The 121896-nt window shown below is 41.5% G+C and overlaps 13 protein-coding genes across 19 annotated transcripts in view; 3 read left to right on the forward strand and 10 right to left on the reverse strand.

Annotated features, from left to right (window-relative positions):
* The window catches only part of lypla2 (lysophospholipase 2), a 16361-nt gene extending 5751 nt beyond the window's left edge, over positions 1–10610 (reverse strand). Inside the window, exons 1-6 of one of the 2 annotated variants that reach the window (XM_080788133.1) lie at positions 10599–10610; positions 6584–6676; positions 3074–3105; positions 2653–2718; positions 2046–2093; positions 1814–1884 (exon numbers count right to left, since the gene is read on the reverse strand). In XM_080788133.1, coding sequence (XP_080644259.1) covers positions 1814–1884; positions 2046–2093; positions 2653–2718; positions 3074–3105; positions 6584–6661 — 295 coding nt within the window. In that variant the 5' untranslated portion in view covers positions 6662–6676; positions 10599–10610. Of the gene's footprint in view, positions 1–1813; positions 1885–2045; positions 2094–2652; positions 2719–3073; positions 3106–6583; positions 6677–6995; positions 7061–10598 lie in introns of those variants that run through there. The other variant, XM_080788132.1, reaches the window with a different exon arrangement.
* A 397-nt stretch (positions 10611–11007) lies between these two features.
* On the reverse strand, positions 11008–16059 carry pithd1 (PITH (C-terminal proteasome-interacting domain of thioredoxin-like) domain containing 1). Its single transcript, XM_080787507.1, has 6 exons — positions 15509–16059; positions 14929–14972; positions 14356–14433; positions 13520–13624; positions 12713–12821; positions 11008–12363 (listed from the first exon to the last, which is right to left on the reverse strand). The coding sequence occupies exons 1-6, from the start codon at positions 15719–15721 to the stop codon at positions 12262–12264; spliced, it is 651 nt and encodes a 216-aa protein (XP_080643633.1). The 5' UTR covers positions 15722–16059; the 3' UTR covers positions 11008–12261.
* Positions 16060–16320: 261 nt separating this feature from the next.
* eloa (elongin A) lies at positions 16321–42487 on the reverse strand. 2 transcript variants are annotated; one of them, XM_080788193.1, is made up of 14 exons: positions 42470–42487; positions 41381–41424; positions 34346–34506; positions 31763–31819; positions 30491–30603; positions 29091–29755; positions 27777–28198; positions 27279–27399; positions 26603–26755; positions 25837–25934; positions 20448–20628; positions 19533–19662; positions 18931–19109; positions 16321–17645 (listed from the first exon to the last, which is right to left on the reverse strand). In XM_080788193.1, the coding sequence occupies exons 3-14, from the start codon at positions 34415–34417 to the stop codon at positions 17584–17586; spliced, it is 2253 nt and encodes a 750-aa protein (XP_080644319.1). In that variant the 5' UTR covers positions 34418–34506; positions 41381–41424; positions 42470–42487; the 3' UTR covers positions 16321–17583. The 2 variants fall into 2 exon arrangements, with proteins under 2 accessions (XP_080644319.1, XP_080644318.1); XM_080788192.1 differs by lacking the exons at positions 41381–41424; positions 42470–42487 and adding an exon at positions 34691–34746.
* klhl43 (kelch-like family member 43) lies at positions 38005–49405 on the forward strand. Its single transcript, XM_080788194.1, has 7 exons — positions 38005–38173; positions 43658–44346; positions 44503–44651; positions 44926–45272; positions 46163–46462; positions 46606–46781; positions 47226–49405. The coding sequence occupies exons 2-7, from the start codon at positions 44033–44035 to the stop codon at positions 48016–48018; spliced, it is 2079 nt and encodes a 692-aa protein (XP_080644320.1). The 5' UTR covers positions 38005–38173; positions 43658–44032; the 3' UTR covers positions 48019–49405.
* Positions 49406–50699: 1294 nt separating this feature from the next.
* Positions 50700–54116, reverse strand: rpl11 (ribosomal protein L11). Its single transcript, XM_080787785.1, has 6 exons — positions 54026–54116; positions 53112–53262; positions 52876–52982; positions 51908–52039; positions 51470–51580; positions 50700–50805 (listed from the first exon to the last, which is right to left on the reverse strand). The coding sequence occupies exons 1-6, from the start codon at positions 54029–54031 to the stop codon at positions 50776–50778; spliced, it is 537 nt and encodes a 178-aa protein (XP_080643911.1). The 5' UTR covers positions 54032–54116; the 3' UTR covers positions 50700–50775.
* Positions 54117–55492: 1376 nt separating this feature from the next.
* On the forward strand, positions 55493–57151 carry LOC308331625 (ATP-dependent clpX-like chaperone, mitochondrial; the record flags this gene model as incomplete). The annotated part of the gene is made up of 1 exon (XM_080787111.1): positions 55493–57151. One exon carries the CDS (start codon positions 55493–55495, stop codon positions 57149–57151), a length of 1659 nt encoding a protein of 552 aa, XP_080643237.1.
* A 7977-nt stretch (positions 57152–65128) lies between these two features.
* Positions 65129–70737, reverse strand: LOC308332287 (elongation factor 1-alpha-like). Its single transcript, XM_080788092.1, has 8 exons — positions 70598–70737; positions 69751–69903; positions 68507–68686; positions 67949–68245; positions 67118–67280; positions 66447–66703; positions 66058–66292; positions 65129–65584 (listed from the first exon to the last, which is right to left on the reverse strand). The coding sequence occupies exons 2-8, from the start codon at positions 69892–69894 to the stop codon at positions 65454–65456; spliced, it is 1407 nt and encodes a 468-aa protein (XP_080644218.1). The 5' UTR covers positions 69895–69903; positions 70598–70737; the 3' UTR covers positions 65129–65453.
* A 166-nt stretch (positions 70738–70903) lies between these two features.
* Positions 70904–75117, reverse strand: LOC308332289 (elongation factor 1-alpha). Its single transcript, XM_080788094.1, has 8 exons — positions 74998–75117; positions 74029–74186; positions 73121–73300; positions 72682–72978; positions 72441–72591; positions 72047–72303; positions 71513–71747; positions 70904–71372 (listed from the first exon to the last, which is right to left on the reverse strand). Exons 2-8 carry the CDS (start codon positions 74170–74172, stop codon positions 71245–71247), a joined length of 1392 nt encoding a protein of 463 aa, XP_080644220.1. The 5' UTR covers positions 74173–74186; positions 74998–75117; the 3' UTR covers positions 70904–71244.
* Positions 75118–85008: 9891 nt separating this feature from the next.
* On the reverse strand, positions 85009–100127 carry LOC308332079 (sialin). Of its 3 annotated transcripts, none has more exons than XM_080787711.1 (11): positions 99954–100127; positions 95323–95488; positions 94470–94687; positions 94075–94323; positions 92723–92897; positions 91975–92045; positions 91365–91526; positions 90937–91069; positions 89172–89319; positions 88906–88996; positions 85009–88609 (listed from the first exon to the last, which is right to left on the reverse strand). In XM_080787711.1, the coding sequence occupies exons 2-11, from the start codon at positions 95405–95407 to the stop codon at positions 88433–88435; spliced, it is 1509 nt and encodes a 502-aa protein (XP_080643837.1). In that variant the 5' UTR covers positions 95408–95488; positions 99954–100127; the 3' UTR covers positions 85009–88432. The 3 variants fall into 3 exon arrangements, with proteins under 3 accessions (XP_080643837.1, XP_080643835.1, XP_080643836.1); XM_080787709.1 differs by having other exon boundaries at positions 85010–88609; positions 91975–92093; XM_080787710.1 differs by having other exon boundaries at positions 85011–88609; positions 91975–92093; positions 94090–94323.
* Positions 100128–100570: 443 nt separating this feature from the next.
* On the forward strand, positions 100571–102843 carry mycbp (MYC binding protein). The gene is made up of 5 exons (XM_080788366.1): positions 100571–100718; positions 100924–100996; positions 101237–101285; positions 102337–102466; positions 102570–102843. The coding sequence occupies exons 1-5, from the start codon at positions 100704–100706 to the stop codon at positions 102612–102614; spliced, it is 312 nt and encodes a 103-aa protein (XP_080644492.1). The 5' UTR covers positions 100571–100703; the 3' UTR covers positions 102615–102843.
* A 934-nt stretch (positions 102844–103777) lies between these two features.
* Positions 103778–105235, reverse strand: gja9b (gap junction protein alpha 9b; the record flags this gene model as incomplete). The annotated part of the gene is made up of 1 exon (XM_080786880.1): positions 103778–105235. The coding sequence occupies exon 1, from the start codon at positions 105227–105229 to the stop codon at positions 103778–103780; it is 1452 nt and encodes a 483-aa protein (XP_080643006.1). The 5' UTR covers positions 105230–105235.
* A 3949-nt stretch (positions 105236–109184) lies between these two features.
* Positions 109185–118172, reverse strand: srsf10b (serine and arginine rich splicing factor 10b). 3 transcript variants are annotated; one of them, XM_080787697.1, is made up of 6 exons: positions 118015–118172; positions 115932–116036; positions 114379–114482; positions 112664–112838; positions 111344–111397; positions 109185–109848 (listed from the first exon to the last, which is right to left on the reverse strand). In XM_080787697.1, exons 1-6 carry the CDS (start codon positions 118080–118082, stop codon positions 109626–109628), a joined length of 729 nt encoding a protein of 242 aa, XP_080643823.1. In that variant the 5' UTR covers positions 118083–118172; the 3' UTR covers positions 109185–109625. The 3 variants fall into 3 exon arrangements, with proteins under 3 accessions (XP_080643823.1, XP_080643824.1, XP_080643825.1); XM_080787698.1 differs by lacking the exon at positions 115932–116036 and adding an exon at positions 116411–116515; XM_080787699.1 differs by lacking the exon at positions 115932–116036 and adding an exon at positions 115014–115325 and having other exon boundaries at positions 114379–114481; positions 118015–118154.
* A 1340-nt stretch (positions 118173–119512) lies between these two features.
* fabp10b (fatty acid binding protein 10b, liver basic) lies at positions 119513–120769 on the reverse strand (the record flags this gene model as incomplete). Its single annotated transcript, XM_080787112.1, has 3 exons — positions 119513–119549; positions 120053–120218; positions 120703–120769. 3 exons carry the CDS (start codon positions 120767–120769, stop codon positions 119513–119515), a joined length of 270 nt encoding a protein of 89 aa, XP_080643238.1.
* Between the last annotated feature and the right edge of the window lie 1127 nt (positions 120770–121896).

A 121896-nucleotide genomic window follows, 5' to 3' on the forward strand; every position in this document is an offset into this window, starting at 1 on the left:
ATTTGACATCTCCTCACTGAATCTTAGCAGACGCATTATGCACTGACGGGCAAGAACTTTACCTGAGCGCCTGGGATTGTTAGGGTGAATCCAGATAACAAAATGATATCCTGGGCATGTTTACCATGCTTCATAGAACTGGCCCTAGGTACATTTTCAGCACATGAATCTTTTCCCTCATGATCCATTTCCAGAGTGTGATGCATACATACAGCAACCAATTGTTGTTCTTAAACACTTGAAACGTCAAATAGTGAAATGAACCAAACAAGCTAGCAAACCTTGTAGATCTATTTTTCCCAAAATGTGCATGCCTATTATGACATGCACAGGAGGGACGCTAGGGTTCATGTGGTTATTTGACTGGATAAAGATTAAGAATGTTCCACCAGTTTCGCCACATATTCTTTAGAACATATTCAGAGAATACAGCTTTGTGAGTCTAGTCTATATTGAAAGAGTTTAGGGTTTACTACCACAGATCATAGATATGACCTCTCTGTCTCTCTCAAACACAAATTTTTATTCTCTCCACGTATGCATGTACGATCCATTGACATCAGTGTGGACTTAAAAATAAATCTTAAGACATACTGCATTGTTTTAGCATTGCTAAATCTTTATCTTCCTGTGGTAGTTAGGTGTGGGTTCGTGTTAGCTGCATGGGGAATGCCAAAGGGTGGTGGCAGGTGCTGTGTAGACGTTATAAATGAATACAATTATTTCTCACCTAATTCGCCTGATTTCATAAGTGGTGTAATACCAGAGTGCCGACTCCATTCACTCCAGCAACATGCAAATTATGAAGTTTCTTTTCAGTTCCCGGAATTTGGGAGTAAACACTATATGGATCAGACCATTTGTGGGGCACTTTTAAAAGGTAAAGATGTTTAAAGAAATTAATATTGGCTTAAAATAAGCCAACAAGGCAGTTCAACCAGCTGTTCACACACTAATATCTTTTTAAGAGATTGATTTAACCCATTTTGGACTGAGGCCGATTCTAAAAATGCCTTGAAAACATGACTTAAGTTTTCTGAAAAACTTCAAATACCAGCATCAAATATTTTAAATACTGTACAGAACCCCAAGAGGTGTTCCCGTCCAGAAGGGTTATAACACCAAAAATATTTTGAGCTCCAAACTTTTATTTAATGAAGAAGAGAATCCTCTTCTTCATGAAATAAAAGTTTGGAGCTCAAAATCGGTGCGTGAACTACATCTCCTTTCATCCATATGATAATAGCCATCTTTTAGTATGCTAAACCTGACCATCACACAGTGGGCAGTGCATGTTAATACTTAGGCAGAGGTGTCGGGAACAATCCCTTGTTAACGCCTTTTGTTTTGTTAGGCGAGAGATAGCAGCATGAGATCGGGTTGAGGCGGTTCATCTACAATTAAACAATGGTAGTGGATATTTTCCTGAGTAATGGCTTCGCGGACCACCAACCAACTGTTTAGGGCAGAGTCCCCCAATCTGTGGACCCAGGCTGGGGAACCTTGCCCTAAGTAGTCTAACCATGTCAGTTTCCTTGTTCGTCTACTCGTTTTCAAAGTGTAAATGTAAAGAAAATGTAGAAGATTCACTCTCACCACTGTTATATCGCCACCTACAGTATAGAGTTGTAGAATTCTGTACAAAATCTAATCCAGCAACAAAAGTGGGGGTATCTGGCACAAAATATTTTGTTTTGGGCGTCTATGCTGTTTTTATATAAGTATATTAAATTATTATTATTATTATGATGAATCCAAAATAAAATAAAACAAAACTAAGAATACCAGAAAAACTATTCCAAGGGAAACTCACTGTTCTCTGCCGCCCTCTTGATTCCTGCTTCATCCTCTGGGGAGTCAGGGCTCAGACCCATCAGATCAAACCTACTCACACATACCAAGAACCGCCAGCATGTCAGTAAGCTAATACATACAATTGGTTATTGTCAATGATTGAATTATGTGTGTCTATTGTGGTTTCCAGGCAATCAACAGAGTGCAGTGTTTTGCTGCAACGTCGCCTTCTTTTCATGATGCCAACTCACCACGAAGGCATTGCCATCTTCATATTGAGAGTGACAGGGATTCGGGGCCTGAGGATACATAACAGTAGTATGAGCACAAACGGTTGGAGGAAAACGATAAATAAAGAGAGTTTAAGACGGACAGAGAAGGGGTAAGAGCAAAAGAGAGGAAGACTAATGACTTGGTTGTGTGCCATGTCGCACATCAATTATAATAAGCCTAATAACGTATCGCAGCACAATGTGTTGTGATCTTGTCAATCCGCTGTTTTCAGTAAATTTTTTGATGTTAAATTAAACATGGCAAGAGCACAGACAGAGGAGGAGATTAACAGGCTAACACTGCAGCTTAGTTTATCCCATAGTTCAATTTTTCCAATGACTGAGTTAAATTAACACGCAGGATGTTGCTATGTACCGGAAGCCACTACACAAACATCACTGATTCATTGGGCTGGTGCAGAATTCAAGGTGGCTGGGCAGCACAGTGCTCCACAAGCCCCTCTGGTTCAAGTGCAATAGAAGTTGGAATCCCTGGGGACCAGCGACTGGCCCAGAGCCGGCCATGGAAACAGACTGTCAACTCATAAAATGCAGGCGGACAGACACAGATCAGAGACAGACTTACGCATGGGGGCAGATGTACTTGACATGTGGCAGCCGGATCGCCGTCATGGCGTCTGCCCACCCGTGCCTGAAGGACAAAAAACTGAGATTTATTTCTCATTGAGTTGGTCTGCATAAACTACAATATAATGCATGTTACAAGGCAATACATAGACTGTGAAAGTAGGAGCATGACAAAAAAAGCAGACCCGTCTGAACTGAGTGGTGCTGTGGGAGGCTAAGTGGGAGGCTACTTTGAATGAAGCCATCCACTGACTAAATAGCATGTGACAAAGCAGGTTGTTCATTATCAGTAGTAGGTTTATATAAATCATTTAATCTAACTGATAAGTCAGAAAACATGCGTCAAGGTGTTCATAGGAGGCTTTATGTACAGGAATTGTAGTAGTAATAACTACTAGATCTAAGTAATATGAGCTCACCCTGAGTCTCCCAACCCATGTAGAAAGATCACCTGATAAGAAAAGCAGATGGGAACATCTTTACAAATAATTTCAGAGCACATGCAGTCATCCTGATTACACGCAGGTAGAAAAATGAGTTATTTCTTCACATAGTTCAAAACAGTGGGTTGCGCTGGTTTGAGTAACAGTTCAAAAGAATAAAAGTGTTTAAAATATTACACACACACAGTCATCCTGATTACACACGGGTAGAAAAATGAGTTATTTCTTCACATAGTTCAAAACAGTGGGTTGTGTTGGTTTGAGTAACAGTTCAAAAGAATAAAAAGTGTTTAAAATATTACACACACACACACACACAGTCATCCTGATTACACACAGGTAGAAAAATGAGTTATTTCTTCACATAGTTCAAAACAGTGGGTTGTGTTGGTTTGAGTAACAGTTAAAAATAATAAAAAGTGTTTAAAATATTACACACACACACACACAGTCATCCTGATTACACACAGGTAGAAAAATGAGTTATTTCTTCACATAGTTCAAAACAGTGGGTTGCGCTGGTTTGAGTAACAGTTCAAAAGAATAAAAGTGTTTAAAATATTACACACACACACTTAAGAATAAAGACAATCGTTACTTGATCCAGCAGCAAATAAGGTTTTATGGTCTACCTTTCTTTGGTGTGAACTGTGAAGAACGTTGTATTCCCCCAAATAAATATGTGTAGGCACTTAAATGAGTCCCATTCACTGTTTATTTTGCCTTGGGAGAGCCCTCCCATCCACCAACACATTCTAACTCCCAAAAAGAATCGGGCTTCAATTCAGAGACAACATTTAACACAAACTCAATAAACTCCTCTTTCACGGTCTGTGAAAGGACAGTAGTTAATTCACAGGTGAAGACCACTATACGATGGTTGACAAGATAGAACGGATTGGGAGTTTGCAGTGCCATCAAATGATATAACACCGTGATCTTTATTGCCGTCACCTGTGTACAGCTGTACAACTAACATAAATTACATTTTGTCAACAGGCGCACGTGTGTGTGTTCATAGTACATTCAAGATTGGGTGGTGTTTGATAGGCTTAGGCTACAACCGCTGCATAATCCATTAATCCTTATCAGAAAAGTCGTCCGTCATCTGTATGATGCGGTTAAAATTATGAATAATAAAGCATAAGAAATTATTAAAAATTGTAAAGCGAGCGGTTTCCACACTGTTCTATTAGTAAGAATCAACCAAAGCTGAAGAGGGATTATTGAAGGAGCATTTTGTGTGCAGTCTATCTAGTCTGCCATAAATAAGACTTTTTTCCTATATTATATAAGCCAATAAATTATATGAAAGTTGTTGTGTAAGAAACAAAACCATCCAATTATTATTAAATTGTAATGGAAGATGGACTTAAAAGAAATGGGTTGCTTGACACATGCACGACACAGAGCAAAGGGTCAGCTTATGTTACTAAGGAAACAATGAGTGACTATGAGTCAGTATTTAAAATGTCTGTAGTGTGAAACTGTGGGTGTGAGTAGCCAACGTACTCAGGTGTCAGACGTGTCAACTACCTTTGTTTACTTGCGGATTGTGGCCTTTTTTTGGTGTGTAGCTTGTTTGACTTGAGTTACGGTCACACATACATGTTGAAGAGGTAGCAGACCAAATATACAGAGGCGTCAGACGCATCAACCACCCATTGCCATGTTGCGGATTGTGGGCAGTTCTGGTTTTCTGGTGTGTGGTTTTGTTTTACTTAACGTTGGGAGTTGTTGTCTCAATGAAATAAAACTACAAGCTAATAGCCTGCCAAGTTGGAACAATGCACTTATTTCCTATTGGTTGATGTCTTGACGACGGCTCAAAGTTCACTAATGTTGAAATCAATGCTTCAGACACGTTGAAAGCTGCACCCATCAAAGTGAAGCTCCACCCCTTGGCTCCAATAGAAGTCAATGGAACTCTGAACTGAAGGCCTGGGCACGCATGATTCAAGGGCGGGTCTCTGTCTAGAGACTTGGTAACGCCTCAGCTGACTCACCTGCCTCTGATTGGTCAGAGCTTGTTGTAGTCAATGTCAAAAACAGTCAAAAATGGTGGCGCCCTGTGACACCGCTGCCGGCAGCACTACTTTCTAAAAACACACTTTGAGAGTGTAAAATTAAACTAAATGGACCCATACGGGACAGAGAATGACTGAATGAATATTCCAAAGGTGCACGCGCGACAGATAATGCTCCAGAATGCCGCCTTAATAAAAACACATTTATAGACAATCCTAAATTAGAACTATAAGTACCCAAGTGTATTTATTGTCCTATGGATACATACCGATACCGTCATCAGTAATACAACAAAAATACTTAACTTAACAAAGAAATAACATTATGGGAATATGGGCTGTGTAACAACAATATGCCATATTCAAACTATACTAATTATAGTAAACTGATACTATTATACTAAAAAGGATAAAGATTAAGGGAAGAGGCCTTTTTACCGTACAATAATGCTTCAAGTTTATTTTGATCAAAGATCTGCTAGCGTGCTTGCCTATGGATATACATACTGTTGACTTTGTCATCAAGACTCATAACATACAAATAAATTACATGAATCAGTGCTGCAGATCACCTCGGAGGAAAGTCTGGTAAGAAAGATGGCAGTGTCGGTAGGCCATTCAGAGGCAGGTGGGGCTTTACCATGTCTAGAGACGGACGTAGTATCTCCAGCTTCCCTATTTACTTCCATTTTATGAGAGAAAAGGGCCATTGACGGTGCTAAAGCCTGCGAAGTCTGACGCGTGTGAAGAGTTGGGTTCAACAACATTGCTGAACCTTGACCGGTCACCAACCAATCAGAAGCGCCTTGCGTTGACCTCACTTGGCAGCCATTTGCTTGTAGTTTTCTTTCAGACAGCACTCAATGCAAGTCAAACAAACTACACACAGGATAACTGGCATTCCTGCCAGCACTGATGATTTGACATGCATTGCAGATGTGTTGGCTGAAGCGCATGTGTGACTGTAGCCTGACAGTCTCTGGGCTGGGTGTGTGAGATAATCAATGCACAAGGGATAAGTCAGCTATCCCCAGACATACTCAGGGAAGAGCCGATGTAATGTACTTCAGGGAAGAGCAGATGTAATGTACTTCTGCTCTTCCCCGAGTGTGTGTGGGCATAGATGAAGCCAGAAGCCATATGAATAGAATTAAAGTAGCCGAGTCTCAGGGATATTAATGCTTAAATAACTTTTCTATGGTCTTTGTTTGTCCAGTTATCTTCAGCTTGCAGAAGGATTTTCTGTGTTGGCTGTGCTTGGCGCTACATGGCCGAAGAACAAACACAAGTCACACAAAACCAGGTGTCTACAGCAACCAAGTTGCATCCTCAACCAATAGTGACTTTAAGCAACGACAGCTTAATGCTGTGTGGCTCTTAGCTTTCTAAGTTACCGTATCATATAAAGAAAGAAAAGTGAAGGTGTATCATGTAAAAAAAATAAAAACTGTTAACTCACTGCAGCGGTCTCCTTCTCCGTCCCAGACACCGTCACAGCCTCGGCGAGCAGCGGCACAGACATGTTGTTGCCACACATACACTGTAAGGGGGGCTGGAGGACACACACACACACACACACACACACACACACAGTAAAGACTGTCAAGTTTACTGATTACTTCATGAGACTATTCCGATATTTCAATCAGTCAATAAATAGTCTGTGATATTAAGTCTACCAGATCACAATTTTGACAACAGACTGGTGACACAAGTTCAGGTAAACTGGTTCTTTGGGTGTCAGATTTGAGTCATGAGGCTTTTTCAGCCTAAAGCTGAGAAATGAGCTCACAGTGCATTGTAGATTGTAAATCGGTAACTTTTTTGAGGCCCTCCTATGCCCAGCTTTGTGTGTCTGTGTGTACCTGTACCTAGGGATGGGTATCGTCCGGTCCGAGTCCGGTTCTGCTTATCGATTCCGGTTCCTAACGGTTCCCTATTTCGGTTAAAAATGGTATAAAATAACTTATTAAAATGTTTATTAAAAATACGTTTTATTCCTATTTATTGCCTTAGTCGATTTAAGACATGTAATGAATAGAGTAACATATTATCCTTTATTCAACCGTATGTTGAGGATAAGAGTGACAAGAACACATTTTGACGACAACAGAAAGGCTATCTCAGACTGAGGAGCACTGCAACACACACACACACACACACTTTTTTATATCATTAGGCCTATATTTGCTCTATATGTGCATGTACAATTCAAACTGTAGGATTGGTTATTGTCATGGAAGGACCGAAGTGATTCTTTCCTTTTCCAACTGCGTGCGTTAGTGTGTTGGGAGTGCAGTCAGAGCTTTCCCCATAGCAATGATTTGATTAGCTGAGAGCTTAAAAGTGAGGCTAAAAAATAAGGACAGAAAAGTGAGGACGCCAAATGTGATTGGCCGGAATGTGAAGATGTATGATAAGAGTGCCACTCACTTCACACAAGTGTGATTTTCTCATTCAGTCAGGCATAGCATCAGTGTCTGTGTCTGTGTCCAGTCAGTCATGGGATGAAATGATGGAACACAGTAATGTGATGTTCAAACTCCAGAGCGACGATAGCTCATTGAAAATATGGAACATGCATTTTGTGCATGTCTCTTCAACCCATCTGCAGTTTAGGGCTTTAGGTCTAAATGCTTATAGACAATGCATGTCAACGCACACATCTGTGTGACAGTCTAAACTAAACATGGGTAGCTTATCAATACGGCTATTCACACCCCCACCCCCCTGGTGGCCCTCTTGCCAGGACGGACACAGCACAATGGCGCCCAACATACCACACACTTTATGGAAGTGCTTTTGAACTCAAAAGGGAGTCACGGCACGAGAGGTGAGTGACTGGGCGTGGGGCAGGGTGTGGGGGATCTGCAGTCAGCAAGTTGCGGGATTCATTAACCAACTGAAACATACTTCACTCCAACTCTGTAACCACTAACCATGTCCAATATTAAATGCATACGCCTGCAGATTGCCTGTTACCTAGTAGCTACTATTGAGTCAGACACTCAGCTGATAACAGCTTATGATCATGATTGTTAATTTACAGTAAAACGCTGACAGAAAAGGCCCTTGCCTGTTTATTATCTATACCCTGGCCTTTCGTTTGATATGATGGGCAAGGGAGGGGTAGGGCCTTAAAGTGTATTGCTGTCTGATTGGTCAAGTGGCAAACTGGCGATGGAGACAAGGAAGAGATTAAAACAAAAAAAGGAGAGGTTAATGTGTACTAAACACCAGACATGATTATAATGAATGAGTGTTATAATACCCACACTGCAATTAAGGTTGGGATTTTAACCCCTAGCCATAAGCAAGCCTAATGATCAAAAGATGTTTGTCCAGCAGCCACTTTGGTAGGAAGCCCGTAGTCCTTTACCCAGCCTAATTTGACTAAATAACAAGGAAGCCAGGTCAATTTTGGGCCACTGTGGCCAGAGAGAATGAAAAAGATGTAGATATGCAATTTCCAGTGTGCGACACTGTTGTACCACAAAGTATAGTGGTGTAGAGTATCGGAAAGTGATAGCTGTTGGTACTGCAATAATAATGAAAGAAAACTAACAGAAGAAAACTTTGTGTTGTCTAACTTGTCTCTTCTTGTCTGCTAGTTTGTTTATTGACATTGGCCATCATCTGTTTGGGAATGTAAAAATAGCAACAGAATGCTAATAAATTGTATTTATAAGGCACTTTACATTTGTCATGAAATGAGCCTTACTACAAAAAAAGGAAAATTACATAACTTACCTACCTAACTTAAAGCCATATGTTCTTATTTAATAACTTAAGAATTGGTTAGAATTATATAATTATTACTAGTATCAATTTCAATTGAATAAATAGATAATGAGCTAAACTAAAGTAAAGACCCAGAGGTGGGGATTGGGGAAGATGAATGAATGAATGAATGAATGAATGAAAACTAATGGGGATGATAACAAAAATGAACTGGCACAGAACAGTACCTAGAGTAACTTTCTGATTGGTCAGTGATAACAAGTAGCCGTGGCTCTCATTCCTATTTAGAGTAGAGGTACCATAACAGTTTTACCGTTCCAATAGCCATTGATGCAGTACATTAGTAAAATATCGGTGTTGAGCTCTTATCCATCTACCTTACATCGCAAGTCTATAGATACATAAGGCCCAACAGGCCTGGTTGGGTAACAGCATAAAACAGAAAGCACTATGTGATTACTGAGCCATGTTCTTGGAAACAAAATGACTCTCTATCCCACTGCTCTGAGAGATCTAATAGTTCAATAGAGGGCCTGTTCAGAAGTGGCATGTGTGCATATCCGCGTGCCTAGTCTAAAAAGAGCTCGTCTTTAAAAAAATATATAAGAAAGGTTTCGTTCTGACACACCAGTGTAACTCAATCTCTGACTTTATGCCATCACTTAAAAGCAGACTAATTCCATTAAACCACCGTGGGCATCTTATGGTGCTGCCCTGCTTAACCTTCTATATTGGTGCTGCAATCGGCCACACACACACACACACACACACAGACAATTATAGTATACCTACCTGCCAAGTTATGCTTCGCCTAGGTTGATTTTGTGCCAGCAACAGCAAATAGTGGAAATGTACCTTGCTATGACTACAAGTGCACCTCGCGGCATGCCATCAAACATTTACGTGCGTGAACCAAGGCCTTTAGAGAGAACATCACAAGTCAACATGTATGCAGCTGACTTGAATTTTTATTCAACACTAAAATATGTGCAGCCCGTTTGACGTCAAAGGATTGAATTTAAACAGTTCTGCTTCCAAGCGCGGCACACACACAGGCCATTGTGTTTTAGCGTTATTATTGATGACCTGCTGGTGTCTTAACAATGGTACCGCTTCAGCAGCGCTATTGATACGAGACAATGAGTGACAGCCAGACCACACAAACTAACCTAGCTGTGTGATGGTGGAATGCCTACAAACTACCAGCTAACCTAGCTGTGTGATGGTGGTTTGCCTCCACAGTAGCATTATGACCTTTCAAAGCTACAATATCAGTCATAGGGAATATAGGAAGGAGGTTGGGGATGAAGAGACAATGGGGGTGAGGAGGGAAGCAGCTTAGCTCGCTGGTGGTTCACATTATGCGACCCATCGCCACTGATGGAATTTAGCAGGAAAGGATCAGTGCAAAGCCTCTAGTCTAGTAGAGCTGGATAGAGTAACATCACACAACAGGCCGGCTTATTCTACACACAATGGACCGTGCTAGTAGTAGTAGTGGTGCTGCTGCTGCTAGCTAACACACACAATTTGTATTGTTTCCTCCCCGCTCCCAGTTTTCCGCTTTCGGACAGGCTACGTTCCGAATTAGAAACTGAATTTTAGAACATTCTTTTCCCCAAGTGGAGCCCATTTGGACCTTCTAGAATCGAAGGTCCATATGTCTTTGGTTCGACCAGGGTAAAGTGGAAAAAATTAAACCGCGGCCCGCTTAGACAAATTCATACACTCACCGCTTGCTGTCCCAGTTTACAACGGAACTTCCGCTCATGGCTCATGGCGCACAGGGGCGTGGTTTTGCTTTAGTGATGTCACCATGGAGCCAAGCCTTTTCTCGCTCTCATATTCATGTCATTTATGCACAGGGAGACAACATGATGAGCCATCTAATTCTAAATATAATTTGTGAGAATAACTGCGTATCGTACTACAATGCACTGTGTTGTCTGTTTTCTATTGTTTACTGAAAAACGTCACGTGACGGTGCCACACAGAGAAAAACACTAGCTGTACTGATACTGCATGGTCAGGTAGAAGCCAAGGTGTCATTTAAATCAGATATATTTTGAAGTTCAGAGGAAGCTTAGATTAATATGAAGAAAAACAAATAATCTCAACTGAAGTAAAACATTGAATGAAATAAAAATGTTACATTTCTCTTTATTCCAGAGATAAATCAGTAGCATTTTAGAATGAGCTTCCATAGAGGCTTTTAACAAATTCCCAACCACAACATTGCTGATATACTGTATATAAACTTGCACGTCCTGGAAAGTCCACAGACAAGCCGCAGCAGACCGCACTGTGACACTCTTCATTAATAATGCAATGAAATCATGAGTCAAATAACCCTTAGTAAAGGAGAAAGGCACACACATTTGAGGAGAAGTGATGCTTTTTCACTTGTTTTTGGCCAGGAAGTTTGGTTAACCAGTTCTACCAATTGTGTCATTATGTAACTCTGAAATCTTTCTTTAAAATATTAACATACAAGAAGTCTACTCATGCGTACTCTGCATGAAAGGGAGAGGGAATGGACTTCTTCTACTGCAACTTGGACCAGTTCCAAGTATGTGTCTCAACTCTCAATAGTTCACAAATGCCTGAGATTATTCTCAATTAGATTTCCCGGTCGACATCAGAAGAACATGTAAAACAGACAGTTATTTTCAGGCTTCTGTTAGTTATTCATAAAGTTTATCTTGTTATTCCAGACAAAGGGGGAAGCAAGACCTTGACCATGGCTTATTATGCAAGGTTTTGACTAAAGCCACCCCATAAATCACTAGGTGGCGCAAAACATCCATTTAGACTAGTCAGTGGATTGAAAGTATGGTGGGGAGATCTGATCTTTCTCTCATTGGCAGTTCATCTCATACTCTACCACTACCACATAAACAGTTAAATGCTATATACTTTGCTGTACGTAAAAATGCACATGTTATCACAAGGCTAGACGTGAGCTTGTAGAGCCGCAACTTGTAGATCTGCTATTTTCACCGCATGTTAACATATTTGCCAAATGACATGCCCAGAATAGGGATGCTAAGGTTCATGTGGTTAATAAAACGTGATAATAATAGACTTAACAAAATAAAGTAACATTTTCATGCATTTATTTACTGATGGCATGGCCCACTGCATTGAAGCCCTCACTTTTTATTCCCATACTTACAGTAGCAACAACTCTAGGCACGCCTGAACCCTTCCAGTGTTCAGTGACAATTGCTAAATGCAAGTTAAACCTTAGCCCACCACTGAAAAGAGTCCATTCAATCTGCTAATGCTAATGTGCAGCAACACCCACTTTTCTGACTTCATGGCCCGTGTCATTTAATATCGACACTAGCAGTCAGCAGAAGCCATCACACATTTTCACATCCTCTGGCCCATCTTTCAGGAGATGAAATTAGTTTGCGGGATGATGCTCTCCACTTTGTGATCAGCAGGGTTAGCCGAGAGCTCGTAATTACATATGGTAACCTCATGTCTGTAAGCCTGGGAGGAACAAGAAAAGACAGAAGAAATACTTAGCTGAAGCTATAAAAGAAAAACATGTTAAATTAGCAGATGAATGCTGAATGCCACAAACAACTACTTCAAGGGAAAAGGCCCGCTCTACTGTACTATCAGACTCAGTGTATGGAAACTCCACTCAAGTCTGATGTAACAGCAAAATGGCTGTCATATGAATATGGCAAATTACTAGCTATCAGATTGGATTAGTCAACTGCAACAAAATATATATGGATTATTCAGACACTCCCCAGATGTAATGTTTGGACAATGTTTGTCCTGCAAGAACATGAACAAACACACTTGAAGAGACTCTCACACTGGGACTCACCTCAGAGTACTCTCCCCTGAGTCCAATGTAGTAGACCCGAGTGGTCTCGTCACCAAAGTTCTTTGATATATGGATGGACAGGTGCTCTACATTGGAGAAGCGGGCAATCCTAGAAGTAAGGATAAAATGTATAACTGATTACTTCATTCAGACTTCATTTAGTGGAAAAGATAATCTGGCACAAACAGGGCCTATACGTTGTGTCATGATCGAAGGAATCCAGGGAAAGATTGTACTACTTACGGTTCAAGAGCTATAAGCAAAAACGTGCAGTGGGCTGTTGTAGCGGCACCATGAGGAGATTTGAAAAATGTGGCATGACCTTGGTTTAGCCTTAGCTTACCCTAATGTACGTGCAAAGTTTCCCAGCAAACAGGCACTGCATTCATGTTTGGCATTTTGTTCAAAAAGGCAACAAACTTTGGAAGCCAATCTTAGCCAATCAGAATGGAATATGAAAAATCTGACTGATCCGTCTTGATCACATGACTTTAAAGATAATGTGTTGTGTGTAGCGATTTGCATGATGACAAAATCAGTAGGAGTAATATTATAAAGAAATGTTTTGCCGCTCCTGTTTAAGTGTGGACTTGATGTCATATGTAGCCTATCTGAAGAAAGAGAGGATTATACAGACATTGGAGATGGAGCCACATGGAGGGGGGAGGGAGGGAAGAGGGGTGGAAAAAAATATCTTGGGAATTGCACTTGTGTCCTATGAATACATAGGAAAATAAAAAGTGTTTTGCCAATGACCAAGACCATAAGCGGTTATGCAATACTGCATTTCTCTGCTTCTGTACTTACTTGGTTGGGTACTCCAGCTCAGCAAGAGGATCTCTGTTGAGACGAAATGCTTGCTCAGGTTCTCTCCCTGTGTCATCAAAAGACATGTGGGGGATGTTCTTGTACCTAGAATACAATGACAACTATGGTAGAAAAACCCATTGCAACTGGCACCATTAAACTAGAAAGGGTGTTTTTCTCTTTTTCTAAATACAACCGGTCACTGTTATGAAAGTAATGCACGTTTGACTGACAAAATATCAGCATTGAATGTTCAACACACTTTGACAGGCTGGAATGGCTTAGGGTTGACGACAGAGTACAGCATCTTGCAAATGGGTCTGGTCCACAAGATTCGATACACCACCAAGATACCCATGTACCTGTCTAAATACTTCCTTAATATCAACGAAGTCCACAACCACAACACCAGAGGGAGTTCAACAAACCATGTGCAACGCAGATTCGGCACAAATAAGGGACTAAATTCATTTAGCTCCTATGCCACCAAAATGTGGAACGCCCTACCAACAGTCATTAAGACATGCAAACTGGCCCCTGTAAAATATGAATCCCGCCCCCACTCAATTTTCCCCGCTGGGGAGAAAGGGGTTTCCCCCATTATTTACCCCCTCTATGATGATTTCCTGTTTTTGGCTATATAGAAGTGTATATTTGTACGTCTCTAAATGTTATGAATTGTAAACAAGTGTAATGCTTTATTGGGTCGTCCACTCACAGTTGACAGTTTGTATTGAGTTGTGCTTGAAATGTACTGAAATTCTACAAACTGTTAATAAATACTTAATTTCATTCATTTATGAACCCGGGAGAAGCCCAACAATCCAGAAACTCACAGTCGTACTTCGGCTGGGTGGGTATCATCGTTTTCTCCCGAGATGATGATTCCTTTCAGTTTTACACTTCCTGTAAAACTGATAGACAACATTATTCCTTTTAACTATAGAATTGTGTGTATGGGAACATCAGGATTGTGTAGGCATTAGGCATCATGTCGAATCTAGTAAAAAGCCAGGACAAAACAGCTTTGGCAATGTAAATGCATAATTTCTTTCTTATGCCAATAAACTTCCTCTTTGAATAAAAATCCCCTTGAATAATGTATATAAAAATGTATTGAATATATCGCTGATACAGTGGCCTATATAATTATTGTTTTGGTTTATATTTTGTACATTATGTATTTGCCCTGCCACAAGAGTAGCACTTGATTTGTTGTATATTTCATAGGTACTTTGAGGTGAATCATGGATGTATTATTTGCTGTTCTGTAATTTGACATGTACGATGTAGCATTTAAGTGTAATTTTTGGCCTTTTGGCCAGTTCCCACTTGTAAAAGAGACAGTGTCTCAATGTGTTTTTACTGGTTAAATAAAATGTGTTTGATATGATGATCTTAAAACGCACGGGATGTTGAACAGGAGCTCTTCATCTGCATCACTCTCAACAAACTGCAAGAAGAAATACACAAATGTTACTTAAAAGCAGCAGCACAACAGAAGTATAGGTACATAATACAGAAATTGTGAATTCCATTGTTCCACTGCTCCAACTTGTTTTACAACCTTTCAGGCAGTGAGCATGTGTAAAACGTCAGTCCCGGTATATCCAGGACATTGTACTACATAAAGAAAATGTAGAACTAGGAATAGATGGATTTTCTGACATCCAACCATGAAACTATAAAATAACAAACAATAACGTAAAAACACTATTATGAATTAGTACTAGCTGTTATGTAGCAGTAGTGTAGTCTTCAAGTTGAACTCTGATGATCTAATACCTAGCCCAAAATTTGAACTCTCGTAGATGTATTTATCGAGTCTGACATTTGAAATGTCAGAATCGATCAATACATCTACGAGTATGTATCCCCATATATGGACCAGCGCTAGTGTAGTCTGTACACAACAAAAACAGCCGCCAGTTTACAGAGGTAAAAAATAATAATCAAGATGATACATTTGTATTTTACATGAATGCCTACCTTTTCCCGGTCTTTGCGTTGATCCCAGGGTTTGAACACTAGTTTCCCGTCCCCATCTCTACTCTCATTGAGACACTGCATCTTCTGCACATCTATGCGCCGATACAGTCCATACTCCAGGCCCCTCTCTGCGGGCTCATGCTCTCCCTCACACCCGCAGCCATGGCTATGTCCTCCTCCTCCACCACCGTGACCGTGGCCATGACCAGACATTGTAGATGTGAATAAATGTGTAATGTAACGTTAGCGTGGGCGGCTGGTGCTATTCGAGATGTTTCCAAAGTGTGGTGGTCAACAAGTTTCACATTGCAGCGTGAATGACGCTAGCCGATGACACACCGCAAGCTCAGACACAAATGTGATGTACCCATAGATGTACCCCGACAAACTTCTTGTTTGGAATTTTCAAAATAAAAGCGCACCTTTAGCAATCTTACTGCAGGCACATAGCCTCGGTCCCAGGCTTACTTATCTGCGAACAGAAAAGCCTGGACAGACACAACGTAAGGCAGAGAAGCTATAGGCGGATGTATCCTCCGGAATAAACTTCTTTGGAAAGGCCAGACATTTGTTCCGAGAGGACCGGAAATGTTGTCAAACAAAACAAGCCGATATCCAATCGAAAGGCACGCAGATGAAACGTGCTCTCCGATTGGCCCGCATCACGGTGTCAACAAACGTCATTGCTGTCGCAAAAACTGCCATAACATCCGGATTCCGCAGTGCTTCGGGCCAGTGACTGTAGTAGTGTTTCAATAATGTAACTGGTGTTAGTGGTGTACTATACAACTATAAAAAAAAGGACACAACAATGAGGGCAAAAAGTCAGTTTTATTAAAAATGTCCATATAACATTTATTAAAATCTAATAAAATTATTCTTTTGATCCTTTTTTTCTCCAGGCCCAAGTACTGGGGTGCCAGGTCCCAGTGTTGAAAATAAATACATCTCATTAACATTATGGAGTGAGGCTGCAAGGGTCCTATTACTTTCCGTCTTTGTCCTATTCTTCCTCCTTGTCCCTTATTTGTCTGTTTCACGCAGTCAGTCACCTCATTTGTCACTTATCACAGTGAAGCAGATGAAAGTAGGGATGCACAAATTGTTCAACAAATGAACACAGTAGGAAACCATGAGATGGAGGCATAGGGAGGAGATCAAATAAGCCTATGATGCTACAGTAATGCATGTCACATAATTGTTCCTTTTAAAAATTCACAGGGATTAAAAACAGGTTGATGGTTGATGCGTCTAGTCAATTGTGTTCTTTAAAAATGCGGAGTCACTAGCCAGCAAGTTGACGTGTTGGGTGACAAGCACTGCACAAACTATTAAAAGAGAGCTTACAACTCTTGTGCAAAGGATATTCCTAATGTAGTGTATAATTAGGTCACGATCGACAGTAACAAAAGACAAATCCTGGCCTTTAAAATGAAAGAATAAGTTTGTTTCACAAGTCTATTGGAGAACGAGAACTAAATAACAACTGTAACCATAATTATACAGGGGTTTTCCAGAATCAGGTGCAAGGTATGTACATTTCATATCTCCCCTGCAAAATGTTTGAAACTCAGAGCTCTTATCCATTTGAAAACCAAAGGGGCAACATATACGTAGTTGTGCGACCTTTCACACACCGAAAATAGCAGATCTACAAGCTCAGAAGTCACTACACATCACGCTGTGAGGCCTTGTGAGGTTGTAGGTCTGTTATTTTCGGTTCGTGACACAGTGTGCAATCAGGTATAACAATCTCAGACCAGTAGACCATTTCATGATGTAACAGATCCACAAGCTTTGCATGCTGAAAACACATGCTGTAATCAGAGCAGAGTTATTCATTTTTTCTCCACTCTTGAAAAGCTGATTCCTGGAAATAAAATGGCTTCTATTTAATGAGGTTGATATGTTGAATGGGCCAGGTAAGTTGATGTTGAGTACTTATTTGAGTTTCCAATCCATGTTGTCGAGTGCTCTCCTCTTCTGCCGTACTTAAATAAAAAATAAAAACACGTAGATGCTCCCAAGTTGAAGTTGAAATTCATAAAATACATTCAGTCTCATTTCCTCCCATTCTATCGGCGAGAGAATCTGTTCTTGAAATTTTTGATAGTTTTAGCCATCATTGGGGCAATTTCTACAAGAGACAAGAGAGAAATGACCCATGAGATGGTTGAAATGACAAGCAAATTAAAAACATAATTTAATTAGTACACTTTCTCTGTACATTTTTCAATGTGACAAATTTTCTATGTGTTAATAAGAGAAAATTTGCGAAATGTGTGGCAAATCTGCAAAAAAAAAGCTCACCGCTATCTTTCTTCACAGATGTGAAAGTTGGGGTAACATTATCAACCAATATAAGGCAAAGAATTCTTTACAATACAAGTTATATTGGTTGTTAATTAATGGCACCTTTCAGCAGCTGTCAAAGTTTCCCAAGGGAGTTGGCTTGGAACAAATTTATATGTCATTGTAGTCAGACACATTTATGAAGACATTTGTGAAGAAAGCTAGTGGTAAGCACCATTTTTCTTTTAGTCCTACAAAATAGTATATAGGGTAAATGCCATCTAGGCAAATCCAGCACTGATTGCCATCTTGAAATGATGAACTAGGAAGTTACTAAGCTTACCAATACCGTATGCATAAAGTGAGTGTAACAGCGTTTAATGCAATCAGATCTGTTCTGTTTGGATGTATAGGCTGTCAAGTCTTATGTTTTTGCCAGTGGGCGTTCCCACTAGGCATGTAACGATACACTCAACTCATGATACAATACATATCACGATATGAGGTTCACGATACGATTTTTCACAATATTTTAAACAAATTTATTTTCCAGACAAATGACAGAAATCTTTTTTTGAGGTGCTATATACAGGTTTAATGTTTGTTTTTAGAAACGCCATTGACAATGAAGAGAATTTAAGTTTGTTTTGACACGTTTGTTTTACATCATTACATCACCTAATGTGAATAGACATGGATTAGATGACCATTGAATAAAGTAACATTTATAGCTGCTCCAAGCTATACCGAATTCCCTCCTCGATGTTGTAAGATGATAAGAGCGCCCCTCACTTCCCACGGGTGTGATTTATGATTTATCTCTTTATTGTTAATGGCATTTAATGTTTGTGTTAGGGACAAGATGACGTAAATTTTCCGTTCATTGTCAGTGTTTTTAAAACAAACATTGAACTAAAAACAAACATTAAACCTGTAAATATGAGGGGCTGGCACCCCTCAAAAATATGAAAATTCAAAACAGAGACAGCAGTAGTAGAGACCAGATCCATTGCAGTGCCCACTGCCCATACAGATGATGTCATACTCTGAGGTGGGATTTCCCTTCCTCCGAGTATGACATAAGCATAACAATGCGATCGTGTGTATATGGTTGATGCTGTACCACTTACTTTTGACCTGTGGCTTGTTGTCCACACGTGCTGCAGGCCTGGCAGGGCCTCCAGGTCCAGCTCCTCCAGTGGGTGCCAAGGAGGAGCGGGAGGAGCTGTGAGGAGGACTGTTTTGGGAAGAAGAGGACGAGGGCGCCGGTTCAGTAGAGTTAGAGCTGTACATCACAGCAGGCCTTACTCTGAAAAACAGCAATGGGGACACAATTAGTACATGAGTAGGACAGATCCAACGACATCAATTCAATGAAATAACACATATCTACTGATTGTTGTGTGTGTGGTCTTTAAACTGGTAGTGCCGCGGCCTAGCCCTGTGTTGATATGTCCATTCTATCTCCTTTGCCTTGTACCATTCAATGTGCCAGTCTGACAGGGGATCACTACGGCGCCCGACAATTTATTCCAGGATTGCTCTGTGTCCGTAAGCTTCTAGACAGAGACACCCTGTCCAGAACCCTACCAAATTTATAGTATACTAAATTGGCCTTAGTTTATTTGTACATGCATTTAAAACAAAAATCATAATAAATAAAAGACAAAAAAAATTCTAAAATCTAGATGTCCTGGCCTTAAGGTAGCAGTGTGTGTGTGTGTGTACTTACTTAATAGGAGCGGAAGCTGCAGTAGAGCTGGCTGTGGACCCTGAAGTTGTACCAAACTTCTCTTGTCGCCGGCGGACATCGCGTGGGGGCTTAGCTACGGAATTCACAAATGCCATCTTGACCGTTCTTCCTACAAGGGAGTAACATTTTCACTTTTATGATATAGCAGAGGTATGGTCAAATTATAGAAATAAGTGTATTAAACACGTGTGCAAGAAATCAATAGACAGTGATTACTGTGAAATGCCTTCATTATGGAATTCTGATTTCATGACATCCTGCAATTCTCCATATTCAGACCGCAGCCATCTTGCCAGCAAGGTGATACCTAGGTGACACTTCCCATAGACAGCCCATTCATCCAAACAGAAAAGTCCTCACTAATTATATTAAACAACGTCAAAATCACCAACATTGCAGCTGTAGGGAAAGCTTGAATTATCCTATTTAAATTATTATTATTAAAAGTTTTTGTTTAATAAAAATCCACGTAGACGTTTTATGAGCTACTTCCTGTCAAGAAATTATTTGAAAAAAAAATCATCTGCAAGGAATTTCTTGACAGGAAGTAGCTCATAAAATGTCTACGGTGGATTTTTATGAAACAAACACTTAAGCTTTCCCTACAGCAGTGATTTTGACCTTGTTTAATATAATTAGAGAGGACTTTTCTGTTTGGATGAATGGGCTGTCTATGGGAAGTGTCACCTAGGTATCACCTTGCTGACAAGATGGCAGCGGTCTGAATATGGAGAATGATCTGCATTGAGATAGCTTTTAAAGTAAAACTTTGAATCTAGGAGTGAATTGAATCAAATTACAGGTATTATTGGTATTATTACAGAGTCTTGCAGCACATTCATGTTTGCTTGTCTCCCCTCATGTCCTTTTCACACCCAAGAAATACGTTCCTACCTTTGGGCTTGTTGGCATGTGCAGAGCTGATGTTCTGAGTGAGCATCCGCAGGCGCTCCTCTCGCTCGTCATGCAGCCGCAGGTACAACTCACGCCACGACTCATACTCCTGGGGCGCTGCACGCTTAAAGTCTCGCTGACAATGGCGCCTCCACAGCTCGTCTGATTCCTCTATGAAACACTGAAAAAAAAGAAATGTAAAGGATGAGGGACACTAATGCATGTTTTGCGCAGGCAGTGAGGCACTCATGTCATTGTGTGGCTGTGTCGTTACCTTATTTCAGGTACAGTAGCCAGGCAACATTATTATCTAAGAAAGTACTGTATTATGTATGTATTATGTATTTGGGCCTTCCAAAATCTTGCCTCTTCCAATATCTCTCAAACAGGGGAGCTAAGTGAACTTGAACTAAACAGGATGTGCTACACAGGCCATTGCCTTACATTACTTTGTTTACAATGGCCAGAAGACAGCATAAACAGTATTTTACATCATGTTCAAGGCAACCAACAAAAATAAATCATCTATCTAATAATTCTAACAATGTCTGTCTGTCTGTCTGTCTGTCTGAATGTCACTGACAGCGCGTTATCTCATCATTAACTGCACGAATCACTCCCATTTTACACATTAATGATTAATAATGAATTTATTAGTGAATTAACCTCGCACCTTCACACACCTTCGTCCCTTAGCGACACCTGCATCACAGGCCACCGTTCTCACCGTTACCCCACTGGCATGCTTCCTCTAGCTACCGCCGCAACACGACAAAATGTGCTCTATACAATTTGTGTGTGTGTTGCATCCTTTGGTCGTCTTCTCCTGCTAAACTACACGGTTTGCACACATCTCACCATGCACAGCAGCGACAGCTAGCCTGTCCACACATGGACCACTACTTTGCATTCATATTCATGTCATATTTACAGTACTACGGCCTTCACAGTGACCGGGATATTTCCAACCCCCTCAGGCCAGGAGGCGGTGGGGGTGTGTGTGTGTGTGTGTGTGTGTGTGTGTGCGCGCGTGTGTGTGAGAGGGACGGTAAACAGTCAACACTTCTACTAAAGAAAGAGGCAGCGATGGAGCCATAAGTCCAAATCCATAAATTCGGGGACATAAATTCCGCAAAATACAAAACATGACGGCAGCAGCCTAATGAATCCTCCGAGCTGTTGTGTGCCAAGCTACATTATCACACGGAACCACAACCACAACAGTCAACACGGCAATGACCAGGGTTGCCACATTGACTGAGAGGGAAACAAGCAACCAGGTCTATGAAAATGTTAACAGGCCAGATCAAGTCAGAAAATCCGAAAATAAATCTAGAATAAGCAACAATATTGCTGACTGTCAAACATCATTGTCCAATGTTGTTTTAGAGCAGTGGTTCTCAAACATTTTCATGTCATGGACCACTAATATTCTATATATATATATATATATTTGCTGTTCATATATTCAGAACGGGTAAGGACTAGTATGATCAATGAATAAAAAAAACAAGAGTGAACATAGACGGCGAGAGCTGAGGGAAACATTGCAATGCAGATTGCTCCATTTCTTCTGGACTCGTGTTATTTTGCTACAGTATCTAACTATTACCATGTAACATTATACATCTAGTTAGATTATAGCCAAAACCAAACATGGTAGAATGCTTGTATCAAGACAGTATTTATGTATGTAGCATAGTTGGCTAATTTAACAGTAAAAAACTAGCTTGTTCTACATTCTCCAAAGTTGTCTAGTCTACCACACCTTTAATTATCCTCCACTATTACAACTGGCACTGGTGAACTGAACACGCTTTTTGCTTTGCCATTTTATCGATGGCAAATTTGCTTCATGCATGTACTCGCAAGGTAGAAAAAATAAATTGCAAACTGTCATAAGAAAGTTTGCAGTTTACATTAAGTCCCATGGCAATTTGAGAATAATGTTGGCAGCTCCAGACAGCACAGACTGTCGGCTAGTTTGAAAGCGTCGGGAGCTTGTCGGCAGCCGACGCATCAGAACCCGTTAATGAAGAACCGAGCATGTTCGGTCGGTCGCCGACCTCGGGATACGTCGCTATCCATGTTGTAGTGATGAGGGGGAAATATGCTCCACTGTAGAGTTGATCTCTAGTCTGCCCGTCATGTTTCAGGGCCGACTACTGGTGTAGTGTGAACTAGATACCATATTCTCAATCTCAACTCTCGGTTCCTATACCAATCGATTAACTCCAAAGAAAAGCTACCAGTTGCGTTTTGTTTTCGTTGTGGGATACAGAGAGGTTGCCAGATTCTGTGAGTGAAACAGGTCTATGAAAACAAGCCCAAAAGCAACCAGTTACCACTTGAGCCCTATTACATCAGCTATTTTGTGCTACTGAGACACACTGACCTCCATATATCATTCATGACACGAGCATAGTTGCTGTTTCAACACAGTGCCAGACTGAGACTGAATAATGACCGTGTCTTGGACTTGCACACTCATAAAACAAAATCAGACCTGTCTGAAGTGAGTGGTACAACAGTGCCTCCTGTTGGTACCCTAAACATACAGACAGACATTGCTGGTTCTAGGAGTGGTTGCACCACTCAATTAGACTTATATAAAACTAGAATTTCGTGCGCGCTACGCGCGCACTCATCCCAGAGCGACTTTGCCACGCACTATGGGAAGAAATAAATGGCGGGAGTTGACTCCACATGTAGTAACGAATGGGTTATTGGAAATGTACCATTGTTTTGTCCTGAATATTTCCACAGCCTAAGTACTAAAGGATTGTGACTGTGGGACAGACATACAGTCTGACATACAATAGGCTACACGTGTGCACAGTGAATAAACAATGACCTATATGCCCAGAGTTCTTAAATTAACATAGTTGGATTTTAACAGAAAGACAATGCCATAAATCAGTCAAAGTAAGTGACAGACTCAACAGTAGCACACAGCATGCAAGGCAGCGATGCATGCATGCAAACATGTTTGTCCAGCTGAGATTTAGTGTCTCCATCTCTCTGTGGAAGAGGTTGCACATGACCTGTACGGCCACACTGAGGCGCTCCAACACAAACACAGACACAAAACAACACCACGCTGTTTGTCCAGTTGACCCAAATCAACACCAATACCTAGCCTGTTTGTCCAAAACACAGTATCTGCTGGCCACGTGTCTACTTCGCCACAACCTAATGTTAGTAACAAATGTAGGGGAGAGCCGCCAAGGTTGTAACGCTTCACGGTTGTAACATGGACGTTATATCTTGATTGGTCAACGCCACCATGACGCCATCGCGTCAGTATGTGTACAGCAACGTACTCTACGTGGCCAGGAGTTTGAAGTTTGAAGTGTTTACCTTCAAAATGCGTCTAATTTTACACCTGGAGTATATGTGTGGTACAATTTTTGTCTTTGGTGTTGGTGAATAAAAATCCACATGGATGTGTTCATGCTTATGTTCTTCATTAGTTTGCATCGTGTTTAGACGGAATTCACGTTCATTCTGGTCTGTAAGCAACTGCAAAGAAAACTTGCAAAAGCGGGTCATTTGTAACATGTGTTACAAATGGTCCGCTTCCATTCAATGCCATTATATGTAATATTTACATATTTGACATATTGGCCAATATTATATGTTCTGAAATGGTATTGTATCGTGTAGTGTATTCTGAAATTAGTTTAGGGTTGTATAACGTTGTACAACTCAATCAATCAAACGTTTGTTTAATCAATGTATTGCACCATTGAAAAAAAAGAAATGGCCAAACTGGTACTGGTACACCCGATACTATTTAATATTTCCCTTATGTTTGATACATTTTCTTATCACATCCATGGTATGAAAACAATGCTAAGGAGTTGCTTCAATGAAATGTAATTGCTTTAAGCTGAGAACGATATGTTTAATGGTGTTTTTTAGCGTTGTTACATTTATCATGCATGCCGTTACAATTGATCCGATATGCGCAGCAAATGTAACACTGAAACAGCGTCCACGTTCGGTTGAATAACTCCCGACCTGTTTTATCAAAAAAATAACTTGAAGTGGTTTATGGTAGCTGACATGTGTAGGTCCGTTGCCTGAAAATATTACATGTGTAGCTAAACGGATCTCTGAGTAAAAGAATGAAACGTGCAAAATGTTACATCCTTGGCGGCTCTCCCCTATTAGTTTACTCACAGCACAGCACCGTCACTCCTGTCAGTTATTTCGTCCTAATAACTTGAAGTGGTTTATGGTAGCTGACATGTGTAGGTCCGTTGCCTGGAAATATGACATGTGTAGCTAAAGGGATCTCTGAGTAAAAAAATGGAACGTGCAAAATATGTTCTAAAATTGTATTGTATTGTGTAGTGTATTCTAAAATTAGTTTAGGGTTGTATAACGTTGTACAACTCAATCAATCAAACGTTTGTTTAATCAATGTATTGCCCCATTGAAAAAAAAGAAATGGCCAAACTGGTACACCAGATGCTATTTAATATTTCCCTTATGTTTGATACATTATCTTATCACATCCATGGTATGAAAACAATGCTAAGGAGTTGCTTCAATGAAATGTAATAGCTTTAAGCTGAAAACGATATGTTTAATGGTGTTTTTTAGCGTTGTTACATTTATCATGCATGCCGTTACAATTATTCCGATATGCGCAGCAAATGTAACACTGAAACAGCGTCCACGTTCGGTTTAATAACTCCCGAGCTGTTGTGTGTATTGCGTGGTTAAAAGGCCGTGTGTTTGTGTTGTAAACAACTCATGTTATGTCTGCGCACACTGTATGTTGCTATGGCTGCTGACGTTAGCATGTGTGCTATCAGGCAAAAGCTGAGATAGATATGCAACTACTACTGGGGGAAATGCCATACAAAACACAACACCTAATTTCGGAATGTTATTGTGACCTATTGAGCACAATCAGACCATCATGATTTGCTTGCTGGACCTATAATTAATTTATTAGCATTAAATGTCCACTCGCCCATCCAAAAGAAAAGCAAGATGGCTGCGACAGATTGTGAGCGCGACGGACTACGGAGGCCAGGAGGAACAGAGCTGGTGACGTAAGAGGCAGGCAGTGTTGCCAGGTTTGCGAATTGTAAGCGAGTTGCAGTGTATGCAAGTAGCGTGGTTAAATTCCTTGTTTCTCGGCGTGTTGTGGCACCCGTTTATCTGCTGGCTCGATCGTGATTTTCATAAAAGTAATATTTGCAGAGTAACTAAGAAACTTGAACGGCTAAAAAATAGGCTATGTCAGTTCGGGGAGGGTGGCGAATTTATTTTGCATATAGAGATGTGTGGTGAAAGTGTGGTTCGGTCGGAGATAGAGCATGAAGAATGAGTATGGGTACACCTTTTCACTTGTATAGTAGATGTGTGTTACCTGATTGCACTGCTCAATGCGATACAGCTGCTCTGGAGTGCACCTCTCCAAAACACGCTCTAGGATCTCAAAGGGGACCCCACCCACTTCATCAATAGCTGAAATTGATATATTGATTAACACAGAGCATAGCTTGATCAATTACACTTTTGCTTACAGCATACATAGAAAAAATAAAAAGGCTACCAGGATAGGCATTCACATTTCCCATTCCCATTCTTAAGCCTAATGTACAGTATACTTTGTCACATATGAAAGTAAGAACTTTTTCAACTGAAACAAGAAAATAAATGCATGTCACACCAGTTGAAAAATCTGTTATTTCAAACCGGAAGAATAATAAAAGCTCTCGTAGCCTGGGGCTTCTATTGAGAAAACTCGGTATGAGGGAAAAGGAAGTTCCAGATTGATGGTTCCTGCCTGATGACTATAAAACAATGACTACAACATGACGTAGTGACATCACCCACTCCCGACCGGATCATAAACCCAAAAAGGAATGCTGCCCAGGCTACAGCCAGTGTGATTTCTAGTCTAGAGGGGCGGATTAAAATTTGGTGGAAACTATTCAATCACCAATCTGTGCGCCCACCCCCACTCATCCTCGGTAGAACACAGCGGAGAACACTGACGTCACGTTTGCCCAGGCATTTATATATTAACAAAACACCTGCGGTCCCCAAGGCAAGGGATGAAGAGACGTAGTGAAAGAGAGGGGAAGAGAGAGAAACAACCAGAACCAGTCAGTGATGGAGATTGGACTCACAGTCGATATTGTTCTGCAGCACACGGATGCACTGCTCATACAGACTCATCATCTTGGGCAAGTAGGCGGTCTTAGCTCCCGAGTAGACCGCCATCTTGGAGTGAAACCGTTTCCCAGTGAAGCCTGGATCCTCCTCATCATTGGACACAGGAACTGAAACAAAACAAAAGAGACAGAAATGGAGCAGAGTGCAGGAGAGGAAGAGAAAGTACCATGGACAGGGTTATACAAATGCTGACGCTTGCAGGAGAAACTGGTTTTGAAACAAAATGCTAAGACATTTGCATTCCCAATACAAGTTGCTCCCCATACATGTCTATACATATGTTTATCTATTGAAAAGCTGACATACAGGTAAACCCACTTTGTGAAGAGATATTAGCAGATTTGACTAAGAGTCGAAATTGCCCTTCCTCACATAGTGTGACTAGCACAAGCTAATAAAGGCCTCCAAGCTGCCAAGTACTAAGTAATAAACAGGATATCAATCATTCTAGGAGGTCATGAAACACTGTAGAAAATAGTTTAATTATTCCAAAAAGCAAAGCCTCATCTCTGCCACAAAGCTTTTAAAACTGTAGAGACTGAATAGAATGTGATAATAGAGACAACTCTTACACACTGAGGCAGACACACAACCTGAAGTGGGCACTCTCTCTCTCTGTTAGAACAGTACCTTTACGCCTTGGTGGCGACAGTGGTGTTAGTTCGATGGAGGGTAGAGGTCTGTAGTTGGGCTGGATTGCTGGCAATGGGATGTCAGGGAGAGTTGGAAGACTTGGAACAGCTTCAACCACCTGAAGAGACAGATATATTTACAATGCGTTGATTTTGTGACTTGGAAGTCAAGATGGCATCATGCTTTCGTTGGGGGGATGACATGCAGTAAAGGCCGGCGGGATCGGGAGTCGAACCCGCAGCACACTGCCAGACTTGATTACCAGCCAAGGTGCCTGGACCGCTGAGCCACGGCCCAGGCCGAGTTCGGTAATATTTTAATGACTGAAGATTTGAACTAATGTAGTATCTAAAAAATAAAGCCAAACAGGAAAATTGTTTATGTATGATATGTGGCCAAAGCTTTGAACACAATGCATGACATGGCTTTTTAAGCAATGTCATGTATTGTGGTAGAAATCGCCTTGAGGCACCACCCTGTGCTTCCTGTACTCACCCTCTTGCGTTTCTCTGATGGCTGGGTCGAAGCAGATGCCGACTGCCCTTTCTTACTGGTCTTAGTCCCATTGGCCTTGCTAGCTTTGGAGGATGAAGACGAGGAAGAGGAGGCTGCAGGGGGAGGGGCGCGCACATGATGGGAAGAGGACGAGGCGTGAGATGGCCGACAGTGTGATGATGACGACGAAGACGATGACTTTTTCTTTTTCTTGATGACTGCGGGGGCATCGTACGTGAGGAAGGACTCGAATGACATGGTGGGAGTCTCAAATTCATCAAAGTCTTCCATCTTGGCCGGAGGCGGAGAGTCCTTGGCTGGAGAGTCCTTTGGTGCGACCGCTGGAGAGTCCTTTGGTGCGACCGCTGGAGAGTCCTTTGGTGCGACCGCTGGAGAGTCCTTTGGTGCGACCCGTGGTCGCCCTGGTTATACACAGAGGGATGTTATGGGAGGCAGAGGGATCAGTAACTAATAGATCGAGTGGAAGTCACGTGACGCAATATCTCTGAATCACAGGGATGAGCAGACTAGTTGATTTTATAGAAGTAAACGTTTACAAAAATGGTTTCAATCTCCCAATGACCAGTATTACAAACAAACTGCATTTATTTGACCCATCCCATCTACAGCAACGAGCACCTACCGGACAGTGCTCAGGGGCCAACTCCAATTATATTACCAGTACCTTGGTCAATTGCATTGGCAGGAGTAAATGTACCTAGCATGCTATGTTGTTCTTTTGGTGTGGGAGGAAACCAGAGTAATGCAATGGAGAACATACAAGCTCTATACAGAAAGGCCACTCCTGCCGACTGGTGTTTGAACCCGGGTCCTTCTTGCTGTGACTGTTACTTTCTCAGCAAAGAATAACAGTCATTAAAGTTGTCTGCATGTAATGAAAATCTGAAAATCTCAATCCTTCAATTATTCAGGATTAACCACAATCTTTGCATCCTGTCCTGTGTGTGCACAAATGTCCCTGCATACATACATAAATAACTAAGCTACATCCAGTTGCCTGTATTTCATCATTACTGTATGTGTTATCTGATCCACTCCATCATGCTGTACCGGAAGACGGAAAGAGATTTTAAGTGGCCTGGTCATGTGCCTGTAAAGACTATTATAGTATACAGTATACTAGGGTAGTTTCAAGAAAAGAAAATGCTTACACTTAAAATCAAAGGACTGTGCACAATGGATCAAAATTCTCATAATTTCAGGTATCTTTTTTGGGCTAATAGCAGTATTTTTTGAATACATGGATTCACCCAGCTTACTCAAACACATGCCACAGAATAACGCAACACTCACCATCACTTCCTCCTTTCTTCTTCTCCTCTTTGTCCCTCTCCTTCTTGCCATCGTGTTGTGTCGAGTGCCGACTGTGCTTGGCAGCCTTGTGCGCTCCACCGTGGTGCAGCTCTCCATCTGCGCTGCGCTTCTTCCCCTCGCCCTTCCCACTGTCACAACTGCCACCACCACGATCGCCACTCTGTGTCTGTGTGTGGCGTTGCCGCCTGTCTTCATCCTTGAGCCTCTCCTTTTCCTTGCTGTGGTCACCATGGGAACTGTGTTGATGGTGGTTCTTGCTGGGCTCTTTGTGTGGCTTTACATGATGGCGAGCCTCTTTGCGAGGCGGCGGGCTGGGCTCAGGCTCAGGCTCGGGCTCAGGACTCTCGTAGCCCTCAGACTGGTAGCCTCCTCTCAGTCCGCTGCCATGGGCCAGCCGCGGGGGGCTATAATGCTGTTGCTGTGGTGGTGAGGGCGAGTAGTTGGTGTGGTAGCCTCTCTCCTCCTCCTCCTCCTCCTCCATCTCAGCATTCTCCTCCTCCTGTTCCCGGTCATCCTCCTCTACCCTGTATGAGTGCTCCTCCCCAGGAGAAGGATCCCGAGGAAGCCTGTGACCGTAGTTTGCCTCAGAGCCCCGAGAGTGTGCATGTGACCGTGTTGCCTCTTTGGCATGGCTTTTACTGGATCTGTGACAGCAACATTATGCAATTAATCAAAGGATAACCCTGTACAGTGACCACCACCTCAATAGCATTAAGTGATTTGTCTCAATGATTAGGAAGAGGCACCATATAGATCGTTTGTGCAAATACAGGCTATTAAATGTTTCCCAAAGTTTTTAGTCATAATTTTGGGATCTTCAATGTATGTCACATAATTCCAAATTTCCAATTATCATTTCCTAAATACCTGGATCATAACATTGTGCACCTTTTTCACCTGCAGTCCTACTATCACATTACCAGAGATATGGCTGAGGGAGACAGATCAGCAGCAAGAGATTGAAAACAATACACCCAATAATTTGAAATATAAAAGCACTAAGCAGACATCCAGGCACATTACTGATCTTATGACTTTAACCCATTCTGGGCGGGAACCCATTTTGGTGTTAGCATCATGTTATGCTTTAAAACTGTCAGGATGTAGAAGACATTTTTAGAATCTGATCTCGGGTCAGAATGGGTTAACTAGATAATAATATGCACGCTGTGTGTAAAATCCGCAATACTTTGGCATTACGATAAATTTGAGGAATCCTGTTAGCCGTGTTCACCAGGTGTCAAACACCAACCACATTTTTTTCATGGAAAAAAGTGTCATGGAATCGATGGTTCATCTAATGATGAACAATCGATTCCATGGCACTCTGGAGTCTGGATAACAGTTTGTCAAAAGTGTTAACAAATAATTTTAATTACCTGTCGGCTGACTGAGGAACCAGCTCCTTCCATTTGGCTACAAGATCTTTCGCAGCTCCGCCAGCAAGTTCATGCTTTCTAAAAGAATTCACCGTTTTCCCTACACCCGTTTCCTACAAGACCACAAAGAGAAAGTAGTGGTAAGCAGTACTGTAGTAGTGATTATTAATATTAGATTATAGAATATACGTTTTATCTATCAGGGTTCATAGCCTTGTATTGTTTTATAGAGGTGTGACATCATCATACCAAGAAGTTATGCAGGAAGTTCAGGAGCGCCTACCGAGTGGCAAAACACTACTTTCTGGCCTCGACAGCTCATACATCCAAACAGAAAAGTCCTATTTGATTCCATTAAATGACTTTAAACAACATTAAATTCACTTTGTCATACACATTGCCACTCGCTTTGCCACTCGATCTGCCATTCACTTTATGCATGCGCAAATTGCGCATATCCTCTATTAAACATGTAAATATCCGTGTGTATTGTTTTTTGTATTTGTTACTCAGTTTGTATTTCTCAATTTACTTCTACATTTGTAAAAAACTAAAAAAAGAAAAACTAAAAAAAACATATCCAGACTAACCAGTGGGCATGCATGCTTTTTTTTACTCCAAAATCCTGTTTCACATTTCACACATACATTGTACATGTCTGAAAGTTGACCATTTTAAGCCCCCTCTCGTAAAGTCAATGTTTGCATTGGTATTGTACGATAACCTGAGACCTTCATTTTACCTTTTACAGCTAGTCTGTTCAGTGTGCTTGTATGGCACTGTGTATATTTGAAATGTGCAACAGTTAACTCATCTAATGGTTCAGGTAAGTGCACTAAATATCTCAGTGAGTACATGTAGCAAGGGCTCTACGGTTGCATTAGTGCTATATTACCTCCTCATAAAAAGATGGAAGCAGGCTTTAAACTTTGCTTGTGACAACACTGACCAAGACATCAGTTCTTGATATCCTGCTACTGGAAAAATGACTGCAAGGTCTTAAGAATTTGGTGTACATTTACAGCCTAGTACATAGGCAATAGGATAGTGGATATTTATGAGGACAATAGGATGTGGCGTACTGCTTCATTTAATGCCTGGGTCTAGTTCAATGAAACATCCCCAATTTAACCTTACAAGCACAGCAGCCTCCCTTTTCCTGAGCTTGAAGATCATTAGTATGTTCAGTTCATGACACTAGCTTTGTTACACGCGCTCATCCCAAAGAACATAAATGAATTATATGTACTGTAGTTAAAAATATATATTTACCACAAGTATATCTACAGTTATAGGAAGTTCTCCCAGCCTCTTCAGAGTCTTCACTAACTGATACGGAAAAAGAAGAAATTACAATGGTTAAGGCATACACCAATAATCCTGCACATGCAACTCTACCACTACAAATTTCAGATCTGTATTCACACTGGCAGATGCAGATACAAAGTTGCAAAGCTACATAGCGTCTTTCTATCTTTGTAGCTGAAGTTGAAACCAGCTCAACTTTTTACCAGCTGCAAGCTGGTCTATATCCTCTCAGTATGGCTATGAGGAGAGGACCTTTGCGGAGTATGCAAGACCTAGTCCCTTTGCCTAACCCTAGTCCCGATTGGTTGGCTAGTCTCTAGGCTACCAGACACTTCTTCAGGATTGGCTGTGCAAGCAAAAACCCATCGTCTGAACCAAAAATTAAAAAAAATAGATGCCTCATTGGCCGCTTGTTTGTTGGAGCGATGTGTGTTGAAGGAGGGGCGGAAGAATTTACACTGTGGGAGGAAGTACACCGGAAGTGTTGAAGGCACGTTACGTCACGCTGCCAGTGATTACTGGCCAATCACAGCGCATCTTTTCCGGGACTTATCAGACCCGAACATGCGCTCTGTGGCGCAAGTTCATGCTTCCGTGGTGCTTTGCAAGGAATCTCGGGAAAGTTTTGCCCTCCCTTGAGCACATACGCTCCAGAGCCGGAAAGGGCGTCTACCTTTATATGTCTATGGTCTGAACGGCATAGTCCTCTGGCCAATGGGACTTCCCATATCCCACATCCCAAGACACAACAGCATTAAAAACATCCTGCATGTACGCGGTCGGCCAATCAGAGGCAGTAACTAGGACGTGCAGCTAGCCAGTCGCGGTGCGGGAGGCGGGATATGGGAAGTGAGGAAGAGAGAATTTCAGAGAAGCCAAAATTTTAAAAAAAGATAAAAGATTACTTAACGGCAACTCCAATTAGCGCTGCTTCGCACAAGTTTCTCGTGGTCTCCTACTGCTGTTGGATACATCGGTGAAACATCTCATCAACACTCAAGCGACCCCACGGGTCTCCGTGAACAGACAGTAGGTAAAGCTGCATCCTATGAAGAGTGGAATAACCTACGAGGGACCCTAGGGTACCGGCGTCCAAAATTCAGAAAAAGGTAGCCGAGGGTCACAAAAGGGGCTATGGGGCAGCAAGCAGCGGCCTGAACACCACAGTCACAACACTACACTATGCAACGCTCCGACACTAGGCATGTGGAAATTGACAACAGCAAGCAACAACCCATCATCTGCATGCAGCAGCTGATGATAATAAGACTGAATATGATAATTTCTTGTTTGTAGCTTTGTAGGCTAGCTGTTGTAGCTTCTGCAGCAGCTACAAACATTGGATGTATCTTTGTATATTCATGTCGCTGGCTTCCATTGAAAATGAAGGGTAGACTGTATCATTGCATCTGCCCGTGTGAATGCAGAGTTGACAGTCAAGTTTTCTACACTACTCAAAGTCAACAGTCAACATGACCTTAAAGTTAATGGTAGAAACCTTAGAAAGCTAAATTGTATAATTTATTGTGCGCTGCACCTCAAAATTGAAATGACAATTTCTACTACTAACAATAGGCCCTACTTGTTAAAATGATTAAATCACAGTAAAGCAAATCATAACACAAGTACACAAGTTACAAAAATAGAATGCAAACTCAGTCTGATTCCAAGGTTAATAACTCTTATCACTTCAAGTGAAGATAGATAACACTGACGTGACATCCAAGAATCGATTGGGCATTCTGCTCATTGATGATTGTTGCTCTAGATAGCATTAGTCATGCTTGATGATGACTCACAGTTCAGATTTAAAAAATAAAAATAAATTGCGCACAGTCATGGCGTCATTCAAACTGATGTCGTGGCAGGGGGTCGGTCTGTGAGTGAGGGTCCGAGGCTGACAAAAGAGTAGTAGTAGCAGCAGTAGTTCTAGTAGTAGGCTAGTATTCACTAGTAGTAGTAAGTAGCAGTACGATATCCTATATTTGCTTAGTTTGTATCAACAATGCCATTTCAGTAGATTAATGAAAAGAGTAAAGACATTTGGCTGTTTATAAATCTTGCATTTCCTTGAAAACGACAAACAATTAAGTGCAGAGTAGTGCACAGACCCCAGTGGGGTTCCACTGTAATGAATGATTGGGGCCTACTCGGCTAGCAATCTGCCTCCGGTCTGCTCAGTGCTCATCACAGACCACAATGTTCACTATCGTTGTACTTCTGCACCAACGTTAGCAGTAGGACGGCTAACAGATAATACAAGTGCCTTTGCTTGACAAATATTGACGTTACGACGTTTGATTGAAGACTAAAGTTGATAGGCCCAGTGGCCGGGGGTATAAGTCCGTCATTATTACAAACAAGTTTAAAAGACCACATTATTTACGGTATAACGGTGACGTGATCTTAAAAAAATAAAACGGAGATCTTCCACGAAACTACCACCAATACCACTGCTCACGCGACAGCGCCAGGCAGGCCCGGGGACCCACTCGCTTCCAGCCCAGGCAAGTCCCCCGGCCCTCACAACAACGGTTTGGTCGTTACCTTGCGGGGCTCCAGGTTCTCCAGAAGCCGAGACTGGAGTCTCTCCACGGTGTCCTGCAGCTCCTCCGCCATGTTTACTGCCGCTGGTGGTACCCTGTGCCCGGAAACGGCTTCATCTGTGAAGCAAACGGGAACGCTGGCCTGGTCCTCCTTCCTCCTGCCTGGTGACAGATCAGATTGACGGAACTACGTCATGCAACAGCTGACAAAAAGGGACAACTATATGGATATATGAGTATCTGGGGAAAATGCAACGTTGCTATTTTGAAATGTCCACTTTTTAAGTAAGTAGCCCAGATTGCATTTCGAAAATAAATTGATGTAGACTCTACATTTCTAGCCTACCCCTAGAGCAGCTCAGCACAGCAGAATAGTCTGGACCTAGCCCTGGGCCTGCCTGACCCCTGTCGTCCCAATCACCCTCCCCCCATATATTATAACTCTAGCCCTCCCCTCATACGCCCGGCCCAAGATATTATCCCAGACCAAACCACTGACTGACCCGTTGACTCGTCGTTGATTAAACAATGCTATAATTTAATCATGAAAAGAAAAGTTAATCTGACATAGGCTACAGCCAGGTTTCTCACTTTCTTAGCCCTCTGACCCAGTTAAAAATGAGACCACATTACCCTCCCCTACACACACATTAGGGGCCAGCCAGCCCAGTACCTCTCAGACGTACTATGGCAGACTTCCTCAACTGGCATTGTAGTGGGGTTTCGTCTCCATGTAAAATGTAGTTGTCATTTACAACTCATGTAAAAGTTTCACTTTCACTACTAATTTGAAGGTGAGATCTATAGAACCATTTTGGTTCGAGTGACAATCAGCCAGATAAAATAAATTGGCCTCTAGGGGGCGTACCCACCATTAGCCCTATACCATTATGTTAACTTTTGATTGAATTATCCAATCTGAACACATGAGATACCGGTATGTACCCCCCCCCCCCCCCCCCCCTATTATAATGAATTGCATTTTTATAGCGCTTTTCCAAGTGCTCAAAGCACTTTACAATGGTTCATTCATTCATACATTGGGTAAATGTTTGGGCTACATTGGGAGGTGAAGCGGCAAACAGTCGACGCCAGCGTCCTCACTTACCACATTCACACACCAATGGTGGCAAGCTTACACCGACCGACTCATTGGAGGCAATGTAGGGTTCAGTGTCTTGCCCAAGGACTCTTCGACTCTACCTCCTGAGCCACAGTGAATATCCACAAAAATAGCAAGTAGTCCAGCATCTATGTGCAGTATTTTGATGGAATTGTGCACTTTATGATAAAAGCATGAAATTCGGCACACAGTTGGAGCATGCCATAGGGAACATTGTTGACTATGGGGCCATCACAGATGTGTCCCGTGGTAACCATGTGGCAGCCATTTTCTAAAATGGCCACCACCTGCTGTGTGTGTGTATATATATACATTTTTTTAAGAGTAAAGAGAGCCTACTGATGAGGGCCATTGATGAGTCAATCAGCTAAATGTGGTTAACTAGCTTTCAAAGCCTCATATCAGGTTCATTAGAGGGCTTCCTTAAAAAAAAGTAATAAAAGTAATGAATTGTATGCCTGCGAAACCCGTGGTTGTAGAAAACATCTATATTATGCCCGTCTGAAAGTCCCAAGGACTCACCTAGTGAACATCTATATTATGCCCGTCTGAATGTCCCAAGGACTCCCCACCTAGTGAACATCCATTTGGACTGAAGGATGAAGTTATTTGAATTTGGTGGTCAGAGGTCAAACGTTAAGGTCACTATTGCCTTCACTACAGCACAGCTTGTGTGCGGCCAGTTGTGCAGTAAGTACTCAGAGCTGATGGTAGGTGTTTTGCTCCACCTCAGCAATCCATCTCTCGTTGTGAAACGGCAGACCTCTGCACAATGGTTGATACTGACAAGGCTGATGTATGATGACTGCCATGCCCAAAATGAGAGCTTACAGGCGAATAGGAGAAGTGCAGACAGTTGGTGTTTGTGGTTGGTGGTTTTTAGGCAATCACAGTCAGTCAGACTCGATAGGCACTTGGGCCCTTAAGTATTCAATTAACGACAGTTTTCTGGAGGAATAGGATATATTCTCTAGTGCTGGACTCCTAGAAATTCCAGAGACCCCTAACACAAAAATATGGAGAAGCCGCCTTTAGCTACTATGCCCCTGTGCTGTGGAACAGCCTGCTAAGGGATTTACGGTTCTCTGAATCTGTGGACATTTTTAAACAAAATCTTAAGACACACCTCTTTAGCATTGCTTTTACTTAGATCAGGGGTTTTCAACTGATTATGAACCAGGGACCACCCTGACTGAGAATCTACCTGGGGACCACTTTGTGTGGGGAGGGGGGATATGGGTGTGGTGTGTGGGGGGGAATTAACCTTCCATATTAAACTCATGTTGCTGTTCATTGTAACTTACTGTATGTATGAGCGAGCAGACACATGCGCTTAATTATGGGCACATTTCCTTATACTGGTGACTCAACCAGGCAAACCGGAAGTCTGTGGAAGTTCTTTACGGCCGACCCAGTAACTGACAACATCCACACGTCATCGTCATTTACTGCATTGTTTCTCAACTTGTGGTCAATACAATAAATTAAAATACAAATCTTCACTTTCCTACATTACTAAATGCATGGTTAGGGACCACATGTAATACCTTCACGGACCACCAGTGGTCCACTGACCACCTGTTGAAAACCCATGACTTAGATCATTGCATGTCCGTTTCCTGTTTTAGTTGCTCCTTTTGTTTTTGCTATTACTATTACTATGTAGTTGATGCTTTCTTGTTGTATTTTTGCTCTTTCTGTGAAGCACTTTGAACTACACTCGTTGTCTGAAAGGTGCTATATAAATAAAGATTGATTGATTGATTGATTGATTGATTCTTCTTATTGATATAATTATTATGAAAGAAAAATAGGATGAAATATTTGTTTAGTCCAAAAAAAAAAGTTGAGAGTTAACTTAAATGACACTGATGTCATTTAACAATCACTGATGTTTTTCAAAGACATGGTTTAGTTTATTTTTTGAAAAAGCTTAGGTTTAAATTAATGTTAGTTCCAGCAGGGCCAAGCACAAAAAATGTTTTATAGTAATATGGGGTACTCGGGGGCAAGATTAATAAAATAGTGAAAATAGCTGATCTATAAGCTGATGTGTTGCATCGCGACGCGTTGGGAGTTATTTTCACAATTTTTAAATAAAAAATATTGGATACTGAAATAGACTAAAACTGGAAGTTTTATAAACAGACAGTATAAACATTTATCGATATCTTTGTAAATACTTGTTTTAATTTGTTTTATTTATTTAGTAAACTATAATAACCCTGTGTGAGCATCAGTGATTTGGTAGCTTGGGCTCCTATGGGATATTTTTGGAGGGGAGGGAGCAGGGGCTGCCTGTATTTGGAAATGGAGGTGGATTTTGGAAACTGACCGTCACACTGGTGGAATGAGAGTACACAGCAAAGTTCTCAGTGTTATTTTAACTCTGAGAGTGTGAAAATGGATCCCTGCAGGTCCATATTTACACTCCGACAGTTAAATTAACACTGTGTGTTCTGCTGTGTGCAGGGGCAGGAGTGGATCAAGTTTCACAGCCCTGGTTGGGAGCCTTGGTCCTCCTCAAACGCCAACCCACACAGCACTCTGGCAGACAGACGGAGGACAGAAGGACAAGGAATAGAGCAACAGAGAGACACCTGTGAGACAAAAAAAGTCAACAAAGTGAAGTAACAAAGAAAGCAAGCATTAAAGAAAGAGAAACTGAGAAAGACAAAGAAAGGAAAAGTGAGCAGAGAAAGGAAGGTAAATCAAATGTTTACTCTGTTTACTGAAAATGTGCTACATGCTAGACCATGGATTAAATTGGCTTGTTGAACAAAAAAACAATAACTTTTAACTTATTTACTCAACCAGTTGATTGGTACCCAAATGTGAGTCACTAAATAGCATCACAGTTTGAAAGTGGCTTGTATCCTGTGTCCACAGCAAAATCCCCAGTTTTAGTATATAATGGAATAGATTCTTATTAAAGATCAATTTTAGTACTTTAAAAGTAACTGAATAAAGTGCCATTCACACTGAGCACTAGGATAACTACGTATGACTATATAGTTCACCAATGTATGTTTCTCTGCCCTCCCCTAGATTTTTAAAACTATATTTTTGTAGTTGAAGTTATAGTGCTCAGTGTGAATGGCTCTGCTGTTGTCTGCTAAAATGTCTAAATTGTACACACTGAAGATTTTGCTCTGGTTCTGAACCAGCAAATGTGGACACAGAATAATATAACAGGAATATAGAATTAAATGTGGGCTTCATAGTTAATTCAAAATTAAGTTCACAGCATGAAAGCAATTGATTAACTCTACTGGATAACTGCATGAGGCCCTCTTGCCCGTCATCAGTTATTTTACCACGGTTCATGCTTCAGGTACAGTTCTTTTGTAAATGATCAAAACTTACGTACATACATACGTATAACAGTACTGACTGACTTTAAAATGTCAGGTTGGGGAACACCGTTAGCTGTCATTCTCCTGCCATGTAATTAGACTGTCGACCACAGCAACGTCCCCGGTAAAATTCTGTCTGGAGACCTGCCTTGCATGTCATCTCCCTTTTCTTTTTTTAAATAACATTTGTTATTGAATTTTTATGTTTTCACATAAAGATGAATCAAATGTATACAGATAAAGTGAGACAAAGTAGAAAGTTATAAATTTAAATCTCCCTTTTCTTTGATCCGCTTGCCATCTACCTACACTCTCCTGTCAAAGTAAAGCAAAATGGCTGCCTTAAAAATCATGACATACTTTACAATCACTGATTACAAGTACATATTGATTGTAATTCTTAACTGATCTGGAATCAGATCATGTGCTTGATCCTAGAGCCATTATATGTGCACAACACACACGCACGCACACACACACACACACACACACACACACACACACACACACACACACACAAACAGTCAGCACCTATAAATACCCTGTTGAGATAGGCAGAGGAATCCTGTTATTGGCAACTTGGCACTGGATGGAGGTGGTGGGAAGGACACAACAAGTCGTGTGTGTGTGTGTGTGTGTGTGTGTGTGTGTGTGTGTGTGTGTGTGTGTGTGTGTGTGTGTGTGTGTGTGTGTGTGTGTGTGTGTGTGTGTGTGTGTGTGTGTGTGTGTGCGTGCGTGCGTGCGTGCGCACTGTACAGTGGGGAAGCTCCTACATATCACTGTGTTTTGAAATGCTTTGAAGTACATTAGATGGACTGAAAGTAAACAACAGCTGTTCACAGGGCTGTACGTGATCATTGTTCCTGGCACTTGATTGTTTACATACCCGGACTGTGCATCCCTAATCTGAGGACATATTTCTCAAACTGCACTTTTGTTCTGTGGTTATAAAGATTATTTTAGCGCTATGCCCTATGCCCGGGGTGTCTGCCAATTTTCCACAGCCCTCCTCTGATGGAATTTGATTGAGCTTCACATCACGTTCTTCTTTCATGTTTTCACTGTTGCCTTTCATCCGAAAGTATATCTATATATCTAACTGTTGGTACTGAAGTAAACAAAAACAAACAGAAAAGAGACAATCTTACCTAAACTGGTGTGTGGTCTCTTCTGTAATTCCAAAAGGCACACTCCATTCGAAGCCTGTTCATTGTTTACCCCACTGTCCTTGGCCAATAATATTCTCATGCCGTGACAACTCCCAGTCACTGTGTACATAGATTCGTTAAATTAACTTTCATTCCCAGCTTCCTAATCAGCAATCTCATCCAGCAACCATAATTTGAACATCCCAAAAACATAATGACAAAAAACCAACCACACTACTCGCTAGTCGCTACATCATAAAGTATAGGTGAATGGGTAGATGCCACCTGTCAAACAGAATGTCCCTGGTTCACCTCCCGGCCTTAGTCTATGAGTCAAAGTGCCCCTGAGCAAGACACTTAACCCCAACTGCTCCACAGATGACCCCTCTTCCCTAGCGCCCACTGCTCCTGTTACTTAGTGCAGAGGACAATATATTATACAGTGACTAATACTCCAAAGGAATGGGGACCAAATGATCATTAAATTGACCGCAACTCCAGTGTGTCCTCTATACAAACACTTGAAGTCTCTGTACTCTCTGTTATACACAGCAAGAAAATGTTAAATGTCAAGCCTAATTTAATACAAAAACTAATAAAAAAATGCACATCACTTAGTAGAGGTGCTGGGTTTAAATGTGAAAAAATAAGCCTAATTTAATATACTTGCAAAAAGAAAATACAATGCTTAGCGAGCGACACTCTCGGCTGAAGATGTATAAATTAGTCTTAAATCGGAGAATGTCAAAATTGATTTGAAAATCTGCATATTTTTATACTCTCCGAGATATAGTAAGACTGACGGTTGTGTTTGACTTTCTGCACATCACTTCCTCATTCATGTTTTGTAATAATATTAAAAATATACAAAGTAACTAGTAATTCAAGTTTTTAAATAATTATAGGGGGGTAAAAGTACAATATTTGCCTGTGAGGTGTAGTGGAGTAAACATAAAAGTACCTCAAAATTGTACTTAAGTACAGGACTTCTGGAATACATGTACTTAGTTACTTTACAGTACACCACTGAGTATAAACTTAAGAGTGATTTTAAATATCCCACTGTTCGGTGCAACTGCCAACAGGGGGACTTATGAAGGAGGTCTTTCCACACATGGAGAGGCTGTGCAGAGATTTGGGACAGGACAAGAGTGACAGCTGCTGCTGGTGTCATATGAAGAGGTGGAGCTCATCCCGAGAGTTAGTGAGAGGCCATAGTGACAGAATATGAGCTACCAAAGATGTCGCAATAAATAATATACCATCAAAACCTTGAAAGTGAAACCATATAATCTCTCAATGGCAGTGATAACCTTGCAACCTTCTTACATCATCAACTGATAGAGAAGGGGAACAAAAAGCATTGAGAGGGTTAACGGGTCTGTGTTTTGGTCTTATATGTTGCTCACCATTGCATGTTGTCAGCAAGTTGTCCTTGCCATGCCCATGGCCCCTGTAAAACAAGTGATCCACTGGGTCAAATGGCAAACAACATTAAAACGTGTGCTGAGAGTAGGCTAATATTTCACTGTTTGGCTCTAACTGCACTGCCACCAGATAGTAGCGAGGTAGAAAACACAGATGATGAGGAACATGTCTTCCATCTACAGAACATCACTAATGAAAGCTATCAAACCTAACAGAAATGTAATTCTGTTTTTACAAAAAGTCAGTGTCAACTCAACATATCATATAATCCGTGATGACATTTTCCTGCAACAAGTCTTTATTTGAATGTGTATAAAACTGTATTCAAGAAAAATGTATGAAAATATCCTCAATACATAATGTTTGTAACAACAAAATCTAGTTACAAACACTACATTCGTACCCACATTGTTATTCAGGTGTATGATAATAGTATTATTAGGTACATGCCTCCTACATGTTAATTAACACTGGAAATGCTGCAAAGTATTGCCCAATATATCGGAACAACATTCCACGTGATAATACTACTTGTTTTAGAAATGTCATGTAATAACAATACAAATTATAACTAAAACATAGACGAGAGCCATAGTGATGTGCCAAACAAACAAAAGCCAGTAATTCAGTCACATCATGAAAATAACCCTCACACAACTCATTAGACCTGAGAAATATCTGGGACCAAGCTTCTTGATAGGAGGCACAGCTGTTCTGTCAGACACTATATATACTAGGATCTACCCCACCCCCAATGCACAAGCAAATATAACAACATACTGGACCATGGGCCATGGCAGAAAAATACCTCTTTAGGGCATGGGATGGAGAAGAATAGATCATAACCAGAACTGTGTTGGAGCCAGGCAATATGTTTCGTGAATATAACTCAAAACCGAAAGGTTGAGAGATTACATAGGAGCTCATATGTTAGGTCTGGTGATATATATATGTGATAAATATGTGTAAGGAAGACTTAGCCTACTTACTACAGTAGATTATAAAATTGCGTTGTGCAATATCAATTTCACCACATATTCCTCTAGTGAAATGTATGACATCATACATACCTGTTGTAGGAGTACTTGTGCCAGTGATTCAACCAACCAGTGAAGCTAATTGAGAGACACAGACAGACTGGATTTATAGATAGATGACAGATGTTCAAATACTCTGTTGGCATGAGTATCTGAGTATCTGTTCTTCATTCTCTTAACATTTACAGCACACAATTTCACAAGTACACACAGAAAAGCCTATTAATACTGTATGTATGTATGTATCTTTCTTCTGTTTTTAACTTTTTTATGTGCTAATAAATAAAACCTTGAAACCTAAAACCTATTGCCATTTAGCAGCTGCCCGGTACAACCACATTCTAATACAATGATTCAGGCTTCAACACTTTCTGTCTTAACACATGACAGAGTTATTGACAAACACTTACTAATTATTAAACAAATTATTTAGAAATGAATTATGTTGTTCTCTTTTCCCAGATCATAGAGAAAATGTCCATTTTGTCCATTGAATGAATAAGATATGACCTTATGCTTCCCATTAGTTTTCCATTTGCAATGACCCGTAAGAACTTGCCAACCGTACGGTCCATTGCAAGCATGAATAAGATTCCACAGTTGCTCTGCGGCTGAAATACACACAGTGAGTGAGAGGAGAGCATGACTCTGGCCACATGTATGTAGTGCTGCTGATCAACCACAAACCTGACCCTGACTCTCCTCCCTTTCTGGAAGGCCCCAACGGGCACCCGCACCTGTCAGTCATACAGCCAAAGCCCCCTTCCTCTTTTTTAAAAGATTTATTTTTGGCATTTTTATGCTTTATACAGACAGGACCGTGTGTAGAGACGAGAGACACGCGTGACAAGATGGGTATTGGGTTCAAAGAGAGCGAGAGAGAGTAAACTAGTTAATGGACTTGATGTGTCCACAGCAGCCTCTATGTTTTTTATTTGATTTATTAAGCACTATTACTATGAAAAGTTCTCTAAGGAAAATAATGGTGAGGAAAGGAGAAGAGAGAATAGGTGTATTTAAAGCAAGGTGTGCCGATTCAAAGTTTACAACAAAACATTTTGAACAAGCAATGATGATGTCATCAGCCTTACAGTATCACTGCCACCAGTGATACTGGTGATCGTTTGCACAACAATGAGTGCTGTTAAATCAGCCCCACTCCTTTTAATTGTGCATTGCAAAAGAAAATACTCAAAACCTTTCTCCGCTCTGCCCTTCCAGGTGTTGTTTGCTGCGTTGCACTGAAACTGACCAACGAACCAAGATTCCCACCATCTGCATACACCTGTGTGAATGTGTACTTCTCTCTGTCTGTCTGCCTGTCTGTCTGTCTGTCTATCTGTCTGTCTGTTCTTACCTTCTGCTTCAGTGAAGCTGAGTGCTTGCGTTTAGTTTTCTGTCAATATCTCAGTATCAGGAACTGTCAACTGTGAGACTTTGTTGATCAGCTGGACAACCTGTAAGTGAGCTAGAGTCCCTGTCTGTCGACTATCAAACTTCAACTACCATATAAAGGAAAATACCCACTGTGTCTATTGTCTAAGAAAGCCTTTACCGCATCTAAGTTAGCCAAAGCTTATACAACAACCAAACACCATGGCCCCTAAGAAGAAGGCCCAACGTCCCAAGAAGGTTGCTGCAGACACCATCGCTCAGGTTGCCGTGGAGACCAGCACCATGACCGTGAAGGTGGAAAGCCGCGGCGATGGCGTGGTGGTCGTGGAATCTGTGGCGAAGAAGATCGAGCAGATGGCAGCCCTGGACATTGTTCAGCTCAACAGCCTCAACCTGCCCCTGCCCCTGCCCATCATCAAGCCTGGCGAAAGAGGCTTGGGCCTGGGCAGTGAGTTGACCCGTCCACTGCATGGCAATGCCCTCCTGGAGGAGCTGAGCAAGATGCGTCAGGAGAGGTAGGGGTTGTTATCTATACTGTATACTGTATTGTAGCCGTTATCCCTTCTTTTCCCATTAAGTTTTTTTTTACTTGGGAGTTTTTTCTTGCCCAGTTCATCTACCTTTGCATTTATTGTCTCCTTTCCTCTCTTTTTTTCTCCTCCGCTCTTTAGATTCCTCACTGACTTGGAGCTAGCCTGTAAGACCAAAGCCTTTGATGTCCATAAGCTGGTCATCTCTTCAGTCAGCCAGTACTTCAGAGAGATCCTGGCCAAGGATCCAGGAATGAAGCGCCTAGAGCTGCCCTCCCTCTCTCCTCTCGGTAGGCCTACTCAAAAACATTTAAAGTCAACTACGCAAGAATACAGCTATTTACAATATCCCAAAATATGTTTGCCATTCATTGACACCATCCATCCATCTGTATGTCCAACATATTTATCCATCAACTTATCTCACTCATCTAATTGATTGAGAGATTGATAATCTCTCCATCATTTTATAAATCTGTGATGGAGTAAGCCTGACTGAAACCTTATCTCCCTTGTCCACAATGGACTTAGCTTTGATTCCCCTGAATCTCTCCATCCCTCTAGGCCTGGCCAACGTGATCACGTTCGCCTACCTGGGACGGGTCCACATGTCCCTGTACACCATTGGCTGCACCGTCTCAGCAGCGGCCACACTGCAGATCCCGCAGCTCCTCAAGATGTGCATGGACTTCCTCCTAGCTGAGCTCAACGTACAGACATGCGTCTATGTCTGGAACATCGCTGCCGCCTATGGCCTGCTGCCCGTGCGTGATGCCGCTCGCCGCTTCGTCCTGGAGAACTTCATGGCATTCAGCGAGACCCCGCTGTTTACCCAGCTCACCCTGGAACAGATCGGTGCCTTCCTAAAGGATGACGGCCTGATTATGCCCTCTGAGGTCACCGCCTTCCAGGTCGGTGTGACTTTTAGGTCATAGAATTAGGGTTAGAGGGATAGTTCAATGTATGTTTTTTGACAGTATAATCCCAATGAAAAAATATGTTATTAAAGAGCACAGCTCAGTCAGCTATTTATATTTACACATTTGGCTGTATATATAAACTTTGGTATTAGAAACTGATATATTGAAACATTCTCAGAAAAGAAACAGCTGCCAGGGATTCCCTGATACCAGTCCGACCTCTCTGCAACCAAAGCCAAGGCTATTTCCAGCACGGACCTAAAAACAGACCTTGTATCAGCTCTTGGCAGCAAAGCACAAATGCATGAACCCAAGCCAGTCACCTGCAGTCTAAATGTGAACATAAGCCCCCCTAATATAACTACAGTATGAAGATTATTATTAGCCAAGAAGAGGCCAAGTCAACCCACACTTTTTTATTATTAGATTGTAACCAGACTGTTCACTTAAGAAAGGTTTGATGGACATTGATTGTCATGTTTGTACCATTGTACCAACAAACAAAGATATCCAATTGAGATCTTAGTAAAACCAGTAAGACGCGCAAACGCGGGAAGCGAACGCAGCTCGTACATATTTGGATTTTGGACATATAGCTGCTTTGGGGACTCCTTATATGGTTATGGCTGAGTCATGGTGACACAAATCACTCAGCTCCATATATGGGCACAAAAGCGGGACAGACAGACACACAGACAGACATGATCTGCTAGGTCTCATAGTAAGTGCTCACTGCGTTCGCAATCACTGCGTTCGCAATGAATATCGAGTAGCCCCTGGACCTACAAGTTAATTTTCAATTTAGTAAATTCAATCCAACCCTGCTGTGTGTTTGTATTGTCTATACAACCTTCATATAAAACATTCCTCTCCATCTGCAGCTGGCCATGAAGTGGCTCGACTTTGAGCCGGAGCGGCAGCTTCACGCCGCGGAGCTCCTGTCCCACGTGCGCTTTGAGACCATCCCAGCCAGCGAGCTGGTGAGCCAGATCCAGCCTGTGGCCCGCATGATGCTGGACCCTCAGTGTCACCGCCTGATGGTGGACGCCATGAACTACCACCTACTGCCCTACCAGCAGAACACCCTGCAGTCTCGACGCACACAGGTTCGCGGTGGGCAGCAGACCCTGCTCACGGTCGGAGGTCGCCCCGCTATCACCGAGCGTGCCCTCAGTCGTGAGGTGAGTGCTGTGAATCAGAGGGAAGGGATGGTGTTCAATTAATCCGAAGGAATTAAACATTGTGTCACCATTACTAAACAGACAGATGAAAACACTCATTGTTGTGATCTCACACAAACTAACCATTGACCACCTGCGTCCAGGTGCTGTGGAGGGACCCGCGTGAGGGCGGAGCTTCGTGGCGCCACCTGTCCCAGCTTCCTGCCAAGAGCTTTAACCAGTGTGTGGCTGTGATGGACGGCTTCCTGTACGTAGCTGGAGGAGAGGACCAGAATGATGCGCGTAATCAGGCCAAGCACGCCGTCAGCACCCTCAGCAGGTACTGGAACACAGCTTCTAAACTGTTCAGCCAAACACGCTTTGTGTTGTGAATGTAATGAAATTATTAAATACTCACATGAACCCCAGCATTCCTATTCTGGAAAGGCGAACTAAAAGCTGATCTACAAATAAATACCGGTAGGCTATTTCCTGCAGCGATTCAGTGTAGAGGGGGAAAAGAAGCGGACCCCTGAGGGACCCTGTCGACTGAAGTATTATAGGGTTTAAGTGGTTGATAGAGGCATAACAGTCTTTTTGTGCATATACACAGAACATTTAATGCATTTAGCAGACCTTCTTTTCCAGAGCAACTGTTCCAACAATGCATCCCATTGAAGCCATGGAGAATCAACAGCTAACAGATGTGACCTTTATATGACCTGGCAGAAAACCCCACATAATAATAACAATTCTCCCTCCCTGTGTTTTTCGTCTCCACCAGGTATGATCCTCGCTTCAACACCTGGCTCCACCTGGCCAGCATGCGTCAACGCCGCACCCACTTCTCACTGGCCGCCACCGGTGGACGCCTGTTCGCCATCGGTGGCCGCAACGTGGAGGGCCTGCTGGCCACCATTGAGAGCTACCTGCCCTCTTCCAACACCTGGCAGATCCGCGCGCCCATGGATGTGCCACGCTGCTGCCATTCCAGTGCCACTCTCCCCTCCGGAGACTTCCTGGTGACAGGCGGCTATATCAACTGCGCCTACTCACGCTCTGTGGCGCACTACAACATTGAGACCGACTCCTGGAGTGAGAAGGCTCCCCTGGAGACGCCCCGTGGCTGGCACTGCTCTGCCACACTCGGTGGGAAAGTGTATGTGGTGGGAGGGAGCCAGCTGGGGTCAGGTGGTGAGCGAGTCGACGTTCTCTCTGTGGAGGTGTACTCCCCAGAGAGCGGCACATGGAGCCGCGCTGCCCCCCTGCCCCTCGGCGTGAGCACAGCCGGGCTGTCGCCGTTTGCTGAGAAGCTGTACCTGCTCGGAGGGTGGAACGAGGCGGAGAAGCGCTACAAGGCGGCCGTCCAGAAGTACGACCCCGACACGGACAGCTGGTCCACGGCTGAGGACCTGCCAGAGCCTACAGTGGGAGTGTCCTGCTGCACCCTGACCCTCCCGCCTCGCCCCACACCACGCAGACAACAGCACCGCAACACCCCGGCCAATGACGAGCAGACTGCCAAGAACAGGAGCCGAGAAAACAGCATGGCCCCATCACAGATCATCACCGCCTAGACAGAGAGAGAGAGAGAGGTGGAGAGAAAGAGATTGATGGAGATGTGGAGAGCTAGAGAGATTGCAGAAATGAGATACAGAAAGATATGGAAGAGCAATGGAATATGTGCGGGGGCATCTGGATAATGCCAGTTCGTTTTTAATTATTTCTTTTGCGACACGAGGCTACATGGCAGAAATAGAAAAGGGAGTTCTCTGGGGTTTGGAGTTTGGAGGGGGGTGGTTAGATGTTTAGCTAGTAGAGCAGGTGGAGGCATAGAGGAGGGAAGATGGGCAGAGAGGAACAGGAAGCTGCAGCTGTATACTAGCTTGTTTAGTGCGACATTAGGTTAAGAACAAGGTACTGCACATTAGTGAGCTGGATGAACAGGCCTGTGTGGTTGGCAATTGGTCAAATGTGAATCCTTTAGTCGTATGCATGTGAAGCTGTCCTTCCATAGCCAGGATGGGATATATATACACAGTAAAATCCTCAGAGTTCATTTAACTTGGAGAATTAAAAGAACACAGGATCTTGCTGTGTAATTCATAAAAATCTGAAAATGAATGTGTGTGTGTCTTTCTGAAAGCGAGTGTGTACAAGGTGAATGTAGGGATGTATGAAAGATTAGAAATTGAGCCATTCAGTCTTTTTTGGAAACTCTGCAATAATTCTCCATAACTTGAAACAAAACACAAAATGTATAACAATTCAACAATGAACGCAGTGTTTTTGTTGTATTACTTATGTACTGTAATATATTTATCAGAGGTAGTATAGGTCAATATTCAATGGTAATATAAAGAAAATGCAATATTTAAATGTTTTATAAGTGCAATTAAATAGAAAGATGTACAATAGACAGGAGAGGATGGCACTGTAAAATATGTAACACAGATGGGCTTAATAATCAGAAAGAACCTATTTTATAATAATTTAATTGATACGAACGTAAAAAGGTAACCACAAAGAGGGGAAAAGGTGGGGCAAGAACATGGAACAAGTAGACATATTGTAGGCTACATAAACACTGCAGTGACTGCACAAAAGGTTTGCTACCCTTTTTTTTTCCAATACATGCCATCCTCAAATATATTTTCAATTAAAATGATAAACTCCACTAGCTGAGGAACTGGTGAAACGTATGTGGCAGACCATCAAATGGGAACAGAGCACTGGATGGGGGGTGGGTAGATAGATGGTTAATGTTAAATCAACCATTCAACCATGTCATTAAATTAGGCTAATCTGTTTTATTTGATTGGATACATCCCTCTGTATAGTGTATATCTCCTTCTTGCTACATGATAGGCGGTGTACAATAACAAGGAGTTGGTGTTTGAGAGTCTGACACTACATCACAGGAGCCTGAGGGTTTCACCAAATAAAGCCAAACTGATCAAACCTTTGCCTATTTTTGAGTATTGAACAGACACTGCTTGGACTGTAGACCACATGAACAGAATGTCAGCTACATACATACCATTCCAGGGTTTCTCAAAGAGGGTGCCGACGCCGTGACGCAAGTCCAGGGGTGCCACAGAATACTTTGATAATATTTGTAATGTATCACTTCAGTTTAACAGCCTAAAGATAGGTTAAGTGATATTTTGTGTCATTGCTGGTCATAGTGTTTGTTCAGTAAGTAACAGGAGTCGGACAGTCTCCCTATCACTTCAGTAAACGGAAAATACATTTTCAGGTAGGTGACAAAAACAGACCTGAATTGCACTGTACTCGAGTGTGTTCTGAATGGCAAACCTGCTGTACAATGTTTACATTGTAATGAGAACATATTGCGTACCGGTATTTTACCATTAGCATAAGTCATCTAATGTGGTGTGAAATGGTACGAGGGACAAACCCACAAAAAGACCACTCAGAAATCAGGCACATTCAACTAGTCATGAGTTGGATCTTCATTGTCAAACTAACTACATAACATTTATGTTGTAGCTGCTATTTTCAACATACAGATGAATTGAAGATGAAGGCCCAATGGAATTGGAAGCCAGTTTGGACAATTTCATAGTCCCTGAGCAGCAAAGTCAACAAATAACTCCAAGGCGCAAATAGGATATTAGGTTCAGAGATTTCCGGTACTGTTTAAATCAATTTCGCCAACAATTTCAAAATCTTCATTGCTAGAAATATGACAAGAATCCTTACAAAAAGAGCAATGTATGACTTGACTATTTTCTTAATAGTAATACTAGGTTTATAAATCTTTAATTAAAAGTAGTTATGTAGTTTACATGGCATCCTTTAAAAACTCACTAGTGAGTTGACAGTTCACAGAAAAACAGCCATACTTGTCCATTCTTGAATAGTAAGATGAGCCCACATTATTAAGTGCTCCTGCATCAGTCATTTTAAAAGGATGCACTCTGAAATGTTGCCTGCTATATACAATGTCTTCATCTTGTGAAAGGCCCAACTGGCTCCACTCTAAATAACTTCACTGGCAACTACTGCCCCCATGAGGTAAAAAATATTAAAATCCAGTGCTGGACATTCAGCTTATGGTCATTTGTTCAACCACTCAATTTAGGGCTTAGTGTAAACATTACTTAATTGGGGACATTTCAAAGACTTCGTCAAAATCAGCGATCACAATACTTTGCATAAACAATTAATCTATTTTTGACACTCATGATTTTGTGTGCAATATTTGAATATAAAATACCAATGTCAGGAAAGACAACAGCACAAACATGGGCTTTTTTTTATCCTTTTATTAGTTTGTTACAAACAACAGTCAAAAAGGTGGTGGTCCTTTACTTGCCGGGAAGGATGACGCCATCATACTAAAAAAGACAAACAAAAAAATCTAAATGTTTGACATCTGGGAGTTTGTCAATTTTATATGAATACATTGTTCCAAATAAATAGGAGTGAATTACAACTTCAGTTTGCACATGTAACATTTAGCACAATTATGTAATTGTATGGTCTAAATCTGATCAGCTCAAGACAATAGTTTGTGGTAAAATTGCATTGGAAGTGGCGCAACTGAAAATGTCTTTAACATAGAAATCTCTGAATCTCATTGACGCTCCTACAGGATGTTACAAACCAATTAGTCAGCCTGTCAACATAGTATGCAAATTGATACAGATTATGTTTTGGTTCCCAAAATGCAACATAAAGAACAAGAACCTAAAAGGACTTGCATTTCCTTACTATAATTAAGAGCATATTTACACCTCTAAAACATTACATTTACAGGCAGTCATGTGTGATGTTTAATACCACCATTTTCAGAGTAACTATCTCTTAACTACAAAAACCCTAGCATCCGTATTCTGAACATTTGACAAACACAATAAAAAGCTACAAGCTCAAGAGCTTTTTGATCCATTTGGTGGGGTGTGAAAAAAGGCGGACTGTGCCCCATCAAGTATATAATAGGGTAGATATAGTTATGTAAAAATCATTTAAAGTTTGATATTGATAGCCTAGAACACTCACTTTCTGCTGGAACCAGCGCATGGACTCCTCCTTGCGGATACGGTGCTTGTAACCGATGCGGCCCCTTTTCCGTTTCTTGTCAGCAATGCTGAAACCAGGCCGACCAAGGACCTAAAACACAAGAATGAGCATTTAGAGAAATGCAATCATGAACTTGTTGTTTGGGCATTCCGGCTTTGAACCGCTCATTGTTGGTCCTTTGTGACTAAACAAATTTGTCAAATAGTGTATGTTAAAAGGACCTCATTTATACCGATTCCACCAATCCATCTGCAAGTAAAGCAGGTCAGATGCACCCACATAACTATTAGCATTTTCCAAACATAATACAAAGGACTGCATTATAGGTTCATTAGCAAACAGGTTCCTGGGCAAATCAGAATCTTCCATAATCACAAAACTATAACCAACCCATGACATTTAGGTCCAGATACTCACCACGTAGAAGTCCAGTCCGTAGATACCAATACTGGGGTCATACTTGATGCCCAGATCAATGTGTTCCTGGATGCCGAAACCGAAATTCCCTGTATCGGAGAAGTTGTTCTTCCTCAACTCGTACTCACGCACCTAGATGAAGAGCAATACAACTTTATCACCCTATGAAATCCCAAGTGCATGCAACTAATACAGCATCTAGCAGAAATATTTATCAGCATGTCGAGCATGTCTGGCATGTAAAACCTACCCAATTAAACCACATACTTGGATTCCCATGGGCTCTATACTGTGCTCGACACTAGATTGCTACAAAAAAATAGCAAACATATGGTGTTGTGAGCTTGTATATCTGCTAAAAGAAAATTGGCCAAATGTTCACCCCAGTATGGAGATGCCAGGGTTCAAGTGGCTAGTTTCAACAGTTGGTCATTCCTTAACTTAGGTGGCACTTTGGCCACTGTCATATTAAAAAACACACAAAGGCCATATAAACAGCCTATTGTGGATTGATCTAAACTTGTACGTTTATTAAAAGGTTTATGATGCTAAAGGTTGAATTATGCCATGTGTGCCAAGGTATCTGCTAAAGTACAAACTACACAGGTCTACTATGTAGCTCATGTGCACCTCTTCAAAAGAGAAAACGAATGTGTTAAACAAGAATACTCAAATCTATTCGTTTTTGGCGAATCAACTGCACATTACTGCTTCTTTAGCCATATTCTGTGATCTCACACAATATACATATTCTAGAATAATCCATCCAGTGTAAACACTGCACTATAATGATTATAATCCCTTTATACTTATAGTGTAGTGTTTACACTGGATGGAAACCACTGAAAATCACAGGGGGCATTCCCAATGGTCTATTATATGGTCGGAACCTCACTAGATAGGTTACGTTTTGTATGTGCACAGCAATAGGCACTAGACAAATGATAAGGTATTTAGAGCATCCTCACCTTGAGTCCTTTCTCCAGGATTTCCTCTGCCTTGGCGCCACGGACGGTACAATGGACAGCAATCTTTTCATTTCTACGGATGCCAAAGGATCGCACAGTGTAGCGTGCTGCAGGGGGGGGAAGAGTATAAAAAATATATATGATCAAATTGATGACATCTACTTTGTGAATGATACACTGTTGTACAGGCATATATACACAAATGGACCCATACAAGTATAATCTCAAATACCTACCCTTTGAGAAGACAGGGGTCTGTCCCGTGAGCTGCTCCAGCACCTTAGCAGCACGGGTCAGTCTGTCTCCAGACTCCCCAACACAGATATTGAGGCAGAGCTTGCGAATGCGAAGCTCCTTCATGGGGTTCTCCTTCTTCTCACCCTGGTCCTGTGTACAAAAATGTTATGGTCACAAACTGAACACCACAAACATACATTCTAGCTGGAAATTACATCACAATAAGGCCTATAGAATACACAAATAGGCCCCAGGCCCCAACCCCTTCAAGGGCTCTCACCTTGTCAACTGACACAGACATATCTAGTTTGTTGAGGGACGTCACGTTAGCAACAATATTATGCTAATCAGCTAACGTTAGTAAGCCTGTCAACTGCTAGCATAACCCAGCAGATGATAAAAACGCAAAACAACTCAACAATGCCAACCAGACTGCATGGATGGAACGCTCTCCTCCAACTCAACGTTTCATGCTGTCGGATCAGTGCATGCTGCTACTGCCGGACATGCCCGTACATATTACCACCGCTGCTGCTAGTTGCTATCTAGCTGCCGAAACCGTATTTACACAACAACACGATTAATTAACATACTGGCAGTTTAACCACGCAGTAGCCATGCTAATTGTACTATATAATCGCCGTCACGGCAGAACATAGTCTACTTCTCCCGACTTAGGAGAACATATGAACTAGAAACTGTCTATGGGGTAGTTAGCCTCCGCTAATGTTAATTTTAACCAAATGTCCTATGGTGTTATGGCCAAAATACGACATTGGGTCAATCGTGTGTACCAGCATACACACGATAGCACCTTCATTACATGCGAGAGTGATTTAATAATGCCGATGATCGTAGATTTCAATGGCAAATTCACGTAGCTCGTCTTCATATGATTGCACTTATTACTCACCGCCATGTTTGATCACTAGAAGAGGACGATACATTTCCGGCGCAGGGTATTTATAAGGGAGTGTTCACTTCAAATACGCCCTATAGGAAACATCGAACCGTATGCTTAATGCCACGCGTTCCACTTTACAACTGTCACAATAAATACACTTTTTTGTCCCAAAAAAAATAAAGAGTATTTGCCAATGTCATATTTTCAACAGTGGGTTGGACGGGGATTATGGTGGTAGCAGACTGTCACTTGAATAAAAAGTCGAGTGGGCACATGCACATTGTGGGCACCTGAATGTTAAATTCTTTATTTTTTTCCAAAATAAAGGGGGGGGGGGGGGGGTTAATAAATATATATGCTGTGGAAAATAATAATATGTATTTGGCCCCATTTATAAATAATGCATAGGCCTATACATAAAAAAATCACACTTGTGTGAAGTGAGGAGCGCTCAGCCTCATATCATATCATACATCATCGTATCACATTCCGTGCTCAACTAATCAAGTCATCACATGCAAGTACAAACACGGCTCATACGGACATAAAGCTGTGCATAGTTGTGGGCCTCAAAAACGTTACACATTACTACAGAGCACAATAATAGACAATACATGGAATAATGCAATATACAATGCATAATATATCTGGGTAAATATTTGGGGACAGACAGACAAAATGGCGTTTTTTGAAGGGCGCTTCTCCTATATTTAGCTATTAGTGTAGGTTTTCGTCTTACACAAACATTAAATTCCCTTTCACAATGAATGGAGAATTTACGATTATGTGTCTGAGCAAAGATAAGAGCACCCCTCACTTCACACGGGTGTGATTTTCCTATATACATTTACACATATATCCCACACATCTCGATATTTGCCATTGACAATGAGAGAAATTAGGTCAAATGTCCGCCAAATATGATGTAAATTTTATCCCCACACGTCTCAATATTTGCCATTGACGATGAAAGGAGAAATAGGGTCAAATGTCCGCCAAATATGACGTAAATTTGTGGCAACACAAACATTAAATGTCATTGACAATGAAGGGAAACTTTACGTCATATGTAGACGAGCAAATCGGCTAACCAATCACATGAATTCAGTTGTTCGTGAGATGATGTATAATGATAAGAGCGCCCCTCACTTCACATGGGTGTGATTTTTCTTTCTTAATCTAGAATTCTAGATGGATGACCCTAAACATGCACAACAGACATAAATTGACCTTGACCACACAGATCTCCTTAGACTTACCATGGATGGACGATAGGCCACAGTCCAACCACAGACTACAGCCCAGCCAATCAGAATTTCGCCTTTTCTAAACATTCTAACTCATGATGTTGTCAATTCTGGCTGACATTAGCCAATCACAGGGATTATGAGTTGGGTGACATCATCAAATAAATGTCATGATGAGTTAGAATGGTACAATACTGTGGATTCAGCCAATTACTTTATAGTAATAAGGATGTCATGCACATTTAGAACAGTGGTGGGACTCTTTTTAATCTCTCCGCGCAGTAATTTGACCAATTTAGGTAGACCACGTATACCTGAATTGCCACTGACCAGGAAAGTTCCAGTGAGATCATTCTCAGAAACATCTACATATTTTTCATCAAGAGTCAAAGATGGTAAGAAATCAGGTGGTGAGATGGGGAAACGAGGAAGAAATGGTGGCAGCCAGTGGCGCTGTCCTAAATGTGGAGAGGCCTCCATACTTTTAGAAACCTTTGTGGCCTCAACTCGTTTTCTGAAATGTCAGAAATGCAGCCATATGTTTGTGTTGCTGCTAGAGACAAAGAAGAATTTCGAGAATGAAGCTCCCAAATTTGACTTACAGCTAAAGAAACCTCCTCCGCCGAAAAAGATCTACGCCTACCTTGATAAACATATTATTGGACAGTCTTATGCCAAAAAAGTAATGGCGGTGGCTGTTTACAATCACTACAAGCGCATATACAACAACCTTCCTGCCAATGGTGCTGAGCTACAGCTGGAAACAGAGAGACAACGAGCCCTTGCTCAGGTGCTGCTGATAGCTGGGCTAAATCCCTATGGCAGCATTATAGGTTACAAACAACAGCTCCCACAGGAGAAGACAGGGAGCGAGATCCTAGACTCCCATGACCCCACTAACATTAAATTAGAAAAGAGCAACATTGTACTGCTGGGGCCCACTGGGTCAGGCAAAACTCTTATAGCTCAGGCGGTTGCCAAATGCCTAGACGTGCCCTTTGCCATCTGTGACTGTACAACCCTAACTCAGGCGGGATATGTTGGAGAGGACATAGAATCTGTCATTTCAAGACTTCTCCAAAATGCCAACTTCTCTGTTGAGAAAACACAACAGGGTATTGTGTTTCTAGATGAAATCGACAAAATCGGCAGAGTCCCTGGAATGCAACAGTTGAGGGATGTAGGCGGAGAGGGAGTGCAACAGGGACTGCTGAAACTCCTGGAAGGCACTGTTGTCAGTGTTCCTCAGAACTCCAAGAATGTGCGCGGAGAGACGGTCCAAGTAGACACTACAAACATTCTGTTTGTAGCTTCTGGGGCCTTTAACGGACTGGACAAGATCATCAGCAGGAGAAAAAATGAAAAGTCCCAGCACTCCATGGGGTTCAGCACTTCACCTGTCATGGGTCAGGGCCGGCGGGCCAACAGTGCTGGAGAGTTGGACGCAGTGCAGGAGAATGTGGAGAAGGACCATCTTCTGAGGCACGTGGAGGCCAGGGACCTGTTAGATTTCGGAATGATCCCAGAGATTGTTGGCCGTCTGCCTGTGGTGGTGCCCTTTCATAGCCTGGATGAGGATACCTTGGTCCGCATCTTGACTGAGCCTTGTAATGCTCTGGTTCCCCAGTACCAGGCCCTCTTCAGTATGGAAAAGTGTGAATTGATTGTCACCCCTGACGCCTTGAGGTCCATTGCAAAGACGGCTTTGGAAAGAAACACTGGTGCTCGTGGTCTCAGGGCTGTCATGGAGAAGCTGCTGCTCGATCCAATGTTTGACGTGCCACACTCTGACATCATGGCTGTAGAACTGAACAAAGCGGCTGCTGAAGGGAAATCTACTCCCAGATACATTAAAACACAAGTGAAAGAGTCTCTGAAAGAAAGTTGACCAAGGCAGGCAGATGTGGCCGAAAGCTGATTATATGTCGAGGAGCCAAACAAGATTACATGTGTGTACCTGACTACCTGTACATAAGACGACAATTATAAAGACCACCTTGAACCTTTATTGTTTTATTATCGCATGGAATGGATGCACCTGGGACGTATCCTCAGTGATGTATCCTGAGGTCAACGGGGTTTCGGGTCTTCCAACATCATACCCCTCACTCAGGCGACCCAGCCGGGGTGATCAAGTCCCGACTTACGTCCCAGTAGCTACCCTCTGGTGCATGGAAAGATTAAAATTGTAAAGAGTAACTTCTGACATCATGTGGGTCTATGGGGTTTTCCATTATTGCATTATGTATTATGATGTATGACATTATTGACATATGACATCAGCATCTCCACTTATAAAGTCTGGTCAAATGTATTACAAGAGGCAACCACACTTGCAATTGCTAATTGCATTATTCTGGTTTTCCTGTTGTTTTCATTTTATCAAAATAGTATTTTTATTTCAGCAGGGCTTACAACCAGTAATAGTAATACTGTTACTATCGCTATAACTTCTTATGGTTTTGTTAGGGGCTCTAGCCCCATATGCCCAGCTTTGTGTGTCTGTGTGTACCACGGAAATGATGATAAGAGTGCCCCTCACTTCACACAAGTGTGAACTTTTTGAGGGGCGCTAGCCCCTCCTATAATCAGCTATTAGTGTAGCTTTTCGTCTTACACAAACATTAAATTCCCATTGACAATGAATGGAGAATTGTACGTCATAGTGTCTGAGCAGATTGGCATTTTTGTCTTATTACAAGAGGAAACCACACTTGCAATTGTGAATTGCATTATTCTAGTTACTTGTTTTCATTTTATTAATTTTGTATTTTTATTTCAGCAGGGCTTACAACCATGCAGTAATAATACTGTTACTATTATTATAACTAGCCCCTCCTATGCCCAGCTTTGTGTGTACCACGGAAATGATTTGATTCGCTGAGCACGGAATGTGATCTATGATGATGTATGACGATGATAAGCACTCACTTCACACAAGTGATTTACCCTCCAATAATCAGCTATTAGTCTCCCCCACCCCCTTTCCCCCTTACTTTATGTTTCTTTTCCCTTTTTACCTCCTTACATGATTTCCTGTTTTTGAGGGCCCTCCTATATACAGCTTTTTTGTCCTGAATTCTTGTCACATTTGCCATTGACAATGAAAGGAGAATTTAAGTCTATAGTGTCTGAACAAACCAGCATTTTGTGGAAACACAAATATAAAATGCCATTGACAATGAATGGAGAATTTACATCATATGTGGAGCAAATCGAGCAAATCGGCTTTTCTAAACACAGTGCGACTGTTTAAAATTTCAGTTGTCATCTTACATGATCATGGTGAAAAGATGAGTTTTTTAAAACATTGTATCATGTTGGTGGGAGCGCTTGGCCAATAAGGGACCACCTTATTTATGTACATTATGTAGCAATGTCAAATGTCCGCTAACATAAATTGATGTACGATGACAAGAGCGCCCCTCATTTCACACAGGTGTGATTTTCTTATATAGAAGGGGTTGAGGCGTCTCTAAATGCAAAAGGTGGACCCTGTTGTAAACAAGTGTAATGCTTTATCAGTGTGTCATCCACAGTAACAGTCTTTGTATTTAGTTGTGCGTTCATGTGAAATGTACCCATTCTGCAAACTGTTAATAAATAAATACTTAAATCAATGTGTCAATTATTTATGAAGACGGCTATGGACGTTTTTTGCCCAAGGAGTGTTTTTCGTGCAAAACTAATGCTTGCAATTGATTCAGAATCATGAAACCCTAGTTTGATATATTTGGAGATTGCCATATATGGTGGCGTGACGCGTCACGAGGCGTGATGTCATGAGGTGTGACCATATAAGGATGTGTTAAGGGTCTCCATGATGCCACGTGATGTCACAAGGCATGATGGATTGGCAACCATATGGACGGACGATATGGTGGTGTGACGGACGTGAGACGCAGGATTTCATAGTAAAGTGCCAACAATTTAAATAAACCACAGCAGCAAAGTACAGATTGAAAAAAAAAAGAAAAAAGAAGGAAAAAATCTGTGTGATTGCAAAAAGTTTAATCTCTGTAAAATATAGTAGTTTATGTAGTCTGCACACTGTAAACTGTAGACAGTAATTACTACTGTTGTGCAAATGTCATGATTGATCTTCAACAATATTATTACAGAATACACAAACAGGTGTTTTGCATATGACACAAATACAGATTTCCCCCAGTGATCTTTATGAAGCACAGCGTTAGTTCATACAGGGACATGGGAGTTTGCACGCCTCGTCGCCTCATCTGTAATCCGCTGTCAGTCAAGGTTAATCGCTCAAACATTTAAACTGAATGTTGAACTGAAATTCTCTGTGCATAGCTCTAAAGTTTGTATGTTTCAACTCAAGTTGAAACTTGATGAATCAAGTTAATCTCATTAACTAATGTGCCTATTCTTGTATTCTCATACATGGGGGGCTAAACCTTCCCTGATTTTGCTTAGCATGCTGCTTCGACAAAATTCAGAGAACATCTCCCAGAGCGTAGCCTTTAACACCAAGTTTAACTGTATGCCATTTGTTGCAATAAATGGTTAATCTACTTTCACGTGAGTTTGCCTGAACATTATTTTGTCTTCACCTCTGTTTTCTGAGGGGCGCTCCTATATTCAGCTATAGTGTAGATTGTTTTATACAAACACTAAATTCCCATTGACAATGAATGGAGAATTTACGTCAGTGGACTAGCAAATCGGCTATTTTTGTCCTACAGGGGTTAAATTCCCCTTGACAATGAATGGATGATGTACGATGCCCCTCACTTAATTCACACAGGTCACGACGAGTGTGATTTTACAGTGGGCTATTGGATTTCTGCTACAGTACTTTTGGATAATCTCTCATTTTCTGCATTGTTTTTCACATGAAAAGATGTTCTTTAGGGTGAACAACACAGTGGTACAACTATGCACAGAATTGATTGATTGATTGAATATTTTATTACACAACACACAATCCAGCACAATGTACACGTCCCCATGAGGACGTATAGGGCCTTAGTCCTACTCCTCCTCTCAGCCAACACTCCCCACTGACAGGTAGTTACCCCCCCCTTTTGATTTACATCAAAAGGGCATGTGAGCTCAAACCCACAATTCAACATTTTGGTTTTAAGATGTTGATATTAATTTTGTATTCATCCTTAGGACCCCAAATCACACCTTGGAAAGCATGAGTGTCTATTTCAAACAAAGTGTTTTTTGACTGGGGGGGGGGGGGGGGGGGGTCATATTTTGACAGCAGGAATTGCCTGTCATAATTTGACCCCCCAGTATTAGGATGTATTAGGATGTTGATATTCATTCATCAGCCAACACTCCCCACTGACAGGTAGTAGCCCCCCCCCCCCCCTCCCCTCCAGAGAGGATGTATAGGGCCTTAGTCCTACTCCTCCTCCCAGCCAACACTCCCCACTGACAGGTAGTAACCCCCCCCCCCCCGAGAGGATGTATAGGATAGGGCCTTAGTCCTACTCCTCCTCCCAGCCAACACTCCCCACTGAAGGTCCAAAAGGACCTCACCGAAGAAAGACCTTGCAGTCTTGTTTCCATTCAGGTCCCATACAATCATGACATGAACAACAATCCAGAACAGCGACAACAATTGATATGTCTCATCAGGAAACATATGAAACTTCTCTAAGCATGAGATATATGGCATGTACTGTTGTTGTACAGGTTGGGAAGGAAGTAAATGGGAAGGGGATAATCAGATTATTAATAATAGGGTGGTGGGGGCGATCACCTCCTCTCCCTTTGACCTGTTGACAGGTGAATTTTTAGGCCTGTCTACTCCTGTGGGTAGCACTCAGCTGGTTGAAGCTGAAAACAGATTTCCCCTGTGGGATGAAATCGGTCTAATTGTTATTATTGTTATGCATTGCAAGGGTGCTACCATGCTACTGTCTCATAAAATATATTGTGTAGCAGACATTTAAAGTTCAAGTTAACCTTGAACCTTGAACCTTGATTTTCATGTAGCAGCTATGAACAGTATTGAGCTACTGAGAATGTGTGTTCATTGATCTTTCCCAATAAATGTATTAGAATAATTTCCAAACAAACAGAAAGCATCCTTTAAAGACACTTTTGTCTTTCCAAATTTCAATGCATTATTGTTCTTGTCTTTTTAGGGTGATAGCCTTTTTAAAATAGCATCTACAGGTATAGCTAAAAAGAATGGCTTGAGAAAATATATAGTGTGATATAAAATAAAAAATATATCACACTTTTGTTTTCTTAACAAATTAAACACTACACAGTATGTACTTCCATGTCTGGGGTCCCCATGGGGTTCTAGACTTGTCCCCCTCCTTTTTCTCTCCCTTTACAGTCTACACACCAATCCCTTCTCTGACATGCACACACACACACACACACACACACACAAACACACACACACACACACACACACACACACACACACACACACACACACACACACACACACACACACACACACACACACACACACACACACACACACACACACACACACACACGTGTGTTTGTGTCAAAGTGTACAGTTGTACAGTCAAAGTGTTTAGCTATTATGACCCCCAGAATAGGCCAGGGACGCTGGGATTCATGTGGTCAACCCAGCAGCTGCACAGCTGGTAAATAAACAAAGGATTTGTGTGCAGCTTCCCTTTCGTGGTGGATTGGACAGGAACACTGGCAACATCCATAGATTGTCTGAAGCTGAATCTATCTCTAGAGTCTAGACCAGTGGTTCTCAACCTTTTCTGAACCAGCCATTTTCGAAAGAACTTGGGCCTACTTACGGGTCCATTTGGTTCCATTTGTACACTCTCAGAGTTAGGGGGTCCTTGAAATTAAAAAGTTTGAGAACCACTGTACACTAAATGGAATAGAGCCTTATATAACTTGTATCATCGGTAACACCTATGAAGGAAGTAGGGAGAGTTATTCTGTGTGTATAGAGCCCATACGGCTCTGAGAGACAGATGTGAACAGCCATAGAACATTTTGAACTTACCCAGCAGTTCAACACCTCCCAAGACCTCCTCCTCTGTCTCATCAGGAATGAATAATGACAAAAACAGGTTATTTGGGACAATGAAAAGGCTTTCAAGGAAGAGATGAAATGGGGAATATATAGGACAGACAAAAGCTGCTTGGTGAAAGGAAGGTTTTGGCTGAAAGGTTCCTCTCCGCAGATCAGAACAGAAGATCAAAGACCTGGAGAGAGAGAGCAGAAGGAATCAACCATCAATGCAAAGAGAGAAAACAGGGGATCACCATTTACCAACATGTAGAGAGACTCTACTTTCAGACAGTGGATACCATGGTCACACACTCACACTGCTTGAGAGAGAATCATGGCAAGGAAAATGGAAAAACATCTTGGAAGAGGAGAGTTCTAGATGGGACATCATTCTACACCAGCTGGGTCTCATCAAGGTTCTTTGGGCCAATGAAAAGCAGCTTTATAGCTGGAAGAAATTGAAAGGGGAGTGCCCCAGTCGATCACAGTATAAATATTATATAGGCTAAATATATAGGCTAAATATAATAATAACTAGAACTGCACTCTGTCGAGTACCTACTTGCTTGTTGCACACAAGTAGTAATAAGTACTGTAGACCGCTACAAACTTTCAAATCGCAGCCTCTCTGTGAAAGAACGTTTGCAATATTGAATTATTAGGTTTAGCTATTTGAAGTAAGTATGGTAATGATTACTTATGCCTGTTATGGCAGTGGTGTCAGATTACATACATGTATACATAGGGGCATTACCTTTAGTCCACCCGACACTGAAACATGTCATCGTTACGTCACCATCGATAACCAATTATACCCTGGCATTGGTACATATATTCATCACGTCATATGCTCATATGTCTATGTCTATATGTATATGTAATGGAGTTGATTAGTGGTATAATGTGGTTACTCGGGTGGTTTGATGCATATGTCCCTTTAATCCACCCGACACTGAAACATATCATTACGTCACCATCGTATATCAATTATACCCTGGCATTGGTACATATCTTCATCACGTCATATGACATACGCTTTGTAGCATGACGGAAAACATAACTACACGGTCTGCTTCCGTATGTCCCGTGGCAGCATATGACGTAATGAATACTTATGCCTGTTATTACCCTGGCATTGGTACATATCTTCATCACGTCATATGCTCATATGCTGCTAAGGGACATACGCATCGTAGCACCTGACAAAAATCATTACTTGCACGCTCTGCTTGCGCAAGTGTGGGCTCGAGTAGCTCTCTACTGATGTATTGACTCGCAAACGTCACAGCCCCCACCCCATCTGTCTTCCTATTGGTTGATCCACGTGATATCACAGCCCAGAGGGCAAACGGCCTTGGGAATAACTTGCTACTCGAGCCCACAAAAATAAAATAAATTGTATGCACCTGGTCAAAAGAAGTGGCTGGTGAGTGGTGACCAATCACTGACCATGTGTATTAGAGGATAGTCAACATGTTATCTATTCTACACCAGTGCTTCTAAAGGGGGGTCTGGGGACACACAGCAGTGCGTGAGGGAGGTTCCAGGACCAGGGGTTCCCAGCAAATTCAAGAACAGTTTAACGTAAATACAAAGCTAATTATTCTTTCCAGATCTACAAGCTCACAACACATCGTGATAGCTGCACTGCAGCTATGAACCAGATTCGCAGCACAGCTTTGATAATGACATTTATTATCAAATGATGTGCTGTACTAACAAGAAGAATGCACTTGTAACTTTTGTTCTTCATATGTCAACACTGCCATCTACAGGAGTCTTCTATTTTAGGTTATTTTTTGCATTTTTTTGTTGGTCTTTTCTTTGACTGTTACCTTACCTATTCCTTCAGTATTATGACCAGTTTTTATTTATGTATGTTTTTCTTATGTTTCAATTATTCTATTCTATAATTACGGCACCTGCCATATTCTGCAACCTGCTTCCATTTTCATTGCTGATGAAGGCTACAGTATGTAGCCAAATTGTCCATGCTGTTAATTCAAATAAGAGAGGCTTCATCTATCCAGAACCAAGTCGGTTACGTTCCCTGGTTTAGATCCACCCTGCCTTAAATGTAGTCATGACCAGGTCCTCCTTTGTTATAATTTCTGGAACTGTCCAAAACTATTCAAGTTTCGATCCAAAATATTGCATTTACTTTCATATAAATGTTACATTGTTTTGGACCTCATGAACTTTTGACTGCATTGTTTGGCACGGTTCCAATGGACACATTAGTTAAATATCTTTTTCTTTCTTTCAAAAAGATTTGTGATCTAAACTGAACTGAAGACAGGTGCGAGAGGCCAGCATGATAGTCTATAATATAACAAGAGCTTGAACACTGACAAACAAGAGGCAGGGTTTAGGTGCTCAGACCATCATCAACACTTAATGAACAATGAATGAAGTAAAAGATTATGTTTGCACCCAAAGAGCAAAAAATATTATAGATTATAAATCCAATTTATTACTGCACATAACCCCCCCCCCCTCCCATATGTAAATCCAAAAAGGAAAACTAAAAACTAAAAATGTTGAGGCCAGTTGGCTGTCAATACTTAACTTCACTGTCAAACACAAGCACAATAAACACCTGATTAATGCGTAGGAGTGCTATGCATGATTGATGACATACTTTCCACCTCAACACGTTTCTACTATTAAAATTATTTTATGTGAACCTAACCCTTTATTTGCTCAGTGTGAGTGATTATTCATAGGAGTGAAAGTGCTTTACTAGTAGTAATAGTTCTTTGGGGCATTTTACGATTGTGCTGTTTCACTAAAGTATTGGTTATAAAGGAAAGTATAAAAGGCATCCGAATGTCCTGAATTGAGCAAAACACAAGCCTTAACAACTTCTTGATTTGGCAATGAATGATTCAATAATTTATTTATCTTTTGGTTTGGACATAATTATCATAATTATCATCATCAACATAATCATGATTTTCCGAAAGCAGACTGTTGGTTAAAACACATGCCCTCCTTTCCTGCGGAAACTTTTGCGGTGGGTTTTGATCAGCATAAGCCAGTCCTTAAGTAGAGAGCTGTGCCTCAGAGATGGCCGTGGCGAGTGGAGGGAGGAGGGTGTATGAAGAGGAGGAGGAGGAGGAAGATGAGGCACCGCCTGCCACTGCTGCGGCGGAGCCATGTCTGTAAATTGGACGTCCTGCACGGGAATTCATTTGGCAGTAGTCTTCGCGACCTTCTGTGCCGACTTGGTCACCTTACCACCAGATGGAAGCTTCTTGTCCACAGCCTTGATGACACCTACCGCCACGGTCTGCCTCATGTCACGTACAGCAAAACGACCTGGAGCAGGAGGAGTGGCACAGGATATAGATACATTGTAAAATCCTCAGTCTTTGTTTAATTCAGTAATATGGACCTGAAAGGGTCCATAATACTGAATAACAAAATGTAACACTCTGGATTTTACAGACAGTGTAAGAGGCCGTGGAGTTAATTCAGGGAGTGTGTTACTAAATGTTGACTTATTCTATTCGATTATCATGACTTTTGACTGACTTCTAATTGTTTAATGGATGGTCTTTCAAAGAAGGAAAGATTTAGTTGAATCTAGGATTCAATATGTGATATGGTACACCTTCCAGGACCTAGTATACTTGGTATAGACAGTCCTAGTGGAAACTGGACCCCTAACCATGTTACTGTGGGTTTCATACTTAACAGAATCAAGTGGGCTCTAAGATACAGTTAGTTATGTAAATGTACTCACCCAGGGAAGGGTATTCTGCAAATGGACAGTTATGTAATGAACTCACCCAGGGGAGGGTACTGGGCAAAGCTCTCCACACACATGGGCTTTCCTGGCACCATGATGATGATAGCAGCATCACCGGACTTCAGGGCCTTGGGGTTGTCCTCAAGCTTTTTTCCGGAACGACGGTCAATCTTCTCCTTGAGCTCACTGAACTTGCAGGCAATGTGAGCGGTGTGACAATCAAGCACAGGGGCGTAACCCTGAGCGATCTGACCAGGGTGGTTCAGGATGATGACCTGTGCAGGGAGGGAGAGATGGTGATGTAGAACGTGTGTGTCAAATGTGAAGTCGGTGGGAAACGTTTTTTTTTTGTTACGTCGATTACAGACGTACGTACATACAGTACACTTGGTGCATTTATAGACAGATGTTCCTATTCTTGGGATTCACCTGGGCAGTGAAGTTGTCAGCCTGTATGGGTGGGTCATTCTTGCTGTCGCCAGCCACATTGCCACGACGGATCTCCTTGACGGACACGTTCTTGACATTGAAGCCAACGTTGTCGCCAGGAGTGGCCTCGACCAGCGTCTCGTGGTGCATCTCCACAGACTTTACCTCAGTGGTCACATTGGCAGGGGCAAAGGTGACGACCATACCAGCCTTCAGGATGCCAGTCTCCACACGGCCAACAGGGACAGTTCCAATACCTGAGGGAGATGAAAGTTCATAGGGCAAATGTGAAGGACACAGCACATAGGAGGCTAAGGAGAATGACTACATCATGTGGGTCCCGGCCTAGACAGCAGTTCACTACCACATCACTGCACATGGATGTGGAAGTAGAGCAAGAGAATGCCTTAAATTAAATCAATATATGATGCCATTATGGAAAGATCTTAGTCCATGATTATGCCATATTTAAGTTTCACACTTGAACTAGACTGCCCAGCCACAACTGAGAGAGAGGCAATGAGGCTAAATTAAATTGAATCACATTTTTATAAAAAATAAACCATCTACAACTGGAAATCCATGGCATATTTTGTGCATAATTGATTCAAACCAAAATAAATTAAGTATTGACCACGTAACATACAAATCTTCAAATCAAGTATCATTACCGCCAATTTTGTAGACGTCCTGCAGGGGCAGGCGCAGGGGCTTATCGGTGGGTCGGGAAGGGGGTAGGATGGAGTCCAGAGCCTCCAGCAGCGTCACTCCAGTGGTATCCTTAACCTCCTTGCCCTCCTTACGTTCAATTTTCCACCCCTTGAACCAGGTCATCTGGATTTAAGGGGGAATACAATAGACAGAGAGGGTGAGGTCATTAGTGAAGGTGAGAGAAATATAATGTCTGATGTGACGTCATAACGGCAATGTTGAGCCATCACACTACTACACACATATATTCCTACTGATAGGGGCTGTAAAACAGCCCACAGAGACATGGCATGTCTCTGCAGCAAATTAATATGTGATTGATTTTGTCACAGAGGAAGAGGTGATAAAATTGCAACCTTTCCTTTTTATGTCACAATATTCATCTGGAACACTTTCGCACTCTTTTCATTTGCTCAATTAAGGTTTAGGCTAATATGCAGCATAATGATGACCTGAGATATTACACCTTAGCAGATGAATTTACAATTTAATACATGTGCAGTTGTTCAGTCTGTAAGAGTAACTTTAACAAATCATAAATAATTAACTTTCACTAATGCAAAGTTAAATGTTTCGTTATAATTTGAAAACCAACATAAATCTTCTGCTAATCATTAGTAAACGTAAGGATTAGTCATGTACAGTATATGTTGATCTGTGTTCAAAGTTAAAAGTTGCATCCTTGGTTATCAAAAGGCCTGCTAACACATTACATCTTCCTTTTTGTGCCCCCCTCTCAGATGAAAGGTTTTGACCTTTCATCTGAGAGGGGGGCACACAGTGTTACTCACATGGACGCTAGGTTCCAGCATGTTGTCTCCATGCCAGCCAGAGATTGGCACAAAGGCCACGGTGAGAGGGTTGTAGCCAATCTTCTTGATGTAGGTGCTCACTTCCTTGGTGATCTCCTCAAAACGCTTCTGGCTGTAAGGGGGCTCAGTGGAGTCCATTTTGTTGACACCAACAATAAGTTGCTTCACTCCAAGGGTGTAAGCCAACAGGGCGTGCTCCCGAGTCTGACCATTCTTTGAGATACCGGCCTCAAACTCACCTACACCGCCAGCGACGATCAACACAGCGCAGTCAGCCTTAATAGGAAAAAAATTGTAGGAACTTTGTGAGAATCTTGGTAGATTCAAGCCAATTATTGACTCGCTAGGACAGCTTATTATATCAAATAGTGAATGGAAACTCAATTGTCCATGTAAATAATGGTGTAGCTATGATCTGTACTCTGTACCATGCATCCTTACTACATGCTACTTGTAATTTTGTCCAATTTAAGAAACAAAATAATTTGGTACAATATCGTGTTAATGTATTTCAGCAGGTTGAAATAAAGTGTTCACCTGAGAGGTACCAGTGATCATGTTCTTGATGAAGTCTCTGTGTCCTGGGGCATCGATGATGGTGACGTAGTACCTGGCTGTCTCAAACTTCCACAGAGCAATGTCGATGGTGATACCACGCTCACGCTCTGCCTTCAGCTTGTCCAACACCCAGGCATATTTGAAAGAGCCCTTGCCCATCTATAGAACGATAATCACAATACCAAGGACATAAAATGTGGGAAAGCAGGAAAAGCAATCAAATTAGAAGCTTTATTATTAATGAACAATCATGAACAGCCCCCCCCCCCCAACAACAAAGTGCCTAATCTTGAACATGTACAGTATCCAGGACTCAGTCTATGTATTTTTCCTCACTGAATGCAGATACGTGGTCCTGTTTTGTCCTGTTGTATCTAACACATCATGTCATTAAAGTTCAGACTTCAGTATATTTGTATTATCTCAGATGCATATATAAATTAATTAAATTAGTGGTTTTGATACATCACAGTATATAGTTCTTTATTCTTTTGATTTGTGCAACAACAGATGATATTCATACACTGTTACTAGCCTACATCTTTCATATAAGAGATATGTTCTGCAGGTGAGGTAAGAAACATTAGGAGGGCCTATATAAGGGAACATTACATTTACTTACAATTTAATTTAATTAACACAAAATACACAATTTATTTTAGTGTGTTATACAGTTTTAAACCTTTAGAAACGATTACCAAGGACTTATGACATATTTTCCATATTAAGTTTGTTTAAACTTTAGGAATCAAATAACTCAGTCTGGCAGTGATATTAGCCTGATATTAGGCTTTACCCATTGTTTAATCATAATGTATTTTAAGGCTAATGTAGTGTCTGGCCATCCTATCTTCCTTAAATATCCTTTAATAATGTATCTGCACTTACTTGGTTAATTGTGGTCTACTTTAATTGTGAAATTGATTCTAGGTTTGACTACTTTATACAATGTACAATTATTTTTATAGTAAATTAAAATTATGTCTAAATACATGGCCGTGTATTTAAGTTTGGGCCATTTAAGTGTCAGAGCATGCTTTGTCCACTGGGTGGCACACCTATCAAGGCAATGACACAGCCTCTCTTCACCACGCCCGTTACTCACAATACTCCTATCATAAGGCACAATATTAATTATACAATACGGTAAATATGTTTAACATTCCATTTGTTTAATTACAACTGGAATAATGGCCATGGCTAGATGGCCCATCCAAACAAACCTCAGAGGCTTCCTTCTCGAACTTCTCAATGGTTCTCTTGTCAATGCCTCCGCACTTGTAGATCAAGTGACCAGTGGTGGTGGATTTGCCAGAGTCGACATGGCCAATGACCACGATGTTAATGTGGACCTTTTCCTTCCCCATTTTTACTTACTGGAAAGAAAACACTTGAGTGAATAGTCATCTCGCAGTCTTTATGGACCAGCTTTTAATGACGTTATAGCCCAGACACGCTTAATTATATCATATATTCGATGTTGTTAGTCATGCGGGAGGGGGAACTGGTGACTCATGCACCATGTGCTCGGTACCGGCGTCCATGTTGAGTCGGTGATGCAGCGCCGCCATGTTGTCTGCAGCAGACACGCGCTCGGTGACCGAGCAGCCGGGTGAATGCGCGTGCATGCAACTCGAAGCGTCTATATTGAGCAGAGGCGAAAATGGCTCGTTTGACTGACGCAATACCATTCATTACTCCAAATTTGCTTCCAATACATAGCATTACTCATCTTAAAATGAGAAGACAAGTTTTATTTTATGGAATATAATGGCTTAGATAGCCCGTTGACTAGCATGCAAGCAATCGTTGAAGCATATAGCACATAAGTGAGCACATAACATGCTTGTATTATGAATATGGCAAGGCACAACCTTTAAACTAGTCACTGATTTAGCTTTAAAATCCATAGTTTACCAGCAGTAGCATAATCCACAAGAGCACATCCCATGCATAATCCTCAAGAGCACATCCCATGAAAATCTCAGTCTTTCAATAACCAGTCAACAAGGCACATATTAAAAAAAAAAACATGTATAGCCAAATGATAAAAGCCCATATTTTACTGACCTGTGCCCAGACAGTTAACGGATTGTCCCTTAGACCGGAGGAAAAAAGACAGAATATGATCTGGGATGAGTTTTTATAGAAAGCAGAGGGAGGGCTGGGAATTCTGGAGCTCTGCTGTCAGACTAGAATACGGGTGCTATTGGCTGGCAAAGCGTGCACCCACCAAGGCGATTGGACATTAAGGAACACTTCACTGTCACGGATAACATTGGTTAAAAACAGCTGCAAGTTAGGGTGGCCAAACCAAGGCTAGTCTGAGACAGAAAACCTCACCTAAAAGCATATGGATAAAGAGGTAGGTCAGAATTATTTTTCAAATACTTTTATTAGTTACACCAGCAGCTTTTCTTTCCAATTTTCAGATTTGTGGCATCAACATCAAGAACAGTTCAAAACCATTTGCTGTAACTTAAACTTTTAACTGAAAAGGAGGCACGGTCATCTGTTGATTCAGGTGAAGATGACGATGCCACAATGTTGTAATTCTATCCAAGTTGTGTTCCTTTCCTGCGAAAACTTTTGCGATGATTTTTAATCAGCATTAACCAGTCCTTTAATAAAGAGCTCGGGTTCTTTTTCTTGGAATCGTCGGCAGGTTGGTAAACCGCAGAACCTCCAACCCGAGGGGCAGCTGACAGGAGCAGAATTCACTTTTTAGTAGAAGTGACCTTCTGTGCAGACTTGGTCACCTTGCCACCAGAAGCAAGCTTCTTGTCCACAGCCTTGATGACACCGACAGCCACCGTCTGCCTCATGTCACGCACGGCAAAACGTCCTGAGGAAGACAGGGTAAAGTTAGAATAGGGAGAGACTAGGACTAAGCTTTAGGCATTTTACTGCAGCTGCCACAGAACTGATTTCCCACAAAGTTAGTCTTGCTACTGCTTTTAACAGTTGGTGTATGCAATAACTTACCAAGGGGAGGGTACTCCGAGAAGCTCTCCACGCACATGGGCTTGCCAGGGATCATCTCAACAATGGCAGCGTCACCAGATTTCAGGGCCTTTGGGTTGTCCTCAAGCTTCTTTCCGGAACGACGGTCGATCTTCTCCTTGAGCTCGCTGAACTTGCAGGCAATGTGTGCAGTGTGGCAATCGAGTACAGGGGCGTAACCCTGAGAGATCTGGCCAGGATGGTTCAGGATAATGACCTGTGGAAATAAATTCCAAGTGGTTAGATTATGTACATTTCAGTTACTCGTTAGAGGTGAGGTAAGGCAAGTGATAAATAGTTAAAGCTCTATATTCAGTTATCAATTATTGCTATAGTGTTCAGTAACTGGGTATATTTCTAAAGCTCTGCAGTAAACAGAAAATTCATTTAGTAGAGAACATCCATGTGAAGTTGAAAGTAATGACAAAGTAGTATGAAAACTGACACTATATTCTGGTAATTAGACTATCATTCATCCACTTTTAACACCCATTTTAAATGCATCTTGCCACCAACCTGGGCAGTGAAGGTGCCAGCCTGCATGGGAGGGTCATTCTTGCTGTCTCCAGCCACGTTGCCACGACGGATCTCCTTAACGGACACGTTCTTAACATTGAAGCCGACATTGTCACCAGGAGTGGCCTCGACCAGTGTCTCGTGATGCATCTCCACAGACTTGACCTCAGTGGTCACATTGGCAGGGGCAAAGGTGACGACCATCCCGGCCTTCAGGATGCCAGTCTCCACACGGCCCACAGGTACAGTTCCAATACCTGATGACAACCATTTAATTTATGTAACTTTTAAATGTTAGTGTTGCACTAGACATAGTACTCAGATTGAGTGATGTAGTACAGTCAACATCTTACTTTAGCTCAAAATACTCAATTACAAAACAGAAGACCCTTACCGCCAATCTTGTAAACATCCTGCAGGGGCAGACGGAGGGGCTTCTCAGTGGGGCGGCTGGGTGGAAGGATGGCATCGAGGGCCTCTAGCAGGGTGACTCCGTTGGCATTGCCTTCCTTGCGCTCAACCTTCCAGCCCTTGAACCAAGCCATCTGTTGCACAAGAGATTTGGCTTAGTTTATTCCTTTAAAAACAAGTAACTTCCTTTAAAGACCATTTAAACCTAATCTTTAAAATCTCACCTTCTCACTGGCCTCAAGCATGTTGTCTCCATGCCAGCCAGAAATTGGTACGAAGGCCACGGTGAGAGGGTTGTAGCCGATCTTCTTGATGTAGGTGCTCACTTCCTTGGTGATTTCCTCAAAACGCTTCTGGCTGTAAGGGGGCTCAGTAGAGTCCATTTTGTTGACTCCGACAATAAGCTGCTTCACTCCCAGGGTGAACGCCAGCAGGGCGTGCTCGCGGGTCTGACCGTTCTTTGAGATACCGGCCTCAAATTCACCCACACCACCAGCAACGATCAGCACAGCACAGTCAGCCTTAAGAAAGAAAATGTATATAAGAAATAACACTAAAAGAAACTCGATGACACCAAAGCAACGTGCATCAACTCCCTACTACTCATCTAGAAATTAAGATATATATAAGCTAAAACAGGTTGAAGTAAGGGTTTGTATTCACCTGAGAGGTACCAGTGATCATGTTCTTGATGAAGTCTCTGTGTCCTGGGGCATCGATGATGGTGACGTAGTACCTGGCTGTCTCGAACTTCCACAGAGCAATGTCGATGGTGATACCACGCTCACGCTCTGCCTTCAGCTTGTCCAACACCCAGGCATATTTGAAGGAGCCCTTGCCCATCTGTAGTGGCAAGTAAACAACTTTCATTAGTATCTAGGCTGATCAAAAGCATTGCAGGGTTAGGGTTAAAAAGTGTATTGTGTAAAAAGTGGAATTGGGGCCTAGACATGACTCATTTGAAAATATATCGAGCCAATACATTCAATATACACTCAAATGGGTTCTGACAGTTCATGACAGTTTAATTCCAATGTAAAACACCCATTTTACTTAATGCACTACCGATTATGCTTACACCAGCACCAACATCTTGCAATACAACTAGCTGGATGGCAAAGTTTGCATAGTTATTTTGACCAGCTGATTCTTTAATGTCCTGAATTACAATGACTTTTTCCATCCAGAAAAATTTACTCACAGCCTACATATAAATAGTAAGTTAGAGAAACTGGTGGTTATATTTGAGATATGATATAGAAATATAACAGGTCAATTGCATAAATGTTAAAAAAGGGTACATTTTTAAATCAAGCGCCAATTATATAAATGTGTAGAAACGTGTTTAGTGAATCATATCAAGACAGGCTTGAGGCCTGGGGCTCCACTGAACAAAGTGCGCCGTCGTTAACGCGCTGCTCGCGCAAGCCCCACCCCACTTGCGCGTACTCGACACCCACACCCTTGTGCCGGCCGGGCTACTGGGTACAGAAAAGGCATGCTGGCGCCGCCATCTTTAAAATAAGAGTTGCAAACTTTGTCACAGCAATAGAAAAATAAAGAGCGCTTACCTCAGCGGCTTCCTTCTCGAACTTCTCGATGGTTCTCTTGTCAATGCCTCCACACTTGTAGATCAAGTGACCGGTGGTGGTGGACTTGCCGGAGTCGACATGGCCAATGACCACGATGTTAATGTGAACCTTTTCCTTTCCCATTGTTGCTTAAGTTTCTGTAAAATAAAAAAGGGAATACCCATTGAGTTTCATTTACAGCTCGACGCACATTAGCTTTCGTAAAAGTAAATAAATAACCAGGCAACATTCCGTTAGCTGTCACAGCAATTGCCCGGTTCAGTTAAAAGTTATAAAGTAAAAATGTATATAACACCGAGTCAAAGACATTAGCACGTTTAAAGCATAAAATTGGAACAACAAGTCGATGGGTAAATGCACTCTTTTCAGGGGAGGGAGGGGTGAATCACTAACAAGTGGTCGCTAGCGGACAACTAGGCCTCAGTCCGCGACAGGCCAGTCGAGACACGTGTTACTTCATTCGCCACGTCGTGTTAAGTTACAAAAAGATTCCCAAATATTCACACCGCATACCGGACTTAACACTTGTCACGTATGACTGCATGCAGTTGTTCAAGAGTTGAGAGTAAAGACATTCCAGTTAACCATCCTCTTGTTCATCGCTTCCAAAAAAACCCTTTGTTCCATTTCCCACTGTCTCCCCTCCCCCATTTTAGCAGTTTTGCCACAAATGTTACAACACATAAGTTCCTAAATCAAACTCATATAAATCTCCCAGTGTTCCCGTTGTTAAAAACTTTAAGACAACCATTACGGGAGGCGGAACAAAATCACGTCCATTCAAAGCCACAGGTTAATTTAAACAATTGCATAACAGCGGTCCACAAGTTGAGAAGACAAAGCACATTAACAGAGTTGCCCAAAAGTCACTCGGGGCAAAAAGACTCCAACCGCTAAAAGCTAAACAATTCCAATCACGTTCCAATTAAAAGATAGCATCGCACTTACCGGTGTTACTAATTCACACGGCCACACAGCTGCCCCTAGCCAGGTAACAGAAAGAGGATGACAAACGCTAGGGATGCTGGTTTTATACCCGGGGAGGTGGCCACGAATGGTAGCTCCCCCTCAATCGAACCCACAAATCACACACATTCCTCACATAAACGTCATCACGTCGTATGACCTGAAACATGTCACTTTCGGCATTTTATTACATAAAATTAAATACATATTCATGACACAAAGAAAACGCGACAAAGTAAACAGATAACTTTTTTTGTCCTGGAAAACAGAAACACAAAACTTATTGTTGTGAAGCCGTTTGGCTTTTTTACCCTCACTTCCTTGTTGTTTTTCTATTGATGTTGTTCTAGAACGTCGATGATCAGCTGATCTCAACGCTTGAGTAGACCACTGTCTCTGATATGGAATTGTTGTTTTCCAATTATTTGGCCATAAACGTCAAACTATCAGATGTTTTATAATATTTGCGGTTAAACAATTTCACTCCAATGAAACTGACAGTTGTTTAGGTGAGTGATCATTATATTTCACAAGCCTTGGCCGGTGTTGTTCAAGAGAAATAAGCCATAACGTATCTGGCGAGGTCATTAAGCAGCTTGTAGACGCTTCAGAGCTACTAGTAATTCCTACTTCCTAGAGACGACCCCACCAGTCTAACAAGATTATCTAAATCCTGAACATTTGTAAACAGTGCAGTCACAGTTGTTCCTAGGCTACCAATGGCATTCAGTTTATGCATTTAGAATAATTTATTAGTCAGAAATGTAAACAATACATAGTCAGACGTATGTTCATTTAATTTATTTCACTCAAAAAATGTCATAATGAAGGATCCTTTAGGGTTTAGGCCTACCACAGATGATGCAGAGATTGTTCAGACTTTCTTGAAATATTACTTCTAAAACATCCAGCAAATTTCCTCAAGATGGACACAGCATACCTTTAACATAACTCATAGTGTAATTATAATTAAGACAAGTACCTTGCTCAAAGGCTGCAACACTCGTTGAGAGATGTATTTCATCTTTAGAGATGCTCCGAGGGTCAGAAGGTCAAAATCAGGCAGCCTCTGGCTTGCTCTTTGCCAGCACAGTGTGATACCCGATATGCAGAGGGGAGCTGGCATCACTGAGTGTCTCTGGTCCTCCTTGCAACACACACACACACACACACACACACACACACACACACGTGTATGGTATGACAGTCAAGCCAGATGAGAAAGTTAAGTAAGATACGGTAAACATTTATTGATCCGTGTGGGTAACTCTTCATGTGACCACCGCACTCTGACATTGATCCATGTGGGGAAATTCAGTATAGTCAGGGAATATTATCAGAATAATGTCAAATCTGAGAATACATTTCAATACAACACCAAGAATGTGTTTGTAAAGGTGTCTACTAAAATATCCCACATTGGTTTCTATTCAACCACCCTAGGGGAATTTTTGACAGCTGCTGAAAGTTGGGGTACCATGCATCAACAACCAATACCAGCAGCTCCATAGACGGAGCCTGAACAAATTCTTCCACTACAGAACCCATTTTGTTTAAAAAAAAAAAAAAAAAAACACTGTGCCAAGGCTTTAACCAAAAGTAGCAAGAGACCCCAGAGTCCAACTCCCCTACCTAAACTGCCTAACAAAATCTGACTGACTGTCTCAACCCTAGACTTCAGTGGCCCTCCCGAGTCCCCCCCTCCAACAAGGGCCGCTCAGTGGTACCACCGCATTCCAGCTTTTGTGGAACACAGTCTAACCCCAGAAACAAAAAACAGTGAGCCCCATAGGGAGACCCACTGTTAAAAAGCTATCCGGGAGTTGGGACCCCAAGGACTAAAGCACTTTACAAACTCAAAACCCTGCACAGAGAGAACACAAACAAACAAAAAGTTCCTACTGCTCTCTCCCTCCCCCCAAACAAAATACCCATTCCCATGTGTGTCCCCCAAACACTTTGTTCCACTTAAGAACAACCAAACAAACCAAGCCTAAGTTTATCAAACACTTGATAGAACAACTCCAACAGGAGGTAACAACCAATTCTACCAACAAACTAGACTAGAGTGACGAGCCCCCATCTTGTCATGAACGGACTTTACCATGACAAGAATGGGAGACGACACACAGGAGTAAATGCCAAAAAGTATAAGTATTTATTTTAAACTAGTCAAATAATTATAAATCATACTTAACAGTTGAAAGTGGGGTGTGAGTCATCAGTTGGATCAGTAGTGTATTGCATGTGTGGATGTGTGAAAGTGTGGTGTATGTGTATGTGTAAGTGCAGCAACTTAGATCAAAACAACTTAAAGGAGCAAAAACCAGACATTGTTCCCTAGGCAGGAGAGAGAGGGTAAATGGCCTCGACCAGCCTGCTTAAATAGGCTGAGCCCAATTTGAGTCAGGTGTGCCTCCTCATCTAGGCCACACCCCTGCAGGCTGGTCCCCTCCTCCTGCACATGAACAGAGAACAACAACATTAACACCAGGGTGGGTCATCACAACAACATTAACACCAGGGTGGGTCATCACAAAGGCAAAATGTTCTAAATTGCATTATGCTTTAAGTAGCATGTGACATATGTCACTGTTTTTTCCATGATTCTGAATCATTAGTTTTGCACGAAAAACACTCCTAGCCCAAGGAATGTTTTTCGTTGAATAGAAACCAATGTGGGATATGTTATAGACACCCGCACATTGGTGAAGAGATTTATTCCCAGATTTGATTAATATCCCCTGACTAGTACAGAAACAGGTAAGAGTAGTCTAGAGCCAAACCAAGGTAGTGAATAATATTTAATATACAACACTAACCCTAACCCTAAAAAAAATAGGGTAAAATCATAAAGGGAAATGAAATTAAATGGGTAATACAGCTGTTTCTTTCTCCTGTTTGAAAGAACAAAATGAAGACAACACATGCTGGGAGTTGTCTGACAGCTGAGGTAGAAAGGAATGTAGCAGAGCCACCCAGAGCAACATTCAAAAAGTAATGTTTACTGCATCCAAAGATCATGCAAAAATATTGCCTGAATTTGGTTAATGCCCATGTCAACAGTATAGGTTAAGTCAATGTCCTAGTTATGTTAACATATTTGTCGATTCAGGTACACCAGCTACTTTATACAAATGACTATGTTGGAGTTCGCGGCTGAACTATAGCTCATAGCTACTCATTTTGACTGACAAATGACAGAGGCCCTCAGGTCAAAGGGGCCCAGACACAGGCTGAAGATAGCTTACAACTTCTTAAAACTATACCTGCAGGCACTTTAACAAAGAGGTTTACTTAAGTTATTACCGTAGTTTTTATGTGAAGCAGGCAGGTGTCAATTGGTGTTAACAGGTGCTGGGAGCTAAAATAGCGGAAAAGGGCTAGAAAGGAAATAGGAAAGTGGCATAAAGAGAGCTAGGAAAAGGTGACAGTGGAAATAGTTTGTCTGGTTAGCCAGTGACAGAGAGGGCAGGCATGCCAGCCTACAGAGAGGTGGAGCATAACATTGGCACTTGGCAGTGAACCAGAGTGAGCTCACAGTGTCCTGGAGCCGAGGGTGGCGTGGCGTGGCGTGGCGTGGCCCCCCCCCCCCCCCCCCCCCACACACACACACACACACACTTTCCTTGTCACCATTATATTCGGCATGCCCATGGGTCACACCACCAGCATTCAACATCACACAACCTTTGTTCCCAAGCTTAACTTCACAGGTATTGGAAAAGTTGATAAGATACTCATGACCTGCTAACTCTGTAAACTGACAGACACATACAGGAGCTTCACTGTGCAAACTATGTCAACTACTAAATGTTTTCTTACACCAGCAAAACTGATTATGTTTACAGTGGTTGTTTAATTTAGTTTAGTTGTTACATTGTTGTCTGGTCAGAGCTAATTTCAACAGCTGTGGTGTGGTGGTGGTGATGCACGATGGGGGTTTTGTATGTGAACAGTGACGTGCGAGTCTCGACAACCTGAATGGCAGATCCTGGCAGGACGTCAGTGATGAGTCATTAAAGGGTGCAGGCGACATAAATACTCTGGCTAGTAGTTTCTCCCCACTCTGTGTGTGAATGCCATCGTGCTGTTTATTATAATACACCCGTTATGATAAGCAGGATGACTTAACCCAAAAATGCAAAGCCACAAACAAGATTCAAAATCCAAAGATGTATTTAAGCCCAAGGTAGTAAGGGTAACAAACACAAGTAGCTGCATGTAAGCTAGCTCAGGAAACTCAATCAATTCCAAAAACATTCCAAAAATACAAAACAAACTAGGAAGTCCAAAAGGCAAAACTGTAGCGAACAAGGCAGTAAATAATAATGTCCAAAACGCAAACCTTTCAAGGAGAAAACAGAACCAGGAACAATGGGGTACAGCTCAGGGACGAAGACAAATGTTCTGACAGTGAGTCTTCTTCTTCTTCTTCATAGTGTTTAACAGTGAGTGTTTGTAATGAGTCCAGTATTTATAGGAAGCCGGTAAATGGCAAAGGGTTCACAGGTGTGTAATGGGAAGCACTGCAGGGCTGATGAGAGTTGGAGACAGGTGTGCAGTGTAATGGAAATGGAAATGAGGGAGTGGCCAGGGAGGAGACATGGTCTCTGGTCTGTGGAGTGACAGATCATGACAACACCAACAAGCATGGCAGAATTAATCCTCCCAAAATCACCTTCATTTATCAGTTTTACATTGATGTCTTTTGGCCGACATTCTTATCAATATCTCCTTACATCAACATAATAAATGTTCATAAGAAGGATTCTCAGTAGCCTACAATCAAAATAGAAAACAATAGTGCTGTATGCTCTTAACTGTAGTTCTGTGCCTACAGTAAACATAATCATGTATAGTCACCTTTTAAGACAAAAGTGATGCTTGGATAAAAAATCACACCCGTGTGAACTGAGTGGTGCAACTCCTCTCCCCCCCCCCCCCCCCCCCTCCTCTCTCTCTCTCTCTCATTAGCAGGCAACAGTACAGCACTATCTCTCTCTCTGTTTCTGGCACAACAGCGCCCCTACTGGTACTAATAGTCATACTCGTGCTCATTAACGTCACATAGGCTAACGTCACATAGGCGTGGACATTGCTGTTCCTTGGAGTGGTTGCACCACTCCAAATAAAAATAGAAGAGAAAAGAGGTAGGAGGATATCGTCACTTGTACTGTATTAATCCTAAATTAATGCCCTACTTCATCATACTACAGTGTGACCATGTGCTACAATCCAGTGTGATCTGTGGGTTTTTGTAAATACTGAACTAATGAAAACTTGTGATTGTGACTAAAACATAACTATATTGGATCCAGTGGATCAAATGGAAGTTCATTTTTACATTTATTGAAATGTTTGGGACATAGGACATAAATGTTCTGAATAATTGAAAATGTAGGACCCTTATGTAAACAAGTCTTAGTGCTTTTTCTGGTTTTATCCTTTAGCAGATTTTGTAGTGACGGTTTGACCTGTACTTTTTTTGAACTGTTCTACAACCTGTTAATACATTTTTCAATCAATCAGGCCTACATGCATTGTTTCCAGCTGGCAACAATATACTTAACAAAAACAAAGAAGCACTGTGTAATATACATTTCAGATATAGGCTTATAGGGTGCACAATCTGAGAACCCATTATCAAAAAATAAAGGAAAAACAGCGCCCTCTTTTCCTATTGACGGAGTGAACAGTCTGTCTCAAGACTATAGCCTACGGGTGCATGGTGATGACAAGTTCATTCAAGTTCATACAGACATATAGGAATGTCAATCACATTACAAAGTCAATATAGTGTGAATGAAAATCCAATTCTTCCCAGAGGCAAAGTGTAAATACAGAGTACATTTGCAACACACAGGAGGGCCTCCTGAGTCCTCCGTCTCCTGTCCCCTGCGGCATTCAGAATTTCAGATTGAAAGCAAACAGCACAAGATAGCAGATGTTCCCTTTCGGTGAAAGATCTATTGTCTAGATTAGAATATGGGTCTCAACTGAGAGTTAAGAAGATGATTTTAACACTTGTAGAGAAGGACTAACACCCCCCCCCCCCCCCCGTGCATGAAAAATGAAGACTCACACCTCACCCCGGGGCAATGCTAAACAAATGTGTCTGCAATTTTGAGTTTTGTAAAGAGAGAGATGTAAAGAGAGAAATGTAAAACTTTGAGAATCAGCAGCCATCGCTTGCTGTGCTATTTACGTACATTTGACAGAATGTCCTGCATGAACAAATGAATTAGAAACTGATAGAAGACAAAATGTTGCCATATAGTTTACATGATAAGCCTACTAGTCCGGCAGCCGACAGGTTTCTTTTGTTTAAAGTGGGAAATTTGGTATGGGTCTTTTTTATTGGCCTAAAATATTGTCTGTCTACACATTCGTGAATCCACTTGCTGACCGGCTGTCAAGCATTAGTTTTGCACTAAAAACACTCCTTGGGCTAAAAACGGCCATAGACGTCATGACAAATGTGTTGAGGTCAGCACAAATGTGATGAGGTCAGCATATATTGGGCAAGTGGCTATGGCTGTTCTTAGCCCAAGGAGTGTATTTTGTGCAAAACGAATGATTGGAATGGATTCAGAATCATGAAACCCCCCTAGTTTGACATGTCACATGCTACTTAAAGCAAAAGGAAAGTTTTACATTTTTGCCTGCCATAGCTGGATGTTAATGGTAGGGTCACAAGAAACCCCTATAAAAAATTGCCCAATACCGACAGCCGGTCAGCAAGTGGATTCATGAATATATGTATATAGAATATTTTAGGCCAATAAAATCTATTTATCTATCTATAATCTATCTATAAACGCACCGACAAATGTCTGTCAGTCATTCTGTCTGTCCTTCTGTCTGTAGCCTACACTTCCTTATATTAACCTGACTCCGCCAGATGGGGCAGTAGAGAGTACTCACTACTGCCCCATCTGGCGAACATCATTTGCTGTTCATATATTCAGAATGGGTAAGGACTAGTTTTAATAATACCTTAATAGTATTGTACCTTAAAATAGTATTGTACCTTAATTGTATTGTACCTTAGTAGTACAAGAAAAAAAAGAAAAGAAGGGAATATAGACAGCCTAGAAATGATGACTGACAGTCCACACCCATTACACCAGAGGGAGGGAGTTCAACAAACCATGTGCAACTCAAATTCGGATCAAACAAGGGACTCAATTCTCATTTTGGTGGCATAGGAGCGAAAGGAATTTAGTCCCTTGTTTGTGCTGAATCTGGGTTGCACATGGTTTGTTGCACTCCCTCTGGTGTTGTGGTTGTGGACTTTGTGAAGTATTTAGACAGGTACATGGGTATCTTGGTGGTGTATCGAATTTTGTGGACCATGAGACCCATTGCAAGATACTCTGTCGTCAACTCTAAGCCATTCCAGCCTGTCAAAGTGGGCAGGGGTGAGGTGGGTTCGGGGAGTGAGGCCAAGTAGGAGCCTGACCAGTTTGTTTTGGGAAGTCTGGAGCCTTGTTTTAAGGGCCTTTGAGGTGCATGCATAGTCGAAGAAACAAAGGCTCCTGTTAGGGGCAGGGTCTTCAAGGTGTTTTTGTTGACCAGTGAGGAGATCCTGTAAACGTGAAGGAATCTTGTTCTTTGCTCTTTGGTTGACTTTTTTTATTATGTTGGTGGCCATTTTATCACTGGAAAGATTAGGAAAGATGGAACCTTCATCTTTTCGTGTGATAATATTGTCATCCACTTGTCAAGCCATCTGCCTTGCTGACATTACTATTTGATCCAAAGAGAATGGATTCAGTTATTCCCATGGTGTAAAGATCAAAGTCAAAGTCTTACGATTTGTCACACACGTTACCGCACTGAAATGTGTTCTCTCATTTGATTAGTTGATTTGACCCCCCAATCCAACCCTTTGATGCTGAGTGCCAAGCAGGGACGCATTGGATCCCATTTTTCTAGTCTTTGGTATGACCCGGCCGGGGATCGAACCCGACCTCCCAGTTTCAGGGCGGACACTGTAAACACAAGGTCTGGTGGAAGATAGTTTGTTATCAGGTGCAGATTCTACCGAGTTCAGAGCTCATGAGGGCCTTTTCAACCTGCAGTTTGTTCCTGTCCGAAACCAGCAGTGCTGAGTCATCTGCGAACAGGAACAAGTTGCAGTCACAAGCTGATGTCATGTCGTTTACATATAGGAATAGCAAAGGCCCTACTATGCTTCCTTGTGGAATGCCACAGCTCACTGGGAGGGGGGGGGGGGGGGGGGGGGGGAGACAGTGTTCCGTTCACCTCCACCATCAAAAATGTTCTCTCCCCCCCTCCCCTCCAATTGCTTTTAGCTTGTTTGTATGGAGTGGTTCACGGTGTCAAAAGGCTTTTGGAGGTCCAGCATGACCATGCCGCAGTATTTGCCAGCATCCACCTCGTGTTTGATGTGGTCGCTCAAATAGAGGAGGCATGTGTCTGTGGAGTGGGATGTTCTGAAGCCAGATTGGAACTCATACATTCATTTATTTAATCCCTTGACTCCTTCAAAACTGCTCTCAAAGGGCACCAATTCGAAACTGGCCCCCGTAAAATCTGAATCCATCACTGTTTCTTTTCCCTTTTTACCTCCACTATGGTGATTTCCTGTTTTGACTATATAGTTGTGTATATTCGTACGTCTCTAAATGTTTTGATGAATTGAAAATGGTGGGCCCTATTGTAAACAAGTCAAGTGTAATGCTTTATGGCAGTGATACTCAACCTCAGGCCCGTGGGCCACATCAGGCCCGCGGGACCATTATGACTGGCCCACCAATGAAAATCTAAAAAAAAGAAGAAAAAAAAATCTGGAAAATGAAATAAAAATAAATAAATCTGAATGAAGTTATCTTTAATTACATTATTATAAGTAATACTATTAGAGGAAATTTCGGAAATGGAAATTGCGGAAATTGCGGAAACGGTAATTGCGGAAATTGCTCTTCACTTATATCTATTTTCAGGTAGATTGTTTTATTTTACTCAGTCAGCCATATCACTACTCATTTTTTTTCATGAAAAAGGTCATAGCTGGGTAATCTATTTTCAGGCAAATTGTGTTTATTGTATTTTATTTTACTCAGCCATAACAATTTATTTTCTGTTAACCAACTTGCTGGCTGGCAGGCTGGCAGGCAGGCAGACAGCTACTCATAGACAGGCAGACAGACAGACAGCTACTCATGGAGAATTGGACAGGCAGGCAGTCAGACAGCTACTCATAGACAGGCAGACAGACAGCTACTCATGGAGAATTGGACAGGCAGGCAGACAGCTACTCATGGACAATTGGACAGGCAGGAAGGCAGACAGCTACTCATAGACAGACAGGCAGCTACTCATGGACAATTGGACAGGCAGGAAGGCAGACAGCTACTCATAGACAGACAGACAGCTACTCATAGACAATTGGGCAGGCAGGCAGACAGCTACTCATGGACAATTGGACAGGCAGGAAGGCAGACAGCTACTCATAGACAGGCAGACAGACAGCTACTCATGGACAATTAGGCAGGCAGGCAGACAGCTACTCATAGACAGGCAGACAGACAGCTACTCATGGACAATTAGGCAGGCAGGCAGACAGCTGCTCAGACAGGCAGACAGACAGCTACTCATGGACAATTGGACAGGCAGGCAGGCAGACAGACAGACAGCTACTCATAGACAGGCAGGCAGACAGCTACTCATAGACAGGCAGACAGTAAGACAGCTACTCATTGACAGACAGACAAATAACTACTCATGGACAGACAGACAGACAGGCATGCAGGCAGGCAGGCAAAGAGCTACTCATGTTATGTTATTATGTTATTATAACAGCTACTCATGTTATGTGCAATAATTTGTGCAGTTATGGAAACAGCTCTTTGTGTTTATGCAAGAAAATGTAACACATTTATTTATTTACATATTGTGTGCATGCACATTGTACTTTGATACATTTTGCGAAAATAAAGCAATTGAAAGAGAGAAGTTATCAAGTATCAATATCATTAATGTCGTAATTTTATCTACTGGCCCCTGGCCCCTTGCCATTTTTGTAATGTGGCCCACAGGTAAATCTATTTGAGTATCCCTGCTTTATGGTGTCGTCCACTTAACAGTTTTTGTATTGAGTTGAAATGTACTGTAATTCTGCAAACTGTTAATAAATCAATCAATCAAAAGTCTGCACTCTGCAGGAAAGCTCAATGGGCCTGTCTGTGCGTGGGTACTCCATGTCTATTAAACCAGGGGCGGCATAGACGAGTAGCACTCGATTCTAGTGAAGTCTGCATATCTGCCAAGGAACGATAACGGAACACTGCGGCATAGACTGCAGACATAAATGACTAGAATCTAGATTCTAGACAGCATCTGCGCAATGAAAAACCAGGCGGAAAGCTGACGCGTTGAGCCCATAACTCTTACTCTATGGGTGATGAGCCATACATGAACAGTAACAAAAAACAAAAACACCCACACACACGACTGACCCTGGACATGTATATCCGGGTCACTATCGGTTCCACCAGCCTATCAAGAGCTGCCCAATATAACAGTCATCAGCTAACACTACTTGCTGGATGCATAAAGTATACTTCAACAGCGGACCCCGATGCCCTCTGGTGGCCATTTACGCGTATCCTTTTATGCACAGGGCCCATTGGGTTTTGATGCCACAAACTTTTTTTAACCAGCCTTTTCAGAACTTAGTGTTAGTGTACTGTATCTATATTTATAGTATTTAGTTTAATTCTGTTAAGGCCGGAAACCATAACATGTACTGTATCAATATTGATAGTATTTAGTGGAATTCTGTTTAGCCATATTAGGATAATAGTGTGACCAAGCAGAGAAGCAAAACTTTAATGTGGTTTTCTTTGTGTCCTACTGAACACTTTTTACGCATGACATGTTGCAGGGATTTGGAGAGGTGACCAGTGGTATGTTCACATGTCCCCTAAACAATGAAAGCAAAGCATCTCACCCTAGCTCACCCTATTACAAAAGTGCTGGCAACAGAGAACACAGAGATGAGAATTTGGCTCATCTGAACACTTTCCATGTAAGCCTACATGGCCTTTAGAGTCGAGTATTCATGACCACGCACACGCACACACACAATAAAAACAACTAGAAAAAGTGCCCCTCAGGGCACAGGTCTCCACCAGGGCAGGTCAGGTTGTGGCCTCCTGATGGTGCTATAATAGGCCAATGTGAAAAGGGTGCCATTTGTTCTTATGCCTTAAATGGCAATTGGATAATTTGAGGCATTTTGTTCCAAAAACGTGTGTTTGTAAATATCCACCTGTTGGTGGCGCTATAACAGGCCAATGTGAAAAGGGTGGGATAATTCCTCAGCCTAGTAAGAAAGTGTGTGAAAGATTTCACGTAAATTGCACGCTGCGTTCATGATTTGAGGTTTTTTGTTCAAAACGGGCCAGTCCTGTAAACTTTGAAAGCCAATGTTAGCCAATTAGGATGGAATATGAAATATGGGACAGATCCGCCTTGAACACATGACTATACAGATACTGTGTAACGATTTGCGGGATTTCTGGACAAATCTGGAGGAGTAATAGCAAAAAAATGTGTTTTACAAAAGTCTGCCTCCTGGTGGCGCTAGTTTCCGTTCTGGTTTCCGTTCAGGAAAATTTGGGGCAGAGGTTCATCGTTGGCATCTAGGGAGTGTGTGTGCAAAATTTGGAACAATGGTGCCGGAGATTAGCTGTAATGGACACACAAACACACACAGACGGAGTGCAAAACATATTATCTCCCCATGCCTTTGGCCTGGTGGAGACAATTATTCATTTTAGTTCCACTTATCTCACTTTAAAAGTATAAACTTTTGTTTTTCACAATAAAATAGAAGGCATACAAAATCATTGCATAACAAAATAATTCATAGTGCAATGACAAATTATTGCGTTACTTCCTTCTAAAACATTATACTCACAATGCATTTCGGAAATACATACAGAAAACACCTTTCTTCAAATATCATCCTTCCATAAAGGCAGTGATTACACAAACTTGAGAACTGTGGCACCATGATCACCGTGATAAGAGGAAAACTGGAAATGATCCAATATTAGGTAGTAATATTGGGTACGGTCTACATTCGCAGACAGCCAGCTAATAATGTGCGATGGTATCGCTTGCTCAAAATGACATATCATGCAAAGTGTAAGTTTGTACATACACTACAATTATAAGACTGCCATGTTTCAATATAAACAAGAGATTAATTCTTGTCAGACTATCTATTTTCAGAATATGGATGAATAGGGATAAATGGCGTTGGGGTGGCGCAGTTGTAAAGTCCCTGCCCACCATTAAGGGTTCAAATCCACCGTGGTGCATCCGGCTTTGTCGGGGGTCCATGCGAACCCAGTTGGCACGTGTTCAAGGGAGCGAAGCCGGGCGAGGACGGCACCTGTCAGCAGGGAGTGTTGGGCGGGAAAAGTAGAACGAAGGCGCTACAATCTACATCCTCCCGGTTGGGGCTCCTCACTGGCAGGTGAGTCAGTACTAGTATACACAACTGTGACAACACAGACATGTTGGGAGGCAAGGACATTACAATTTAGATGATCTGTACCCAAAGAAGAGACTGAAAGTTGAAAACTATTTCTGATTGTACCAGCCCTATTCATTCTTTGTTTTCAAGATTTGTACTGTTATACAGTATCGGGCAAGTATGTGCAAGTACTAGTGCAGAATGCAGCAAAATTGAGCAAGTAATAATATTGCAAATACTATCTTGTTCAAAACAATTTTTGTGTATTGAGAGAGAAAGCTCCTTAAACAACAACACTTTGATGACCAACTGCCTGAGTAGATGCACATCAGATTTGTTTTTCTTCCATGTACGGTATACCAATGCAAAGCACACCTGGTCAATACAGGTAAACAAATATAATATATTCAGTTTGTTATGTTGACATGTACCGACCAAAAAAATCCTTCCTGGTACGAATTCCGATACCCATAACTTGCGGATCGGTCGATACCAATACGATATCCGAGACACTATCTGATACCTGTGTGTAAAATAAATCTGGGAAAAAACTAATGGAACCAAATCCATTTGTACCTTCTCAGAGTTATGGGGGTCCTTGAAATTAAACAAAAGTTAAGAACCACTGATCTGATAAATAAAAATGTCATTAATAATATAATTGTTTAAGTGCAGCTACAAGTTAGTAAAATAATAATGCAAATAGTACAGTAAGAGTATAAAACAGTAGTGCAACTACTTATCTGAAGCAATCAAACTATATTACCATCATGTGATAAATGACGTGGTGTCGGATCAGCAGACTGGCATTTCAGGCAGTATCGGTAGCTTTTCCGATACTGGTATACTATGGGAACAACTACATGTAAACGAATATAATATACAGGTACATATAGTTTGCTATATGTCGACTATATTCACAGTCCTGTTCTTCTTCCTCTCTAGTTCGGCCCTGTCTTCCTCAGTTAGGGCCCACGTCTGGATCTCTCCGCTGCCGAAAATGGTGTAAAAGATGCCACCGAAGGCACTGATTACTGCCGAAACCCAGAACACATTCCTCCAGCCCGCTATTGAGTGCTATAAACAGGAAAGGATATAACAGGGCTGTTTATTATAGGAGAACATTTTTAAATTAGTAATTTTAGCAAGTTACACCATCATACTATTAAGTAGAAATCAGTTGTTAAGGGTGTTGCTTTTCAATGACTGCATGTGTATTGTCCTTTCTGTGTATCTTATTGTCTTAGTGTATTGTGTGTGGTAAATGAGTGTGAATGCATGTGTGCGTATTTTAGTTCAACACCTCGTGTCTGTATGTTTGGTAGTATAATGAGTATAAGTATACAGTACAAACTTATATTCAGGCATCTTACGTTTTTGGTCAGGTAGCCTGTAACAATAGGTGCCACCACACCAGGAATAGTCCCAAAAGTATTAGTGATTCCTAGAAGAACACCTGCATACCTGGAAAGTAAAAGTGAGGAAGTTCAGTGATATAATCCATACGAAATGAATGCTGATAGCAACTGTTAAATCGAGCTGTGCGACTTGTTATAATATGTGCTCTTAAGCTATACTGGATAAAAGCCTCAGTTAAATGTCTACATGTAACATGTAAATGTTTCTATACGACACCAACCGAGGTGCGATGTCTATTTGGTTCATAAAGACTCCTGCGCCACTGGTTCCTCCGATGGTTGTGCAGAGGGAGAGGAAAGTGACGGCTAGGATAGCACTGCAACCGGCATAAGCCACGGCAACCAGGAAGACCCCAGGCAGTAGGAGACCTGAGCAACGATGGAAACAGATGGAGACATGTAAAAGAGAACATGCACACCACTGCCTTACTCTCTTCTATGGTGCAGAGAATCCAAGTACAGCACACACTGAATCACCTCTGCATTGAGTCCTGCACTCAGTGTGTTAGACATAAATAACTTAATTGTCACATCACACACTTACGAGTAAAAAAAAAGGTGGGTGAAATAATTTGTGTGCAAGCTTTCAACACTGCAGTTACAGGAAGTTTTATAATTGGTTAAGAGAGAATAAAGAATGAACAGTCAAATAAATTATACAGAATGCATAAAGTGCTAATATATATATATATATATATATTTATATATAAATGTGCTGCGGCGCGACAGCTTGGCTAACAACACTGCAGAGCTCAAGAACGTTGATGTTGGATAGGAATTTGTGGAGGGCAGCGATCCAGGAATCCCGAGTTGGTGTTGGCTAGACTTCACTCTCGCAGCAACTACTATATATATATATATATATATATATATATATATATATATATATATATATATATATATATATGGGGCGTCAGTGGCAGAGTGACCGGATTCCTAGTTCGAACCCGGGTATCAATGAGCAAGACTCTGAACCCCTAATTGCTCCCGATGAGGGGAGGAGGGGGAGGTTAGTTATGTTTCAACACTGCTCATCTGACATGAGAATCATCAAACATGCCATAGTTTGTAACTTTGAATAGCTTAATTCATAAGATTATAAAATAATCTGTGTGATAGGTTGATACAGGCTAGGCCACGTCTCAACCGCATGTCTGTGTGGCATAATAAAATACAGCAATTTAACAATTTTCAACCTAGTGTCAATAATTCTGGCATGTCATAATAGGCAAAAAAAACCCAACATAAATAGCCAAAATAGCAGATCTGCAAGCTTGTAGATCGACTAATTTCAATATTTGTTGTACAACTTGGTATATCATAATACTATAGGACTTAAGTGGTTAAAACAAATGGCTAAAACAGTGTATTCTGCTATGCAGTTACTTTCTAGTTTCTCATTGTTCTACACTTCACGTGCTGCCATGTTGCAACAAAGCAGAAAATAAACAGAGGGGAACCAATTCTGCAGTGTAGTCAGACATTCTTTTCCTGTTGCTTTGCACAGGAAAAGAATGTCCAAAGTAAAAACATGTGGAAGCACCTACATACCTACAACTAGGAAGGTTGCACACAACTATTTCAATCACTCCTGGTGTAAAATTGTGATGTGACCATAAAGTTGAAGTTCAATGAAAACGAACAATAAGCATAATTTTAAAAATGCCACATGGAGGCAGGATTTTTTCAATTGAAATCTTATATTCCATTTAGCCAAGTCTGTTATGGCAGCTATTTGGTCACAATGTTTATCAATCATTACATGCTTATGAAGATGGTAGGTTAAATAAAATGGTGCATACTGAAAGTGCTGAACCACTTCATGAATTATAAACAAATACATGCACATTGCCACGCACACGCACAACTACTTGCGCATGTGCACACGCACAACTACTTGCGCACACACACGCACAACTACTTGCACACAACTACAACTCTACACACACACACACACACACACACACACAATAAAAGTTCCCTTGCCTGTGAGTGTAAATATTTTGCGTACAGCGGTGACACTAAGCTGCTTTCTGGCTATAAGGCTGTCTGCAGCAAAACCTGAGATTACAGAGAGAAACCAGGCACCCAGGTAAGGCACTGCTGACAGAAAGGCATTCTGAGGGAGTGGGAGAGAGAACACATGAGAGAGGAGGAAGATAGAGAGAGCAAGAGAGAGAGACGAGAGAGATAGAAAGAGAGAAACATATTATTCCTCAGTCATAGCATCTATTATTATTTTAAAATATCACTAGCATTGTCTGCAACCAAGCATTCAATTAAACACAGCTTTTAATCACGTACATACACAAACCCTTCTGGGAAGAAGGGTAAACACAACTTATAAACTTTGTTTAGAGGGAAATGATCTGTTTGAATTCAGAGGGAGAAATTGTAAAACATTATCACATTACCGATTTAAGGTCAAAGTGCAGAACATTGTTCATGTAAGTTGGCAGGGAGGTGAGCAGGGTGTAATACCCCCAGTTGTTGCACATCTGCGCCACAATGATCGCCCACAATGGCACCGACAGCACAATGGGTAACAGCGGCATGGACCAGCCATGACCTGTGCCCTGCAGGTTGTAGATTGGAGTTTGTTCAGTCTTAAAACATTTAGATTTTTAAGATAGTTCTGCTTTATTGATTAGCACACAGGAGAGAGCGGTGCAGAACAAATGGCACAGAATAGACTGCCCATAGAATCGAAGTCCCGTTAGTCTGAACATGCATTAAGGTTGACGAACATGCACTGCTCCCGTGCTTGCGGTTATGTTTAGGTTAGGGTTAGAGATAGGGATAGTAATTTGGGAACAATGAACCTTCTGACTAATGACACGGTACCCAGAATAGCAGATCTACAACTCACAATGGATCGGGAAGCCATGCGTTGTGTGCTTGTAAATCAACTATTTTTGGCATGCAAGACCAATGTACAACAAAGCAACAAGCAAATGAAAAACAAGATTATGATTATTTCCTGCTCCAATGTTATGGTGACTGTGAAACTTGTTTCATGGGTACCTGTGGGCCAATAGAGTTGATGATATACTCTCTCTCTTCCTCGCTGATCCGACGGTGGGTGCGAGGGTCATCTGAAACCAGAATAAACCAAAATACAGCCCAAAGACAACCAGCACCTCCTAAAACGAGAGAGAGAGGCCTGTTTAATCATAAACAATGTCTTTGTAATAATCACATACAAATCCGGAGCGGAGGGTTCATTTAATTAGTAGTGTATAAAAATTGACCATAAACAGTTCACATTAGTGTGGAAATAATATTGATTGCTTCAGAAAATTGGCCAGAACGTAATTTTAGGATTAGCAGATCATGTAGATGCAGATGCTGTAGTGTAAATCTATCTATTCATTATCTGGAATGACTAATTGACTGGAATAACTAATAATGGTTGTATTGAGTGCTCATATCATATAGAGTGCAACAGTGGGATAATCTTAAATTACTAGATTTCCATGTGTGTCACAAGACAGTGTAAGTGGACATGTCGATACATTTTCAAAGTGTTTTGTTTGTCTCTGTGTCTGTCCGTGCGACCAGACATGCTCAAAGATGTGGTGCACGGCCCCCACCGGAGCGCCTTGGAGCAGAAGGCCGGTCCTCGCTCCGAAGCCGATCTGACCCACTTTCAAACCGCTCAGCACTCAATTCATAATCCCATCGCTCCGCTCCCGCTCTGCTCACATGCTCTGGTGTGTGTGTGTGTGTGTGTGTGTGTGTGTGTGTGTGTGAGAGAGAGAATTCCCCTCACCACAGATGTAGAAGACATAAGGCCAGCCCAGTGTTTGACAGATATAGGCAGTGATGGGCAGCGCCAAAAAGGCCCCAAAGTTGGCACCTGCACCAGACAGGGTAATGAGGCGGGAACGCTCCAGCGGTGGAGCCCATCGTGCCCACATCGCCATCATGGCTGGGAATGTCACGCCCTTCAGAAACGGCGACAGATAAGACCACATCAAACAGAAAACAATTGTAATGAGGCTCTCTCTGACATGCATGTCATTCAAATCTGTCCAGCAGAGGGTGCAAATCTATGCACAGTGCACAATTTTGTTTCATATGATATGAACACCATCACACAGGAGAACTGATTGGAATTCTGTTCTCCATTAAAACATCTCACAACTCTGCAGCAGTCACAATTCACATATTCTTACCCAGTCATTAGTTGACTGAAAGTACCGCAGGTAACTTGTACAATCAAGTAGAAAATCATGCACATCCAATCCAACACATTTTAAATGCTAGGTGCAGGGCAGAAGCAATTAGCAAACAGTGAAAGAACAGAGTTTGCACACTTCCTCAGAGGAAGAGAAGAGCCACTAGGCTCGAAACACTATGCAGTGGTAATAAACCATTTATCTTTTGGTGCATATTCTATATTTCACAACCTGCTAAAGTTGATGCAGTGGTAGCCTAAAGGTTAGAGTAAGAGAAAAGAGCCCGTACACTCATCTGCTCCAAAAGTACACTTTTGGAGCAGATGAGTGTGCAGGCTCTTTTCTCTTTTTCTGATGCTACTTTTGAACCCAGCAGCACCTCTACCAAGTGATGTATTCTATTACTTTTTCTAAAGGTTAGAGGAGCCAGAGGATTCCCAGTTAAATTCCCAGGACAGGAAAAATCGGGAAGGGAAAGGGAATGGCCACCACTCACCCCTATCACACAGTGAAGTAGCCTGGAAGCCAGACAAATCTGACTATGGGGGGGGGGGGGATGCCCTGGGCAGATTGGTCTGACACTCCTCAATTTGAATTACATTTCACTCACCCCATTAGTAATGGGTGACCAATGAGACTCTTTGCTGTGTAGCCGCCCCTCGTAAATAAATCTTCCACATCGAAGTTCCAGACAAATATCTACGCAGTGATATCTACGCAGTTATATTAGTCTGGCCATGCCAGGCTACCGCTGAAGTGCCCTGGAGCATGGCACTGAACCCCCAACTGCTCCAGTCGAGTTGCTCAGTGGCCAACACAGTATAAGACTGGGTTTTTTCTGATCAGCTCCCAGGTTTTAATGTGTCTGTCTATGTGCAGCAATGGCTCAAAATGAGCATTTGTGCTCAGAGATACTACCCTGGGTAAATAAAGAAAAAAATACATCTGTTTTTCTTACCTCCCCAAACCCCTCCAGGGCTCTTAGGGCAAAGAGCCAGTAGGACCCCCACTGGGCGGCCAGTGGGGTAAGGATGGTGAGGACAGCAGTGCCCAGCACTCCTCCCCCCAGGAAGATGCTGCCCCCATAATGACCCGATAGGTAGCCCCCTGGTATCTGGGTGCACAGGTATCCAAAGAAGAATGCTCCCAGCAGCCAGCCCTGGGTCTCAGTGTCCCAAGAGTACTGGGGAACCTGAGAGAAAGCAGGAGATGCTTAAGAGAGTAACCATGATAGTAATGAGTTGCATTTGCTCCTCATCGGGAAATAGAAATATGAAAAGGATGAGGGAGAAAATAAGAAGAGAAACAGAGGGGGAACACCAGCAGTAACAATCATACCCCATCTGGCTGGTCTGGGGTCTGGGAGCTGTTCCTATCATGTGGAGGTAGGGGACACTCATGGACTATTGAGCCGTTCGTGGCTGGCTCCGATTCAGTGGCGTTGACCATGGCTACCATGGCCACGCTGAGGTTGACGCGGAGACCGTAGACGACGGAAAACCCAAAGAACATCATTAGAGCCAGGCTGAGCCGAGCTGAGCCGCACTGGGGAGGGACTGTACAGGGTACATATTATGTGGTTAACGACGTCATCATGAGTACGTTGATTTAAATAAAATAAAAGATGAATCAGTACATAAAGGAGAATGAGCTAAGTTGCCTGAATAATTGACAGTATTGGATATCGGGCAAAAGAAAAAGACTGCTTTTGATCTTGTGCAGTTACACAGCTCTATGTGCATAAAACTAAATTACCACTCACTTAATAATAATTAAAACAAATGGTTGTATCTGGTTAAATATAGCCATCTCTAAACATTACGCAATATCGTAATGTGCAATTACAGTGCCAAGGAGACCATAAGGTTAATCGAGAGAAGGAAGACGTCATATCTGGACACTAACAATGTGGATGAGTACAAGCCTACAATAATTGAAAGCACACATGGGGAGACCCCCACAAGGTAAGTCTTGTCATTTCTCAAAGATTTTTTCCAAATATAATCAAAGTACAGTACAGAGAAGTGAGAACAGTACACTACAATACAGAGCACAGTACAGTACAGTACAGTACAGTACAGTAACTATAACAATAAATGTATAGTTGCACCGCTCAGTTCACACAGGTGTATTTTTAAATATGATTTAAATGATTAATTTCATGGAAGAATACATTAGCTTAAAAACACACCTGCAACAGTCTCAATGAGGGGCTCAGTATCTTCACTCTGTCCCAAATGGGCGGAGGTGGTGGAGCACTGATCTGGTGGTGCCATGTCAGTTGGTCAGGAAGGAATGCAATGCAAGACTGGAGCATGGATGGAAGTCAACAAGCTACCCAGTCAGTCCATTGATCTCTGTCCGAGATAGAAATAGAAATATATCTTTATAAATAATATGTATTATGTAACCTATATAATATATATCAAGAAAATAGACACTGAATCCCTAATTGCTTCCGATGAGCAGGTTGGTGCATTGCATGGTTTCCTCCGCCATCTGTGTATGAATGTGTGTGTGTGTGTGTGTGTGTGTGTGTGTGTGTGTGTGTGTGTGTGTGTGTGTGTGTGTGTGTGTGTAATGCACAATCATAAAGCACCTTGGATTAAAGCACTATATAAATGCACAGCATGTGTCAGGGCCAGGGGAAAGTATGTCACAAGAGATTGGATGAATTAGATCATGTGGATGGAGGAGTAACCATACTGCATGTAAACCCGTAATATCAAAACCGCATAATCAGTGAATCTGAGAAAATGTTTAAATAGGCTATTGTTACTACAGCGGCAATAAGGCCTCCATATATGGTCACGCCTCGTGACACGTCACGCCACCATACCGATCTCATCAAAGCCATACATGGAGAAGACTGGATCATCACCTAGATCTGCATAGCTGGCCAGCAACTCTACATCTGACCTCAAATCTCAAACCCTTTCTCCATATATGGAGCTGACCTGTTCTGATATTCCATATGTTGATCCTTCCCTACCCGTCCTTCCTCTTCGATGTCTCCCTTTTGACTGATACCTGTCCATTCAAACTCTAGACAGGCCTTCCCCAAAGTTATTAGTAGAGTTCTCAACAGGCCCGACACTACCTGGGCCCTCATCAAACCCTGTACACTCAAGACACTGCCCCTGCTGCCAACCTTAGATCTCCATATATATGGACCTGACCTGTTCTGACACATTTTGTAGGCACATTATTATTGATATAAACTTAAGAAACCTCTATTCATCATTATTTGTGAAAACCTGAGTTTTATCATCCTGACATGGATGGGACAAGGATCCTCTTGAGCTGCTGTAGAGAACCAGCTCATGGCTTTAGCTGAGGTATTCCAAATATCTGTGTAGAATCACAATGTGTTGGTCTGTCTGCAAATTCTAGGATTAGCTGAGCATACCGGATCATAGCCATGATCTTATTAACCACATGAACCCTACCATCCATATTCTGGAAACTAGGGCAGCCTGGGATCCGTTTGGATTTTAACAATTCTGGTTGGTTTCCTTGGTTACTTGACGGGTTTCCGGACCCTTATAGGTTTGTAACTCTGAGAGTGTGCAAATGTTGTACACTGTTTTATTTGTACACTCTCAGAGTTATGGTGGTCCTTGAAATTAAAAAGAAAAGTGTGAGAACCACTGACAGTGTAATAAACCGGTTGTGGAAAGTAATGGTTCCAAATGTAATGGAAACGATTCTGGGTTCGTTCCTCTTATTCCTCCGATTACGGATCTCCGGAACATAAATTATTTCCCTGTTCAGACACTGTGGATTCAAAATCCAAGTTCACTATTCTTTGCACTATCTTGTCCTGTTTTGCACTTGTCCTAATGTTGTTGTAACTGCACTCTGCTGTCCCACCAAACCAAATTCCTAACATGTTTACATGTCATGGCAATAAAGTCTTCTGATTCTGAAGTTAGTTGGTCTTGTACAGTACAGTACAGTACGAGAGAAGTACAGTATAGTACACCGCTCAGTTCACACAGGTGTGATTTCTTTCTACTAAGTCTGTGTCTCATAGAAGGGCCGTGGCAGTTCAGAAACCCGTCCACCAGTAAAATCATCGTTTCTATTGTTAACTTAACTTGGATTCCCCATGATCACTGGTCAGTGGTCACTGGATGATTTTCTGAACCCTGTTGAAAAGTGGTCCTTTATTAAGGGGAACTCTGACCAGAGCTAGGGGAAGTCAAACAAAATGACTCAAGCTTTTTCTATGTCTCTCTCTCTCTTTTAATGCAATGGTCGCTTTAAAAAAAAATATGACAGAGAGCAGCAAACAATGCTTTCGTGATGTTTCATCCCACACTTTAAACTAAAGTGTGTTTTCACAGGGTACCACCAAACTACCAGCTGGAAGATCTCTTCCATGAATACATTGAACAGATAACGAAATAATTTAAAGTGGAAATAGACATTTTATAGCAAGCCTATTAAGTCACCACAACAAACCACATTTCAGGTATGCCGCATAAAAGACTAGCATTATAGTCATTGATTGATTTATTAACAGTTTGCAGAATTACAGTACATTTCAAGTACAACTCAATACAAAAATGATCAATGGTCAATGAGGCCATTTCACAGTTTCTGATTTAGCCCTAGAATGGCTCTTATACATACAGTTGGTAACAACAGAGACATTCTAGGGCTATCTCTTATTATGCTATAAAACATTTGACTTAAACTGTTAAACTGAGGACACTGTGATAACAGCTGTCCTCTGGTTCTGGAAAAGCTAAACCCATAGGCTTCAGTAGCCCTACAAGCAGAACCCAATGGTACTGAAGTTTCTGACATTTTTGAGACCCGGCCGGATTGGGCTGACCCAGGGGGTTCCGAGAGGGGCTAAGCTCCGTTCACATTGAAGAAGCTGCTTTAAAAAGCAGAAGCAGAACTCAGAAAGACGCAGCTTTTTTTTGAGAAAGTGGGCGTGTACAAGGTACCTGTCACTCAAGCTGCCTGGACTGGCTGTCTGGCTTTGAGACGAGAGACGGGCAGTTTGAGCAGATGCGCATTTGAAAGTCTAAAATGTAAAATAGCGACTGTAGAGGAGAAATAATGATATATTTAGTTACATCATAACCTATGTATGGATGAATAAATAATATAATCTTGGTAAACTTGTTTGTAAATAACCGAACGGACCGGATCTCAATCCTCCCCGTCTTCAGTGTTCATGTCTCCCCCCCACACTCCGCTCTCCTCTCCCCCCTAGGCCACGAGCGAAACACTCCGGGCATTGTTTTAAATGGCGGCTCTGTATGTAATGTTAATGTTGATTTAGAAAGAGCATACCGTAGAAATACAATTGTATGTATCCAGCACGTCGTAAAAGCAATTAAAACAGCTTATGTTTACGTGCGATTTCCGGACATTCAGTCCCAAGTCTCCCGTGGAAGGGAGCTCCTATCTCGGCGCTGTCTGAAATGATTCCCTCAAATAAATATATGCGATTGGTTTATCGATTCAGAACGCAGCAAACCAATCACAAAACATGGGCAACATATTGCATAAATAGAGGGGGTACATACAACTGATATAAAGGCTATTAATTATTTTTTAAAGGTATGATTCACGGTGCCCACGTTTCAACAATCAACATACAATGCAGCGACACACACACACACACACACACGAAAGTGGACCGACTTCTGGACCCTGTGGCCCGGCCCGCGGAGGACCCCCTAAGTTGAGACTGGGTGTCGAGGAGCGTACACCAGTGGTCAACGCCCTGTGCTCAGGGCGAGGTCCCGCGACAAGGGCAATTAATTTTAGTGCGAGGAAACGTCCCGCAAATCGTCTCCGAGCACAGCTCTCCTCGGCGTTCCAGTACTGGGGACTACTGTACTGTGTACTGTGTGTGTGTGTGTGTGTGTGTGTGTGTGTGGGGGGGGGGGGGGGGGGGGTACATACAACTGATATAAAGGCTATTAATTATTTATTTTAAAGGTATTGATTGACGGCGCAAAAGCTTCAACATACTACCGAGAGACACACGAGGATCGGCACAGAAACGCGCTGAGAGCGGGCTGCTGCTTCCCTCTTCTCGGGGAAGGTTTTGGCGAAAACTCCCGACACAACTATTGTTTAGTTGTTTGTCTATCTATCTATATCTGCTAATTTATCAACCGTGTGTGTGTGCACTGTTTAGTCCACAATCAGCGTCAGCGACGGATAGCGTTCCGGAGAGTTCAGTTCAGTAGTCCATCCATAGCTTCGATGAGAACCGGAGGGGGGGGGTGAATGCACGATGACTTGTCCCCAGAAACGTGACACTCGCGACGGCACACGGAACACAACCTGTTTTCACCGCTTCGACAACTTGTTTCTCATATAAACTTTAATTTCTATCACAAAATATGCTATGGTCTTGCCAAATATCCATTCATATTTCATATACAGCCCATATTCAAAAAGTATATTTTTTAATGCGGACAATTGGGTCGGACAGCTTTCCAGAGGGTTTTCGGTTTTGTAAAATGAGCTCAACTCCGCCTCCTCAAACCACGCTGTGCTCTGATTGGCTACACGCAGATTTTTAAAGCTCCAGCTTTTAAAAGCTGCTTTAAAGTTAAGCTCCGGTGAGCAAAAAAAAAAGCAAAAACAAAAAAAAGCTATTGTTCCAGCTTTTAAACGCAGAAGCTGTTCAGCATAGAGATAACATGGGACGAAGAAGCAGAAGCTAGCTTCTGCTTCTTCAGTCTGAATGGGGCTTAAGGCTTCATTAGCTCTGGTCCATAGCTCTAATGAGCTTTAGTGGGTCTGGTACAGACGAACATATTTTATATTTTTGCTAAAGCTTACCTTATGTATTTTCTCAGTTTAAGCATGTGGGCTCCGGCATGATGCTGGTCGTTTTGCCCCTTTAATAAACGTCAAGTGCAAAACCTTCCCAGAATCTCGTCTTTAAGTTTATATCCATGGCATTGGCATCTGCTAATGCCGACAGAAAAAGGACTGTCTGCTCGACTCTGCTGCCTAAGCTATTATCACAATAAGGAAATGCAACACATGAGTCACGTGAGTGAAACGTTGTTTCGTAAGTGTAGATCTATAGATTACACCGACTGACTCTTTCCACTTTGCACGGATCGTGTTCGTTCCCCATGTAGTACAAATCACTGAATCAGTAGTATGTTGAGCTGTGACGTTCTAGCTGCTAGAATGCTAGAATCTAGCATGTGATCATTTGGCTCCGCCTCCCCCTTCCTCAAAGTTTTAGCAATATCTTTATGGGACTGCATGTGTCTGTTTTAGTCAGTCTCTATGCTGTTGGGTTTTAGTCCATTAAATGTGTCAAAAACATTTGTGGAAATAAACGATTTACTTATAATTGATAAGCACATATGGTGTTTTAATGCATTGCCTCAACAGAAACAATATTTCTCCTCCTCTGTTTTCATCTTGTTGCTATAGCAACGACCCCACGCGAGGCGGTGCAGCCCATAGAGCAGCCTTGCAGAGTCGCTCGGTTCTTGATTTGGCGTCGGTAGTTAACTACACTTTACGTTGCTCATTGCTGACTATTTAGCTCTTTGTAAAGTCGCATTTATTATGGCGCATTACAGGGTAAGTAACCACTCCGAAACATGTCTTTCAGATCTTATTAATATTTACATTTGTACTGTGAGTGCCGGCCCTTTACCCTTAGGCCTAATTTCATAGGGTAAAGTAGGTTCTTGTTTTACAATTTACAATGTTTCTACTTGCCAACCCATTTGCAGCACAAAGCTGTCAGCAATTAACGCCTATATTGAACCATACTTTGTTCCAGGCCGCAGATTCTAAACGTGAACAATTTAGAAGGTACCTTGAAAAATCCGGGGTCATTGACAGTCTCACCAATGGTATGTATTGTATTATTTTTTAATGAGTTGATGCATATCATGCATCATTGTTTGGTGCATTATTAGCTCTGGTCCATAGCCCTAATGCTTGATTCTGCCTAGCTCTGCATGGTCCATAGCCCTAATGCTTGATTCAGGGCAGAATCAAGCATTAGGGCTATGGACCAGAGCTAGTGCATTGATATGATTTATCATCATATTATAATCAATTATCATCACATTTGTTTTCTTTTTTTGCAGTACTAGTGACCCTTTATGAAGAGACAGACAAACCGAATAATGCTCTGGAGTATCCTTAATTTCTAAGTTGTGTTACACAAATTCCATTGGCGAGTATATAGAATCATATTTATTTTATAATCTATGGCTCGAAAGTCAGAAATGGGTTACTGTGGGTCCAACATTTTCTTAGCTGGGATCAGATGGGCTAGGTCAAACTGTGGGTTAGGAGCACCCACATTTTGGAGATAAGATAGAGGGTACTGTTGCCATTAGCAACATTAGAATGGCAACATGAGCCAAGCAATGAAAGCAGATGGTTTGCTAAATGTTCACTTTATGAGTAATTTTTTCTTACCAGGTATAAGTTTCATCAAGGCAGTGAAGGCACTACTATGTTCTCTCTTCACTCTATTTACGTTACTATTTCCTTGTTGTTTATTGACTAGCTTACTTACATTCTTACTTTTTTAACCGGTATTCCGTAGCTCTTTTAAGTCACTCTACGAGCATCTGCTAAAGGCCTTTATGAGCAGGATTTGGTGTGCATTGAAAAACAGAAAGGCTACCCCTTTTTCAGGCAAAAATAAGCACGTAAGTGATTTGGTTTTGACTCAACACTTGTTATTATTCAGTGCACTAATTCTTTCCCTTTTTTAGCTTTTAATGTAATGCTATCATATAGATAAACTGTCTGTTGTCAGCAGTCCAACAATGACAACAAGTGTCAGTTAACAGTAATATACATTGAGTTGGGTTATAACCATCATGGATCGATATTTCATATTTGTGGGACATTCTGGAAAAGTGTGCACCCCTGGGTGCACACTTTACTTCTGGCCTGGAGAAAATTAATCTTTTTCCAAATGTATACATCCTTGCTTTCCATACTGTCAGACTAGACACTGATGAATGTGCTGCTATATTATATACTGTATGGCCCCTGTTTTTCAACCACCTTACAATACCACAAATTATAAAAATGTTAACATGGATGGCCGGCCGGCTCCAATCACAATTTAACTGGGGAAGTCAGTGCCAACAGCAATGACCCATTGAGTTATATCACTGCAGATAAAGAACAAAATGTACAGAGAATGGGTTGACCTTCACTCACACAGTTTCGTAAAGCTTCACCTTGGAGCGGGAGGTCCAGGGCCAGCTGATGCGGAGGCACTCCGCTTAGAACTGGCTGAGCTACAACAGAAGTGTGACATGCTGGTAGAGGAGAACAAAGGGCTAAGAAATAAGGTGACAGATTCATAATTCTTCATTAAGTAAAAAATAATGAAAGAAAGTACAATGGCTCAATTTTACTGTTGCAAAAACTTATGATTGACTGTTTTCTCCCTAGCTTTTGCAGTATGAACCCATGCCTGAAGAGGGAGCTGAAGAATAGAGGATCAATGGCCTCAGTCATACATTAAAAAAACCACAAAACAAGTTTTATCCAATGATGTACAGTGACTCACTGCAGATTATACTATTACTACTTTCCAATAATAAAATAATTTCCTTGCCACATGTAATCATGAGTTGTTTTATGAGCAAAACTCATTAAATAACTTACAAGATTGATATCAACTGTGTAGATTGATGGCGTAAAAAAAAGCACATTTTCATATAAAGGCAACACATCACAAATTAACAAACAGATCAACCTGATAGGAAAACTAAGATCTGATCAGAATCAGAACACGATGAACTGACATTTTCAGTCTAGTTTCAATTCCATTTCTCAATTTAAGTATCTAACCATCAGCAACGCCAAAGATTTGGATACTCATAGGTTTGAATGACAGTTTTCTGAGCAGTTAAATAAATATGTTTTGTTTTATATTGTACTGTTTTTGTTGAATTGCTTGTGTGAAATTGTACACTTCCACAATTCCACAATTGAAATAAAATGACAGTAGTAGGGATCACAGGAAGAGAGTTTAAAACTGTTGCCATAGGAAACTATAATGATGGTGAAACATTTGCCTTTCAGTGGGGGCCGGATTCAAAGAATAGTATTGATGTGTATACTAGTAGAGCATCAAGTTATGTAACAGCCAATTGCTGCCTAGAGCTGATTCGCAGTTACATGGATTTTTATGGTTCAGACAATCCATTACTCTCTCGTACTATTTTATTTTTACTGACTAGGTGCATACAGAGGTCAGCTTGATCTCCGTAATAAAATCTATACATCTCTGTAACAAACTTTGAAACAAGATACAGCAGGCATAGGCCTGTGGCAGTCATAATGTGGTTTAAGCACAAGCAACGTAGATTAACATACATCTAATAAAATATGTTTAATAACTGGATGTGAGAAGTATAGCATAGTGTGTGTGTGTGTGTGTGTGTGTGTGTGTGTGTGTGTGTGTGTGTGTGTGTATGTGTGTGTAGTACATTCAAACATCCAATGTTAACAGAACTAGTGTCCAAATAAAACATAATAGCCTACCGGTATCATGAGGAATGTATAGTACAGCAAAAAGACTAGTCTATATACGGTAGTATCCAAACAGACATTTCAGAGTTTCTGGTGTCATGATAACACAAGTTATTTAATGTTTAGATCTGCAGGTCGTTTCGCCTGCTGCTGGCGCTGCTTGCAAGCGATATTCTACGGTTGGGAGAGGAGCCTATGGGACTGTTACTCTCACAACTGTGTCGAGACACAGAGCTCAGCTCTCCTGCCGAGTCTGGGCTCTGTGGTCTGCTCAGTCTTTTGAGATCCATTTTAGAGAGCGTCCTCGTTCGGGTAGCTCCATAGATGCTTCGAGGCCTCATGTTTATATTCCCAGTGTAGGAGTCCCCACTGTCTGAACTGTTGCTCTCCATCACTGTTGAGCATTGCCATGTTGGACTGACCCTCCGTGACTTCCTTGTGATACCTGTCCGATCAGGGCCTGGGGAGGTGCCCACTGCAGGGAGAGTGGGACAATCCTTGTCGCCACACTCCAGGTCACTGTGATGGGTGAGAGACTGCGTGAGGTCCTCTGGCTTTTCGTGCTTATCCACTGGAGGTGGAGACCGTGTCTCACTGCTGGTGTTATTGGAGTTGCTGTTGTGCTCAGCAGAGCTCAGAACGACCTCCTTGCTGTCCTTGTGGTCGTCTGAGCTCGGCTTGGCACTAAGGTCCCCCTGAATCGGAACAAAGGCAGAGGAAGCGTTTAGTAGAGGGAAAGTAGGGCCATTGCCTTGCTTTTCCATCAGCAAAGTATATCCACTTGGCGCTGAGGGAATAGTAGCCTCAGAGGGAATCATGGAAACATGTTCTTCCTTGAGGTTGCCCCTTTTGACCTCCTTGACCTTTTTGTAGCTCAAGTGTACAATCTCAAGCAGGCTGAGGAAGAGAGAGATGCAGGCAATCACCTGCATAAACATCATGAAGACTGATTTCTCTGTGGGCCTGGAGACATAACAATCTACGACATTGGGGCATGGTTCCCTTTCACACTTATAAAGAGGATCCAGGTGTAGTCCGTAGAGGATAAACTGGCCCATCATGAAGGCTAACTCCACCACTGAGCGAGTCGCAATGTGAGCCACATAGGTTTGCAATAGAGACCCCCTCAGTGGTGCCTTGTTGAGCTTGCCCTGATCCATTTGTCTCAACTCGCGCTCAATGCGCCTCCGTTTCTCCACCAGCTCCACATCCACTGATTCCAGTTCCCGACGCAGGCCCACTTTCTTACAATGGCGCTCCTTCTCAAGGGCCCGAAGCTGGTAGATGGCATGACCCATGTACACCAATGAGGGAGATGACACAAAGATGACCTGTAGAACCCAGTAGCGGATGAGGGAGATAGGGAAGGCTTGGTCGTAGCACACATTGCGGCAACCAGGCTGCTCTGTGTTGCAGATGAAGTCAGACTGCTCGTCGTTCCAAACATCCTCTGCTGCGACTCCCAGCACCAACATCCGGAAGATGAAAAGGACTGTGAGCCAAATCTTGCCAATTATGGTGGAGTGGATGTGCACCTCCTCTAAGATCCCACCCAGGAAGTTCCAGTCTCCCATTTTTAAGCGGGTATTGCTGTAGAACAATGTAAATTATACAAGAAAATGTTAATTATATAATTGCAAAATTGGACAAAGCCTTTATAACACAGAACTGAACATCGGATCAGAAAAATTATTATCAAAAAATTATTTATTTTGAAATAATGACAATTTAAAGTGGAATATAATGCCTTTCATAGACAAAATAGGAAAAAAGGAGAGGGGACTAACATTATCCCAGGCAGAATGTTTTTTTCTTTATATTTATTTCTTTATAATATTTCTGTATTTTATTGACCTAGACAAAGCAATGAAAGAAAGCAAAACCTTATACCATTATCTAATATCAGCATCTCATCGCAATGTTATCTGCTAATCAATGAATATTGGCAACCATTAGATGTGAGCTGTAATCATTACAAAATAGTCTAATGGACATAATGGTAGCCCATGATGTAATAATTCTTGACTTGTTTAGCATTGATACTAGAGGACAGGAAAAGGACATCTTATACTGTAACTGACAGCTTTGGCCTGATTGCAGCACCTACTCCAAAAACGGATTTAAAATTAAACTTACCTTTCATTTTGGATATGAATGGTAATGGTCAAGACATGTTGCAACAAAATCTGCCACTGAATACAATCTTATGAGCATTGTTAATTGTTAATTGTTAAACGCTAAAAACACAAACTAATGTTCTCTGTGATTCCAGGCTCCACTGCTGGTGCAAACTAGAAAAAAATGATCCCTGTTGGCTGTAGTTGTACACAATTTATAGGCTGCACAGAGAAATCAATGCTGTGTTCTGTTGCCAATTGCCATGTACCTTGGAGCTCTGCGGATGCTCGGGCGCCGGAGGTGGCTCTTTCGAGTCATTGGCGCGAAACGTGCCGCCAAATATTCCATGCCCTCTGTGGTGTGGTGGGAATGTAGCTACTGGTGGGTTCCTGCAGTTGGATAGATTCCATTTAATGAAATACTTATGAAATGGTACATCATGACATGACTCATTAATAATATTTGAGAAACAAATTAGCTAATAGATTATTAAATGGCACTTCCCCACTGTTCCCAATAGTCAGGATATGTTAGATGCGGAGGACAATTTTGTGCAAACCCATTAACCCATTAGGACCTGAGGCAGATTCTACAAAATAATGCCTTGTTTGATTCAGTATTTAGATATTTGATATTGTAACTTTTTTTAAGTTGCTTGATTCAGTATTTTTGATACTTTTTTTAAAATATTTGATATTGTAACTTAAATTACTTTTTTCATTTATAAAATGTTGTTATTGTATTCTATTTTCTTCATTTCCCCCAAAAAATAATTACAAATAATTAAAAAATAAATAAAAATAAAGTAATTGATAAAACACATGGTCCCTTCACATAAGGACGACAATAATATCAGTAGTCACCAGAACAAATAACAGGTGTTTATGTTGGAGTTTGAAGTTACAACGGGTTTGTATAGGAAGGGGGCGTGTCTGATAAAATTATATAAAATATTTAAATACTTAATGAAGCAACAAAAGCCTGAGTCAAAACTACGCCAAACATGTGTGGAAGTGAAATATTCCTATGACTTGTCAGCATTACCTCTGTTATATAACATGTTTATATCTAAGTATATAGTAGTATATCTAATGTTTATATATAAGTACCAATGATGACAAGTAATTGTGTCTCTGCTTGTGCCTGAAGTGCAGTCAGACAACAGGGGCAGCTTCATTGTTTATCTTTGGTGTAATCTCACACCTATGTTCCTGTATTTTAAAAAGCGTGTAGCAAGATTTGTCACCCAGGGTCATGACACCAGACAGGGTTGAAGTTCAATTTGTGAACCTCACAAATCTAAATAGACTTCAGGATTAGGCATAATAGCATTCCTCTCACTGTGTTAGCAAATCTATTTCAAAGTTAGACAATACGCTAGAAATACAGTGCAGGAAAACAATAAAAACATTATTTGTATTATTTCTTACCTTGAGGTAATGTCAGGTTGCAAAGCCAATGCTAATGTTATATACTTTTAGCATAATCTTGATTTCCCTTCATAAGTGAAATAACACGACCCATTACTGTCATACCATGTTTCCATAGAGTAATTTCTGTCTTTGATGCAGCTGTCATATAACCACAACAAAGGCTGGGAGACCACCCACCACTTATGTCCATCCAGTACATTCAGCCACTATATTCCTGCATAATATTCCTGCATAAGACCAGTCAATGTGAATCACTAGCAGATAGTCAATCCGTTTCCCATATATTTTAAAACGTGCTTCTGTCCACCACTTACCATAATGTAGCTAGAGACTCGAGTGCTTGTATTATACACATCCAATCCCCAATGGACATTTAAAAAAATATATATATTTTAGTAGAAGGAATCAAACCTGGCAGTTGACAGTGGAAATGGTACCTGAGTTTTCCATTATGTTGGTTTTCTCATCACACAGTGACTTGATAGCTTAACCACTCGTTCTCGAACTTTCGTGTGCCAAGGACCCTCAAAATACCAGTATATTTGGCCATGGACCCCCATCTGAAAATGTTTTGTGCCAAGGACCCCCAGAAGAGAAGATTTATGTAAAAGAAAATTAAAAAGTATATATATTCAAAAACTTTTCATTTTCAATATTTTTCCTAACATTTTCTAAAATAGAATAGACAAAGTATAAATGGATAAAGTGGGTCAACTGATTGTGATTCTATATTAACTACTTTTGCTGGGGACCCTCTGGAATCCCCGGACCCCACTCTGAGAAGTGAACCACTGACTTTTTTTTTTAGGCCTTCCGACGTGTTCTAGACATGCTAATGCAACTCACAATGAACTACCACGTTGTCATTCCAGTTTTTGATCATTGCATGGTTTTCAATAACACGGTCGATAGGGCATGCCCGATTGTGTACATGGTTGATTTACTGTGAATCTAATCAAGTCATTCCTCCCAGCTACTCTGCTTTGTATTCCATTAACAGGAAATCAATTGCATGGCTTGCAAACTCTTTAGGTTGGTTTTCTGAAGGCATGCACACTGCTACTCTACAACCAGCTACCCTTCAGCAAGGTAGGCACTAAATCCCCACCTGCTCCATTGTCATTGCTCAATGGCCAACAGTATGCATTACATTTAGAATAGAAAACTTTTCTATTCTAAGACTGCACAATAGACAGGTGCTGCCTCTTAATGGAAGCACGATCCAGTGTGCGATTATTTAACATTGTTTTTCTGCCGAGCACCAGCACCTGGAATATTGTCATTTGGATGTGCACTCTTTCCCATTACATTTTAGGCAGTAGGCTGACAGTCCCTTCTTTCAGAACATTAAATCCAAATGGAATAAACTATAATAAATTATGTTGTAGAACACAAATGAGAGCATGGCCACACCTACACAACTGCCATGGAATTTTGACTTAATTCTATAGAATAGCCACATTATTTAAACATTCCATATAGACCGGGGGTATAGGCAACCTTAGGCACAGGGCAGGGTGATCAAAGCACACTGACTAAAGTGAGTCTTTTGAATAAAATAAAATGTAGTTTAGTCGGTTAAATTAAGTCCCCTCACATCTGTACAAATTACACCCTGCACATAATTCTACATTCAAAATAATTGGAGTCAGTGGGTTATTGCTCCAAGTCTAATAAAGAAAACATTTCTAAAAAAAAAAAAAGTTTATGTATATGGACAATCAAAATCTGTTGGAAATATTTAATTTTGATGTAGTGTCATGAATATTAAACTAATGTTTATTGCTAAGATTATCAAGAAAATAAAAAGATGGCACTTGACATGGTCAAAAGGGTTGCAGAATCCTCAGGATAGACAAACAGCATTAGGTACAAACATGAGCAATAGCATTCCGCCTTGCATCATACACCTAAGATAATAACCATAACAAATGTAGAATTTATATTGCAAACCAAAAACATAGATGCCACAAATGTGTGCTCCTGTACAAGAAATGCATTTATTGCTTTTAAAATAATGGCATTTTATAAAAAAACAAAAATAAAACTGAAGGAGTAAAACATGCAAAAAGTAGACATTTATTCAGGAAACCCACTGATACAATCATTCAAGTAAACATGACGGAGAAAGCTTTCCCTTTTCAGAATACATGGAAGCTACTGAAACATTTCCGATATCCCTTTCACTAAATCTTTATCCAAAAGTTCTTTCCTAAAATCAAGGTCAGGACCGGCAGAACAAACCGTAAATATTCACATGCGGTATCAGTGGAGTGTCACATTTCTCCTTACTTAAAAAAAAAATCTCAATCTCAAACAATATTTTTTTTGCAAAATGACCAGTCCTTTAACAAAGCATATCTCAGCCTCTTTCCCCAACTGATCCTCGGAAGGATTCTGCATTGGTTTCCTTTGCTTCCTAGTGTCCTCCTGACTTGCGTCCTGTCCAAGACCGGGACCGAGACCGTGAATGAGATCTTGATCTTGACACGGATCTAGACCTGGAACGGGACGGCGTTCTACGCATTTCCTGCTGGGGCCTGTGAGCCGCTGGAGCCGGGTGGACTTCGTCTCGTGGTGGACTCTGGGACCTGGAGCGGGATCGAGACCTTCCTCTGTAGCCTTGAAGCCTCGGTCTTTGACTGAAGACAGAAAGACAGGATTTTATCAATACTACAGTGCTCATTATAGCTTCGGTACTTCATCAGTTCTTTTTCATTATTTGACAAGAAAAGAAAAAGACTGTCAAGAATGAACATAAAATATTTTTAAAATAATTCACAAAACAATTCTGCAGATATAGTATGGAACTATGGATAACAGAATGTGTTTTGCCTGAACCAGTTTGTGTGGGTGTATGGTACACAGACAGGCACAGAGAGGATTATATTTGCAGAGTTTTAAAAAATTCCTCAAGAAAACATATTTGAGAGTATGGACGTTTCATTTTAGAATTTAGCTAAATATTGTCTCCGTCAGGTGGAAACCTCATGTCCAAAACTGTTACTTATCAGGATTCAAATTCAAAAGCAGCAGAATTACAAGCTCATAACATGTTGCCTTGCATCACATTTTGAGCTTGTGGATCTGCTACTTTTGACGCTATAGTATGACCAAGTAAGGCATTCATTAAGCAAAAACACAAAAAGTTAAAATGTTTTCTTTTCTTTTATACCACAGCAATGAAAGATAGCAACATAGGGTTTTCAGAAAAACTGTTAGGATATAGACGACATTTGTAGAATCGGCTTCAGGTTTTATAGTTCTCCAGAACCGGCAGCAGAATCAGACTTTTTAAACAATACTGTTTTTTTAGATATTAGAACTGGGTTCCGTAGGGCCCACAGTCATCATTTATTGATTCTGTGTGCTTGCACTCTTCCTGTCTGACTCGTTTCTGTCCGCAATTAAGAGGATTGCTTGCGGCTGGTGACTGGCTGTGTGTGTGCATCGTAATCACAAGTGTCTCTCTCTCTCTCCCTGTTGTATTACCCTCCCCTGACTCTCCACGTGATGCACATAGTCATAAGTTCTAACACTCCATGCCTAATGGATGGACAAATCAGATGTCCAGAAGCCACTGCCAGCAGCTGTTTTCACAGCATGTTAGACCATGTGCGCTCATGCGTGCCCAAAACATTTTTTTGATGTGTTGAACTGAACACTAGTGTGGAGTCCTCCTACCTTTGCACACAAATGTGTGCAAAGTAGTTCAAAACATTGTATTGCAAAATTAAAAAAAAATCTGCAATATGCAAAGCGCATAACCAAGAACCGCTGCACCCTAGTTTCCAACCAGTTTGAGTTGTTTTCTTATTAGACTCTGGTGATGTCCCTTTGTTGTATCATATGTCAATAAATTTGGTTCCCCCTTTCGCCTTCCTCCTCCCCAAAAATCAAAACAGTACTGCATAATAATTGTGTGTCTAAGCATAAAAAAAAAAACTAAAAAAAAAAACTAAACTAAGATATAATACATTCATTTTCTAAACTTTTTGGCACTCAAAAAACCTGCCATGTGTCTTGTCTTGTAAAACAATAAAAAAGTTATAAAAAAACAAAACATGCCATGTATTCATAAACAGAGAAAGAGGTGCTGCTGAACAAATTACATCCAATGGAAATTAGCAAACTCACTTTTCATCCTCTCGAGTCCTGCTTCTTTCTCTCCTTGGCACCCTTCCACGAGAGCTGGATTGAGGAAGACAGCCAAAATGTTGCATGTTTCTTTGCGACACAACAATACTATAACTATACAGAGGTTGGTTATCACCATCTTAGTTAGGGATAGCTCATTTCACTGAGAGCTTTAGTTGAATGATTGTTTTCTAGACATGTGTTTCACATTAGCTCTGCATAAATTAACTAGGGCTGGGACTCGATTAAAAAAATGTATCTAATTAATCAGAGGCTTTGTAATTAATTAATCACATCAACATTTGAACCTGAGAACAGTGCGAAGCATTTTTTCAAATGGATTTTTGTATACGAGCGAATCAATGAATAGTGACTACATAAGTTTAGTACCCAAAGATGCTTTACAATATGAGACAATATGAGAAAATATGAGAAAACAAAAACATCATTAGGGGAAAAACACTAAGACTAAGGAATAAAATAAATTCAAACTGTGGAATGAGATAGCTGGGGAAAGCAATATTCAAGAGGTGGGTTTGAAGGTTTGGGGCATGTCTGAGATTTTTGGGAATACATTCCACAGGGGTTGGGGGGGCTTGGTGCAGCAAGCACATGTGACACGATCATTAGAAAACACATCTGTTGCTTCAGAGCAGATCCATAACAGATTTACCAATAGGCCTACCAACATTTTAGTTATTGGCCATAACCGTTTAGTTAGAAACCATGTAATCTGGTCGAGTGTGGGTTGGGCGTGGGTCCTTGAACTGCTTCTGAGAGTTCGAATAACGTTATCTCTGATCCATAGCAGCTTTCTACATCTTTTTTGTTCTAAAAACGAGGGGCTGCACACCCTACACTTCCGCGGGTGTGGGGGGAAAGGATCGAATTAAGTACCATAGAACTCCTAACGCTATGGACCAGAGGTACTGTAGTGTAGACTAACTTAACGTTGGCTTGCAGGCTAGCTGATGCAACATGTTTCGCATTGAGCCAATACTGGAGGCTTGACGTGGTGCGGTGATTTGCAAATTCTTTATTGCATAATTGAACACAATTGTGCTTTTATCCACGCTTCCATCGGATAGCCTTTTAAATCTAATTTCCCCATCCACGGGGACAAGCAAAGTGATCTCAGCGGCTTCCCCTCAGTCTGGTGAAAAAATGAGTGCGTTTAAAATGCATTAATTTATTTAATGCAATATTTTTTATAATATATTATAAATTTTATTTATTATTTATTAATTTAATTAATCGCAATTAACGCGTTAAAGGTCCCGGCCCTAAAATTAACACATAAGGCAGTAAGAGGAAACTCACTTTCTTGGACTGTTGGAGCGCCTGGGCCGACGATCATAGGAGCGGCTGCGTGAGCGGTTTCTTTCATAGCTGCGGCTACGTGAACGTCTACGGCGACTGTCTCTGTCATAGTCATCGTACCGTGAGGAGCTGCGTGGAGTTGGAGATCCGTCCTTTGTTTTCATCTGACCTGGTGCTGTTGAATAACATGGGGGATGAGGAAAGAGTCAACCAAAAGTTCAAAAAGATACCAAACCGAGCAAGCAGTACTTTACCCTAGAAATGATTTTTTCATTCATCAAATTTTGTTTTAATTCACTTTGACTGTTGATGGTTGGCTGTGAGTCAAAGACACCATTGGGTAGGTAAACGAGTAGCCAAATTTCCTTTGGCTTTGAGGACCCATCATCAACCCCTCTTCATATAATTGGTCCTTACTAGTAACGCTCATAAATATGGCACCATTTTGTCTACTCAGTCTGTCTCAGGGGAGGGCTGTGGACAGTGACAACATCGATGGGGAATCTAAGCCAATAGAAACTGCAAGGTTTCTATTCCTGGAAAGCTAGCATGCCAAAATGGAAGTCATTGTTCTCGTGTTAATAAAAATTGCTTTAAAAAAACAGAACCCTGCCTCGATGACGCCACAGGTAGGCAGGTTTTTGAGTAGGGATCAGGGGGGCAGTCAGACAGATATTTTGTGAAGCCACTAAGGAAATGAAAGTTCATATAATGGCCTGTTGTGGCGCTGTCATTGGGCTCAAAAAAACCCATAGCCCCATAGAAGTCCATGTATTTGGGCCCAACTTCACCTAGACTGTATTACCTTAATAAACATGGTCATGAATACTTTTTGCTTCCAGTCACTAGTTTAAAGTCTCATTTCTAATGTCATAATATTCTTTTTGGAAAATTATGGTCCCATGTATAAAATAAATGACCATAAAGTCGCGCATGTTCTGAGGGGCGTGGCTACCGTTACAGTCTATGATAGGGATTCTCCTCCCACTCAAGTCAAAATAAAAACCAACGAAGAAGAAGGGGGGAAGTCCCGCCTCGTTGTCTGGGCCAGCCAATGGGCCAGCTGGGCCTGGGCCCGGATCTTGAAAGATGGCTGCCTCCACACATAGAGACAGGCTTCATTTTACGTTCATGTTAGACCCGCGGAACGCTTTGTCCATATTTTTTACAGTCTATGGTAGGGATGCTCCGATCAGGTTGTGTGTGAACAATACCGTTTCTCATGATCGGCCGATAGGTCCGATACTGATTTTGTGAAATGTTGCAAATTTCCAAATGTCACTCAAAACCCACATCAAAACTGTTCCTCTGTGTGGGGACTGGAGGAAGGGGAGAATGTTTTAATAGGCCCGTCACAAAAATGCAAAATGATGTTATACTATATATCTGATTTGACATTTATACCACTTAAATGGTGTAAAGATCAGTTTCTCCAGATAGCGTAAATGCTGATTACCGATCAGAGCGAACATCGGCCGATCACTGGATGATTATCGGAGCATCTCTATTTTTGAGTGTCCAAAGCCCTCCTGAGTCAAAGAAAAGGGTACCATTTTATCAGGAGTATTAGTGCGGAGCAATTATATGAAGCTAGGTTGAAAATGGGTGAATTCAAAGACAGTAGTGGGTAGTGCCACCCCCTATTCCATTTTATGTTCATAGGGTATATGCAAGTGTGGACAACATATGGAAATAAATAATGAAAAAATACTTACTCTTTCGGTCACCCTGAGCAAACTGGATTTCGATCTGTCGACCAGACACCCATTTCCTGTCAAGGCTGTGAAGGGCATCCTCTGCATCTCGCACGTCCTCAAACTTGCAGTGTCATTAAGGATTTTTTTTGTGGGACATAATCATGCAGGCCATACAAATCTAAGAAACGCTTACGAGTTCTCTTTTGGAACTTTGAGTTGGGCTCTTGAAGAAAATGTGAAAGGAACAAATGATACATGGGAGTTTTGCAAGTTATTCTCATGAAAAATGGTTCTGTAAGAAGGACCTTATGGAGTGGACAGTGGAGACTCAAAACCATTTGTTTGCTCATTTTAATTTCAGGAGAAGAGTCATTAAACATTCTATTTGCATTGAATATGCAACAAAAAAATTGAGGAAGCAGCCAGAAATGCAAGGTTAGCCACATTTTAACATGGACAGATTTTTCTATTTTTAGCAAACATTTAATAAATCCAATTGTGCACTAGTCTACAAACAAAATATGTTGATTAAAAAAAATACATTCAAATTGAAATTTCAATCAAAATTATGTAAAAAATGATATGCTGGCAAACGATTGTTGTCAACTCTGTGGATTTGTTTAAGGATACAAAATTAATATCGGGTTTGTTACCTTAAACAACCTTGACCTTTGACTTTCATCTTCATCTTTACTCTTTTCTTTAAAACGACTCCCATTGGGACTTGGCTTGTTTCCTGCTTGTTTATTCGTCTTTAACCACTTTTTCTTTTCCTCATTCTTTTGACGCCATATCCAAGCCTTTTTCCTCTTCATGCTTTAAAAGTTCGCTTTCTTTAAACTTCCCCCTCACTGTTTCTTGTACTTTGACATCCTGAAGGTCTGTGTGGATTCTCTTTACAGCTATTCTACATGGCTTTGTTCTCTGTGTGCGCCCAGCTCCACAACAGGATACTTTTACAGTTTCTAAATCAACAACAGAGAAACTTTAAGTTAGATACCGATACAATAACATACATGATACATACTTTACTGTTACGTGATGTAATGGGTTAGATTATAACATTGGTTCTCAAATGTTTTCATGTCAAGGACCACCAAATTGATTTGTATTAGCATCAGACCCTCAGTTCAGAACGTCTCTAAATGTTATGATGAATTGAAAATGGTGGACCCTCTTGTAAACAAGTGTAATACTTTATGTTGTCGTCCACTCACAGTTGACAGTTTTTGTATTGAGTTGTACTTGAAATGTACTGTAATGTACTGTAATTTTATGTACCATAAAATGTTAATAAATACTTCAATCAATCAAAAGATTGTGTCAAGGACCACCATATTTTTCAAGATTATTCAATTATTCAAAAACCTATTTTCTAAAACGGATCTACAAGCTCACAATGCATTGCAACATGTTATGAGCTTGTAGATCGGCCAATTAGTAAAAATGGTTAAACTGGTTGGGGACCCCTGGAATCCCCTCAAGGACCCTAATTTGAGAACCACTGGGTTAGAAGAAAAACAATAAGCATAGATCAAGAAACAAGTCTTTTTTGTAAAGGGAAAGGATATTGAATGTATGCAAATCCTCTTGGTTGTCGTGTATAGAAGTCAAGCGGGAGGTAGACATCTACAATTGGCCCATAGCGGCCAAACTCACGGCGCAAATCCTCAGGCCTGAACACCGTAAATACAAGTTTGATTCCAATTACCCACAGCAGGGTTTTGTATTGAGTTGTACTTGAAATGTACTGTAATTCTGCAAAATGTTAATAAATACTTCAATCAATCAATCAATCAAAAGATTGTGTCAAGGACCACCATATTTTTTCAAGATTATTCAAAACTGTTCACCTATTTTCTAAAACGGATCTACAAGCTCACAATGCATTGCAACATGTTATGAGCTTGTAGGTCGGCCAATTAGTAAAAATTGTTAAACTGGTTGGGGACCCCTGGAATCCCCTCAAGGACCCTAATTTGAGAAAAACTGGGTTAGAAGAAAAACAATAAGCATAGATCAATAAACAAGTCTTTTTTGTAAAGGATATTGAATGTATGCAAATCCTCTTGGTTGTCGTGTATAGAAGTCAAGCGGGACGTAGACATCTACAATTGGCCCATAGCGGCCAAACTCACGGCGCAAATCCTCAGGCCTGAACACCGTAAATACAAGTTTGATTCCAATTACGCAAAGCAGGGTTTTGTATTGAGTTGTACTTGAAATGTACTGTAATTCTGCAAAATGTTAATAAATACTTCAATCAATCAAAAGATTGTGTCAAGGACGACCATATTTTTTCAAGATTATTCAAAACTGTTCACCCATTTTCTAAAACGGATCTACAAGCTCACAATGCATTGCAACATGTTATGAGCTTGTATAGGTCAATTAGTAAAAATTGTTAAACTGGTTGGGGACCCCTCTCCTGACCAGCCTCTCCTCTTTGGCGTAAATAAAAAGAACGTTTTTGCTACTCACCAAAACAAAGGCGGGTTGCGTCAATAGAAAGACTACTTTCCTTAGTGGAAGCACTCTGAACCCCCCACCACACGTATAAACGGTACTTTCTCTGGGCAATATCAGTAGTTATCTGGGCAATATCAGTAGAGGGCGCAGCGGAGTAACTAAAAATGTTTTTTTCCCCGGTGGAAACAAAATCCCTTTTTGGCCAAAAAGTAGTTTATACGTGTGGTGGGGGGCTCATAGTGCTTCCACTAAGGAAAGTAGTCTTTCTATTGACACAACCCGCCTTTGTTTTGGTGAGTAGCAAAAACGTTCTTTTTATTTACACTAAAGAGTAGAGGCTGGTCTGCATTCATGCGAGTGGCGGAAGTTGATAGTAACATAGCTCTAATGCAACGCATTAGAGCTATGGAACAGAGCTAATTGAATGTATGCAAGTCCTCTTGGTTGTCGTGTATAGAAGTCAAGCGGGATGTAGACATCTACAATTGGCCCATAGCGGCCAAACTCACGGCGCAAATCCTCAGGCCTGAACACAGTAAATACAAGTTTGATTCCCATTACCCACAGCAGGGACTAAAGCATTTTGTTCAAATGCTTTAGTTTAGTGCAATCATGGCTCTCACACCTCGGATTCGGCAAGGAGACCACAGGGACAAGGGACCCACTTCCCCCCGAAGGGGGCGTTGAGGGTAAAGGAAGACTCAAGAAGACTGGGGCCCCAGTGGACAACCACTGCACTACTACTACAGCATTTGAAAAATAAAGAAATAAACAATAATAATAATAATGTAAAAAAACGGAACTGAACTGAGCATGTAAAAACAACAAACTAAGGTAAATGTTTATGTGCAACAGTGTAACGTGAAATGTTTCCCCAAGTCTATCGTACGTTAGCTGTGTGCAGCACGCGTGGAATGCTAGTCAACGAGCGTGCTCCGTTCCGTTGTCTGTTCATGACTCATTCAAGCATTTTAAAGCTCATACTATCAAATTGCATCTAGTTTCTGACCCAATGCGACCACTGTAATGTTGTTGGTTTACAACAAGGTGTTCATTTGCACTGGTCTAGAGGCCGCTATTGAACATTAGCAACGTTAGCTACAACAAGCTAACCTACAAGTTACACACCACTTTTCTCTTGACTTAGCTCGAGGTGAGCTAGTTTTCCTGCAAATGTTGACTCACCTGGAATCATCAGCAATGTTTCTGACAAAGAGGGATGTGTTTGGAGGCCTCATGTATCTCCCGGCCATGTCTGTAAATAATGTAAAGCTCTGTGTAGGAACTAGTTACTACTATACTATTTTAACAGCGATAACTTTGTTTGCTAGCAGAAAAGAAGAAAAGAGGGGGGAGGGAACCGAAAAACCAGTGCATGCGCAGTAACAAGCAAGTAGAAAATAGTGAAAGGGGCAGAACATCACCGCCCTCTACTGACAGCGCCACCGTCTAGAAATAGAAGTTTGTAGTCAAAGTCCCTTTAGGCCCAACCCAAGACAAGCAAATAGGCCAGGGATCCCTTAGGCCAGGGATCCTGGGGTCCAGTGGATCCCAGCAAAATGTGTATTATAGCAAAAAATTCAGTTATGTCGTACTTACAGCTATTCGACCTACAAGCTCACAACGTGCTGCACAGCTTCAGCTTGTAGATCTGCTATTTTCAAAATATTTTGAAGAATCTTGAAAATGTGTGCTAAATGTTAAAAAAAAATTAACACAACTCTCACCATCGACGGCTCCCTTGTCACTACCTCCACACGCATCCGCAACGTAGGTGTCATCTTCGACCCTATACCCTCTCATTCCTCCCCCAGACCCCCACGTAAACCACATCACAAAAACAGCATTCTTTCACCTCAAAAACATTGCCCGTCTCCGCCCCTTCCTGACACCCTCAGCTGCAGAAACCCTCATTCACACCTTCATCTCATCCCGACTTGACTAGGCCTACTGCAGCAGCATCCTCTATGCCTGGCACCACTGCAAAAACCCTCAACAAACTACAATACGTCCAAAACTCAGCCACCTGCCTGCTCACCTCTACCCAATCCAGAGACCATATCACTCCAGTCCTCCGTGACCTCCACTGGCTCCCCATCAAACACAGAATTGAATTCAAAGTACTTCTTACCACCTGCAAGTCACTGCACAACCTGGCTCCCCCTACCTCTCCGCCCTCCTCGAGCCACACGCACCATCCCGCTCCCTCAGGTACAGCGACGCCGGCCTCCTTGTGATCCCCAAGAAGATCAGGCTCAAAACCTGAGGCTGCCCCTAGCCTCCGGAATGCCCTCCCCAAACACATCCGAGATGCCCCCTCACTCCCCACCTTCAAAACCGCACTGAAAACTCACCTGTTCAGAATAGCATTCCCTAGCTGAAGTGTTTTTAACTTGTTACATGTACTGTTTTTATTGGTTTTACATAATACAGTGTGGGTCATTGCCATGAATACAATTGAGAACCACTGGTCTAGTCTAGTTCAGTCACACGAGAGAGACTCGGAGTAGAGTTGCTGTTCCAGGGCAGACCAAGGCGCAGTTGGAACGTCTCGGGATCCCCCAGGAGGAAGTCACTAATGTTGCTCTGGAGAGGGAAGTCTGGAACACTCTGGTGGAGCTGTTGCCCCTAGCTGCGACCCGACTAATAAGCGATTGAAGATGGATGGATGGTAGAATAGTGGTCACCAATTCACCTTTGTGCCCTTGCTGTCTCCAGGGCTTTAATAGAGGACTAGATGCATTGCAATCATAGGATAAGTATAATTCTAAGTATTTATAAGTATAAGTAAAGTACAGTAAGTAGCCTTGGGAACAGGTCCGGTGCCCCACAGCAGAAGCCTATTTCCTGTATACAGTATGTAGCATGAGGCAGCTCGATGTACACATACATTAAGGCTTAAGCTACAGCCAATGAACCGGATCGGAGCGTCAAGCAGGTTACTGGGTACCATTATTATAGTCTTTGGTGTGACTCGGCATGACCGTCCAGTAACAGGGCGCACATTCTCAACCATATCCTCTCCTTGGATCTCTCGGACTGAGGTGAACTTTTGTGCTTCAGTTATTCTCTGCTCTCATGGTGCACTATAGTTGTGGCCAGAGTACACACCACATTGTTATAGTACTTTCTGTGGACAGTCCTTAATTCACATATTGACGATGATGATGCATGATAAGATGCATACAGGGCCAATTATATGATTTATTTATGAATGACTCACCTTGAGCTTTCTCCCATCAAAAGCAGTAACCTCTGTCTCCTTGCCAAGAGTGACTCTATGGTGTGGAGAGGTGTTGTCACTTTGATAGTGAATTTGTCACCATTCTGCTTTATCACCGTCACAGGTTTGATGTCCCTGCTCATCTTGATCACCATTTCAGGTACATCTTCATGAGATATAAATCATTACAATACATGCATTATGTATAGATTGATAAAAGTCAGAATATGCTGAACAAGAGATAGCTATATCTTATGACACCCCTTACCACTTATGCCTAAACTTATTTGTAATATTTTACTATTTTGAAAAACATTAAAATAGATCAAATAGCCGATTTACAAGCTCACGTGTTGATGTAGATCAGCTAGTAACGCTAGTTGAACTATTTGAACTATGAACTACGGTATATGTTTTTCAACATAGTAAAATATGGCAAATAAGTTTAGGGATAAAGGGTAAGGAGTGCCCAAGATAGGGCCCTTTTAAAAGTGCGATATACATTTTGGATGTATAATGTACTGTATTTTGTCTGCATTCAAAATCTCTAAAACACAGATGTTCCAGCCAGGCACTTGTTTTTCAGTACTCTTTCAAATGGTGGATATCTCAATTTGTAGCAAAACTCATAACATATTTCATGTTCTTACCCATTGCTTTGAGGAAATCCTCAAGGTTGTCATCAGAATATAACTTCCATGTGCCACTGAAGTCCATGTCTGCTTGTGGCTGAAGAGCTGCCTGCCTGAGCATTCTGGTTGTCTCCTTGTTATAATCCCAGTCCACACACATGTCGTTGGCATGTTGTGGATTTCTAATTCCCTGTTATTTAAGGTGACATTTAGATCTATATTAGAGGTACACCATGCTTGTCATCAGAGGTATCAAGGTATATTACATGGTATGGTTTTAATGCATGTACATTTATGGTGGACATCCACATATTTTATTGTTGTGATGTTTTACATCAATTAATGTATAGCCGGGGAGCCAGTCACCCAAAATTTGAGAGGACCTGTGATTCATTTGCTCTGCCGTAAACATCGCGAAAAAAAGTGATGGCCATTTTTGTATACCACACCAAAGGCAACCTATATAATTTTATAACCTATCACTGTATATGTTTTCTTTTCCCTTTTTACCTCCTTTATGATGATTTCCTGTTATTTCGCTGTATACAACCTCTTGTAAACAAGTCTAGTGCTTTATTGGTCGTCCACTCATAGTTAACAGTTTTTGTTTTTCTGCTATTTTTGAAAAACCGTGAAAATATTTATTTCAGAAAACTGGAGGATTTACAATATTCTTTTTTTATTTTGAGGTCAGGCCTAAATGGGTTAATGACCAAGTGAATATAAAAAACACAAATAAAAAGTATGTCATGACATCACAGGTTATTGACATCACAGGCTATTCCTTGAGCTTATGGGCATGTGGCTCCCTGGTTAGTATGCATTATCATACTGAGGTGATTGTGTTGTTAAAAAGTTAAAGCTCTATATTCCAATTTCTGCTCATTTGTTCATTTGTTTCTTTCATCACTCAAAATTGTACTTGTTTATCCTGTACGGGTTCTCAAGCTTCAAGAATAAAAAACAAGTAATTGTATTTGTTACAGTTGTTACAGTTACCTGATACGTACAGCACAGCAAATATATATTATATATTTTATGTTCTCCATTTTGCGGGAAACAGCTAAATTCAGTAAGGAAAATTACTTCCCATCTCACAGCCTGCTGTGCCTGCCGTGCATGCACGCACGCACACACACACACACACACACACACACGCACATTACATTACATTACATCACTGCAAGTTATTTTTTTACTTTGACAACTTTT

The sequence above is a fragment of the Protomyctophum bolini genome (assembly GCF_963924005.1).
Source record: "Protomyctophum bolini genome assembly, chromosome: 17".
Classification (NCBI taxonomy): Eukaryota; Metazoa; Chordata; class Actinopteri; order Myctophiformes; family Myctophidae; genus Protomyctophum; species Protomyctophum bolini.

Coding starts and splice junctions, on each gene's coding strand:
- LOC308332289 (XM_080788094.1), bottom strand. CDS start 74,172: ATGGGAAAGGAAAAGGTTCACATTAACATCGTGGTCATTGGCCATGTC. Junction 72,979..73,120: donor TGATCACTGGTACCTCTCAG/GTGAATACAAAC, acceptor TTCTTTCTTAAG/GCTGACTGTGCTGTGCTGAT. Junction 72,592..72,681: donor TGCTTGAGGCCAGTGAGAAG/GTGAGATTTTAA, acceptor CTTGTGCAACAG/ATGGCTTGGTTCAAGGGCTG.
- eloa (XM_080788193.1), bottom strand. CDS start 34,417: ATGGCGGAGGAGCTGCAGGACACCGTGGAGAGACTCCAGTCTCGGCTT. Junction 27,400..27,776: donor CATCAGAGAAACGCAAGAGG/GTGAGTACAGGA, acceptor CTGTCTCTTCAG/GTGGTTGAAGCTGTTCCAAG. Junction 26,756..27,278: donor GTCGCCACCAAGGCGTAAAG/GTACTGTTCTAA, acceptor GTTTTGTTTCAG/TTCCTGTGTCCAATGATGAG.
- LOC308332287 (XM_080788092.1), bottom strand. CDS start 69,894: ATGGGGAAGGAAAAGGTCCACATTAACATCGTGGTCATTGGCCATGTC. Junction 66,704..67,117: donor GGACGTCTACAAAATTGGCG/GTAATGATACTT, acceptor CATCTCCCTCAG/GTATTGGAACTGTCCCTGTT. Junction 65,585..66,057: donor TGCCCAGTACCCTCCCCTGG/GTGAGTTCATTA, acceptor CTCCTGCTCCAG/GTCGTTTTGCTGTACGTGAC.
- srsf10b (XM_080787697.1), bottom strand. CDS start 118,082: ATGGCCGGGAGATACATGAGGCCTCCAAACACATCCCTCTTTGTCAGA. Junction 114,483..115,931: donor AGAGGATTTGCATACATTCA/ATATCCTTTCCC, acceptor ATGACACTGCAA/GTTTGAGGACGTGCGAGATG. Junction 112,839..114,378: donor TGCTCAGGGTGACCGAAAGA/GTAAGTATTTTT, acceptor GTTATTCAACAG/CACCAGGTCAGATGAAAACA.
- LOC308332079 (XM_080787709.1), bottom strand. CDS start 95,407: ATGGCACCACCAGATCAGTGCTCCACCACCTCCGCCCATTTGGGACAG. Junction 92,094..92,722: donor TTATGTCTTCTACATCTGTG/GTGAGGGGAATT, acceptor CTCTCGTTTTAG/GAGGTGCTGGTTGTCTTTGG. Junction 91,527..91,974: donor TCAACTCTATTGGCCCACAG/GTACCCATGAAA, acceptor TACAACCTGCAG/GGCACAGGTCATGGCTGGTC.
- rpl11 (XM_080787785.1), bottom strand. Junction 52,983..53,111: donor GACCCCTGTCTTCTCAAAGG/GTAGGTATTTGA, acceptor CCCCCCCTGCAG/CACGCTACACTGTGCGATCC. Junction 51,581..51,907: donor ACGGACTGGACTTCTACGTG/GTGAGTATCTGG, acceptor CTTGTGTTTTAG/GTCCTTGGTCGGCCTGGTTT.
- mycbp (XM_080788366.1), top strand. Junction 100,997..101,236: donor CATTGACAGTCTCACCAATG/GTATGTATTGTA, acceptor CTTTTTTTGCAG/TACTAGTGACCCTTTATGAA. Junction 101,286..102,336: donor AAACCGAATAATGCTCTGGA/GTATCCTTAATT, acceptor TCACTCACACAG/TTTCGTAAAGCTTCACCTTG.
- pithd1 (XM_080787507.1), bottom strand. CDS start 15,721: ATGTCTGGTCATGGCCACGGTCACGGTGGTGGAGGAGGAGGACATAGC. Junction 14,973..15,508: donor AACGCAAAGACCGGGAAAAG/GTAGGCATTCAT, acceptor TTCTTCTTGCAG/TTTGTTGAGAGTGATGCAGA. Junction 12,822..13,519: donor GAGCTGGAGTACCCAACCAA/GTAAGTACAGAA, acceptor CCTTACTTCTAG/GATTGCCCGCTTCTCCAATG.
- klhl43 (XM_080788194.1), top strand. CDS start 44,033: ATGGCCCCTAAGAAGAAGGCCCAACGTCCCAAGAAGGTTGCTGCAGAC. Junction 45,273..46,162: donor CTGAGGTCACCGCCTTCCAG/GTCGGTGTGACT, acceptor CTCCATCTGCAG/CTGGCCATGAAGTGGCTCGA. Junction 46,463..46,605: donor AGCGTGCCCTCAGTCGTGAG/GTGAGTGCTGTG, acceptor ACCTGCGTCCAG/GTGCTGTGGAGGGACCCGCG.